The sequence below is a fragment of the Homarus americanus genome, unplaced genomic scaffold (assembly GCF_018991925.1).
Source record: "Homarus americanus isolate GMGI-L3 unplaced genomic scaffold, GMGI_Hamer_2.0 scaffold1225, whole genome shotgun sequence".
Lineage (NCBI taxonomy): Eukaryota > Metazoa > Arthropoda > Malacostraca > Decapoda > Nephropidae > Homarus > Homarus americanus.
In genome coordinates, this window is record NW_024722188.1 from 95001 (window position 1) to 212976 (window position 117976).

A 117976-nucleotide genomic window follows, 5' to 3' on the forward strand; every position below is an offset into this window, starting at 1 on the left:
TAACCAGCATTCTTTGTTCTCTAACGACCATCTGCATCGTTAAACGATCCACCGGCGGGTCGCGAGGCGGGAACCGACCTTATATATAGGACCCACCAACTGACGGAGTTAGTTCAGTCTTCTTGTCATACAGTCCACATCCTTTGAGTGACACTCGTCACGTGTTACTTATACTTAATATATTTGTTGTTCCTGTCGCCACCAATGTGGCGACAGGAACACTACATCCTTGACCACCGAAGGGTCAAGACGTACCTGGCGCTCCTCTCGGAGCAGCCAGGTCGACTGTTAAGTTGGCCCATACCAACTCCCTCCCCTGAACCCTCCTCCCCACCGGAATATCAACAAGTTCTCGCCAGAAGTTACAATTTCATTTAGGAAAGGAATGAAACCAGTGTTAAACAGAGGTGAACAGTGCTTAAGTCAGTGAGAACAACTCAACAGTAACAGTCGTACCCACGTTAACCTTCACAGTGAGGTCCCAGGTACCCAGTGATAACGGCCCATGAGACCCAACAACAACCAGCGATGTGTTAATCCGTCTACGATAGGAAGGCCTGGGACCACACCTCGCTCGTATAACACCATCTGTGAGGGAATTACTACACCACGTGAGGCCCCTCATAACACCATCTGTGAGAGAATTACTGCACCACGTCAGGTCCCTCATAACACCATCTGTGAGGGAATTACTGCACCACGTCAGGTCCCTCCTAACACCATCTGGGAGGGAGTTACTACACTACCTGTTTGCTGTTTAACACCTACAACAATCTGTATGTTCTTTTACCTTTCTCTAATGGTAATAACTCATTATGTCCAATGTATATTTTCAGCCTTCGGGCTGCAGAACTTTTTCAATAAACCGTCAATTATTTATTATTATTATTATCTATGCGAGTACCTATTTATGTCCATCAGTATTTGCTTAGTTATTTAAGTTATTCAGTGTTAGTTTTTATATGTTTATGCAGGGTTAACGTAATCCAATGCTTTATTATTATTCTTTTGATGTTTCGATGTTTAGTATCATTTGGGTCTTAAAAGTTTCGATGATGAATCAATTTGTTGTGACAGCCTACGAGGCTCTTTATTGTGTTAATATTTAATTAATTAAATTCTTAAAGGTTTACTTTATTTATTTTTATTCCCTTTTAATTTACTTCACTTTTTTTGTTTGGTTACGCCTAGAACCTGGATATTTAAGTAAATTAATAGACGGCGTAACAGCATGGAACAAGGGAAAGGGATAGTTACTACACCACCATTAACTACACCACAACTATTCATTACACCACCAAATAAGCACAACATTACCACCACCACTATCCACTGCCCTACCGCAACATTACCAGCCACAACATTACTACCACTATCCATTGCACCACTACCAACAACCGCAACATTACCACCACCAACAGCTACAACATTACCACCATCCACTGCTCCATGACTAGCACCTATACCCCCCTCTCTCCTGGTGGCGCGTCGACGGTCAAGGTGTGCGGGAGAGATGATGTCATGGCTACAAGTTTGTTTGTAACGCCACCTGTCCACCAGCTATTTCCCCTCTCCCTAATGACAAATCACACACTACAATACTCGCTTTTCCTCCCGCTCTTAATATATCCACACTGAAATTTTGGTCTCTAGTTAGTTTAGCATTTTTTTTTTCTTTTGTCAGGAGCTTCCATAATGAACACACGTCTGTCTTGTCAGCTTTCTTTCCCGTAATTATGTCTTTCCACTCCCACAGTTGCGTCTTTCTTCTCCCACACAGTTGCGTCTTTCCTCTCCCACGTGTTGAGAAAGAAGTAAATCTCTATCACGCGCCGGTTTCATTATGTGTGTGTGTTACTAACAGTTGGTTACAATGCTTGGAAACACGTTGAGGAAAAGCTAGTCCAAGTTAGCTCACCATAGACCAGTGCCGGGAAGAACCCTTCATCCACTGCAGAACACCAAGTGACCTTGAGTGAGGCCATGGTTTATCTTAAAGCTTTACTGGAGGGAGTGGCTGTCGGCGCCCAGCCTCCCTTAGGACAATACTCATAGTTTCTCTTATTCGTATTGACACACTCGCCGTGAGTTATTATATGGTTGTATGTACAGTAAACTATTAAGTTAGTTGTATATAAAGTAAGTTATATTTTTGTTGTTAGGTTAAACAAGTGATGATAGTAAATTCAGTAGCATCATAAGAGTATCAGACATACTGAAGGCTTATCCAAATCCAGATGGTGAGAGTAACCTTTGTTCTAAAAGAAAAATTACGCATTGAAACAGTCGATGTTTTCTTAAGATTATGACATCAGCAGAAAATGACATTCCAGCAGGTAGGAAGTGTTTAAGATCCTTGACTAAATCTGCGGAGACGATGAATTTTTTTAAAGTTTTAGATTCAAGTCTAATAATCTGAATTATCATCATCGTTATATGACATGAAAATTACTTTGCCCATAATTTACCTATATAAAATTACTCATTGTAATGGTATTTTTACACCTAAATTTGTCTTGCTGATAATTCTGAATAGTTTCTTAAGCAGCATAAACAGGGGTTTGGTATACAATGTCTACTGTAGACTAGGTTTTTAAAACACTGCACATCCTATCATTTTCTGAGGCGACAAGATCTTAATGCAATCACCCGGGTGGAATTCTTATAAACCTCACTGCTCGATCTTTTCCACTCCTCCCATCTGCTTTAGTGAAAATTTGGCTGGTTTTTTCTCTTGTTTCCTCCCCAAGCCATTTATTTCTCTGTGATGACATACAATGACGTCAGGCTGGGGCGGATCACTAAACTGTGACCACTTGACTTCAGCCCACACACACACATGGATGAACACCCATACATAAATATTTATGGAGAATGTATACTTAAACACACTTTCATACGAAAAGGCAAACACACATAAAAACGAATGGGTTGTTAGGCATACATACATAGAAAAACTTACATATGAAAAGCGAGAGAAAGAAGATAAAAAGGGAAGGGGGGGGGGGCCAGCAAGCACTTCCTGTCTCGCGCTACCATCTTGTCATCCACATACCTCCATTACCACTTCAGAAAAAGACTCATTTCTCATACAACAGACCATCGCAACTTAATTAACACCTAAGCCCCACACACTACACTAGTGGACCATTTTCCCACATTTGATCCACACCTACATACCTGTTCAACACAAACTCAACATATGGGACTCCCAACATTCTATACCTGCCCCACACCTACACACTAAGATAACATTACACTCACAAAACAGATGGCCCACCTCTTTCATTAGTTCGCACCCAATGCACACCTAGAAAACCCACACCCGATTCATGCCCACTCCACACTTGATCACCTCGAATGGCTCACCTCTTACAGCACTGTATACACCGGGACCATACCCGAGAAACAATGAACCACACCTTTATTGCCTCCCATTAATTATACACATTCCCCACAAACGAACAAAACTTAGTGTAACCAAATCTCACCCCGCAGCCCGAAAATTCCACAGCAGAGAAAGTCGCGAAGAGACTATTATTTGCAAAGAAAACGACTACAATACACAGTATACACTACAGTATATACACTTACCTCCCAGAAACGTATGGGCGAGTGTGGGGTGTATTTTTTTTTTTTACCTTAAGAAAGTTTAGATACACGGGAGGTTACACACCCACTACAGTTGACTAGTCACTGGCAAGCCACTCGATATATTGGACTATAAATCATTACATGCATTAACACGTGGTCATGTCCAACAGACCTGAGAGAGGATGGGGCTTGTGACCGTTTGGGTTGAGTGACTAGCAGCAGGAGGATGGGTGGTGGTGGTTCTGGCTAGCGGCCGCCCTTCTGAAGACTTCGTCGAAGGTAACTCATTAGATATCCAAGCACTATATTCTACACTCGTAACACCTGCCTCTCAGTACACCTCTGTGTTTAAGTTGCTTACAGCCAGAACACCGATAGGTACTCCAGCATGGTGGCGCCACAACTCGACAGTCTGACTATTAAGACACCCCTCACAAACCCGCAGGGCAGACAAACGCCATGATACAACACCGACACAAGACTGAGCCCTCAGCGTCTGACTCCACTGTTGCCGATGTTCTTGCAAGTTCCATGTATTTGTACCTACAGTATATTACATCCTTTCCACATAACTCCACACGCAATCTAAAAAGCACCTTCATAGTAATATTTAATCAATACACGCATAACTTCTTATAGTGAGCTATATATCTCTTAGAATCCTACACAAGGCTGGTTTTAAGACTTAACATATAAGCGCATTGGCAACTGCATTCCTGTGAATCAGCTGTCATTGACGAAATAAGATCTACTTCATCTTACTGTTTCATACTTACAATTTTATCATATAACTGAACAAAATATAATAGGTGTGTCCCTCTGCACAATTGATATCAGGATGAGACATACGCAAGAGAAGGAAACTCTTCTAGTCAGACCTTACGGCTGGCAAGGAAGTTGAGTGAGTCATGCGGTGGTGCCACGTCTACTGTTCACGAACCTTGACAACCCAGTCACGCATGGGCGAGCCCGGATGTCCTGTCTGAACGTACCTGACCCCCACACACACTATTATAATATTCTATATACAATCAGATTTGCGTACATTCCATCAGTCACATCGAATAAATTATCTACACGAGAAAAAGTAATACCCTGAGGCCTCTCCACAATCACATGGGCTTGAATTAAAGCAGGTAGAGCAGCGACTCCGCGGTTACCACACCCACTGGTCATTACAACAGAATACCTTACATGGAAAAAAAGGTTATAAACAGAATTATAACACTTAATAATCACAGAACACACGTTGGTCTAATATAGTATACTGTACTTTGCATAAAAATTCTACTTCTAATTAACTTCCCCACAATACCGGTAACATTATCAATACCGGTAGAAATAAGTGACTTGACAATATTAACCCGACAATTATTCCCAAGCACTAATCCACACCGATAGGTAAGCAACTTCAGTACTGTACTGTAATCGTATACCCTGTACTGTACTGTGTGGCATCTATCTACCGAATACTTGGGCAAAATACTTAGTAAAGTACTATAATTTACTAATTTTGTATTTTGTTCCAATCGTGTATAGCATCAGATATATAATACCAAGATAATAGCACTGGTCTCTAACTAATTTATACACTATACACCCTGTACTGTACTACAGTACTAACACAGTATAACATTCCAATAAAAATGTATTACTGTAAATGAACTGAAGGTCATTTCTAGTTTTATGCAAATCTATTAATAACCATGTTATTCACTATCGTTTTACTTTGGGTATTGTTCCACAGGAGAGCGGCAGGCAAGTTACAACACTCGCCTCCTGCTCCACAGGTCGGTAGTTCGACTCCTGGGCACTTCCAGTTCACCCAGCTGTAAACGGGTACCTAAGTTTACAACTTGGGAAACAGAATGCAGTCAAGTGCAGTATGAGCCATGCTGCCTCCTTGTGTACTTAGTATAGTATACTGTACAGTGTGCTGTATCCACACACTTACAGTAAGTCACTGGCAGAGAAAATGACAGACTCGTCAAGAGAGATTTAAAATTGTGCCCAATGAAAATGGAAGTGTTACAGAAAACTGCAATGCAGAATACATCCTAATTGCGAATAGTGAATCAATATTACCCACCAAAAATTATAATCAACTAGTGCATTAAAAGAGTGATGGAAAGTTTAACCCTGCTCGTATTGGCGGGCGTTCGTAAAGTCGGGGACTCCCTGTACAGAATATGAATTTCATATACGTACTGTAACTGCAAATTAACCACAGTACAGTATACTTTATTCGGTAGTTTATAAAAATATTGCTTTGCAATAAAATGTACAGTACTGCACACTTAAAAAAGTCCTTAAGAGTTATTTTAGTAGTGCTTTTTTTTTTTTACAGTGTGCGTGTGTGTACGCGTGCATGTGTGGGAGATGGGGGTAGCAGAAATATATCTACAGTCATATACTATACAGTACTGTATACAGGTAATGGAAATCAATAGAAAAATAGGTTTTGCATTATGGATTTTCAACTTGCTGAAAAATTGGTAGCAATACAATCTTTCCTATAATTTAATAATTTACAGGCTAAAACAATATATTTTGAAGAGTGAATTGTCTCATTTTCTTCATTTTATGAGCATCAATGCACCCACTATCTTTCAATTTCCTTTTATTGTCTGAAATTTTATGTTCATACTTTCCATGTGCATTTTTATTGTGTGTAGAATTGTTTATGAAGATCTTCGTGTTGCATATTCAAGAAAAATATACATGCAGTATGCAGTGCCGCTATAAATTTATATTGCAATGCATCAAATTTAATACAATACTCGAATGAAAGAATCAGTAGCACAGTTACAATTAGTGATACCCATGTTATTCATTGCAACTACTGTACCTACAGGAAAGGTAGAGAGGCTGAATTTGTTGGATCTCAGTGTTTGTTTAAAAGCTATGCAAAATGGACAACATTAGTTCATCTACAGTAAAGGAAACTTCTTAATCTTTAATCATAAAATTTTCATCACCGAATTTGCCAGTGTCTTATACACTGAAGGCATAAACTGTGACAATTGATTGGCTGTATGAGCCCACATACCATACAATAAGGAAAGTTACCTATCACAAGCACTATACTGTACTCTACTACAGTAAAGTACAGTACAGTGGTCCCTCGGTTAACGAGCACAATCCGTTCCAGCATGTTGCTCGCTAACCGAAAAACTCGTTAACCGAAACCATTGTTTCAATGGGTTTATGGGTAATTGGTTCCAGCTCACAGAAAATTGCCTAAATTCAACAAAAAATGTAGAAAAGCACACTTACTTTGAGGTGTGTATGTAGAAGGCTCCTGGATGATGATGATGATGATGATGATGGGAATTAGAATGGGGGTGGAGGAGAAGGAAGAAGAGAAGGCATTGGGGTGGAAGAGAAGTCACCCCATGGTGCCATTTCACCCATAAAATTTTAGTTCTCTTGGTGTAATTCAAGATTATTTTCTTTAAATCAACACTGCACTGCATTATATATTGTCAATATGTAAAATAAATTTCAAAATTACCAATAATTTGCTTGGAAACACAGAAAAAAAGCATTTAGTTGAAGAGTCTCAAGCAATATGTTACCTCCACTGAAAAGAGAGAGAGAGACTAACGCCTGTTTGTGTGTTAACAGGCTGGATGGCGTGCCAGAAACTAGTTTCTTTACCTTCAATTATGTTCAATAATTGTTAAAATGACTAAAAAATATTAATATTAAACTTTTAAAATTATTGAATAGTATAAACTTCTTGATATTTACTAAAATAGTAAGGAATTTAAGCCCTAAAACCGATTACTGTATTGGCGGACTAATACTACAGGTGGTGGACCGACAAATGCAAGCAAAAACATGTTGAGGTTGGCTTGTAAAAAACTCGTTAATCAAGGGATTGCTCGTTAACCGAAGTTAAGAATCTTATGTTAGGTAACTCGTTAACCGAGGCGCTCGTTAACCGAGGGATCACTGTACAGTGATCCTCGGTTAACGAATTACCTTCCATAAGATTACCTATTCACTTCGGTTAACGAGCAATCCCTCGATTAACGAATTCCTTACGAGCGCCCCTCAACATGTTTTCGCTTGCTCACTAGCTGTCGTACAAGTCCGCCAATACAGTAATCGGTTCTAGGGCTTAAATTCCTTACTATTTTAGTAAATATCAAGAAGTTTATACTATTCAATGATTTTAAAAGTTTAATATTAATATTTTTTAGTCCTTTTAACAATTATTGAACATAATTGAAGTACAGGAAATTAGTTTTATGCGTTCCAAACAGCCACTCAACACACCAAGCTTGGCATCAGTTTGTTTACAGGTTCAGAGGAAGGAACATCTTGTCTGAGACTCTTCAACATATACGCTTTTTTCTGTGGTTTCCAGTCAAATTATTGGTCATTTTGAAATGTATTTTACATATTGATAATATATAGCACAGTGCAGTGTTGATTTAAAGAAAATAATCTTGAATTACACCAAGTGAAATAAAATTTTATGGGTGAAATGGCAGCATGGGGTGACTTCTCTTCCACCCTAATGCCTTCTCTTCTCCATTCTCCTCCACCCCCATTCTGATTCCCATCATCATCATCAACCAGGAGCCTTCTACATGCACACCTTAAAGTAAGTGTACTTCACTGCATTTATTTTTCGTTTGTATGTAATTTTCGGTGAGCTGGAACCAATTACCCAAAAACCCATTGAAACAATGGTTTCGGTTAATTACCCCAAAACCCATTAAAACAATGGTTTCGCCTAACGATTTTTTCGGTTAACAAGCAACCTTCTGGAACGAATTGTGCTCGTTCACCGAGGGACCACTGTATGTACTAAAAAAAATTTATCAACACATTCTTTACAAAAATTGTATATGTAGCTAATATCTATTGGTGAGGAAGCAGTGTGACGTCACTCTGTGGGATGCTTAAAGAGAGGTGGTGAGAAGGTCGCTGCTGCCACGTCACACACCAGCCTTGACCACAGCTGCTACTTCCCCCACTGTTCGATTCCAACTCTGGTTGTGTACTCATCTGAGGTTCCTGGGGCTTGTGGGCTGATTCCCCAGACCTTCACTATTCGGCTGTCAACTCTGGTCACCTACTCCAGTGGCTGCCAAGTGATCGCCACTTCCTCCACGCCCTATCCACCGTCCGTGCCCTGGCGTCTCTCCTGTGTGGCAAGACATCGCCCACCAACGCCAAGTGAGGAAGCTGCCCTCGACCTTCCCCCGAGAGCGGATCACTGCATTAACAGAACATTCCACCGTGCTGGTTAGGAGGAATATCCATCTGCAGCCTGTAGGAAATACCCGTACAGTGGGGTATGCTATAACGAACGGATCCTACTATGAATATTCCTATAACGAACGGCTTTACCTATAAAATTGAGAATGCTATAACGAACGCAACTCCTACAACGAACGCGAATGAATACGGGACTATTTCGTCTGGCGCATGAATATTGTTGTACCGTGGCTCCGAGCAAGAGCGTCAGGCGCCATATTGGTTCATTGTGTAGTCAGTGCACCACTGAACTTGTTGAAATTTCGTCTTTTGATGTGGAAATTCGTGTCATTTTTATAACTATTTTGTTATACAAGTGTACAATTGTAACAATGAATCGTCAAAAGCGAGTGAGAAAGCTAATAACCCTTGAAACTATGAAAGAAATTATAAATAAACAGACAAAGTGCCTGTAAGACAGTCACCAAAGAGGGCTAGGAAGGATGACTCCTCTCCTTCCACCTCTTCTCCATAATTCTCTCCTCCCCTCCTCCTCTGCCTCCTGTTCTGCATGCTGAACAACACTAAGGTAAGATAATGTACTGTATTTTTTACAATTTCCACAGAAAATGTTCAGTGTTAAGTGGTTGTATTTGGGGGCCTGGAACGGATTAATCCTATAACAAACGAGGTTCTAGAACCAATTAGATTGGTCATAGCATACCCCACTGTACTTTGTTGTATAAATTGTTTTGTTTTAAGTAACTGCTTGACTCCAGTGCTGTTTATTTAATATTTGTGCGAGTGGTGTCAATTATTGTGATTATTTTCGTAGTAAAGAGATGTCAATCTCTAACGGTTGTTTGTTACCCCTTGGAAACCCTGGTTCTTGTCTTTCCTTTTATAAGATCCTGATTTGGCTGGCAAGGGATTTATATCCCAAAGTCCAGCCCTTTATAATAGATGTATGTAAGGACTTAGGCTATGATATAGTGGGATTTTAAACATTGTTCTATAAGTTCAGTATGCACATAGGGTATGTGTTTGTATGTGTTACGATTTTGTACATTTTCAACTTGAGAAAGTCCCCAGGAACGGAACTCATTTGTAACCCGGGGACTGCTTGTACTCTAGTGTAGCTTAAAAATATGCAAAATGTAATATAAAACTATAAAATAAGAAAAATGAAGAGCATGGATGTCGGTGTGTGAAGTAAATGTACTATTCATCGAGGCAATGGGCTGTAACTACAGTATGTCAGAAGTCCAATCACGGTCCCTAAACTCCCCCCTCCCCCCAATGTCATGACATGGCATACACACGCATCTGAGTCTGCTGGGTGACTGCCCAGAGGATGGTTTGAGTGTGGAAGGAACTAGTTTTTGTGCATAAAATGTGATTATATTTTATGATATGCTATATGTTACCACCAATGTAAGATAAACTAGGAGAGAGAGAGAGAGGAGATATAGTGTTGACGACGAATTTGCCGAGGTGTTTTAATACGAAACAGATGGCCCTCGCCTCCTGGCTGCGATTGCCCTCGACGGTAGTCTACCGATTTCTACAGGACAGACAACACGTTGGTCCAGACCACTAGAACCTAAAACATGAATGATCGTGAAATATTAGAATCTTCTAAGAAACTCTAAATAACTTTAATAAGTATATTTATGTACTGTAATTTGATCATATTATACAAATTGTCTCCTGATGTATCAACAAGTTATAACATGCGAGTTATATTTAAGATGTTAACAGGCTATGTACTGTATATTGATAGTATTATTCATACTATGTGTCCTGAGATAACAGCATTTGTTATACAAGTATGTGAATTGTGCTTTGACAGGTTTTGACCGAATTATATGGTACGAGTCAACGTTGAGGGTTTATTTCCCCAGCAACAAACTAATAACACTCCTATGAGCGAACACACTCCAGGTTGTAGATTCCACGAAGCTCCTCGGCGTCACCATAGACAACAAACTAAATTGGAAACCACACGTCAGTGAAGTTATCAAATCCTCCAGTTTCCGTCTCCACCTCCTCCGCCGACTCAAGTCCCTCGGAGCTCCTGCACACGAGCTCCTCAGTGTTTACACAACATTCATACTTCCCAAGCTCACCTATGCCTCCCCCACCTGGTCTTCCTCCCTAAATGCCACACAACGTAAACACCTAGAAAAGTGCAAAAGAGGGCATGCAAGATTATTCTCTCCCTTCCTACTCCACATATCAAGAAGCGCTCAACACACTGACCCTTTCGACTCACTGACCATCACCACGACATCATCTGCAAATTTGGTAAGAAGCTTCTACACCATCCCGACACCGGCTCCTACTACCACCTGAGATCCCTAGTCCGAGAATTGCTGTTCGACACCACAACCCATCAGCCCATACGCAACGAACCGATCGCTATAAGAACAGCCCAGTCCCAACCATTGTAAAAATTATCAATAACTTGTAATAAATCAGTGTATTCACTCCCAGTAAACACTACTCCTTGCACTGTCACTATGTTGAAATGAACTGTAGTTTGAGCTTTTCCCCATCTAGTTATTATATGTCTTATTTGTGTCACTTATGTTACTTGTATATTATTTGTAATTCGTAACCCATTCCCCAAATATGTAACTGTATATTTTCAGCCTTCTGGCTGCCAAGCTCTTTCAATAAACCGTTAATAATTATTATTATTATTATTATTATTATTAACACTATATATCAGTTTTATTACCATAATTTATTTACATTTTTTATGTATGCAATTTAAAATTTGCTCAAATTTGACTCGCCTTTAGCTCAGTAAATTATTTACCTCTGAACCACATCGTTCATACTGAGGTTTCGTATTAATAAATCAATCATTTAACTTTGACACCATTTATAACAAACTTGTTTAGTATTATTATTACAGTATTAGGCAGTACAGTACTGCATTCAATGTTTACCACACTACCATTTGAACTCGTTCTCCCTCCGTGTTTTGCCGTTATCCCTTGTTTAGCGATAATTTCGCATAAAGTTAGGTTTTCAGGAAAGCAATCCCAACATTCAACGAGGGATACTGTACCTGTACAGCACACACTATAAAAGAGTAACTTTACAGCTTTGTGCTAAACAATATGACAACTACAAAGGATTTTAACAAATGCTTTTGGACTTACTAATCCAAATTTAACTGAGATAACAGGAGTTGCAATGTTCATTTAGAAATTCATCAGACCCATCCATAAAGATTTTTTTTATTATGTGTACCTCATTATAGTATTTCAATTGTATACAGACCTGATTAGAAAATTTAACTAACACAAGAAGGGCTATGATTATGACAAAAATAGGAATGAACACTTGAAATGCCTGTAGTCTTATAACACGTTTGTTGCCTCCATAACCATATTACAGTACAAACTGTACAGTGCAGTATTTGGCTGTGAAAAGGAAGCGCATTCTACATGTATACGTGCTCACTCAAGGAAACAGTCATTTATCTTAAGAATATATACAAAAGATTCATTATTGTTTATTACTGAATATGTATTTGATTGAATTAATGTTTATATACAGTGATCCCTCGGTTAACGAGATTTCGGTTAACGAATTACCTTCCATAAGATTCTTCACTTCGGTTAACGAGCAAACCCTCGGTTAACGAATTCCTTACGAATTTTTCCCAACATGTTTTCGCCTCCATTTGGCTGCCCACCAGCTGTAGTATTAGTCTGCCAATACACTAAACGGTTTTAGGGCTTAAACTCCTTACCATTTTAGTAAATATCAAGAAGGTTGCACTATTCAATAATTTTAAAAGTTTTATATTCAATTTTTTAGCCATTTTAACAATTACTGTACTGAAAATAATTGAAGTACGTATAGGAAGCTAGTTTTTTGCGCACCAAACAGCCACTCAACACACCAAGCTTGGCGTCAGTTTGTTTACCAGTTCAGAGGAAGGAACATCTTGTTTGAGACTCTTCAACAAACGCTTTTTTTATGTGTTTCCAGTCAAATTATTGGTCATTTTGAAATATATTTTACATATTGACAATATATAATGCAGTGCAGTGTTAATTTAAAGAAAATAATCTTGAATTACACCAAGTGAACTAAAATTTTATGGGTGAAATGGCAGCATGGGGTGACTTCTCTTCCACCCCAATGCCTTCTCTGCTCCCTTCTCCTCCACCCCCATTCTAATTCCCTTCATCATCAACCAGGAGCCTTCTACACGCACACCTCAAAGTAAGTGTACTTTACTGCATTTATTTTTAGTTTGTATGTAATTTTCGGAGAGCTGGAACCAATTACCCAAAAACCCATTGAAACAATGGTTTCGGTTAACGAATTTTTCGGTTAACGAGCAACCTTCTGGAACGAATATTATAAAACACACGAAGAGATGAGACGGCATTGTTTTCGTGAATGACAATGGTTCTACATAAGAAACTGAAAATAAGACCCTGGTTGTGGCTGTAGTGAACTTAATTAAAAAAAATTTAATACCTGTATGTATGTTTGAAGTAATGTTATTGAATGTTAATAAATGGAACACTAGAAGTAGCTGACCACTAATGGTAAAGAAATAAAGCGAGACGATTGGGAACGCCAACGTATGAACAGTAAGTGCGTACATGTGAAAACATATCGACATTTCTCTACATATGAATATGAAAGCAATACTGATTTACTATTCATATATGTTTTAAATAATATTTACGAATGTAAAACAAAAATTCTACTCACCAATGGTGGTATTGTCTAAAACATAATGACAGCCAATGAATATTGTGTGAGTTTTTACTCGTGACGAAGTCATCAGGTTCAACTCTGGCTGAAGCTGTAGCTTCCCATAAAGCTGTTACTGAAGTTGAAGCTGCTTATGATACTGAATTTGATGGTGTAGCTGAAGTCGATGGCTTAGGCCTTCGAATAATAAAGCTGTCAAAAGAACCTTGCACAGCTGCTTTCTTTCTCATTATATCCTGTACATCTTTATGTAGAGGTCATTTGCATTCTGTTAATGGATCCACTTCAGAAAATATGTTCATTGCTTGCTCCATATAATATCCATAGACCTCTCACCTTTTTCATATCGTTTTAACACATCTAGTTTCTCGGCTAAGCTTATACACTTTCTATTGGCTTTTGAAACAACACTACCATCACTTGCTCTCTTGCTCATGTTGAATAGGGATGCAAAAATGCTGTAAGAAACTTGAGAAAGTTATTCTCCCTGTTCCAGATACGTGAAAACAAAAGGTCCGCCAAACTACGACTGTTGTTAACCACTCATTAGCCAGGAAGCTTCTTTGCGCAAGGCGCTCTTCATTTTTTTTACAGTAATTTTTCTTTTTTTTATAATACATATTGGGATTTAGTTATTATTTATATGAATATGTAATTTTATTTAATTTGTATTATATTTTGGCTGTAAATACAAATGAAATAAGGATGTAAATTGAATTGGGTCCTAAATTAACTAGGGTCTTAAATATGAAAAGTTGTTGGTTGAACCATTGTTATCGGAGGCTTTACTGTATATTGTATTTACATGCACAAAATCATATGTTTTCCCCCACAAAACCACTTTAAAATCACTTTCAATAATTGTATGACAAACATAATAAAAAATAAAAAATCCACAAAATATTCTTGTAAAATAGGGGTGCGCCTTATATGCCGGCAAATACGGTATGTCACAAATGTAACCTTTCTACACTAAATGGAAGTACAGTAAGCACCAACCTCTGATATCTCGTCTACAGGGTACCTCGGAAGTGGCTAAACTGGCAACACTGGCTGCCAGTGTAAGGGCTACCCAGTGCCAGACATACAATGATTCTCATTCACTTTACTACAGTACTGTATTATAAATTAGCAAAATACTGCACGCAAGTTTTTTTCACAGGTTCAATGCATAGCAACAATGGCTATAACAAAAATATCTCCCTCCCTCTCTCACTACTGATGTCTACAGTATTTTTCACAACCAGCTCTAGATTTCCGACTGTAGCAGATAATTTACCCAGTCTGGGGTGGCGTTCACCACTCTCGAGCTACCCCCACTGATATGACCCCTCCTTATTATACTATTACATTGGCAGTATATACTTAATACTAGTGGCAAACAACCACAGAACTCTACTCATGAATTTTTACATAATTTGTTATGTTGAATCAGTGAGGTGCTTGGTGAGATTTAGCACAAGATATTCTTCATGAAGATTAAGCTGCACACAGCAGCAAAATTTAGCAAGACATTAGAAAAAGTTGTTCTCACTCACCCTTCGGAGGACTCTTCCATAATCAGAGTGACATCTCCCAAATTTTGTTGGCAGCTGGTCTGAAATATCAATATTATTAATTTCATTAGTAAAATAATGCTAAAGAACACAACCTCTTCTACTTAAGTTAAAAGTTAAGGGAAACAAGTTAACCCAAAACAATTATGCAAGATCCATTACATCCCGAGATGTCCCCGCACACAACACTACCACTTTGCGACCTCCTGATGGAAGCATGATAGTTATCACCTGCATGCTGGCCAAACACTGTACAGTATTTTATTAATAATATTAATGTTATTTTGAAGGTATATCCTTCCTTCCTTAGGCTTTATTAAGCCCCTTCATATTACAGTACAGTCATCCCTTGGTTATAATGCACTTGGTTATCGCGATTTTTGTTATCACGCCTCCATCAAAATCTGCACACCTGCTGTTATAGCGCATTTTTTAGGCCAAGAATTTAGTTATCACGCAGTTGCCTCCAGGTGTATTGTTACCCCCTTGCTTCACCTACATCTATTGAGGATAAAATCTTCCACCTACAAATTGACAATAACACATTTGCTGTAATCAGACATATCTAAGTTGCCTCAACAATTGCAACCCCAGTAGCAATTTCAAATTCTGTGTCCTTACTAAGGAATAATGAACTCTCGGGTGCACTCTAAGATTGAGAGAAAACGGAGGACTCAGGCATATTGCAATGGTTCCCAAACCCATGGTCGCGACCCAAATGAGGGTCTCGAGGGTGTTCCTGGGGGTCGTGGGATGGTCTCGAGAAAAAAAAAGAAACATTATAATATTATAACAATCACGTCACTGGCACAATATGAAGAAAAACAAATTGAAGCGTTATTTGCATTCAGTTCATCCAAAGTTTTTTGAAAAGCCACAGAGTTACTGGAAAGACAAAGAAGAACGGATAAAACGAAGTCAGATTGATGCTCCCTCGACTTTAGCTTTTTCTCTGCAGAAAGCGTCCTTGGCATCCTTTGAAGTGGCATGGTATATTGCAAGATGCAAAAAGCCTCATAACATTGGAGAGGAGCTGGTGAAGCCAGCAGCAGTGGCAATGGTGAAAACTGTTTGCAGAGCAGATGTTGCCAAAAGGTTGAATCGATTCCACTTTCTGACAATTGCATCAAACGTCGAATTTATCTCATCTCATTAGATATTTTGGCCCGACTGACTGTGGCACTGAAAAAGCAGGAAATTTTTTGTTGCAGACAGATGAATCTGTGGACATTGCAGGTGACCCTCAACTCACAGTTTTTGTAAGGTACAGAGGAGAAGACAAAATTCTGGAAGAATTTCTCTTCTGCAATGCTTTGTCAAGTACCACCACTGGAAGAGACATCTTTAATATAATGAAATTTTTTTTCAAGAGACATGAGCTAGACAAGTTGAATTGTTTGGCTGTGTGCATTGATGGAGCTCCATCTATGATGGGAAGTTGTGTGGGTTTTGTTACTCGCGTTAAAGAAGAAAACCCTGTCTCTCAACGTTTGCAACTGGACCTCCATACAATTTAGGGTTGTAATATGACACAGGCATATGATTCATGCACATTTGCTGGTGTTTGTAGAATACCTGTACTAGCCATTATTTGTTCAGCCATGTACCTTCACTTACTTAATATTTGTCCATTGTCCAGCATTCTTTCTCACTGGTCAAGGCTGATGGTGCTGTTGTCATGACCAGACAATAGGCTGTGGTTATTTGTCCGGTTACAGACATTTGCTTTCTTCCACTAGTTTTCCAGCATTCATTCTGAATGGCCGAGACTAGTGACGTTGATGACGTCATGGCTGGACAAATAACCAGTGCATATGGCAGTGGTTATTTGTCCAGTCACAGATCTTTACTTATTTACATGGTTAAGTCTGGAAAAGGTCAACCAAGTAACTATACTGTATTGATTTGTATGTAGAGATACAGTAAAGCATTAAAAAATCGGCAGGGTTTATTTGACTGGTATCCAGCCAAATAACCACTGGTTACTTGACCAGGGTCTAGAATAAAACTACATTAAGTACTTCTGGCCACAGGAAATTCTACAAATTATTTTATTGACAATTTAAAACCATTAGATAAAATCAATCAAACAGAAGAGTAAAGGCAATCCCCGGATTATGTACAAGTTTCATCCCTACGGACATTCTTAAGTCGAACCGCATACTATACAAAACAATGTTTAAAATCCCACTATCTCATACCCTAAGTCTTTAAAAACATCAAAAATCCTTAAAAAAAAAAAATAGAATGAAAAAATACAGGAAATGAAAGTAAAAATATTCATCTGGTAAATAAAATACTGCGAATTTAAAGTTTACCTTTAGGGGACCTCATTCGTAAGTCAGACGTACGTAACTCAGGGACCATCTGTATAGACCTCAAAAATTGTTGATCTAATCCAATCTAACCTAACCTACATTATAAAGGTTCATGAGAGAAGTGGGGCATCTACGAGTATCAGAAGACAATTAAATAAGATAAGTAATAAAGCATTCAACATTTAAACAACATTGTAATGACAAGTGTAATGCCCCATTAATATCATAATAAAATCATACACAATCCCCATGGGTCCCTATCGATGTTTGCAAGTAACCAAATTCAGAACATACGTACAGTACAGTAATCCCGTGTTTTTCGCGGGATTTTTATCATGTTTTTTTTACTCAAGAATTATATATAGTACTGTATATAAAATATCCTTTAAAATTTTTTTAATTTCACGCCATGTTCGATATTCTCATGCGGTGCGGCAGAGACGCCACCCTTTCCCGCCTCAGACACCCGCTGCTCCGAGAAGCCTCAGTTCACACGTGCCTACCGTACTGTGAACGCTACTGTGATTACCTCTTCTGTTTGTCCTCCCACGTGCATTCCACATGGCTCCGGGACGTAAGCCAGCCTCATCAAAAGCAAATATTACTAGCAAAGACTCTACGGTGACCAAGAGATCAAGAATAGTGATGACCTAAACGGAAATAACAGTTTTATTGGACAAGCTCAGAGGTGTTATGAGCTATGGCTCGAGATGTGAAGACTATCAATTCATTTGTGTTTTTTGTCAGAATACAAGTCTTCAAGTGGAGGAATGTGGGTGGAAGAGGACTGGCTGGCTGGCGTGACTGCGTGAGGGCGGACAGACGCCAGGACAGCAAGGAGAGGCTGGCAATACGGTTGTTGCTGTCCTCAGCGAAATAAAAAAAATATTTATTTACTTGTAAATAAAAAATTTTTGTGTATAACCGTGTTTACGTTTTTCCATTGTTATACTACAATATGATTAGTTTCAAATAATGATGTTAGTAAATGCCGGTACAGTGCATCAGTGATCAGTGTGACCACTGGGCCGTGAGTGGAGAGCATGGCGTGGTTAAGTGCATAACCTACCTGAGCTGTTTGGTGGCCACAGGTACAGTGATTCCTAAAAGAGTATTTGTGGTTTTGGCTTTTCACGGAGGTTTCAGGAACGTAATTCCCGCAAGAAACACGGGATTACTGTACTGTAATCTAGACCATCGGCATAGGCAAGTCAGAATGAATGCCAGACAAATAGCAAAAGTACATAAAGGTCCAGGATTGTACAAAGGTAATAGCAGCTGGCTAACACCAGAAAGAGATGTTTGATTTTGTTCATTTTTTCTACAGATGTTCTTTGGATAATAGTAAAAATTATATGACAAACTTTATTTTAAATTGAAGTACTGTACTCTATACAGTATATAAAAATTGTGTTTTATATCATAAATCACGATGCAGTGGGCAAGGGATGAAGGATGAAGAAAATTGCCTGGTAAATAGGCCGGTTAAAACTGATCATAGGACACTAAAAGGATGTCTACGTGCTTTGTACACGAGAAAATTAATTATTTAGCGTAAATATTCCCCCGAAAATTCTGCCATTGTCAGCTCGTGTTCTTGTCTGCTCTTTGTTCATTTCTGTGCAACAACCCCCCCCCCCCCACTTGGTCCAAGTGTACTCTCATGTCCACAAAAAATTTAAAATTACACCATGCTGCTTCAAAAGTTTTTTTCATTGGTACCAGATATCAAGGTACTTTTTTTATTTAATATGGCAGGGAATCCCACTACTAGGAAGTTTGGTAAAGTTAGGTAGGTTTATTTGGTTGGTTAGGTCAGATTGTATTCAGTTCTGTTCAGTCATTGTTTTTATTACTTACCATCATCCAAAGAACATGTGGAAAAAATTAATGAAATCAACAATGCGTTCTGGTATTAGCCGTCTGCTCCAGGATTACCATTACTGTACAGTGGATACTCGAGTTTAGCATCGTTTGAGTTTAACGATTCGCAAGTTTAGCGGTTAAGCTAAAAATCCCCAAAACTCGAGTTTTGCGCCACTGCTCGCTAGATAAGCCCATCGCGCTAATGTAGCCATTGTGTTTAAATCTCTCGCCAGTTAGTCACGCATGCTGTTCGAGTTGGTAATCTCCGCTACTATGTAACTTCCCAATGGGCGACACAACCAGGACCTAGTGGGAGTGGAAAACGGCATATAAATGATAAAGGAAGCAGCCCAAAACGTCTTGGTAAGAAGCTGCAGCTGCTTAGTCTCGAGGAGAAAGAAGAGATTTTGGATAAACTTGAACGTGACATGGGTCCTACTCCAGTGGCTAAGTCATATGGAGTGAAAGAGTCTACAAAACAGGGTGCGAGAGTGAAAAAAGAGCAGATAAAGTAGTTTTGGATGCTGCAAGAGGTGGTACTGTTGCTTCTGTAGCACAATTGTGACTATAGACGGGCAGAAATTACAAAAAATAAATAAAAATGGACATTAGCGGTGGGCTGGGAACAAAGCATGGTAATTACATATCTCGAGTTTAGCAGCCGCCAGATGGTACAAAGTGATCACTAAACTCGGATACTTACTGTAATTTTAATTCTCCATATAAAAAGAATTGCAGTTTTTCAAAATCTAAATATGATTTTCATGAGTTTACACCTAACATTTTCCTCTGCCCATCAGACTTGCATCCTGTGCATTAAATAAACATACAGCAGCAGAAATCCAAGAATACACAACAAAGTCTTTACTTTTAAAGAATAAAAAAGGTAATACAAGGGGTCCTCAATATAAGTATCTTCATTATCAGTGGTTTTGCACTTAAGTGGTCAAATAATTGTGGACCTACACGTAAAAAGTCCCCGTCGTTAAGAAGCTTGTTATGACCTTGGCCTCTTAGGTTGTAACAATGCAATTCAAATTCAACTTCACTATGTATTATTCTTAAAGTTGAGTTAACTCTATCATTAGGGTTATCTTTGTATCGAAGGGCCAAGCAATAGATCCCACCAAAATCATCACCTCATTACTATGGGGTACAGTATATTGAAAATCATTTAGTACATTTAATTACATAAATAAAAAATATATATATACATTTAAATAAATATATCAGTTAAGTACAAAAATAAAACAAAGAAACTAATGTACCGGGTAAATCTGATCAAACAAGTGACTCAACCAAGTGACAAAATAATAATCATAAAAGTAATGACTAAAGACTTATTTAAATGGTTATCCAACACACGTAACTCATAAACAAGCAAGTTATTTTACCGTGGCATTTTGAAAAATGACTACCCACAATCTCACATATAAATCACTATAAGATACTTGGTGTTCTTAAAAGTTGAGCAAAGTTTACACGTTATACCACTAGAAATATACAATATGAGAGGAAATACTAATCTTATGACTCCCAGCCCAATACTAAAGCCACCGGGCTCCGAGACGTAAAACTAAGCGAGCAGAGGTGGGCGGAAAGGACGTCATAAACAAAGACATTCAAGTTGCAAATCCGCAAATAACTATCGAACGCTCACTCGTTCATTAGTATTCGAGACTAATATAATAAACTGTAAGCGCCTTCCGGGCGTTTAAAGGTTAACCAGACTCTTCACGTTAAACTCAAACGTTATAATTCGGTCAAACCTGTTGAATACCATTCATTTTAGTATTTCAGATAATTCATACATAGGCAATCACACATAAATGTTTAATCCAATATATATTCACATAACGATCATAGCTATGTAATTTTACGGGAATTGGTCTAATCTTAACACATAATGAGTACTGTACTTAATTTGCCATATTTCTATGTTGTCACAATTATAACCGATGCAATGGACACAGTCTACCTGTGTAAACTTAAGTACAAGTTAAACTTATGTGTTGAAAGTCTCAAGGAAACAGGTTAGGAAGTGTTGCCTCTATGATGGGGATAGCTACAGTGCCAGTCCCTGCCCGGCGTCACATGCCCAGCCCTGGCTGGCCGAATTAGCCGGGTCAGGTGTTTATACACAAACAAGCTCCCTTACTACCACCCAATACCTCAACCTTCTCTGGGTCTCTATCTCCACCATCTCAATACTCTATATACTGTATGCAGGCAGGCACACCCAATAAACATGACATGACTTACAGCCTAACAGTGTTTGTTTATGTGTCATCCTACTCATTACAACTTGCGGTAACACTACTCATTACTGCTTGCTGTAACAAACATTACTTTGTTTTACCTGACACATCAAAACTAATGTTACTACATTTCAAGTATAACATACTATATGTCAAATTTTAACTGCTTCAGTTGTCTACACAACGAATCATTCGAAGTTCATATGCCGACCAATACTCTATTCATTGGTTCTTATTCCGACACTCATAACAAGGCTTCTTAGGCTAAAATCTGCCAATCTTTGGAAGCACAAGTGTTTGAGCGATTGAAATTCCTGCTTGCCTCCCATTCTCTTAAAAGGTCATCCTTCTCACCTGCGCTATGCACGCTCAGTACCAGTCGCCTGTGTCCACAGGCATTACTTTGAAGTGCTACAAGAACAATAATTATCAACTTTGTTGGGTCTTTGGCGACATTGACGAACTAGTCTTGTAGCCATCAGTTCCAAACTGAAACAAGGTGGTGTAGTGCTTAAAAAGAAGCATAGTACCAATGGGATGGGCGTGAAATTAGAATTTACATGTCGGTAGGCTTAGCTTAAACTAACCTAACCTATCCTATTCATTTCCAACTAATATAAATGGGGTTCAAAAGACAAAAAAATGAGATCTAAATGTTTCAGTAGTTTTAAACTTTGGGGTGCGCCATGTCCGAAAGTACAATATCTTAGTTAGAAGTGGAAGGACCAGGGATAGGTTCAACCTCTGAATCTTGTTCTTTCAAAATTTACAAGGCAATTTTTAGTGAGGGCACTCAACAGACACAGGGAGAACACCGTGATTACGTAGGCATTGGATAGCATGATCGTATTTCTTGTAAATCTCGGCAATAAACTTAAAATAATCGCAAGAGCACGATTCACAACCAATCTCCACCACGGCCATTGTGACACCGGTCATTGAAATTAAAATCCATCAAATCCGTACTTTGGCTCCTCCCTTTAAAAAAAATTCAATTTTGAGTGGTCAAAAAAAAAATAAATAAAATAAAAAATCTCTTGATGAGATCGTTACATCATTGGTCACGACTGGAAGACGTCACGCATGCGTGATGTAAGCACGCTCATAATTAGCTCGCTTTCACGACGATAACATCTCCTCACACAGACGAAGATTGAAAAGTATGTAAACAATTAAATTCAATTGTGTCGTTATTATCCATTTCAGAGTGTCATAAATGGGGTTCAAAATGCTCAGAATAGCGAGATCTAAATGCTTCAGTAGTCTATAACTTTGGGGTGCGCTATGTCCTTAAGTAAAATAATACCATAATAACTTCCAATTTGTCACTAATACTACCAGCGACTAACGGTCTGTTGGTGGTGACGAAATGGGTTTTTGGTGACGAACCAGGTTGGTGACGAAATGGGCTGTATCCTTCACCACAGTAGCAGGTAAGCTCAAAAAAATGGTTAGGCTAGGTTATATGGTGTGTTTTACTCAAACCGATCACCATTTTGGTGCAAATTAGCAGTTTGTTACAATTTTTTTTAAAGCCGCTAATTTACACCAGAAATGAAGATCAGATTTTATTAAAGCACCATAATAAAATAATTATAATTTTGTATCAGAACCTAAGAACAGCCAATGGATGAATATTTACCTTATGTTTTTCCGATGGTTTTACATGGGTTTTGAACAACTTCCAAATAGGTGGATGACAGAAACAATAATTTTACCTCAGTTTGGGTCTGGATCACTTTACCCAATGTTTACTAAAACGGAAAAACCGTTCCTGTTACCGACAACCTGCATTGAAAGGCTGCGAGGGGGTGAGATTTCCAACCACTGCCAGGTGTACCAGAGGGTTAAGTACTGTAATGTAAGATGTACTTGTGTTATGTACCATCACATTACTGATCAGCTCAACCCCATATAAGGCTGTCTATGGAAATTTGCTTCTCGAGTTTTTTTGTTTCAATTGATGTGCGGTATTTTTGGCCAGTCTTTATATACCGGCACTGACTAAGTACATTACCATCTAAGGTAAGATCATGTGACGATTTAACTAATTATCCAATTATCAAAATCTAAGTCTGCCAACTTTGTAATTTGCACCACAAAGGAGGATTACCATTCTGGCCTCATTAATGACGTACAACGTATATCAGTTCTCGAGAACATAAAGCCATTATAAAACTTAATACCCCACGACTGTTAATTAACGTTAAATGACATTAGTTATCAAGTAATGGGGATAACAGGAGGAAAACACCTACCACATTCTCGAAGTTGTCACCAGATTCATCAAGTTTGTGACCTTCCCTTCCAATACCTTTTGATATGCTCAAGTTCTCCAGAAAGAGTAATTTGTAGTCTTCTTACCTTGCTTTATGAGACGACACCAGCACCTACTGGTTTTTGATGAAGGATACCCAGCAGTGTCAGAGGAGAGCCCCACCTATACCTTCACAGGCAAATTATTCACTGACACAAGCTCTTGTTCCGGCTCGCGCAACAGTGTTAGTCTGGAAAGATTTTGTATAAATCTTCTTAATAGTTTAACAAAACTAGCGTATATTAATATAAAATATACATTTTATTATATTTATAAAAATAATTAACTTCATTTTTGTGAATAGTGCAACAATCGATAATATTTTACATCTAACGTGATTCATTTCTGAAACAATTGATAGTCACAAAAATGGCGATTCATTTTTAGGCGGAGAATTTAAAAGGAAGATTATCCTCCAATAACCAAAGACTTAATCATGTATTTCTTTTTTGGGGGCTTAGATTTCCATCTCAAAATACCACAGAATATCATACACATAAACCATTTTATTTCACCCTTTTCCCTATACTTTTGTCTCAATTAAAACATACACACACATGATCACTCTTTACAATGCGACTTGTAATTTATAAATCCTCTTTGATGCTTTGCCCATTACTGAGTAACAAAAAAAGAACACTTCCGTTGCCCATATTCTTAAATCTAATTTTATCATTTATGTATTGATTTAAATTACAATCTCTATCTTTAAAAACATCCATGTCATATACTGCAACATCTGCCATTATTGTGTAATTTACTAAGTTAATACGTAAGTTGGAGGATTAAAATGTCCAAGTGATATTTTGTGTCTCATGCTCAAATTCAAATTCAAATTCAAATGCTAACTAGCCCGCCCAAAACTACTCAAATTCAAATCAAATTCAAAACATTTATTGACAATTACATCAAACGGAGTTGGTTAGCATGCTAATCATAAATCAGATATGTTGTAGTGGACGTCTCCCCTACAACTGCGTATCCGCATTCCAATGCCACAGTATCCTAGCAACCAGCCACCTGCTACGTCTTCCCTAGCAAAGGAGTCAAGAAACCGGCGAGTTCCCACGGGTTTACTTCCAGCTGCTGTGTATATAAGCTCTGTCTCTCCGTTAAGATTCATTCTGGCCTCGGTTCCTGAACACGCAACACCTCCTCCAAGCAAGCTCCTCGCTGTCCAGCTCTCATTCAACCTGGAGGCCAGCAACAGGCAACATCTCTAACGAAGCTCCTGCACATCTACCTCCTTCAGCACGCTACTCACCGAACATGTCTACTGAGCAGCTCCTCACCACACGGCATCTCCAGCACCAGACTGTCTCTCATATAATTTATATTATATAAGAAAACCACCACCTAGAGTTTCCATCAATCCCATCCTGAGTGCTAGACAACATAATATCACGTAACCCTACAATGTATACAACAAATAGATATGCATAAATCTACAATCTTATGTTAAACTTACAAAATGTATGAGACTTTACATAGCCACACAGTTTACAAGGAATGCCATCAGTTCCTTCAATATATATTGCCAATAATATTTGTATCCAAAGCGTAGCCTCATCACAAATGTATCATACGTAACCGAAGCTTTATCATAAGTAGAACTTGTAGAATTCAAAACTCGAACATAATGTTTCAAACTTCTACTACCCTTGTTCAAAATTTTCCGAATATTGTCCATTTGCCATTGATTTCTGATTTTTAAAATTCCAGATTCTATTCTTTTAATACCCCAAATACAATCGTATTCTACAATTTCTTTGCCACACCCTGCTTAGCCAAATCATCAGCAACCTCATTCATATAAATACCACAATGGAATGGAATCCACATAAAACTAACATCATATCTAAGTGATTCTATGTCATGAATACACTTCTTACATTTTAAAACTAAATCATCATCAAGAGGCACTTGAGAATTTAGAGCAAATAGAGCGCTTTGACTGTCAACAAACCCCCAAAACTGTCTTTTTCCTCGCAAAGGCATTCTTAAGTCCCACATATATAGCATAAAGTTCAGCAGTGGTGCTGGAACTTCTATCCCCAATTCTCTTGGATATTCTTTCTTCAACACTAATACCATATTCAAAAAATTCCCTAATAACAATGCCACATCCGGCCCGATTCATATTAACTGAACCATCACAGTACATATGAATAACATTTTCCTTATGGTACTCAGATATTTTCTCAAGGAATATTTCCCGTAACTCAAAAGGATTACATTCTTCTTTTTTTTAAACTCTAGTTTATCCATTCTTACAGATACACGCTCCATGAACCAAGGTTTCAAATAAACTTTGTTTGGCAAAAGGCACACACAAATCTACAATATTATATTTACACAAGATCTGACAAAGTTTTTTTAGTTTAAGTGTTCATCTTAAAATTACTAGTAATTGCATTAGTAAATTTATCAACAGCACACTTCAGATATCCATCACCACGCCTAATAAGCCTTAGAGTAGAAACGACAGTCAACTCCCTAATTCGGTGTATTATGCTCGAGACGTTTAGCTCCATCCTCATAATCTCTATTCTTGTCGTCCTTGGACAACCAAGTGTAACGACCACGGTCTTACACGTCAGTTAGCGCCAAAGTCAAATGATTCATATTACGCTCAATAGCCCACAAAACATGTAACTCGGCTTTCGTTTGAGTCCTCCATCTGAGGAGTCCGTTTTCTCATCACTTCAAGACACCTCAGTCCTCCGTTATCCCATTTTCTCTGACTTACTGAAACCAACTTCTCTATAAAATGAATTTGAGTGTGAGAGAGAACACCCTTGTTTTGAATCAACTTAGATATGTCTGTTTACAGTTGGAACATTCAAGATCCATTGTGAGTGGGGTAGAACGCTTCAACTGTCCTTATCGTTAAGAGAACGTGTCAAGTAAGTGAGTGTCGAGTTTGCCAGCTAGAGTGGCGTATTTTATGTCATCCGTGGGGGTATCCATGAGTTTCTGATCGCGCCTGAAGTTATATCATTTTGTCGCCCCGACATCAGAGAATCTGATGTTTATAGCTTAGTTAGTGTCAGTTGTCTATTTAAGAAAGTCATTAATCTCCTGAACTATTCTGTCAACTGATATAATCTTCAAGATCTAGCGCCTCCCCGTGAATAGCTCCTTGTTCGCCTCAGGCCTTAGCTTGCAGAATTAATGTTATCGACGTGTATATTCCACCTTTTCCTGGCAAGCTCAACCTCTGATTAGATTATATGAATAGACATAGGAAATTACCCTGATCAAGAACACCGGAGTTCATAACCAAGTATACAGTGATCCAAAATGATAGAGAAGTTATGTTGTTGGTAAGATCGACCCTTCTGGTATGAATACGGAGGTCCAAGCTGCCCCACGGGTGCACGTATATACCTCTACACGAGGGAGAATCACGCATTCGTGACTCTTCCTCAACGTCTCTCCAGGTATGTTAACGTGTGTTCCCCGCCGCCTATTAATTCAGTTTAACTTAGTCAATTTTGGTGAAAATCAGTGTTCAGGTGTTAACATAGTGAATTCTGTGCCAATTAAGTCGAGTAACGTAGAGATTTAGATATCGTCTGAGCCGTTGCCAGGCGTATGTTTTGTATAGTTGAAATTAGACCTTTACGCATTCGTGACTCTTCTCAAACGTCTCTCCAGTGTGTTGAGCTGAATACTCATCGGCTAACGTGGGTCGGTAACTGGGTTGGACGATGCCGTTAATTCGACAGGATTTAACTGGGAAGTCCGTTTCCTGCAAATCAGGCGCCAGCCCCCTGGGCTTGTGTCGGTCTACAACTGACCCCTAACAGTGATCTCATTTGTTGTAGAGACCAGCGTTACCCTGGGGCACTCCTCACAGTTACATGGGCCTAAGTATTATTGTATCTTGTTTGGGGGATAACTAGCAGAAATATAGTATCCCAGGTTAAGTATTGAACCACTGAATGAGAGTTAAAAGTGCCATGTTGTTCCTTGCGAATTAACAGGAGGTATTGTAGGTTGCGATAATTGTGCTATGTATTCATCGGTAGTGACCATGAAATGATAATCTGAGAGTATAATGATATAACCAAGAAGTGAAGAGTCAATTTGCTACTTGGTAAGGTAAGACCTGAGGGTCCAGTGATATCTGGTGTATACCTAGTACTGAATATCATTTGGCAGAGTGATAATACCACAATTGTCGATTGAAGTAATAAGTATTTGGAGGTATTTAATGAGGTAATAAGTTCTTGAAGTGTTTGATGACTTAATAAATAAATTGCAGTTCTGTTTTGTCTGAGTGAATCTAAGATGCATCTTATCCAATCACTGTGTTAATAAATATTGAATTAGTAATCTACGTCTACGAGTATCACCACTCTATCCTTTCCCACATTGGTTCTCAGAAAATAACTAACTCACGTGCCTAGAAGCTCGCTACCTAACAGTTAACTAAGATATGTTATATTCTAGAAAAATCCTGGGTGGTGGCAGTTCTACCGGTGTAAGTATAATAAGTGTGGTAATAAGAAAGACATGGTTTCCCAGGTTAATCCATGGTTTAGAATATAACTAGAACAAAATATATGGATGAGATCATAATATATGAAAGGAAATGAAAAGAAAGAACATTGACTTGGAAAATATAAGCAGAGAAGCATAAGAGTTACTTATATAAGAATATAAGGTATATAGAGATAAAGAACATATAAGAATATAAGCAAGAATATATAAGAATAAGTATATATGTAAGGAATTGAAGAAGGATAACTATATAAAACAGGACACTCATTGGAAAGAATGCTACAACGAACATAGAAGTATATGAATAAATAAGAAGACTAACAGAAAAATAATATCTGGATGGTAAATTATAAAAAGAGAAAACTCGGCCCGTTACACAAGCACAATCCTCATTTCTTCATTCTGAATAAGCTCTAATGGCCTAAGATCTTTTCCTGAGTAAGAAGCTAGAACTGGAGCTGAATATTAATTAATCAATGATGCTCCTAACTGTACTTAAGTACATAGATCTTAAAACTGTATACCAACACCATTTCCTCTATTTGACAAAACTTTCAGAGGTTTTAACCTAACTGTACATATATTTTTTACATAAGTAATTTGAGCCTTAACATTATTATTTATACTCACTGTTACGAGTGTCCGCTGTTAGTTTATGTTCTGTGTATAAAATTCGTTGTTTCGTATGGTGTGTGGGTGTCTCGGGCAGCTTCGCTCACTACTCGCCCACACCAACTGAGCCCTTATTTCAGTATTAACTTTGTTTATTATATTGTATTGTTTTATTACATTAGATTTGTACATAGGTTAAATATGTGGAATTAATGTCAGTAAGGTAATTTAAACATAGTTTTATGTCTTAGCCAATCAGGATATTGTAGGAATTCGTGGTATAATGTTGTCTAGCACTCAGGATGGATGGAAACTCTAAGGTGGTTTTCTTGTATAATATAAGTTATATGATAGACAGTCTGGTGCTGGAGGTGCCGTGTGGTGAGGAGCTGCTCAGTAGAGACGTTCGGTGAGTAGCGTGTTGAAGGAGGTAGATGTGCAGGAGCTTCGTTAGAGAAGATGTTGCCTGTTGCTGGCCTCCTGGTTGAATGAATGCTGGACAGCGAGGAGCTTGCTGGAGTAGGTGTTGCGTGTTCAAGAAGAATGGCCAGAATGAGAGCTGGTTGGTGAGGAAGCTCAGAGAAGAACAGCTGGTGGGTCGCCATGCTCGCTGGCGGGAGCGAGGACCGCCAGGCAGGCGGAGGAGAGGCGAGGGCCGCCAGGCAGCGGCGGAGGAGGAGGTGTTGCGTGTTGTAGAAGTGAGGCCAGAATGAGAGCTGGTTGGTGAGGAAGCTCAGAGAAGGACAGCTGGTGGGTTGCCATGCTCGCTGGCGGGAGCGGGGACCGCCAGGCAGCGGCGGAGAAGCGAGGGCCGCCAGGCAGCGGCGGAGGAGGAGGTGTTGCTTGTTCAAGAAGAATGGCCAGAATGAATCTCAATGGAGAGACAGAGCTTATATACCCAGCAGCCGTGAGTCATCTATGAGTCATGTTGGGAAAACCCGAGAAGTAACCAGTCTTTGGCTCGGTTGCTAGGATACGGTAGCATCTGGTGACGCCGCTCGTTTGGTTGCTAGGGAAGGCGTCGCAGGTGGGATGCAGCTACGCAGTTTGTAGGGGAGACGTCCACTACAATATGTTACGTCAGTATTTGGCGGTAAAAGGTGACGTCGGTGACCAGCTGGTAGTTGGTAATCAGTCTAGGCACAGCTGTCTTTAAGTTAAATAATATAATCTCTCTCTCTTATGTTTTGGGAGTTGGTATTTGACTATGGTGATTTGTGTTGATTGATTTTGTGTGATAATGCTGGACCTTCAGTCTTACTCAGCCACTTCCAAACATCTTGTCGTATTTTTGTTGTTTTAGTGTTTGTTAATATAATATTTTTAATTACATCTACTTCATGAATTTTAATATACCCCATAGTAATGAGGTGATGAATTTGGTGGGATCTATTCCTGGACCTATAGTACAAAGAGGAATTTGAATTTGTGTTTGTTACACCCTATGAGGCCAAGGGTCGTAACATCACAAACCTTCCCAAATGATTGTAAATGGATACTTTTTGCAATTTTATTCCATTAAACTAAAATTCTTTAACATTTACTGCCCTTGACTGAAATTTGGTTTTATTTTCATTAATGACCAGTCCCCAAAGAGAGACAAAGACACTGCAGCTGATCAATGACCCTAGACATATCTTCCTCATTCTTACATCAGATCAGAATGTCATCAGCGTAAATGATTACTTGGGACCCTGGAATTTGTAACTAGCTATTCTGTCCCTAACTATATTAAAAGAATGCCACTCTGTGGGGTACCCAACCCTAGAATTTTTTCGTTTGATTCATGACCTTGAAACCGGACATTAGCTTTTCTGTTAAGTAATCTGTAATCTGCATTAATAATTTCGCTTTTATACCTTTACTTACAAGACTTTCTGAGATCACTTCCTTATTTGCCTTATCAAAGACACTTTTAAGGTCTACAAACAGTCTACAGTTGACATTAGCATTACTAAGACATTTAATCACACAATCTGTAGTGCTTTTACCCTATAAAAATCCAAACAAATTACTAGACAAGAGACCATCAATTATATACAATATATTTAATACCATTCGCTCCATCATTTTAGATAGACAAGATGTTAAGGATATGGGTCAATAATCATTATCGCCCTTGGGCACAGGAACAATGAGTGCCATTTTCCATTTCACTGGCAGTCTTCCATTTTCATATGACAAATTAAAGAGATCTAGAATTGGGTTGTCCTCCATACTTATAAGATAATTGATAAGATCATAGGTTAGACTGTGGGGTTATGAGACATTGGTTCGCACTCAGGATGTGATGGAGAAAGGAAACTCACAATGTGCTCTCTGTATACATATTATATTGGATGTACAATACAGCTTGGTGGCTGGTGCTGGGAGGAGGCAGCGTGGTTACAAGCGTGAGTAGGGAGAGCTGGTTGGTGAGGGTGCTCAGAGGAGGTGTTGCTGACTGTAGCTAGAAGGACAGGTCACGGCCAGGTGAGGTCTTGTATAGCGGGGGTAGGCGTGGCTTGATTGTAGACCTCCGCTTTGTTCGGGGGCGCTGGTTACCTGACCTTGCCCACGAGGTGCAGGCTGGTGAATTCGCGGGGGGTCGGCTAGTCGGCGACACACGGCGTTTGTAGGGGAGAAATCCACTACAAGACCATCCCTGCCAGTAGCGCTAGACTTCCCTTTCTTTACAGCATTCAGAATTTCATCCTTGGTAAACGGAACACAGGTTTCCTCGCTTACAGTACTTTGGATATTCACCAACCTTCGCCTCATAGATCTTGAATTCCTCAAGCAAACCTGAACATTACTTGGGAGACACTCATAATTAGATGCGTATGCCCACTTATTCATTAGTTCATTAGCTTTGGCGTTTGGATTGGGATGAACATTAAATTTCTTCTTGATTCCTCTTACCTTATTCACACCATCCCAAACCTGATTCAAAGATTCTGAGAGAGAGCGATCTCTCTCATAAAAAGCACCCCAATACATACTTCTGGCTTTCTGATTTACCTCTGTTGTACATTCTGCAACTTTAATCAATTTCCCGGGTTTTTTCCTTGCTGGGATCTTTACTTTACTTTTACTTTTATCCTCTTCTCCACTGATCAGCTCGTTAGCCGCTTGGGCGATCGTTCACGTCTGTTACGCACTGTTGGCAAGTACTGGGCATGCACAGGCTCCTGAATGTACCTGAACCTGGTCAAGTCTTGTCTTGAAAGAGCTCACACTCGGTGCTGTCACAACACTTTCTGGTAGATTGTTCTGGTAGATTGTTCTAAGAGTTCACCTATAACACGACTTGGTTTCTGCTGGCAGCCAGCTTGCTTGCCAATTTTTATTCACTTTAAGTTGTTTACAACCTCTTCCGCGGTCTTTGATGACACTATGAACTGATTTAAATAAAGGCACAGTACTAAACTCCCTGGTTGGCCTTTATCACAGCCGTGACCACAACTCAAAAAAAATAAAAGCTTTGTCATATGGCAATGATTTTGAGGTTGTAGGCCTCTTGACCTGGGCTGTATCTCCAACTCGGTGGAGATTGAGTTTTCAAAAATACAATCGCCTCTAGCATTAAAAATCCTACATCGATTTCCACTTTCACATCACTAAGACGAACTTGATGATTTTATGTGATCACTGTCCAATTTCTGCCGCTCAACAACGAAGGCCCGAATGCCTAACACGCTTTGTTAGTTTTTTTCTTTAACAAATTTATTGACAAAGTTTGGAGTACAGTTTGCCTATTCTGAGTAATTCAGTCAGGTCTTGACACAGGGTGGTATAGAGGCGCAACACGACCAGACCCGCGCTGTTGTTTGTCTGTTTCATTAATGACATGCTAGAAGCTATACATTCCTCCATACAAATGTTTGCTGACGATGCCAAGTTATTTAGGGAAATTAAGAACTAAACAGACGATGGAGAGCTACAGAACGATTTCTATGAGCTTCAAGAATGATCGAGGAAATGGCTGCTAAGATTCCATACCACGAAGTGCAAAAGGATGCACCTGGGACGCACCAATAGTAAAGAGGCGTATTATATGTTCCAACAGGACGGAGACCGCATTAACTGAGACGAATGTGAAAAAGGACAATGAACTTAAGTTCTCAGTCCATTGTGAGAAGGTGAATCAGGTAATGAAACTACAGTAGTAGGTCTTAAAAGAAGGTCGTTTAGATATCTGGATGGCCCGCACTCGTCACGATCTTCAAGAGCGAGGTGGTTCTCCATCTAGAGTACTGTCACCCCGTCTGGTCCCCGATGTATGCTAAAGACTATCAATTGAATGAAAATGTCCAAAGGAGGGCCACCAGACTGGTGCCTGCTCTACGGAACCTCCGTTACCCGGAGAGATTGGAGGGCCTGCAACTACCTAGCTTATACTACAAACTGGCGAGGGGCTACCAAATCGAAGTGTATTGTTACGACCCCCCTCCTTTCCCCGCTTACTCAGCTTCCATCACTGGTTACCAGCGGCTAGGGTCGTATGTACAGAAGTAGTAGATATCTCGAGTGTTGTCGAATTCCCACTGGCTGTCTCTCCAGTAATTTCCCGACGATCGGTAACAGCGCACAGATGGACAATAGGCAGGTAGATTTCCACCGGGTCACAGAAATACACTTGTGCACTGTAGTCTCCCTTAATAAGCACTGATTCTTCACAATACTGTTAACAGGGCAAAGTCTTCACAGCTTTGACTCCACACTTCGAATACTGTATATAGTCAGCGCACTACCAGTGTACAATTCCTTAGTCTTCTCACTTTATATTAATCGCAATAATTCCACAATACTTGCACAACAATTATCTCCAGTTGTTCTGCTAGGCTTTTTCTTTAAATTCTGAACAGAAGCGATCGATTGACTGCTAGCCTACTCGCCCTGTTTATATATGCCTCGTCAGAAGCATCTCGAACATCCTAGCACCACCCAGAGATGCCTGGGAGATTGTATAACGTTCTACCCTAATCGAGATTTACATTAATAAGTAAATCATAACAAAAATGATGCAATACATTCTAGAATGTTCTTACATGATTAATACATCAATATATAGGCCTACACGAAAATTTCACTAAATTTGTCAAAATAACTGCTGCATGGGACAGAAAACAACAAAAACACCTAGTTTACAAAATTATAATATGAAATTATGCCCCGGCATAATAGTATAAACATCTCAGTCGAATGTACAATCAAAGATAGAAGTCGTGTCGCGGTTTTGTCCGAAGATTAAATATAACTCGTGAAACCTTATGAGAGCCCCCTACCATAAGGCAGAGCGCACCAAAAGTTTAGCCCTTCGGCATACTGTATGTTTTCACCAAATTTCACGACACGATTTTTGTCTTTCATTGTACATACCTGGAGCTGGCGGAAACCCTGTAGTGGATCCTCTCCCTACAACTGACGACTGAGCTCCTGCCGCATGCTTACCAGCCAATCAGCGTACAGCCAGCGATGCCGATAGACCTACTCCCCAGTGTGGACGCACACGTAGCAACTCCAGGAGAGGCCATAGCTTCCCACGACATGCCAGGATCACGGAACCTGGTACCTTTCGCGTTCTTTTGACCCTTCACTGCCAAAGCCTGCCAGCCTGTCTCTAAGCGTTGACGACCCGAACGAAAACGACCACCTCACCACCATTACTTACACACCCGGGAAGCTCGTTCCAGACAACGCCCTTTCTGTGCCTCCCCACTGATCAGGGGTGACTCCTGATCAGAGGCGGCCCTGATTGGGAGATTTGTAACGGCTTTCTGCAGCGGACTTGGGCCGCGATCCCACTGGTGTTACTTGCACCAGTGGCTGCTTTTCTTTGATCATCCTTCTTTTTCGCTCTGGCCTGGGGACCTGCACCCTAGAGGTGTATTCGTCCTTGGGTACCCCCTGTAATTGTTCACCTCCCTCCCAGGAGTTTGTGAACAAGAAAGGGGGCAGGAGCAGTACCCATCCCTCCGCCGAGCCTTCCTAGGTAACCGTGATCGTGCGGGTCCACCTGGGAAGGGGGTGGCAATCCTGAATCCCTACCTCCCCCCTAATTAGGTACACTAGCTCACGTCTATAAGTGAGCATTCATTAACTCTAGGGAAGTAGGAACCCCTGACGGGGCTTCCGGGACAGAGTTGCGGGAACCACTCTACGACCACTCGACCAACAAGTGGCGGTGGGGAGTGTTGTAATTCCTGTAACGAACTCCATTCCTGGAATAGGTAGGTCTACAATCTCAAACCACGCAAGGGTGGCATGTCCACCACATACTCTCTGGAATGAGGGTACACCGGGTACGGATACGCTCCCATGAAGGGGGCGTGACTGACGAGAGAAAAACCGAATTGGCAAGACTCCTCACTGCGACCCTACTCCTCAAAATATCCAACCTCATCACGGCCAAGGACTTGTAGTGGAATTCTCCCCTACAAACGCTGTTTGTCGCTGCCTAGCCGACCCCACCAATTCCCAAGTGTATGTCTCGTGGTCTAGGTCAACCAGCGCCGCCATACATCACGGAGCGGGGGTCAACTGCTAAGCCACGCCTACCCCCGCTATTTAAGACCTGACCTCGTGGTGATCGCGCTTCCTACCCACAGCCACAGCCAGCAACACCTCTTCCTCTGCCGCTGCCTGGCGGCCTTCCCTCGCTCCTCCGCCTGCCTGGCGGTCCTCTCTCCCGCTGGCGAGCATGGCGACCCACAAGCTGTCCTTCTCTGAGCATCCTCACCAACCAGCTCTCTCTACATCATGCTTGTAACCATGCTGCCTTCCCAGCACCAAGCTGCATTGTACATCCAATGCAACATGTATATAGAGAGCACATTGTGAGTTTCCTTTCTCCATTCCATCCTGAGTGTGAACCAAACATCTTGAACCCCACAGACTCCTTCATCACCCTGTGCCTGACTGACAATGATGTGGTCTTACTCTTATCGAACGAGAGCACTAGGAAACTCAAGTCAGCAAAATTTGAAGTTGCAGTCCCTCCTCAACTCCGAGCAAGGAAATCAATTGTGGTCAAACGACTAGATAAAGCAATCGCCGAAGAATCAAGTGAACAGCAGTTGGTATCTGGCATAGAAGACAGAAACGAATGGGCCAAGGTGGAGGAAGCGGTCAAGCTGCCCAGACTGCCATCCATGCTCAAAATAAGAATCACAGAAATAGCCATGGCCCAAAGAGCAATCCAGGAGGGACTTTCTCTCCTACTACCATGTCAACAGTAGCCAGGTGGAGAAGGAGGAATTCTTCCCCATTATTCCATGCTGGAATTGTTACCAATATTCACACATGGCTACAGACTGCCCTAACAAGGACACCAAGCACGGCTCAGAATGCGGGAACAAGGAGCACACCTTTAGAGAGTGCAAAAACAAAGATGATCCCAAATGCCTAAACTGTGAAGGAGATCATAGAACACTGGCTACTCGTTTGCCCCATACGAAAAGCAATAGTCAACCAAAAGAAGAAGGAGAGGGCTTAGACGCAGGGACAGCAAAACAGGACATACTCAGCTGTGACAAAACTAACCAGAGAAACGACAAAGATCCTCGAAAAAGTCGCCAACACCCCCCGCAAAGCAACCTATTTTGCTTCAGCTTGGAAATAATCTTTCCGTAAAGATAATGACCTCCATAATCCACGCCCACATCATGAATATAGCCAGACCTGGAACTTTTGCCAAGGCAGCAAGGGACATGTTCGCCGCCAACAACCAGTCATGGAATCCCCAAACGATGTGCCTTCTACTGAAATTTGTAACTAAATATACAAACCAGAGCATTGCAACTCACGAACCATCAACTCACGAACCATCAACTCAAGAACAGACTATCTCAGACATACAACTCGAGCCAGCAAGCGAGGAAGAATCGATGGATGACGTAAGCGAAGATGAAACCACCACAATAACAGAACAAGCCGCCAGAGTCAACACCCAGAAAAAGAATCAAGCAGGAACTATGGCACCACCTTCTCCCAGAGAGACCACGGAGAACAAAGACCTAGGGTATGAAACTGGTATACGATTTTACTCCACTACAGCCCCCACCTCAAAGTCTCAACAGAAAGACTATTGGCAGAAATAAGGCAAGGCAAGATTAAATACACATATTCAGACAAAGACCTAAATGACACACATATTGAAACACTAATCAAGAAAGGAAGAATACTCACAAGACACAAAAGAATAGAATTGATCAGACGACATACAGAAAGATCCGCCTGGGCCTGGACAGGAGGGTGTTGTGGGGTTCAAGATGTTTGGTTCACACTCAGGATGGGATGGAGAAAGGAAACTCACAATGTGCTCTCTATATACATGTTGTATTGGTCACAGCCGGTGCTGGCAGCAAAGCAAGCGGGCGCGTGATGTAGAGAATGGTTGGTGAGGACGCTCAGAGAAGGACAGCTTGTGGGTCGCCATGCTCGCCGGCGGTAGAGAGGACTGCCAGGCAGGCGGAGGTGTTCTGGCTGGTTGGTGTAGGTAGAAAGAGACAGGTCACCACGAGGTCAGGTCTTAGCGAGTAGTAGGCGTGGCTTAGTAGCGACCCCGCCTTGATGTATGGCGCTGGTTGACCTAGACCACGAGGCATACACTGGGGAATTGGGGGTCGGCTACTCAGCGACAAACAGCGTTTGTAGGGGAGAAAACCACTACAGGTGTCTCATCAGTAAAAAAATGCTGCAACTGTAGGAAAAATCAAAGTATTCACAGACTGCTTTACACATCGTCTGTTAAATGTCAACAGACATAAACATATTACTTAAAAAGTATTATAATGGATTTGTTTCATATATGGAAAAAAGAGTGATTGAAAATACCGCAAGGTGACCCGCAGAAAAATACTTAAATCGTAATGATGTCCATTACTGAGTGAAGGTTCCCCATGGCTGCCTTAATGAATACATTTGACACTGATATATTATCATCCATCCCTGCACTCTGTATTAAAACAAGAAGACGTCACGAACGGGAGGTTTGTGTAACGAGATTGACGAAAATCTGGATTTATTTATGTTATTTACTGTAGTGAAGGGCGAGTGGTAATGACTGCCACTCAAACAACAGCGTCCCAGGTTTGTATTATTAACACTAAACCTGCCTGGGTGTATATTGACAAGACATATGGAGTAAAATTTTCAATATTTTGAATTGACTTGTAAGTGTTGTATACATTTCCAATGTATTATTTGACGTATTTACTCAGTGTATTAACAAGTTGAGACAAGCTTCCTCAGAGCCAGTGTTGTGTGCACTTAATCGTTATAAATGATCACATGTAAAGCATATACTGTACATAGTCAATACATCCGATTTTTCATAGAAAATTTATTTAAAACCCCTGCAATTTCACTGTTTTGCAGTGGACTTTGTCGTAGTTTGGGCAAATGTGTTAAAAATGGTTATTTCTAAATTAAACGCAACCTAACCTTAGTTGAGAAGGACATCAGCGGCTGGCATATTAAACAGGGTAAAATTATAGCTTCGGTCATCCACCTATTTGGAAGTTGAAACTATGTTTTTTCAATGGTTTTGATGTGTTTTGAACGATTCTGACCATTTGTACTGCAAATCACAAAATTTTGAGCATATCCCTTTAACTGATGATAATGGGGGACCTCCAGTGGGAACCAGGGATTTTGGGTGAGGGAAAATCACAAAAAAGTAATAATTTGCGAGAGAAATGAAGGTAAAATGATCATTTCGGTCATCCACCTGTTTAGAACCCAACCGTTAATAATTAGTCATAACACAGCTTTTCAAATGCAACCTAACCTAACATATCGTAACCTAATAAAATTCGCTGGATGACCGAAACGATAATAATACCAAAATAAAGGTCAGAATCATTCAAAACACATCAAAAACCATCGGAAAAACATAATTTCAACCTAACCGAACCTAACCTAAACCTAATAATTTGTGGAAGAAATGCTGCTGAAGAAACAAGTCTTAGAATTGTCTAGACTACTGATTCCAAAACTTAAAATTCTAAAATTCGCTGGATTACCAAAACGATAATATTGCCTTGAACAGAAATAACTTTCTATTATATGGTGTAATTTTTTGTTTTCTGTGGACGTGAGAGAAGCTGCTAAGACCAAGCGGCTCATAAACAAGCAGTGAATAGAGGAAAACATCGAGCTGAGATTGGGGTGCCACATGTTAATATCGCCATGAAAGACAAAGTAATGCTGTTAGAGTGAGCCTAGGGTTCTAATTGACCAAACAAAGCATTTACCCATATCTGAACTCAGCGATGAAAATATAGTAAGAAAAGATACATCAAAACAAATTGCACTATGACAGGTTTGTCATCAATATTAAATAATAGTTTACATATACAAACTGTACATACTCAGTTGGTATATAAACAGCAGTAAATAACCCTTATTAGTATGAAACATAAATGTGTGAGAAGGAGCACCTTTAGGAAAAACTTTTGAAGAAAACTTCTTTCTTACCCTAAAAGGAAAATTGGATGAACTGCAACTTTTAACTTTTGTTGATAATAGTGGAGGAGACGGCTAACACCAGAACGTGCTGTTTGATTACGTTAATTTTTTTCACAGATGTCCTTTGGATGATAGTAAGTAATAAAAATGATACCGCAATGTACAGAACCTAATAGAACATGACCTAACCAACCAAAAAATCATACCTAGCTTTACTTAACTTCCTAGCAGGGAGGACCTTTCCCCTCCCACCCCCACCATATTAAACAAAGTATTTACCCTGTACTCTGATATCTGGTACCAATGAAAGCAACTTTCTTGTGATGTATTTTAACGTTTTCTGATGGTATGCTCGGAACGGGTTGGATTGTTGCATAAAAAGAAACAGAGAACGGACGAGAATACATAGACAACGGCTGAATTTTCGGTGGAATATTTACGGTAAATAATTTTTCTTTCATGCAGAGTACGTAGAGACATCATTTTAGCATCCAATGGTAATTTTTTCACTATGTTTGACCCTCACAATTTCTGTCATATCCATACCCTGCCCACTACAAGTGATTTATGATCATAGATAAAGAGAAATTATAGAAGAAAATTGTCATATCAATTTTATTACAATCATCCAAAAAAACGAATGTGTTCAAATGAATGAAACTGAACAACTTCTTCTGGTGTTAGCTGTCTGCTTCAGTATTACCATAGTAGGTAATAAGAGTGATTCAACAACTTTTTATTTTATTCATAAGTATTTTTCTCGTATGGCAGCTGTATTGAGACTGTATTGTTAATGGTATGGTTAGGTTAGTCAAAAAGAATGTCATCTTAGTAATTATCATTGTATAGTCTGCCCACGTATGTGCATTAGGCTGCCATACCAATAGACATTTATGTTTCGCATATGGCTGCTGTACCTATAGCTTGTGTCGAAATGAAAAACAAAACAGTTGCACAAGAAACTGCTATCACCAGTGGAGAGAGAATTAAAAAAACTGCTGGTTTGAGGAGCCAGTGTTATCTATATACAGTACTGTACCATATTTACTGCACTCAGTCGCTGGAGATAATTTAGAACAAAACTGGGTAATGATTCATTTTGCTAACCCCTTTGATTTTTATATGGTAAAATTATAGTTTTGGTCATCCCTGCATTTAGATATCCAAACTAATCTAACCTAACCAACCTAATCTAACTTATATAACCTAACCTAACCTTACTTATAACCTAACCGGGGAGCTTCACCCCCAATCCCCCTAGGATTCCTCGGATGACCAAAACTAAAATAATACCTTTTATACAAAAACACATTATTCTGGTGTATTTTGGTACAGTATTTGTTCAAATACGACCTTCATTTCCTCGGGAAAATTCCCATTTATGAGGAAATAACAATTGGACCTTTCTTCAAGAAAAATATGTTTTCGTGTCAACAATTATAGGGGAACCCATGTGGAATCGGGGGTTTTGGGTGGGGAAAGACGGGATCTAACCTTACCTTACCTACGGTGATTGGCCAATATGACGTCACACACACGCCCTAAGCCAAAGAAGATACGACGTGCCCAAGTTACGAAGTGAAGTACAAGATTATACAAGATTTAGAAAAGGGAACGAGACAGGTTGATTTGGCGCGCCAGCATGGCGTGAACGAATCTACGATCAGGACGAGCAAGGAGGATGCAGCCAAGATAATAGAACACATGAACATCACAAAGTCTGCAGGTGCTTCAATGGTGAAGTACTGCCAGAACAAAGTGCTGCTCAAGCCAGAGCTACTTGATCGGCCAGGCAAGACGGAACATGGCGTGACACGCTGTCGGTTCAAGAGTATGCACGCTGAACTGTACGAAGCAGTGCACCGAAGATGGGAATTGCAGAGCCCAAACCTCGATGCTTCCTCTGGGGGCTGCAAGGGTTAGAGAAAACAAGATCACCAACATTAACAGGTGAAGGAGCGAAACTGACCGGTTATGCTGCTAGTGATTTTCCTCCATTCTACGTGTTATGGAGAAGGACAGTACACCGACGACCAGGTGTTCAACATGGATGAATCCGTCTGTTTTGGAAAGCTACCCTTCTGTCAAGTCTGCCAGCAAGTGTCGGGGCCGAAGTTGCACGGAGTGCATCACCGTTTTGTTTACCACCAATGCCTCCGGTACCTATAAACTGTTATCGGTGACCCACACAGCCCGCGCCGCGACGCCAAGAACATGGACATGACCAAGCTAAATGTCCACTGGCAACCGCACGTGAAGGCGTGGATGTTCACTGCTCTGTCCTCTCTGGTTTGACAACTCTGCCCCACGTCAAGAAATTTGTGAGCAACAGAATGTTCCATTCAACATTTTGTTGTCCTTGACAACTCACCAGACACTCTCGCCTACTGTTGGATCGTTACCCCAACGTAAGTGGTCTTCCTTCCTCCCAACACTACGTTAATCCAGCCCATGGACCAGGAGTTGATATGCAACGTTAAGGCTGCATGCTCTAAAGACGCTTAAGCTCCTGAACGACTGTACCAACACCAGGATGAGTTATGTAACCGTGACACTGATACAGAGTGATGAGAACGAGGAACAAGAGTTGGCGGATCAAGAAGTTCGCTACAAACAGTTTTGGAAGAAATTTAACGTCAAGAAAGCTGTTGATTTCTTGGTGGAGGCATGGGATCAGCTGTCTGTAGCAACGATTCGTCACGCATGGCGGCATGTGTTGCAAGGTATCCCAGGTGGGAGGCAGAATCACCCTGTGACCAGTGAGGTTCAGTTTGTTGCAGTGGCAGTGGACCTTGCAAGAGAAGCTGCGCAGAGTGTTACAGCTGCAGGCTTCTCCGAGACCACCAACGACGACATCATGGAGGTAATCAGGGATCCTGAGGTGACTGCCGGGAGATGCTAAAGCGATGACGTCAGTGAGGAGGCAGGTGGTGCGCCATCCCGAGAAGAACAAGTTAACGCATGGTAATGTTAAGGCTGCCATCGAGTTTGCAGAGAAACTCAAGCTCGCCCTTTCCAACGCCCGACGATAACCCGATGAAGTCTTCAATAACCAGCTGTTGCAGACTATGGAGCCGCACATCGTGTGTTACGAATCAACACTAGCCAGCGAACATCACAGACTTCTTCGCCAACAACCCACCACAGCCAAAGTCAGTGAAAGTGACAGTGACGCTTATGGACTTGGGGGATTTGTCAGGGGAGTAAACTATGGTGATAGTGATGGTGATTCACCTGAGGGCCAGTAATCTGCCCTTGCTTCGAACTAGCCGCCATTCCCCATGCGTCACCATCATCTTTTACTAACGTAAGTGTTAAACCTAACCTAACTTTGATTTTTTCTAACCTAACCGAACATAAGTGTTAAACCTTGATTTTTTCTAACCTAACCTAACGTAAGTGTTAAACCTTGATTTTTCCTTTACCTGGTACAGTACAGTATATTATTCTCTTATTGATATTTCTCTTCTATATTATGTGTGTGTGCATGCCATCATAAAGTTAAGATACTATTTTTACTACAAGGTACATATTAAAGTGGGAAGTACGGTCGCCCAGTCTCTATTTCAATTAACCCTATATGTTGTTATTTCAGCTTCGCTGTTTTACGGTACTGCTGGTTCAATTGACCACGTAAATGAAGACCCAACTGTATATCAATTTGTATTGCATACTTTTTACTTTTACTTTTATCCTCTTTGACAATGATCAGGTCGTTAGCCGCTTGGGTGGTCGGTCACTTCCACGCACTGTTGGCAAGTACTGGGCATGAAGTAGCTCCTGAATATATCGGAACCTGCTCCAGCGTTGGTCAAGTCTGGCCTTGAATGAGCTGCTACTCGTTGCCATCACAAGATTCTGGCAGGTTGTTCCAAGAGTTCACAATTCTCCCTCCAAAAAAGTTTGCTCTCACTGATTTCTGAACTTGTGGCTTCTTCAATCTTGAGCTGTGACCTCAGCGGATTGCCTATGGCCTAGATCCAGGAAATCCAATCAGTAGAACCTCTGAGATGTTTATTTACTTTGATTAGCGCCCCTTGCCCATATGTAGTGTAAGTAGGCAGTTACAGGCATTCTAATCTCTGGATAGCTAAGGTTCTGTAGAGCAGGCACCAGTTTGGCGGCCCTTGATATTTTCAATCAATTGAGTCTTTTGCATACCTTGGGGACCAGACAGGGTGACATTACTCCAGATGAAGCACCTTGCTCTTGAAGATCGTGACGAGCGTCAGACCATCTAGATATCCTAACGACCTTCTTATCGGACCTACTACTGTAGTTTTGTTGCCTGATTCACCTTCTCACAATGGCCTGAGAACTTAAGTTCCTTGTCGACATACACACCCAGGTCCTTTTCACATTTGGTAACAATTAATGCAGTTTTTTCATCCTGTTGGGACAAGTGATACGCCTCCTTAATTTTGGAAGTACTCTTGCACTTCATGACATGGAATCTTAGCAGCCATTTCTTGGACCATTCATGAAGCTGATAGAGATTTTTCTGTAGCTCTTCACAGTCTATTTGGTTCTTAATTTCCCTAAATAACTTGGCATAGTCTGCAAACATTTGTATGGAGAAGTGTATATCTTCTGGCATATCATTTATGAAGCAGACAAACAACAATGGGTTCGAAACTTTGCCAAGTGGTACCCTGCTTGTCACATATGATGATTTCGTACCATTTATCACCACACACTCTTTGGCGTTTGGTTCCCAATAACAAGAAAACTTCAATAATATACAGAGAAAAAATTAAATAGGTTCGCAGGTAACAAAAAACCTACTTAACTATTGTAATTTAGTAACGAACTACAGTACAAGAAAACACTCGATGTTTTACCCTGTGGTAGGTACCTAAAAAAATTAAGTCTGCAAACAACAAAAAACCTACATAACTACAGTACTGTACCTAACTAATGTGATTTAGCACCTAGAACATTAAGAAATTAATGAAGTATAAAATTTAGTTACCTTAAGGGACCATACCTTTTGTGAAGTGAGAAAGGGGGTGTTTAAATAGAATACAGGTATTTGTATGTGAATATTAGCAGAATGAATCTTCATGTAGTGAGGGATACCTGTTACAGTGAACCCCTACTTTACGCGGTCAATTGAACCCACGCGTCCTGTAAAGCGAGAAAAGCAAGTGAAACAAATATAACATATGGGATTAATTGAAATAGAGACCGGTCACCCCCAAACTCCACTTTTTCTCCGACCAATATGTACTGTTTTGAAATAATATCTTAACTTTAGGATGGTTTTCACACACACACGTAATATAGAAGGAACAATCAATAAGATGATAATAATATACCAGAAGAAGTTAGAAAAGTCAAGAAGCTGAATATTCTACTTTAGTAGAAGAGATGAACGCGCGAATGGAGTGCCGTTCCAGGCAGGCCGGTTTCGGCCCGTAAGAGTCTTCACTGCCACCCGACTTATTAGTGCCCTTTGGATAAATCCTCCAAAGCCCATCATCGTCTGCCTACTATCACTGGCTAGGCTGGCTGTGGTGGGCTGCGGGCTTAAGAACTCGTAATACTTTGCTGACGGGTTGGTGTTGATGTTGTCGTGATACACTTTGATGTAGGGGCCCAGTCTGCAACAGCTGGGGTAGTAAATAATTTATACCGCTGTCGTCAGGCCGCCGGAAAGGAGGAGTTGAGTTTCTCAACACACTGGCGGTGGCACCCCTTACATTACTTTTTGGCGAGCAACTTGCGTTCTTCTTGGACATTGCATACGCCTGCCCTGCCTTCACTGACGCCATCATCATCATCTGTGCGCGCATCTCGTCGCGGCAGTCACAGCAAGAACCTCTTATCACCTCCATATGCCGCGTCGCGCAGGCCCCTATGGTGGCTCCGGCAGCTGTAACACTGGCGCAGCTTCTCTGGCAAGGTCCACTGCTACTGCAACAGCCTGCCTCCACTCCAGTCACAGATTTACTCTGCCCACCTGAATACCTTGCAACACATGCTTCCATGCGCGATTGTTCAGCTATAAGATGAAGCTGATCCTATGCCTCCACCAAGAAGTCCACAGCTTCCTTTGACGCTGGAATTTTCCAAAATTGTTTCACAAGTACTTCCACCGCCAACTGTTGTTCCCGGTCGCCTTTGTTTTGCGGTGTCACCCAGGTTACGGAACTATCCTGTGGTGCTGAAAATTAACCAGAAGCTTAAATTTCTTTTCAAAAGAGAATGTGTTTACATTAAGCAGATCAATTTTTGGTCCATGGGGCTGTATTAATGACTTAGTGTTGGGAGGAAGGAAGACCACTTACGCTAGCACTATCAACAGTAGCGAAGTGTCCGGTGCGTTGCCCGCTAAGCAAATGTAAAATCTGAATGGAAATACTGTGTTGCTCATGAATTTCTTCACGCCAGGAACGAAATAGTCATCAAACCGTGAGAGGGACAGACTAGAGAACATCCACGCTTTACGCAGGGTCAGCGAAGTATATTTAGCTTGGTCATGTCCATGCTCTTGTGGCGGCGGCTTATGCGGCTGTGTGGATCACCGATAACTTGAGCTTAAGGTGCGCACGGAGGCATTGGTGGTAAACCGGACGGTAATGCTCTCCTTCTGCACCTCCGGCCCGACACCCTGCTTTTCGGCATTCTCTACAAACGGGCGTCTTGGAAGGTAAGCTTTTTCCAAAAAGACCAGATTCGTCCATGTTAAACATCTGGTTGTCGGTGTACGTCCTTCATAATCTCAATGAAAACGGAGGAAATTCCCTTTAGCCGCAACACGTCAGCACTAGCCGTACCACACCAGCTAATGTTAATGTTGGTGATTTTGTTCTCTTCTTAAATCTCTGCAACCACCCAGGGAGCACAGCGTCGGCTCTGGTACCACCCCGTGACACCTCGGCATGGCTGAAGTTCACGCATTTAGTCCTTTTTACTGGAGCGCCGCGGTCCACTCGCTTGGGCGTAAGTTCCGCTTCGCGCCTGATCTTAATCGGCAGCCTCACAAGTACTCTCTTCTCCGTCTTGAGAAGCACCTGGTTGTGGCATTACTTGATCATAGAATTCCGTAGACTTTACGCATCCTCTTAATTGTCTGATCGTGAGATTGGTAACACTCATGCTGGAGCGCCGAGATCAACCTGTCTTGTTCCTTTTCTCCAACTCTCTTGGATGATCTTGTATTTAATTTCGTAGCTTAGGGAACATCGTATTTTTGGCTTAGTAAAGGTCCAGGTAATGCAAGGTTTCTTTTGTGGTGGTGGTGGTGGTCCCCGGGGTGGAAGCTTCCATTCTTATGGAACACCGAGCATACATGGTGTAGCCGGGAGGGGCGTTACTGACGCTGGTAGGTCAAGGCTTGAACGCCTCCTATGGCGGCACGCCATAGTACATTAAACCAATCACAGCTAGTGGGGAGAGAGGTAAGGATGCTTGGCCCAATCATAGTCCGATACATCATATGACGCCACCGATAACGCAACAAAGACATACACTGCGCAACTGGCCGCTGCTTACCCAACATGGCGGAGGTTTGAATAAAAATAGGCGCGGCGCAGAGGACTGCCAGCCGCTCAAGGTAAAGGGTACACGCACGGTAAAGTGAGCATTCCGTGTGTTCGCAGGGTACCGCGTAAAAGTGGAAACAGAAGTGAAACTGCGTAAAGCGGGGTTTTACTGTACTTATAACTGGAAAAATATGAAAGCACTCCAATGTATTTTATAATTTTTTCTGCGCTATTTCCCAATATAAAAATCAACATAGAGTTCCGTGGTTGTACTCTGCCAATTCTTAAATTTTAGATTGTTCATGAAATGACACAAAACTGCCAAGACAAAGATAAGGTTAGGTTAGATAAAAATATAGGTTTATTTTTTATTTTTTGTGTTTTTTACCAAATTTACGTTGGGTTGGTAACGTTTTCATGAATTTGCCCAAGAAATAAAATGAGATCCATTCAAAACTCATTGAAATACAGTATACAGGAAAAAACATAATTTTGTCCAAAATGTCATGGGCAACTAAAACAAATGATGACCCAAAACTAAAAAGTTCCAGCCTTATATTTTCAACAAAATGTACAACAGTATCCTGCTCATTTTATATGTAGTACTGTATATCCTATTAACATTCTGATGTTAACAAGCAGTTCTGAAAAGTGGAATGTTTTCAATAACAAATGCATTGAATAAAGAAAGAGCTCTTAAAAACTAATGAACAGTCAACGTTGACAGAAGTAGCTTTATGACTCACCTTTCTGGATCCTTTGGAAATGGGAAGTAAGACAGGTTTCTGTACCTTTTTGTGTTAGGGCTGTTAGTAGCTGCCTAGTAATGGACTTCCATTGCACCTGGTAAAAAAAAAGTGAGCAAGACAATAAGAGAATGTGAATTCACCAAAATGTGTGCCTTCTTTCCTTTAATCCTTGCCTGCCAACTATTTTGTTTACCTAGCAGCGTTCAGTAGTGCCAGATTTGGGGGTGAATGTTTTCGCCCATTGGAGTGAGCCATCCTCGTCAGGGGTAGATCCAGGAATGTCAAAAGTGGAACCAAGAAGTTGTGGGTGGGAGAACATAGCGAGCCCACCCAGCTGCCCCCGGATTTTTTTTAAATCTGCCCAATATGATAGGCATTTTGAGGCCACATGTACTTGATATTAGGAGATATTCTGAGGTCAGTAATAATTACTTTTTGCTTTACAAAAATGCCTGAGTACAATACTGCAAGAAATAAAAAGTACAGTGGTCCCTCGGTTAACGACCTTTAACGAGATTTCGGTTAACGATTTACCTTCCATAAGATTCTTAACTTCGGTTCACGAGCAATCCTCGATTAATCGAGTTTTTTTACGAAATACTCACACATAAGCCTTGCATTTGGCAGTCCACCAGCTGTAGTATTAGTCCGCCAATACAGTAATCGGTTTTAGGCTAAATTCTTACTATTTTAATAAATATCAGAAGTTTATACTATTCAATTATTTTAAGTTTAATATTAACTTTTTAGTCATTTTAACAATTATTGAACATAATTGAAGGTAAAGAAACTAGCTTCTGGCGGGCCATCCAGCCTGTTAACACACCAGACAGGTGTTAGTCTCTCTCTCTCTGTTTTCAGTGGAGGTAACATCTTGCTTGAGACTCTTCAACTAAATGCTTTTTTCTGTGTTTCCAAGCAAATTATTGGTCATTTTGAAATATATTTTACATATTGACAATATATAATGCAGGATTTAAAGAAAATAATCTTGAAATACACCAAGAGAACTAAAATTTTATGGGTGAAATGGTGCCATGTGACTTCTCCACCCCAATGCCTTCTTCTTCCTTTCTCCTCCACCCCCATTCTAATTCCCATCATCATCATCATCCAGGAGCCTTCTACATACACACCCCAAAGTAAGTGTACTTTTCTACCCTTTTGTTGAATTTAGGCAATTTCGGTGAGCTGGAACCACTACCCAAAACCCATTGAAACAATGGTTCTGGTTAACGAGCAACCTGCTGGAACGGATTGTGCTCGTTAACCGAGGGACCACTGTATTGAAATTTCCCAGGACCCCCTGACCCTACAGTATAGAATCCTTGCAAAGTTCACTAATCCACCAATCCACTCACTCAGCTACTTTACAGTCACCTAACGAATAATAAACGTAACGCTGGCGGGCAACTGAAAAGGTATAAGGATAGTCTTAAGACAAAACTGAAATAGTGCCAAATCGACCCCCCTCACCTATCAGGCGATTACTCCACATCGTAATGCTTGGAGGAGCACCACACAAGAAGGTGTCAATACTTTTGAGTTAGCCCGACTACATACCAAGGCAGACAAGCGCCAATGCAGGAAAGACGTCACCACCGTCCTTCCTGCACTAGAAGTAGCCCCCCACATGTGTAACCTCTGTGAGCAACCCTGCCTGTCCCGAGATCGGCATCCTTAGTCACCCGAGAACTGACCAACGTAGGTGACATCCCTAATAACTCACATCATTGTATCATAGCTGGATGATTGTTATATTCAATTCTGAGTGACAGCAAAGTATTAGTAGTAGTAATGAGCAGTCAACAAATACATCACAATATTTTACATTCTCAAATTGGCATAAAACAGAGCTTTCTGATTGGACAAGGAATAGTTATGGTTGAGGCCTTGTTGGCGTCAATTGCTTTGAGACATGTGATAGAGATGGTTGGTTGTAGGGGCAATCATTAAACCAGATGTGACCGATTGTAACTTGGGGATGGGGTAAGGTATGACTACATCGGGGTGACCTGTACTCTGTACTGTAGTTTGGTGTGGCAGAGATTTTGTATTCACGGAGTGTGTTCTGCGGCACATCTTTTTCTCTGGAAATATCATTTTGGGTTGTAAAAAGTGTTCCATCTTTGTCAGGATGACAAGTTTTCCAAAGCCGCTGTAAATAAATTTTCTCACCCATTATATCTGTAATACCTGCAAAAGAAAAGCCATTTTTTTAATTTTTTTTATTTCAGTACTCATCATTCCTCCTCCTTCCCTCCCTCAAAAAAAAATCATCAAACCAAAAAGATCTGTAACTTCTGTAATGGTAAGTTTCTTGTAAATTTATTTATCAGCTGGTGGAGCTCTTCAGGAATTTTACCCCCCAAAATATATTAATATATAATATGTTTGGCTTAGATAGGTTTTTCCAAAGTTTTATTAATGGGTTCATGACAATGTACAGTACACTATCTCAAAAGAGTATCTGGCCACACTGTGTGGAACATAATGAGACCACGGATGATAGATATTGGGACATGTATTTACTTAGGTATATACCTGTAGTTTAACATCAATAATGCAATGTGTATTTATTTTGGCATAATTAATATGATGTTCGGTTACCAAATGTAGGATCAGTATGCCACGAGTCACATGTACCAACCCTACCGGGACATTACGAGTTGCATTTAGCATTTCGGAAGTCATTGGACCCTATCCTGGCAGATACATTTTTGAGATGTACAATCAACAAAAAATTTGCACCTTTATGGTGTTATACAGTATGACATACTGGACCAAGAATTCTGAGCAACACTCATGAATTATGTATTGTATTCCCATTAATTTCTCTGTATTGACTACTGTACAGTATATGTGATATACACAATGCATCACACAGTCAAAGTACCAACCTTACCAAATGAACATGGCCTATGTTACTGATTGTTGCAAAACCTGTCAGCCCAGGGCTGCAGAAAATTATGTTGTTGACTGTACAATTTGATTATTTAATGAAATATAAGACCTCTGCTTATTTCTAATCTAATATTTCAGTCTAAGTACTGTAGTGATTAAACCCAGCCATCTTAAGTTAACCTTATAGGAATGGCTTTGGAAATTTAAGAGAGGGTCTGTGTAGACAGAGTAGACAGACAGACAGGCAGAGATAAGTAATGAAATGTGATATAGACAATGAATACTGTATATATTTTAGAGAGTGAGAACAAATAAATGAAAGGATGGACTACAATTATGAACTGTTTCATTAGTCTTTAAAGGTAGGGAATTTCCTTTGCAGCTGTTCATTCTAAGGATATTTATTACTGTATTAGCTAACTGCCTTTTGAGGCATCTTTTTTCTATAGTTCTGTTACATAATATGATTCTATAGATAAATTACCCTTTGCTGCAAAGCAACTTCTTGATGTTGTCCCCTATACTTTCCTTGTTTGAAGTTGTGCCTCCAAATCCCGGCTCAAGCACTGGTATATTTGCATTGGTAATCTTATCTATATATGAATCCTTTTCCATAGGTTAATGTCAGCATGACATCCACTGCAATGGAGGACAAGTATTTGCAGGAGATGGCCGAGGCATTTGGTTATGAGGATGGTTACCAGGATGATATATCTCAAAAAGAACTGGAGAATATCTTTGAGGATGATGATCTGGATATGTCTGAGGGTCCAGATTACTCTCAAATCATTGTTGGTGAGGTTTTCTTATAAAGATAATGATGGATTTTTAGCTTGACTGATTGTACCTTCATGAGCTAGTGTTATGAAAGTGAGTGACTGAGTATTTTTATTTACAAGAATTTCTCAGAAATCAAAGTTGTTTGCTTCATATTGTTATACAAGAGACCAGTAAGACAGTGTAATCTGGAGACCCATCACCACCCTCCCTAGCTAGTATAGTCTCTCCTCTCCATATTCAGACTCCTGCATATCTTGACCCAATTGATCTTCTTCATTTTCTCCACATACCTGAGCCATCTCAACCTACCTCTAAGCAAAACCTTGCTAATACTTTCAGCACCGAGACAGACTTTTGATGAACCTCCGCTTTCACCTCAAATTCCTCACTTTCCTTGCCATTTATTCCTACCTGCTTAAGTCCTCATGCAATGCCATAAACACTTGAACAAGACACTCCATGACCCTGGACTCTCTCACTGTCGAATGTCTTCTGTAAGTTTACAAATTTAGAGTTTCTTCCCTGATATTTCTCTTGTAATTGTCCATTATCTAACTTATCAATTTATCGATCACTTTTCACAACTTTCATAACTTGATCTAACCGCTTCGGGCATCACCTTTACCCTTGTAAGTATTCACAGTCACACTCTTCAGCCAATCAGATGGAACAAAACAGTCCATCATAATAATGACATTAATCAGTTCGGTCTCCATCAACACGCTAACTTGTCTAATGCTTTCAGTATTTTTGCAGCTGTTCCAGAGCAACCTATCCAGTCTTCATTTTGTCAATTATTTCCTTCACCCATTCTCTTTCAATCCTTGGGCTTTGATGCCAGGTTGCTCCTGTCCCTATCAGACTCCTCATTCAGCAGTTCGATTATAGTATTTAATACAAGTATTCTTGAATTTCTCATTATCAGTACTGTAACTTTATTACCATAGTCATTTTCATGCACTTCTCACCAACAACATCCTTGTTTGTGAACCTTTTTTGCCATGCTTTTCGATACCTGTATATACTTCACCTCTAGCATCAGCACTATTCAGCATATCCCAGAAATGCATCCTGTTCATGCTTCTTAGCCTTGTGAACCTCTTTTCTGTCCCTGCGCTTGACCTCCAGCTGAAAAGACCATAAAACTGTGATGAAGATTACTTCACTAGTCTACTGTAGTCAGATTTTGCTTAAGCATCTAAAGCTGACTGCCTGTGTTGAGGCTCATGATGGGTTCAATGAAAAAGCCATACATCCACACATTACGGTATTCAGTTACTGCATTCAAATTAGCTGACTGTCTCCACTCAGATATTTCATGTTCCTGTTGTGATCATACTCCAAGTGAGCAATAAATTCCTTCTGGCCTTTTTATGATTTGCAGTGAGTTATGAATGACCAAAGTGTTATTTATTAAACCTGTTTATTGATGGTCTTTATTTCAGCAATCACAATTAGTTTGCTCAATATTTACTCCAGTTGCTGTATCTGTATCTTTTGGGTAATATCTCCTGAACTTGGTGCATTTGCAATTATTAAATACTGTACAGTATATTCCAAATATCAATATTGCATGATCACTTGATTTCTGTTTCATTAAATTTATTTTTATGATATTCTGACTAATTTCTGGTCATAGAGTTACATAATATCTTTAATTTGCTTGATTTTAAATTTAAATTTTAAGCTACATTTTCTGTATATAGAGGGCCCCACAAGTTTATGGATTTTATTTTGGGTCCTCTATTAATAGCGGATGACACTCTGGATGTACCCAAGAATGGGGTAGTTTTAAAAGTGCCGGCATTTTTGCGGCTGGGACAGAGCCATTTGTTCTAGAGACAGTAATTTCCTTAACAAAACAACATATCTGTATTAAAATAAATACATTATACTCTCACAAATAACAAAACAAATTTATTAAAAAGTGACAGTCTACCCTCAAGGCCGTCGTTATTACTTTATTAATAAAGCAAGGACTTGAGGGTAGACTGTCACATTTTTAATAAATTCACTTCTGGTTATTTTAGAGAGTATTTTCCCATTATTATTTATTTGTGTGTGTCTACACACACACACACACACACACACACACATACCCTATACAGTATACAATATAGGTAAAAGAAATAATTGTCCAAGGCAAACACATAAAGGGAATATACATTACTTTGTACACAAGTAAAAATGTAACGCCCCCCTCCACCCCCGGTCTGCAAATGTTATTCAGAGATTTGGCGATTTGCGGCCATTTTGAGAACCTGACCCCCGCGAATTTGGGGGCCCCCCTGTATATATTTTGTATCATACTGAAGTAACCAAAGGGATTTATTGGTTTTAACCTACAAGAATGAATGTCTTCATGTATGTTATCTACTTCTGAAACTGATATACTGTATATTACATGACATTCAAAAGAAGTTGTAGTATGTTATGTTAAAATTGAATTTTAAATTTTTTAGGATCAGACAACTGACATAGAAAATGACGTTCTTCCTCAAGGGATTCCTGCACCAAGCAAAGATCACCTCCGTGTTCTCCAAGAATTTTTGGTCACTCAGCCTTTCGGCCTATGCAATGGAAAATCATCCATGCTCTCATGCAGGTAATGTATCCATTTAATGTAAAAAAAATTAGTTATCAATCACCCATTTCCCTTCTACTTCTCATTTACTTACTCATTACACCCTTGAGGATTCAAAGTTCCTCTCATATTGATCCGAAGGGAATAAAGACAAATTTTTATTATAAGTAGTCTCAGAGAGGTTTTTCATAAAGCAAACCACATTTCTGTATATCCCAGAAATTATCTAAGTACTTCATATACTCTTTTCCATCCATATCTCTGTACTCACATGACCCTTTACCCTTTGAATGTATCTCCAACTCCAGGATCTTATGGACACTAAATTTGTATCAACAGCCTCCTCATTACCTTTAAACAGTGATATCCCTGTTAGCCAGAACAATTGGTGCAAAGCACTTCCGGGGATGAGATATTTCTGGCTAACCAGACGACTTTCTCAAACCCGGAAAAATTCCTTATCCCCGGAATCTTCTGGTTACAGGAGGCCTCCGATCTATGGTTCAACTAATCGATTCATATTTAAGACCCTGGTTAATTTAGGACCCAATTCGATTTACACCATTATTTTCTTCGTATTTACAACGAAAATAGAATAAAAAATAAAGTAAAATTACATTTTCATATAAATAATAACTAAATCCCGATATGTATTACAGTCAACTCACTTTACGCGTCCCACATTCCGCTTCCACGCATTAACGGGGCCCTGCCAGAACCCAGGATGCTCACATTCCTCATGTGGTGTACCCCTTTACGCGGGTGAAGTATAATTTTTATTTAGCTCATAAAATTCATACAAATTATCCGCCAGAATATAATTTACATTGCTGAAATTCTTACAATTTGATGATCATTGAATATAAACATCATAGATTTTGCATTAGACATACAAATTTTAGATATAATACTCCTGAGTAAATATGTTATCTTGTGTGCAAAATATATGACATTTATATTCAAAATATTTCTGGTCTTACAAGGAATCCAGCAATGTCAATTATATTATCCTAACTTTAGTCTGATTTATTCTTTATTACAAAGGTAAACAGTCTGGTATTCCCACACATTTATCTGGTTGGGAGGGTTGGTGGGTGGGAGGAGGAGGGAGGGACCATGACCCACCACCTGGCACGGTGTGAAGAATATATATTTTTTATTAACTGAAGATATTTGTTTTAGCTCATAAAATCCATACAAATTACCCTGCCAGAATATAATTTACATTGCTGGAATTTTTACAATTTGATGATCATTTTGAATATAAACATCATATATTTTGCATTAGAACACAAATTTTAGATACAGTGGGTATGCTATAACGAATGGATCCTACTACTAATATTCCTATAATCTAACGGTTTACCTATAAAATTGAGAATGCTATAACTAACTCGAACCTACTAAATCTAACGCTGATGAATACGGGACTATTTCGCCTGGCGATGAATATTGTTGTACCGCCCACACAACAAGAGCCAGGCCATCTTTGTCTCATTGTGTACAGTGCACCACTGTTTTGAAATTTCGTCTTTTGATGTAGCTCGTTATTTGTATAACTATTTTGTTATACAAGTATACAATTGTAACAATGAGTCGCCCAAAGCGAGTGAGAAAGCTAATAACCCTTGAAACTTAGAAAGAAATTGTCGTGAGAATGGAAGAAGTTACGTAAACTTAGTGATGAATATGGGATGGCAAATCGACTATATGATTTTGAAGAATAAAGAGGAGTTAAAACTGTGCAAGTGGCTAAGGGAATCTTAGACTTAGCAAAGCAAAGTGTAATGTGATTGAAGAGATGGAAAATTTACTCTTAGTGTGGATAAAGGAGAAAGAAATGGCAGGTGGTAACATTAGTGAAGCTTAATTAGAGAAGGCTAAACAATTGTTTGAGGACCTTAAAGCCAAGACTCCAGTGGAAGTGATAGTGATGTGCCAGTGTTTAGGGGTACCTGCATGCTGAATAACACTAAGGTAAGATAAAAGTACTTGTTTTTACATTTTCAAGGAATTTTTCAGTGTTAAGTGGTTGTATTTCATAAGGAACGATTAACCCGATGTTTAATGCTGCACTAACGAGGTTCTGGAACCAATTATGTTCGTTATAGCATCCCACGTATAAATGTTTAATTCCAGTAAATATGTTATCTTTTAAAAATATGCAATTTATATTCAAAATATTCCTGGTCATACGAATCCAGCAATGTCAATTATATTATCCTAACTTTAGTTTGAGGTTATTTATTACTATACCTGGTTCCCACTCAGAGAGGGAAGAGCCAGCCAGTGTAGTGTGAGAAGAGGGGAGAGTTGAGTCCATTATTTGAATGGACATTAACTTGGCTTAATTGTATTTCTCTTTAAGTATTAATTGTGTGCATGTACCATCATAAAATTAAGATGTTATTTTTACTAGAACATAGGTATTGTGTTGGAAAAAGTGGAGTTTTGGGGGTCAGCTGGTCTCTATTTCATTTAATCCCATATGTTATGTTATTCACTTTACGCGTTTCTCACTTTCCACGGTACCCTGTGGGTTACATTAACCGCGTAAAGTGAGGGTTGACTGTATGCAAATAAAAAAACACGCCTTGTGCACGGAGAGTGCCAGGCTTATGATTGGTGATATCAGCATCACTAGTATAAACTGTAGCAGCTTGGCGGCCTTTGTTTTCACCGATCTGAATAAGAAAAGGAGAAAAACATTCTCAGGTTTCTTACGGCATTTTTGCGTCCCTATTCAACATGAGCAAGAGAACAAGTGAAGGTAGTGCTGGTTCAAAAGCTAAAAGAAAGTGTATAAGCTTAGCCGAGAAACTGGATGTGTTAAAATAATATGAAAAGGGTGAAAGGTCTGCGAATATTTGTCGTGATCCCAATATACTTTATACCTGGGGAGTGAAACCTACCCCAAGTTATCATCAAATAAAGGAACAAACAGGGAACACGGCAATAATTATCCCCACAAAAAAAAACGACTCAACTGAATGTACTTGAATAAATAAGAATAAGTTAGAGTAAGTGAGTCACAAATGGGAAGATAATTAAATAATTCAATTTATGTTCTTAAAAGAGTACTGTCTGGCAACCATGGAATTTAAGGGAATAAGTGATTGTATATTAAAATAAGAGTGATGCCGGAAGGGTGAAATATACCTAAGGAGTTAAATCAAATGAATACTACTTAACATTAACTGTATTAAACACAGACATTACAATATATACAGAGCAATCACAACCAACTGGTTATTTCCTACCAAATAGAAATCCTTAACACCAGGATCCCTTCCAAGGCCTAAATTAACGCGGCTAATTAATTACCAGATACCACTAGGGTATTGTAGATGACTGAACAAGGCACGCCTGTAATGGGTCGGGTGTGGACACATCCTGCCTATAGCCTATACCACGCTGGAGAGAGTCTCTGGCCACACGATATGAGTAGCGCCTTAGCCTCATGTGACCCAGGACATTGCCAAATAGTCTATAACTAATTAATACTACTTTGGTTTGACTTAACAGAGTAACACAAATGATGCATATAATGACATACATAGATATACAATTAACCTATGTAACAACAATAAGATAATAGTAAAAATAACAAGTTATTAATAGCTTGTGTGGATGAGGCGAACAGATACCACACGACATAAGGTTTCGCACAAAACCTTATCAATATTATATGGAGCAATTAAACATATTTTCTAAAGTGGATCCATTAACAGAACAAAGCCTTAAAATTAACAGGATGTGAAGAAATGCATGACCTCTACAAAGATGTATAATGAGAAAGAAAAGCTACTGAAGGGTTCTTTCAACAACTTTATCATTTGAAGGCCTAAAACGTCTACTCTAGCTACACCATCAACTTCAGCACATAAGCAGTTTCAGTAACACCACATCTTATATGGAAAGCTCAGCTTCAGCCGTTGAACCTACAGCTTCAGCCAGAGTTGAACCTTCGCCAGCCAGAGTGAAACTGATATCGTTATCTGAGTAAAACTCTCACAACATTCATTGGCTCTCTTATGTCTGACTTTACCACCATTTGTGAGTAGAATTTTGTTTTACATTAGTAAGTACAGTATTTATTAAAACATATATAACGAACATGAATGTTTATAGTCTTTGTAGAGAAATGACAATATTTTCCATGTATGTACTTACATACTATACCCCTAATCCATTTAGTTTTTTTTTACCATTAATGGTTAGCTACTTTATTGTTCCATTTATTAACATTAAATATCATTACTTAAAACATACATATTAATTTTTATATTATCACTGTTTTGCTGCAATCTTATTTTTCTTCAGTTTCTTATGTAGAACCATCGCCACCACCACTTAAAATCATGAAAAACAATTCATCTCTTTGTTGTTTTAATATTTTATGTATTATTAATGAAATTGTAGTCTATTTTATATAAACATTAATTCAATCAAATACAGAAATAAACAATAATGAATCTTTTGTACATATTCTTAATAAGATAAATGACGTGGTTTCTTTAAGGCCAAGTACTGTATACATTGGCTTGCCTCACTATCACTCTCTTTTCTTTAACATCAGTGGTTACTTTACTGTACATTAAGTAACATTAATTATAACATACATATTTGTTTACATTAATTTACTACAGCAACAAACTAGGTCTTATTTTTCTTCAGTTTCAGATGGATAACTATTATGGGTGTAAACCACTGACAAACAATAATGTGTCCCATCTCCTCTTACTATTATTATATAATATTCAACAACCATTCATAAACATTATTATACAGTTTACATTTCAGTTAATAGAAGAGGATAAAACAAAATATGAAATACCTTGGTAATGCATATTACGCCTTTATTTTAATAGTAATTAATGACCACCTTACCGCAAATATTGAGCACATTACCATCGTTATTCAAGTTTACTGTACTGGAAAGTTTCCAAGTGTCTAAATTAGACATCTTGCACAGACGGACACTAGCCCACCCCCACCCAGAATGTTTCAAACTAGGATGTATTCAGTCTAAACTACGAGTCCATAAATGTCTAAATTTGTTAGGAAACACCATTTCTTTAGTACATAATCCAGAATAGTTTATCTAAAGTTTGGTTAAATAAATATATTTTAAAACAAAAAAAGTGTGATGGTCATCCTATGACTGATGATGTTCGTAAATAAGTATAAGTATAAATGAGTTGTATCCCTTCAACATTACGTTACATAACATTTAAAATATAGTGTGAGAATGCAGAAAGGTGCTGGTAATTAGAGAGATGGAGTGGAAATGAGTGTTGCCGCTCCCTCAACAGCTGATATTTAACTCGCTACACACACAGTCCATACACATGTGCACCACACACTCAACCGTCATACACAACCTCACGACCATACTGTCTAATTCTGTTGGGGATGTGGGTGGTGTTGAGGAGGAGTGTGTGTGTGGGGGTGTGATGTTGAGTGATGTTTGTGTGTGTGGATGGTTGTTGAGGGTGTGTGTGTGTGGATGGTTGCTTGAGGGTGTGGATGCTAGAATGTGAGTGTGATGTTGGGGTGTATGTTTGTTGGAGGAGGTGTGTGTGGTGTGATGTGTGTGAGGATGGTTGTTGGGTGTGTGGATGGTTGAGGGTGTGTGTGTGGATGGTCGTAGGAGTGTGTGTGATGGGGGTGTGATGTTGGGGTGTGTGTGTGGTTGTTGGAGTGTGTGTGTGATGTTGGGGTGTATGTGTGGTTGTTGGAGTGTGTGTGATGTTGGGTGTATGTGTGGTTGTTGGAAGGTATGTATGGGGGTGTGTGTGTTGTTGGAGGGTATGTATGGGGTGTGTGTGTTGTTGGGGGTATGTATGGGGGTGTGTGTGTGTGTTGTTGGAGGGCATGGGGGGGTGTGTTGTTGGAGGCATGTATGTGTGTTGTGAGGCAATGGGGGTGTGTGTTGTTGAGGGTGGGGGGTGTGTGTTGTTGGAGGGTATGTATGGGGGTGTGTGTGTTGTTGGAGGGTATGTATGGGGGGTGTGTGTGTGTTGAGTGGATAGAGTGTGTGTTGAGTGTGGGTGTGTGTGTTGTTGGAGGGGTGTATGGGTGTGTGTTGAGGGTATGTATGGGGGTGTGTGTTGTTGAGGGTATGTATGGGGTGTGTGTGTGTGTTGGAGGGTATGTATGGGGGTGTGTGTGTTGTTGGAGGGATATGGGGGGGGTGTGTGTTGTTGGAGGGTATGTGTGTGTGTTGGAGGCATGGGGGTGTGTGTGTTGTTGGAGGGTATGTATGGGGGTGTGTGTGTTGTTGAGGGTATGTATGGGGTGTGTTGTTGGAGGGCATGTATGGGGTGTGTGTGTTGTTGGAGGGCATGTATGGGGGGGTGTGTGTTGGAGGTATGTATGGGGGGTGTGTGTTGTTGAGGGGTATGTATGGGGTGTGAGTGTGTGTTGTTAGAGGGCATGGGGGGTGTGTGTGTCTTGGAGGGTATGTATGGGGGTGTGTGTGTTGTTGGAGAGTATGTATGGGGGTGTGTGTGTTGTTGGAGGTTGGGTGAGGGTATGTATGGGGGTGTGTGTGTGTTGTTAGAGGGTATGTATGGGGGGTGTGTGTGTTGTTGGAGTGTGTGTGTGTGTTGTTGAGTAGTGTATGGGGGAGTGTGTGTGTGTGTTGCTGAGGGGTGTGTGTTGTTGAGGGTATGTATGGGTGTGTTGAGGTATGTATGGGGGTGTGTGTGTTGTTGAAAGTATGTATGTGTGTGTTGTTGAGGGTATGTATGGGGGGTGGGAGGCATGGTGAGGGATTGTGTGTGTTGTTGGAGGGTATGTATGGGGGGTGTGTGAGGGGTGTGTTGTTGGAGGGATGTATGGGGGTGTGTGTGTTGTTGGAGGGCATGCATGGGGGTGTGTGTGTTGTTGGAGGGTGATGTATGGGGGTGTGTGTTGAGGTAGGGGTGTGTGTGTTGTTGAGGGGTATGTATGGGGTGTGTGTGTTGTTGAGGGCATGTATGGGGGGTGTGTGTTGTTGAGGGTATGATGGGGTGTGTGTGTTGTTGATATGTATGGGGGTGTGTGTGTTGTTGAGGGTGTATGGGGGGTGTGTGTGTTGTTGAGGGTATGTATGGGGGTGTGTGTGTTGTTGGAGGGCATGTATGGGGGTGTGTGGTTGAGGGGTATGTGGGTGTGTTGTTGGAGGGTATGATGGGGGTGTGTGTGTTGTTGAGGTATGTATGGGGGGTGTGTGTTGTTGAGTGGGTATGTATGGGGGGGTGTGTGTTGTTGAGTGGGTATGTATGGGGGGTGTGTGTTGTTGAGGGCATGTATGGGGGTGTGTGTGTTGTTGAGGGTATGTATGGGGGTGTGTGTGTTGTTGGAGGGGAATGTATGGGGTGTGTGTGTTGTTGGAGGGTATGTATGGGGTGTGTGTGTTGTTGGAGGGTATGTATGGGGGGTGTGTGTTTGTTGAGGTATGTATGGGGGTGTGTGTTGTTGAGGATGTATGGGGGGGTGTGTGTGTTGTTGAGGGTATGTATGGGGTGTGTGTGTTGTTGGAGGGTATGTATGGGGGTGTGTTGTTGGAGGGTATGTATGGGGGTGTGTGTGTTGTTGATGGGTATGTATGGGGGTGTGTGTGTTGTTGGAGGGTATGTATGGGGGTGTGTGTGTTGTTGAGAGGTATGTATGGGGTGTGTGTGTGTGTTGTTGAGGGTATGTATGGGGTGTGTGTGTGTTGTTGGAGGTATGTATGGGGGGGTGTGTGTGTGTTGTTGGAGGGTATGTATGGGGGGTGTGTGTTGTTGGAGGGTATGTATGGGGGGTGTGTGTTGTTGAGGGTGTATGGGGGGTGTGTGTTGTTGGTGGGATGTATGTGGGGGGTGTGTTGTTGAGGTATGTATGGGGGTGTGTGTTGTTGGAGGGTATGTATGGGGGTGTGTGTGTTGTTAGAGGGTATGTATGGGGGGTGTGTGTGTTGTTGGAGGGTATGTATGGGGTGTGTGTGTGTGTTGTTGAGGGTATGTATGGGGTGTGTGTGTGTTGTTGAGAGGTAGTGTATGGGGGTGTGTGTGTTGTTGAGGGTATGTATGGGGGGTGTGTGTTGTTGAGGGGATGTATGTGTGTTGTTGAGGGTATGTATGGGGTGTGTGTGTTGTTGAGGGTATGTATGGGGGGTGTGTGTTGTTAGAGGGTATGTATGGGGTGTGTGTGTGTTGTTGGAGGGGTATGTATGGGGGTGTGTGTGTTGTTGAGGGTATGTATGGGGGTGTGTGTGTGTTGTTGAGAAGTATGTATGGGGGTGTGTGTTGTTGAGGGTATGTATGGGGGGTGTGTGTTGTTGGAGGGTATGTATGGGGTGTGTGTGTTGTTGGAGGGTATGTATGGGGGGTGTGTGTGTTGTTGAGGGTAGTATGGGGTGTGTGTGTGTTGTTGGAGGGTAGTATGTGTGTGTGTTGTTGGAGGGTATGTATGGGGGTGTGTGTGTTGTTGAGGTATGTATGGGGTGTGTGTGTTGTTGGAGGGTATGTATGGGGGGTGTGTGTGTTGTTGGAGGGTATGTATGGGGTGTGTGTGTGTTGTTGAGTGGGTATGTATGGGGGTGTGTGTGTGTTGTTGGAGGTATGTATGGGGGTGTGTGTGTGTTGTTGGAGGGTATGTATGGGGGTGTGTGTGTGTTGTTGAGATATGTATGGGGGGTGTGTGTGTGTTGTTGAGTGGAAGTATGTATGGGGGGTGTGTGTGTGTGTTGTTGGAGGGTATGTATGGGGGTGTGTGTTGTTGAGTGGGCATGTATGGGGGTGTGTGTGTTGTTGAGGGTGTATGGGGGTGTGTGTTGTTGATATGTATGGGGGGTGTGTGTGTTGTTGGAGGGGTATGTGGGGGTGTGTGTTGGAGGGGGTATGGGGGTGTGTGTGTGTTGTTGGAGGGTATGGGGGTGTGTGTTGTTGGAGGGCATGGGGTGTGTGTGTTGTTGAGGGTATGTATGGGGGGTGTGTGTGTTGTTGAGGGTGTGTATGGGGGTGTGTGTGTTGTTGGAGGGATGTATGGGGGTGTGTGTGTTGTTGAGGGTATGTATGGGGTGTGTTGTTGGAGGGTATGTATGGGGGGGTGTGTGTTGTTGGAGGGTATGTATGGGGTTGTGTGTGTTGTTGGAGTGTATGTATGGGGGGGGCGTGTGTGTGTGGTTGTTGGAGTGTGTGTGTGTGTAATAATAATAAAAATTAATAATTAACTGTTTATAGAAAGAGCATGGCAGCCGGAAGGCTGAAAATATGCAGTTACATAATTTGGGAATGGGTCTCTTGATTTACAAATAATATACAAGTAACATAAATGATACAAATATGATATATAATAACTAGGTGGGGAGAAGCTCAAACTACAGGGCATTTCAACATAGTGACAGTGCAAAAAGTAAGATTGACTGGGAATGAATACACTGGTTGATTGCATGTTTTGATAATTTTTTCAATGGTTGGGACTGGCTGTTCTTAGCGATTGTCTGTGCTCTCAAGTGGGCTGGATGCGGTTAGGTGTCGATCAGCAATTCTCGGCGAGGAATCTCAGGTAGTAGGAGCCGCCGGTACGAGGATGGTGCAGAAGCCACAATTTGCAGATGAGGTCGTGGTGATGGTCAGTGAGAGCCGAGAGGGTCAGTGTGTTGAGTGCTTCTTGATATGTGGAGTAGGAAGGGGAAGAATCTTGCATGCCCTGTTTACGCAGTGGCATTTAAGAAGGAAGACCAGGTAGGGAGGCATAGGTGAGCTTGGGAAGTATGAATGTTGAGTAAACACCGAGAAGCTCGGGGCAGGAACCCGAGGACTTGAGTCATGGAGGAGGTGGAGATGGAAACTGAAGGATTTGACAACTTCACTGACGTGGTGGTTTCCAATTTAGTTTGTTGTCTATGGTGACGCCGAGGAGCTTAGGGACTACAACCTGGAGTGTGTTGGGGGTGTGTGTGATGTTGGGTGGTGTGATTTTGGAGGGGGTGTGTGTGGGTGGTGATGGTGTAGGTGTTGTGGGGTGTGGGTGATGTAGGTGTTGTGGGGTGTGGGTGATGGTGGGTGTGGGTGATGGGGTGGGTGGTGTTGAAGGTGTGTGTGGGTGGTTGTTGGAGGGTGTGTGTGTGTGTGATGTGTTGGTGGTGTTGGTGTGTGTAGCACAGTGTGGGTAATGTGGGCTGCGAGTGGGGAAGTCAAACCTTTGGTGGGGGGTGAGTGGAGGGTCATGCGGTCAGTTCCTCACTCAAGCGTAATTGAGGTAGGAGATGAATTTGATATCATAATGATCCTTAATAAATTCTCACCAAACGTTTCAATAAGATATCCTTAAACGAAATATTTCGATATGATATAATGATGGAATTCCAATTTTTTTACAAAAAAAAGAAATTTTGATAACGAAATAATAAAAATCAGTTCTAATTTCGTTAAACACCAATTTTTCTTATGAAAATAATCTTGAAAACTTTATCTAAAAGCTTGATTAAATAAATATATTACAAAAAAAACTATATGATACTGGCATGAATAGAGTTGTGTTACAGCAAAGACAGTGTAGTATTTTCTAAGAGTAAACGCTGCAGCTTGTAGGAGCTTATATTTACGCAAACGCCACTGTTCATACTGTAAACATAATAATGTATACAGTGGGGTATGCTATAATGAATCTAATTGGTTCTAGAACCTCGTTCATATAGCATTTGTTTGTTATAGGAATAATCCGTTCCAGGCCCCTAAATACAACCACTTAACACTGAAAAATTTCTGTGGAAATTTTAAAAAATACAGTACATTATCTTACCTTAGTGTTGTTCAGCATGCAGGACAGGAGGCAGAGGAGGAGGGGGGAGGAGAATTATGGAGAAGAGGTGGAAGAGAGGAGTCATCCTTCCTAGCCCTCTTTTTGGTGACTGTCTACAGGCACTTTGTCTGTTTATTTATAATTTCTTTCATAGTTTCTGGTTATTAGCTTTCTACTCGCTTTTGACGATTCATTGTTACAATTGTACACTTGTATAACAAAATAGTTATAAAAAAACACGAATTTCACATCAAAAGACGAAATTTCAACAAGTTCAGTGGTGCACTGACTACAATAATGAAACCAATATGGCGCCTGACGCTCTTGCTGTGAGCCGCGGTACAACAATATTCATGCGCCAGACGAAATAGTCCCGTATTCATCCGTGTTCGTTGTAGGAGTTGTGTTCGTGATAGCATTCTCAATTTTATAGGTAAAACCGTTCGTTATAGGAATATTCGTAGTAGAATCCGTTCGTTATAGCATACCCCACTGTACTACTGTATATATTGTACTCGCCAGTAGATCCTGTCATCTTTAGCCTAGAGTAGGCAGACACTTTGTTAAACTCACTGTAATATATAACTGTAATCACATCTTAACACTTGTGATGGAGGTTGGATGGGAGATTATTGGGTCATGTTACTTACCTGACCTGATGCAATGTTAGGTCATCCATTGTTGGGTGGGGGATTAGTGGGTCTTATGACCTGAAGATGTCTTGAATGACATTATTTTTTACCGAGGAGGTATATACATAGTACTGTACTGTATATGAAGGGTACATGTATTAATAAGCACAGATTATTACAGTACCTTATCTTTACTAATTAATGGAGAACAAATAAACAATATTGTATCATGAATGAGGCAGTATTTACTGACAAACAATCAGTGAGACGACCCTTTGCATGGGGGAGGGGGGTGGTCACATTTCAATGGATCCTTCTCTCTCTTCCTCACAACATTTGTTATAAACTTATATTTGTGTTAGAGAGATGTATTTGATACAATAATGGCGAATAAATTCTCTGAGATGTTTCCAATATGATCAGTGGCGTAGCTAGAGTGTGTGGCACTGGCTCCTCCTGAGTTGCCCCCTGTGACCCTACAAAAATACATATTGCACAGTGACTCACTCTTTTATATATATATATATATATATATATATATATATATATATATATATATATATATATATATATATATATATATATATATATATATATATATATATATATATATATATATATATATATATATATATATTAAATAGTTTGCCTTACTGTTGTCAGACAAAAGCCACCCCGATCAAAGTAGGGGGCTTTTGTCTGGGTGGCTTTCGTCTGGGGGGCTTTTGTCTGGGTGGCTTTTGTCGGGGGGGCTTTTGTCTGTACCCCAGTGAGGATAGTGTCTTAGTATAAAATCACAATGCTGTGAAACAAAATCTTAATATTTAATATCAGTACCGCAGCAAAAGTCACATCAATATTTTTTAACCAATAATTTAATATTTCTTACCTTATAGTATTATGTCTTCCAACGAAGTAAATAACTGGATCGAAAACACAAGAGAACTTAAAAGTCGTCTAGCCTCCCCTCGTCTTGTCACGATGGAGACTTGTGGAGAACTGAAGTGAATTGCTTGTAACTGGTGGATTGGTCGGCTGTACATGAACTGATATGACCCGAGACTGCATGGTTTTGCAGCTACTGGAGACGTTAATTCTTCCCTTTGTATCGGCGGCAAGTTAATCCTCGTCGTGTCTGACCTAACACCTGACCCACACCACATGAGCTCACTGGCGTACTTGTTTGAAGTTGTTTCCTTAATCCTCAACAGGTTACAGGTTGTGTGTGGCGGGGTGGGGGGCGCATAGCAAGGGTGTACGTAGCTCATGACGTGGCCGTGATGATGTGGGTCAGGTGTTAGGTCAGACACGACAAGGATTAACTTGCCGCCGATACAAAGGGAAGGATTAACGTCTCCAGTAGCTGCAGATATGGGTGATGAGCAGACCCAAAAGTGCAGCCCCCAAAAGTGCGCCCGGGGCGTGACCGCCGCCCCCCCCTAGCTACGCTAGTGAATATGATATCCTTAAATGTCAAGCTGAATAATAAGGTAAAAAATAAGTATTTTACTGTACGTATATGAAGGGTACTGGTATTAATAAGCTCAAATTATTACACTTTTTATCCCCAAGTCTCTTTGTACAGGACTAAACAAAGATTTTATTTAAAATACTTTGTAACATTTGATATCATAATATTCTGATCACTGGGGCTAAATTTACAGATTTTTCCCTGTGAAAAAGCCATAATTTTGAGCAGCATATTACTGTACTCATTTTGTACTCAAATATACTATGCTAAAGGACTAAAAATTTTATCTCTTGTGCAAAATATGGGATGTTTATACTCACATTAATTGCTATCTTGCAAGAATTCCAGCAATACAAGTCATATTCTACTAAATCAAGTCTGTGAAATTTTGAGAGAAAACTTTAACGCCCATATTATTAAACGACATTTTCCCTTGAAGAGGTTCGTCGTGTTTCAACCCGAGTTTTAAACTAATTGAGTCCTGAGGGACACCGCAGTACAGTACTTAATGGGGTGGTGTGGCGGTAAAATTAACTAATTCCAATAAAATTAATTTATAATATTGGAATTAGTTAATTTTACCGCTACACCACCCCGTTAAGTACAGTACTGCGGTGTCCCTCAGGACTCATTTAGTTTAAAACTCAGGTTGAAACATGACGACCCTCCTCAAGGGAAGATGTTGTTTAATAATACGGGCGTAGGCCTTGAGCAACCTTCATCCCATTAATCCCCTACTGGTTGGGAGGTGGAGTGTTAACAGCCAGGAGGGGAGATTAACACATAATTAGTTGTCAGTGGCTCAAGGATTATAAAAGGCAGGGAGTTTAAGTATTTTACTTATAAAATGGCACTGACTTGACTTAGCAGAATATAACTTGCATTGCTGGAATTCTTGCAAGATAGCAATTAATATGAGTATAAACATCCCATAGTTTGCACTAGACATAAAACTTTTAGTATTTAACTTAGTACATTTGAGTACAGGTTGTGATAATTTATACAGTTGTTCAGCAGTTGTGGTTGCAGTTGCAAAGTTTTGTGACATCACTAGTGTATAATGTGTCCCCATATGCCCTGGTTTATTCGATGATCAGTTGTCTAAGTGCAAAAGTAGCCAAATCGAGCTATCATGTATTAATTAATTTTAAAATATAAATTATAAAGTAAAATGTTATAAGACAATGGTTTAGTAGTGCTGTTAATGTGTGTGCTGTGTAAGTGTTTAGGCATGTCACCTCACCACCTGACTCCATCACCTCACCCTTTGCCTCGTTAGCTCAGCTCAGAATTACATTGATTTATTACTGCATTATTTTACATTTTTAGTAATTTATGTACATTTAAAGAAATATTTATATTTGTACAGTAATTATAAATAAACCCATAGCAGAAAAATCCAGCGTTACCCAAGCCATTGGTTTTCCCACCCATGCACCAACCATGTGAGTATGTGGCTAAACATGATGCAAACTTTCATAACACAGGGAACACTTGTCCCCGGGCCCTGAGCAGAAAGGTTTGGAGTGATTCTCTTGCAATTTTCTCAGATGTTCTGGTAATTGTGCATTATTTCATAATCAATATTTTCTCCGAGACCCAGAAATAAAAATTTGGATAGATTTAAAAATTTTTTTTTAACAATTTTCAGAAAATGCTCCTGATTTTCAACACCGGAATTTGTTCCAAACTTGGGATTTAGGGAATTTTCCAGAAAAATTATGAGCATAGTATTTGAATTCCAGCTATTAGAGAGTTCTGGGTATGAGGGATTCTGGTTAACGGAGATATTATTTATACAGGCAGCCCCTGCGTTACGGAAGCCCAGGTTACGGAATTTCGCTCTTACGGAACTTGTAAATTATGACCGATACTTTCGCATTACGGCCCGTAAATCTGCCCTCACGGAAATTGGGGTAAATTTTAACAATTTAAAAAAAAATCACTATATAAAATTATAATTTTTTGTATAAAATGATAATTTGTTTGGTGTGGATTTCTTGGTGTTTGCTACCGCCAAGCGTGGCATCGCCACGAGGAGCCAATTTTCCAGGGACGGAACCCTTTCTGTAACGCGGGGGATGCCTGTACATGTTCCCTAATCATGCTTTACACCCTTAGCACCTTCGTAGGGTTGGTTAGAATACATTCCTAGTATAGCAGCCTTTTTCAATCATGCTAATGAGCCTTCTACCCATGCTAAACCAAAATTGGTCACAGATTGGTGATGTTGATGATAATGAATTTGGAACATATGAATTTTTTCCCTTCTTCTCGTCTACCTGAATTTTTACTCTGGGCTGACTTGGGAACCATCAGGTCCTTGACCATTTTCAGCCTTTGACCAATACATGAAATATGTTTCTTCATTGATCCATTGGGATATCTTTTATATTAGCCTTTTTGAGATTGTTGTAATGACAAAAAAATAAATTTAAGATGTAAATTACACAAACACCATAGTATGGGTGTGACTCATGTAGGTTAGGCTCCAGGCCATCATGTGAACCTTTGACATGGCATAATTGTGAAAGTGTATGGTTCCCCTAACAACTGAATTTTACATGTTGAGCCTGTATTATTCATAGCAATTTTCAGTTTAATTATAGGTGAAATTGGCTTTTGTGGGTTGGCTTGCGAATCTTAATACCATTTATAACATTGTGTCAATAAGAAATTTTAGAACACAACCAGTTACTGTCCTGGAGACTTTCAGTGCCTCTAGAGTATATATTAATATTATGTATTTACTCTGTTGTTTACTCAATTTTTTACATTACAGTATTACCCCGCTTAACGCGCTTTCACTTAACGCGTTTTCGCATATACGCGGTGCCTTGCCAAAGCTGAACTTTCACTTAACGCGGCATTTTTCATCATATACGCGGTGAGTGTGGTGAGTGTCGGTGAGTGTCGGTGAGTGTCCGGCTCGAGAGCTATTTTTAGATTCGCACCACCCCCCACCCGCCACCCTGCCTGACTGCCTGTTTTAGCTCATAAAATTCATACAAATTACCCAGCCAGAATATAATTTACATTGCTGGAATTCTTATAATTTGGTGATCATTTTGAATATAAACAACATATATTTTGCATTAAACATACAATTTTTAGATAAAAATTGTTCTCTAGGTAATTATGTTATCTTTTGTCCAAAATATATGACATTTATATTCAAAATATTCCTGGTCTTACAAGGAATCCAGCAATGTCAATTATATTATCCTAACTTTAGTTTGAGGTATTATTTATTAAAATTTAGTGGTTATCCCACACATCTCCTTGGGACGGTTGGTGGGGGGTGGGGGAGGGAGGGACCGACCGACCGACCATCTGTTACCCTGTGAAGAATTATTTTTTTTTTTAACTGAAGATATTTGTTTTAGCTCATAAAATTCATACAAATTACCCGGTCAGAATATAATTTACATTGCTGGAATTCTTATAATTTGGTGATCATTTTGAATATAAACAACATATATTTTGCATTAAACATACAATTTTTAGATAAAAATTGTTCTCTAGGTAATTATGTTATCTTTTGTCCAAAATATATGACATTTATATTCAAAATATTCCTGGTCTTACAAGGAATCCAGCAATGTCAATTATATTATCCTAACTTTAATCTGAGGTATTATTTAATACTAAATGTTAAAAACTCTTGAATGGAGGATTGGTGGGGGGTGGGGGGAGGGTTGGGACTGACCACGCGGTTGGAAGAGGGGGGGAAGGCAAGGTGGGGTACTTTGATTGACAGATAGTGTCGAAGAATATTTTTTTTTTTTTATTAACTGAAGATATTTGTTTTAGCTCATAAAATTCATACAAATTATCCGGCCAGAATATAATTTACATTGCTGGAATTCTTACAATTTGCTGATCATTTTGAATATAAACATCATAGATTTTGCATTAGACATACAAATTTTAGATGTAAAGTTTATTCTGAGTAAATATGTTATCTTTTGTGAAAAATATATGACATTTATATTCAAAATATTCCTGGTCTTACAAGGAATCCAGCAATGTCAATTATATTATCCTAACTTTAGTTTGAGGAATTATTTATTACTATACCTGGTTTTCCCCCAAAAATTTCTCAGAGGGAAGAGCCAGTGAGTGTAGTGTGAGAAGAGGGGGAGGGAGTTGAGTCCATTATTTGAATGGACATTAACTTGGGGACTGTATTTCTCTATTTCTCTTAAGTATTAATTGTGTGCATGTACCATCATAAAATTAAGATGTTATTTTTACTACAACATAGTTATTTGTCGTCAAAAAGTGGAGTTTGGGGGTCGGGCTGGGTTCTATTGGAATTAATCCCATATGTTCTGTTATTCACTTAACGCGGTTTTCACTTAACGTGGGACCCTCTGGGTTCAATTGACCGCGTTAAGTGGGGTACAACTGTAATATTTTTATAAGGGGAAACTGGTAATATTCTTTCACACCACAAACACCCCTTCAATTTGTAACATAAAGTGAATGGATATTAAAGACTTATCTAACATTAAATACTTTTTATTCTAGGGTAAAGACAATTGTGTAGTGATGGCAACTGGATATGGAAAAAGTCTGTGCTATCAGTTCCCAGCAGTGTACAGTGGTGGAGTAGCAGTAGTAGTATCTCCACTGATTTCTCTTATGCAGGACCAGGTGTTGGCTCTGAAGGTAAGCAGCGAGTGTACTTGTGTGGTAAATATTTTGGGTTACTGGGCTTGTGATTAATTAGGCATGGCTGTGGAACAGTAGTATGAAAGGCATAGTGCTTGTAAGTGATTAATTTTTAACTGTTAGTGGGTTTAAGGGGAGCGTCCAGCTGAAGCACAAAATTCGTTAATAATTGATAAATCAATTTCCTGTCAGCAATTAAGGACACCAGATACATTGTTGCTATACCCCTGAATCAGTTCTGCCTAATCCCTAATCCCTGATACCTGATTTTTACATTATATTTTTATAAATTTTCAAAATCCTATTTCTCCATAATTTTTTGCTAGATTATGTTGAAATTCTTGTGGAGTATAGGCAATTCATTCCTCTTGAACATGACATAAATATTTCTGATTTTTGCTTTTCTATTGAGTGCATAAATTTTTTTCCTAACTTACCATTTTTTCCTCCAAATATTTCTAAAGATAAATCAGCAAATAATAAACCAAGCCAAATATAAAGAAAATCTATATGTTCAGCTATGCACAATATGTTATTCTACTACTTATTTTTTTTGTTATTAGAATCGGCCCATTAATGGCTGAGACTTAGGAATTTGAAGGTTAGAAAAACTCTTTCTGAGATACGAGCCTCTCCCTTTCTACTTTTGTGTGTAACTGCGGTGTACAAGACTCTGGTCCTACTACTAGTTAGCTGAGAAAGTTGCCAAATACTAATTTTTACCAAGTGATTGGTACAATATTACTTTCTACAGCCTTTGCTACATAAACAAAAGGGTCCTCTTAATGAAGGGGGTAGAACAATTATGCATAGCTACATAAATTTAACGAATTATGCAATCAAAATACGCCAGCAGATAGCCATAGGCAACAGCTATCCTCAGGGAATTTTTCTGGATAATTTCGTAATTTTCTGATTTTCATTGTATTTTCAGCTAGACGCTCCCCATAACCTTATATCATCCTAACTTATTTGGGTACGCTCTTTTAATCATTTTCCTTTTCCTTCCATGACTGATTTTGTATAGGTTTCTTGGTTTATATTCTAAGACTGTAGATTGTAATTTGTGACTTGACTCTAAAATCCATTTTTGTAATTGAAAGAGAGTAGATAGCTCATTTGTCCAGTCTTCTTGTGTGGAGCAGCAGCACCAAGATTTAGCTTGATAAGAACACTGATGGCTGGTTGATACCTAGAATGATATTTTCTGTGATTGATGATGACAAAGAATGGTCATTAGAGTGATTATTTAAAAGCTCTTAAGTCTTCATGGCCTTAACGAGCAGCATCCACATCTTTAGGAAATCCTTTTCCCCCAGGAAATTAAGGATTGGGCTATACAGTAGGTAGAAAGATAATATCATAAAAGCACTACCATTGTGCTCTGGCACTTTCAGTTTGAGAGAGGTGGCTTTCATGCCTATCCAGTCATTTTTTATCATGAAAAGGATTTTACAATTACATTGTATTCCCCAAATTCTGTTACAAAAACCGTAGCTAACTTGATGTTTAAAACATTTCCCTTTGTTTTCAGGCATGCAATATCCAAGCCTGCTTTCTTGGAAGTGCACAAAAAAATAGAGAGGTGTGTGCAGATATGCTTGCAGGTGTTTACAGAATCATTTATGTAACACCAGAATATGTTGATGGTAAGTTTGTTTTTCTTTTACATTCACACATTACATTTAATATTGTAAATACAGTAGATTGTTTACAATTGTTCCCACAGGAGAAGTGTTCTCTATAATTTAACCTGTCTTGAATGACTTGAGTATGCCTGGCAAATATTGGAAATTTCGGAAGCCAGTGAATCTCTAACCAATGGAGGCCGGGGTTAATCCAAAAATTAGCCATCTAGTGTACAACAATCTCGGTCCTTAAAAGGATATGAAGAAGCAGCGTAAGGCAGGTAGCCAATGAACCCTGGTTGTCACAGTTCACAGGCAACTTGCTCTTCACTTGCTTTGGCTCAGTTACAAAGTTTTAAGCAGGACCAACTTTATTACCAGCAACTGAACCTCACAGGCAAGATGCATGTCTCTGGACTGCATTTCATGGGAAAAGTTAAGTGTGAGGCCTCGTATGTTCATGAGAGGTTTCATATTAGGCTACTCAGTTCATAGAGGTCTGTCATTTTCACACCCGACTAACAGCAAGGGTCACTCAGGCACACTGATAAAAAGTATAGATAAAAAAAAGATGCAAATAATTTTAGTCTGCTTATAATTTAGTGAGTACTGTTTAAGTAAACCTCGAAGATCCGGACCCGGTAAATCCGGCTTTGGGAAAAAATGGGGGGGTTTTGGGCTAAGAAGCCTCCCTAAGAAGCATTCCCAAAACAGAGCAAAGAACATTTTAGGCCCGTGGGCGCTGGTTGACCAGTCAGTCGCGCTGGACACAGGTGCCCGAGGAGGTGGGAAACAAACAGTTGTCAATTGTTGTTTGTGGGAATATTTCATTCAGTCTAGTAATGATGCATTGTTTATTATTATGTTATCGTAGGTAAATTAGACTACAAGATATGTATTTCTTACGTATGGATTTCGATCGTACGCCTGGCGACTGGTACGGGTAAGGGGAGTGAGTGAGTGAGTGAGTCGAGTGGTTGCTAGTTGAGTGTCGTCTACACTTAACTCTCCTCCCTCCCTGCAATATTTCACTGGATTTACTGTTATTATTAGAGTTTACTGATACAATAATGCTTTATAGTGATTAATCATGGCATTGTAGCCAGGTTAGACTCGTCACTGCAACCACCAGGCTACTGGGCCAAGCTGTTAGGTGTTATGGTTGTTTTTTAACTCAAATTTTCGGGTAGATATTCGTAACTTTCTTCATCTATTTTTATTCATTAACATGCACACGCCATCCTAAATACATATTGTAAAAAAAGTAAAAGAAATAATTGTCCTAAAGGCAAACCTGTACTCAAATGTACAGTACAGTACTAAGTTAATAACTAATAATTTTATGTCTAGTGAAAAGTATGGGATGTTTGTACTCAAATTAATCACTATCTTACAAGAATTCCAGCAATGTAAGTTATATTCTGCTAAGTCAATTCAATGACATATTTTAAGCGAAAAACTTAACTCCCTATATTTGACTGATAACTACGCACTTGGTAATCTCCCTTCCCGGCTGTCAATATCTCGCCTCCCCCTCTCCCCTCCTCCCAGCCAGGGTTAAGGTAGTTTTAGGCTTTAAGTTTTATCTTATACAGTGTCAAAGACTAGACTTAGCAGAATGCAACTTGCATTGCTGGAATCCTTGCCTTGTACAGTATAAACATTGCATAGTTTGCACAAGAGATAAAAATTGTAGTCCTTTAGTGTAGTACATTTGAGTACAAAGTGAGTACAGTAATATATTGCTTAAAATTATGGCTTTTTCACAGGAAAAGGTCTTTATAACTAACCCCAGTGGTCAGCATATTATGTACTATATTTTTGGTGTTTTATATACTGTATCATTATTTATCATTTTTATACATTTACAGTCATGCGCCGGTTAACGTCCTAGATACGTTCTTGGAAACGTGACGTTAACCGAAATGGACGTTGTCCGATCATCACATAAACTTTGTATTTATATTTACGTGTATGTGGAATACAATATACGTACATATACACTTTTACTCTTAAATCACTACTGTAATGTGATACAGGTGATTAATTTTTATCTCTTGTGCAAAATACATGACGTTTATATTAAAATTATTCACTGTTTTACAAGGTTTCCAGCAACACTGGGCAGATGGGGGAGAGGGAGGGAGTGAGCGAGCGAGGGGGCGTGGGGGGAGGGGAGGGAGTGAGCGAGCGAGGGGGCGTGGGGGGAGGGGAGGTAGTACGTTTGACAGTTGGCACAGGCCCAGGTCTAACGTTTGTATATTTATCAGTTCTTAAGTGACTAAGCTTCTCTCTTATAAAAAGCCAGTGAATTGACCTGGGTGAATATAATTAACATTGTTGGGATTCGTGTAAGATGCTGATTAATTTGAATATAAACATGCTGTAATTTGCACTAGACATAACAATTTTAGTACCGTAATCAAATTAGTACATGTACACTCCAGCTTTGCACTAAGGTCATTTATTTCTTTTACGTTTTTATTAATATGGTGTGTGCATGTAAATGGATGAAAATAAATGAAGAAATTTATGTAAATCTACCCAAAAAACAGTTGAAAAAATTTATATTATAAAATGTACTACAGTATTGTACACTAATGTACTACTTTTTTATAGCTTAAGCAAATTATATGACGCTTATATTTAAATTAATCTCTGTCTTGCAAGGATTTCAGCAATGCAAATTATATTATCCTAACTTTAGTCTGGGATATTATATAAAATAAACATAAAGAAATCGCCAATCTTTTGTCTGGGAACACAAGGAGGGAGGTAGCCAGCAAGCGTGGGAAGAGGGGGGGGGGAGCAGGGGGGGTTGCGGAAGGTGAGGTGACAGAGTGTCTGGTGTTTGTTTATTTATTTGAGATAAGATGTGACAGTTGGCACTGAAGGCCTGGGTGTTTATTTATCATTACTTAAGAGTGACTAAGCTCTTTTCATAATTTGCCACCCAAACGACCTGGGTGAATATAACTTACATTGCTGGGATTCTTGTAAGATAGTGATTTATTGGAATACCTGTATAAACAATTTATATTTGCAATAGACATAACAATTTTAGTACATGTACAGTACAGGTTGGCACTTATGTCCATTGTTAACCGAGGGACCACTGTATTGCAGTGTACTTGTACTGTACAATATTGACTAAATTCACTAGATAACGTACACAACTAATGGTTGGTAAAACTTGTCAAGTAAGTGAGTGTCAAGTCTGTCAGTATGAGTGGCATGTGTGTGTGCTTGTGTCCCCCATCATAGGAGTCCGTTTTCTCTCGCTTCAGGACGCCGGAGTCTGTTTTCTCTTAATCTTAGAGTGCAGTGCACCAGAGACTTCGTTATTTCTCAGTAATGACACAGAATTTGAAATTGCAACCCCAATTTCAACTGGGGTTGCAATTGTTGAGGCAACTAGATATGCCTGATTACAGCAAATGTGTTATTGTCAATTTGTAGGTGAAAGATTTTATCCTCAATAGATGTAGGTTAACATTACACCTGGAGGCAAATGCTTACTAAAGCCTAAGGAAGGATATTCCTTTAACACATAATATCTTGCCAGTATGGGAAGGATCATCGTGTCTCCGTCAGGGGGTCATGGAGTGGTGGTCCAGCAGGCGTCACTGAAGTGTTTTTTTTTTTTTTTTTGGAGGGGGGGGCCACGGACGTATATGCGATCGGACGTTGTTCGGTTGGACGTTAACCGGCGCATGACTGTAGTACATTTTCTGGAAGATTTGGACAATCAGGGCCGGTATACACAAAACTTATCTGCTAATGACATATAGGCAGTCTCCAACTTATGACGGGGTTAGGGACCCAAATCCAGGTCGTAAGTCGAAAATGCGAAAATAATACATAGAAAATCTAAAATGGGTGTCTCTTTTTCTTCTCAGCACCACAAAACTCTCACTTTTACGCTTGCCAGCCATTTTAAATGGAAATAAAATTTTTTTTTGTCAGTACACAGCACAATCACTAACGTCGGGACTCAAAAATACAGTCAACCCTCACTTTACGCGGTCCCACTTTACGCGTTTCCACGTTTACGCGGTACCCTGCCGAACACGGAATGCTCACTTTCCGCGGTGTGTGTACCCTTTTACGCAGAGAGCGGCGCAAGCAGGGTGAGCACAAGGTCGCCCAGTCATCAAAAGATTACCGAGTTCTTCACCCGCCACCCACCACAGCCGGCCCAAGTCAGTGATAGTGAGGATATGGACTTATATGGACTTTGAGGGGTTTGACAAAGAGGCCCTGCAAGCCTCTGTGGTGGATAGTGATACAATTGATACAAGTGATACAGGTGAGGGCCAATAATCTGCCCTCTGCCTCGGAACCAACCCCCACCATCCCCGTGTGCCCAGCCATCTTTTCTACTAATGTAAGTGTTAAAAAACCTAATATTATTGATATTTCTCTTAATTATTAATTGTGTGTGCATACCATCATAAAATTAAGAAGTTATTTTTACTACAACGTAGGTATTGTGTCTGAAAAAGTGGAGTTTGGGGGTCGGCCCGGTCTCTATTTCAATTAATCCCATATGTTATGTTGTTCACTTTACGCGTTTCTCACTTTACGAGGGCCGCCGTGGGTTCAATTGACCGCGTAAAGTGAGGGTTCACTGTATGTAATTTAAAAAATATTTGGTACGACTGAGGCGGTCGTATGTCCGGGTGGTCGTAAGTCGAGTAGGTCGTAAGTCGAGGAGTACCTGTAATAGTTCTGTTAGCTAGCAGTAAAATTTAAAGGTTATACACAAAGGTTAACGTACAAACTTTTACTGCACAAACAGGTGTTTGTTAAGTACTGCTAAACAGCGCTAAGGATAGCAGGAGTTCATCATATAAAATGGTCTTATGGCTGAATAACCTCAATGAAGATTTATTTCAATATTTACTTTTATTTACTTTTTGATCATTAAAATACTAAATAAATCTAATCTATGTAGTTCGAAGGAGGATACATTAACCAAGGATAGTGATCAGTGGCTTGGCCCTGCCGTGCTGTTTGTAAACAAATGTTTTATTGAGGAGCAGACAAGATGAACATCACGGAAATAGAAGTCTCAACTCCAGGAAAGAAAAGGAAACCCAACTGGACAACAGACTGGACTTTATTATTGGTGGATGTCATTGAAGAGAAAAAGTTAATAATGTACTGTATTTCATGGCCGCTTCAAGCCTTTACTGAATAATAAAGACAAAAAGAGGGCATGGTTGGAAATCACCATGAGAGTCAATTGCTTTTTTTTTAATTTTTCTCTGGGTGAGTGGGAACTTTACAAACTAACAAAAAAATTTTGGTTCAGTTAGTGCATTCAGTGTCTGAGTTATAGTAAGGCTGATAGTAGGCTGAGTGGTTCCAAAATCATCACTGCTCCACAGTTGTATTCTTCCAGTCGCTAAATAATGCAAGGTTATGGCCACTTTTATCTCTGGGGTTAGAGCCCTATTCTTCCCAGTTTTACTTTGTAGTGTTTCCCTCACTAAATCAGTCACTGCCCTGATACCTGCATGGTCCAGTCGGTATTGCATTATGACTTCAGAATCACTATACTGTATTCATTAAATATATCTCTCCTTTCCTGACAAATGCGTTGCCGCCGCTGATGTTGTTGTTGGTTCGCCATGGTATCAACTAACAGACAACTATTACAGGACTTAAAAGTGCTCCAGGGTTCTTTTAACTTAAAAGAATTATTAAGGCCCTTAAAAGTTTTGTGTATGTACTATTAGTGCTTAACAGGAAAATGTCAATCTTAACAACTGTTTGTTAGCACTTAAAAAGTTTTGTGTATACCGACCCAGCTTTCTTGAACAGGTGGTTCCCCCTTTTAGTCCAGATCTTCGAGGGTTCACTATATAGTACTACTGTATATATGAAGGACAGTGTTTGTTTATCTGTTCACTATGCATGGATAGGGTTTTGAAGATACAGAAGTGTCCAAAAGGAGGAATTTGGGGGAGTTAGCCCTGAGAGGCTGGGTTCAGTGCCAGGAGCCATACAGTATGATAACAATTGCCTCACCGTTAGCACCCTTCCATATTTATGTAATGCAGAAAAGAAAAATCACTTCTTACCCTATCCAATGATTCACAAATCTAACTATAAATTGAAACATTTATATTATAACACAAACGTCATTTAAAAAAAAAGTAAATAATTTTTAAAAATTCAAAGAAAATAGATAAAAGAAATTAGAAATTATCATACAGGAGGTCACACAGGTACACTGGCACCATCTGGGTTACAGTCACTTGCTAGCTAAGAGATGTGCATGCACTTCTTGAACACAACCACATTTTTTTTTACTGTATACAGTACGGGTATATGTCACTGGGAGGCTCTTCACAATGTGAAGTTCACAGGCCACTTGATATGTCCTCTTATATGTGTCATGAGTGATCGCAATTTGATATGACACTCAAATATGACAGAGAGTACATGTACTGTAGGTACTTGTTTTCATGTATTATGTGTGGTAACAAGTTAATACGGTGTTAGCATGAGGGAGTCATCTGTCAGTCCAGCACTCTGTGGCTTTTTTAACAAATTTCTTACTTCTGACTCAGTGACTATGTATTTGTGTAAACAGTGTATTGAGGCATTACATCTTGAGTTGTGGGGGACCTGCCCTGTGCTCTTAAGTGGATTCACTTCATAACAGAGTAAGGTGAGTAAGGGAGCGTTGCTGTGATTCTCGCTATCTATCCCTCCTCCCTATGGGGTGGTGAGGTGAGTTGGATCTGGAGTGGTTATTCAGCTCTAAGTACTTTGTAACCATTGTTAATAAACAGGTCAGTGTCTCATGTTCCCAGCAAAACTCTTAAATCTCTCTCCCATTTTAGGATACCCTCTTACCAACTGGATATCCTCTGTGACCATGGTGTTTAACGTACTGTAATCTAATTTTCTAATTTTTTCAGATTATACAGGGAGTCTCATATATTGCACACAGTAGGAAAATTAATAGTCTTTTCAGGTGAGGGAATCATAACAATTTGATGAAGATTGGGTGAAAAGAACCATTTGAATGGACAATAAGGTCTCCAGACTTCACACCTTTTGATTTGTTCCTTTGGGGTCACCTAAAGTCTTTAGCCTTCCAAGATTGTTCAAAAAGCTTTTATGTCACATAAATGGTCCTCATTGACCAGTCTTTTTTAACTTATGATTTCTTCACCTGAAAAAGAGAAATATAAAAAAATATTGATTTTTCTATGGTGCATGAGCTATGAGACACCCTGTAGACCCCAGTCACATTTTTTTTTTAATGGGGATTAGCCCACCCGGGCACAGGTCTCTGACCCACATCGGGGCCTGGGGGGCCAAAATGTAATACTGTAGTAGTAATAATAATAATAATAATTCTTCATAGTACAGTACTGTAAATAAAATTTATAATAAAAAATACAAAATTTTAAATAAAATAATAAAATAATGATAATAATAATAAAAAATAATAAAATAATGATAATGATAATAATAATAATAATAATATTAATAATATTAATAATAATAATAATAATAATAATAATAATAATAATAATAATAATAAAGAACCATAAAGAAATACAAATATGAAAAAATATCAAAAGTGAAAAACGATATATGTATGTTGTGTTGTCAGTAGAAAGAGAAACAATTGAAACCTCGCAATTGTGTGTAAATGAGGCAGAAGTCAGATCGGCAAACTGGGACTTGGTCACAATTTTCGTAATGCCATATGTCAGCAGGGTCTACCATTAGACAACACATTATGCTTCTAATATTTTCCCAGGCAGTAGTACCTCCCTGTTTGTTAGCTGCCTACTACCTAGTGGGGACCTGGCCCAATTTGGGACCCTGGAGCTTGGGGTTATGACTTCTTGACTTGCTGGCTATACAGAGTTAATAATAATGAAGTGGGATATCAGGATCAATCCACTATTTATTATATTCTATCACTTTGCAGTGCGGTAATAGTTTTAAGGATGATTTCAAAACCCGCATTCATCTGCACAGCCAAACCAACAGATAAAGAATTTAGTTCACTTTTGCTGATGTGCTATGCAAGATGATCTCTGATTGGCACTCTTAATCTCTGTATGCAACCCTGGTTGGCTTGTCTTCTAGTAGAATTTTTTTTGGGAGGTTGCACAAAATTAGAATTCCTTTTGAAACTTAATACTGTACCTTGTTCTTGATTAACAGTTGTGTGATCCGTCTTTTTCTTAATTACGGGTACAGCATTCTTGCTCTGAGTTTTCTTAGGAATACACTGATAATTTTTGTAAGTGTAATATCTCTAATGTGTGATAAGTTACATAATTTTTCATTTACTTTATTTAATTTCTAATATAATGAAAAATAAGAAAACATTTATTTGTTCTTGCCAGCTGGTTTTGATGTTCTGACCACCCTGAACAACAGAGTAGGAATCTCCCTTTTTGCAGTTGATGAAGCTCACTGTGTCAGTCAATGGGGACATGACTTTAGGACTACTTACAGGTTTGTGAGAAGTGTGATGTTGTATGGCAATGAAACATTGACAGTTATAGAGGATGACATACACAGTCCAGTATAGGCTTGAGTGAACTGAAGTGACAATGGTCAGATGCATGCTTTATAATGTTGAGAGATAGGAAACCCTGTTCAAAGCAAAGAGGGCAGTTGGATATTGGAGTACATGTATTGGTGAGGTTTTGCTCAGAAGAAAGTAGAGATGGTTCAGGCATATGGAGAGAATGGAGGAGACCAATTGGGTCAAGAGATGAATGAGTTAGAATGTGAAGGGAAGGACAACTAAGGGTAAGGCAAGAATAACATGGAGAGGTTATGAGAAATGACCTCAGAGATAAAGAACCTGACAAGAGAGGTTACAAAAGATCATGTGGCTTGGAGGTCTGCCATCAGGTAATCAAGTTTAACCCACAGAAGTTTAGAAAATGGCTGTGAATGGTAGTGGTGATGGTTTGTCAAAGCTTATTAAAGTCTATACAGAACTATTGTTTAGGTTTTTGAGCGCTTATTTAAAAAAGACAGACCTGTACTGTATCACAACTGGAAGGTGGAGAACATTATTTCTTATTGAAAAAAAAGGGTGAATATTGCTTAACCTTTGCACTTGGCTCCATTACCAGTGTGCAATTTGGATGATTGATATTGGTGGTTGACTTATAAGTAAGGTAGAAACTCTGTACTTTCTATAAGGAATGAGTATTGGACATAGCAAATAAACAACCCATTGCCTGAGAATTAAATATTTTCTCAGGCGGCTTGGATCCTTGCGGAAGCACTTCCCGAAAATCCCAATACTAGCTGTAACAGCCACTGCAACTCATCGCGTACGCCAGGACATTTGTGCATCACTTGGACTAAGGTATGTTTCATGTTATACTCTTAATTTTATATTACATTGTGAATACGAAAAGGATATACACCCCTTGTACAGTACTGTACTGTAGTAGGGTATTATATTTGTCCATCTGTGTATCTGCATGTATGGCTTTACATTTGGTCATTTTGTGTTGAAACTTCAGTTGCATATGTACAGTAGCTAAAACACCTATCTGTGCAGGTGGGAGTCTATATGCTCCGAAATTTTACGTGTGACTAGTGACAGCCCTCATATACCAAAATTTATCGTCCATGGTCTCATATTGTTTCCCACAAAGTATGCACAGATAGTTGTTTTAGCTACTGTACATTGGTGGGTACTGCACTTTTATAAAATTTCAAAATAAAGTCATTATGACCTTGTTTAATAATAATAATAATAATAATAATTGACGGTTTATTGAAAAAGTTCTGCAGCCCGAAGGCTGAAAATATACATTGGACATAAATGACTTATTACATACATTGGTGGTTTAACAAAAGCCTTCATTAGAGAAAGGTGAAGGAACATACAGTGAACATACAGATTAATGTAGGTGTTGAACAGCAAGCTCGTAGTGTAGTAACTCCCTCCCAGATGGTGTTATGAGGGACCTCACGTGGTGTAGTAATTACCTCACAGATGGTGTTATGAGGGACCACGTGGTGTAGTAATTACCTCACAGATGGTGTTATGAGGGGCCTCACGTGGTGTAGTAACTCCCTCACAGATGGTGTTATGAGGGACCACGTGGTGTAGTAATTCCCTCACAGATGGTGTTATGAGGGACCACGTGGTGTAGTAATTACCTCACAGATGGTGTTATGAGGGGCCTGACGTGGTGTAGTAATTCCCTCACAGATGGTGTTATGAGGGGCCTGACGTGATGGTGTTATGTAAGTAATTCCCTCACAGATGGTGTTATGAGGGACCTGACGTGGTGTAGTAATTCCCTCACAGATGGTGTTATGAGGGACCTGACGTGGTGTAGTAATTCCCTCACAGATGGTGTTATGAGGGACCTCACGTGGTGTAGTAATTCCCTCACAGATGGTGTTATGAGGGACCTCACGTGGTGTAGTAATTCCCTCACAGATGGTGTTATGAGGGACACGTGGTGTAGTAATTCCCTCACAGATGGTGTTATATGAGTGAGGTTTGGTCCCAGGCCTTCCTATCGTAGACGGATTAACACATCGGTGGTTGTTGTTGGGTCTCGCGGGCCATTATCACTGGGTACCTGGGACCTCACTGTGTGAAGGTTAACTTGGGTGCGACTGTTACTGTTGAGTTGTTCTCACTGACTTAAGCACTGTTCACCACTGTTCACCTCTGTTTAACACTGGTTCCGTTCCTTTCCTAAATGAAATTGTAACTTCTGGCGAGAACTTGTTGATATTCCGGTGGGGAGGAGGGTTCAGGGGAGGGGGTTGGTATGGACCAACTTAACAGTTGACCTGGCTGCTCCGAGAGGAGCGCCAGGTACGTCTTGACCCTTCGGTGGTCAAGGATGGTGTTCAATTCTTTATAGTCAGCAAGTCTCGAGATTTTGTGGCTGAAATGTTAAAAAATATATAATGAGCTGCCAGGCCCAAGTTGTTATAGGTTTTAGGCTTTTCTATTTTCCAAAATTTTCAGGAAATCAAAGGATAATTTGCTAATTACAGCCTGAACAATTGAGGCAGAGCACTTCCGTGGGTGAGAGATTTCCGGTTAACCAGATGATTTTCTCGAACATGGATAAATCCCCCATCCCCGGAAATTCTTCTGGTTACTGGGAAAAGTTTCTAAGTGTCTAAACTGCACATCTTGCACAGACAGACACTAGCCCACATCATCAGAATGTTTCTGGGTGCTGGGGAAAGTTTACAAGAGTCTAAACTACCGGAGTCTGTAAAAGCAGTTCTAATTAAGTTAGAAACTCCATTTCTTTACTAGGATAATCCATAATAATTTATCTAAAAGTTTGGTTTAATAAATATATTTAAAAACAAAAAATCTATATGATACTGCAGTGAATGAAGCTGTGTGTTACAGCAAAGACTGGTATTTTAACTCCCATGGAGCTGTGGGGGATTAGTGGGTCTCCTGTAGCTGACCTGACTTGCTGCAATGTCAGGTGGAGGTAGGGTGGGTGATTAGTGGTCTCATATTACTTACCATCTGATGGAATGTCAGGTCACCCATTGTTGGATGAGGGATTAGTGGGTCTCATGACCTGAAGGTGTTTTGAATAAAGACAAAAGCTAAAGTACAGTATTTTTTAGGGGGATTGTGATAAGTGTAAGCATAAATGAGCAACGATGTATCCCTTCAACATTACGTTACACAACACTTTAAAACATGGAGTGAGAATGCAGAAAGGTGTGGGTAATTAGAGAGATGGAGTGGAAACGAGTGGTAACATGCACAGGTGTTGTCAAGCACTCCGCTCCTCAACAGCTGATCTTTTAATTTGCCACCACGCAGTCACACACTTGTGCATCAGTTAACCATGCATCAATTTATGTCATACAATATGGGGGGTGTGTGGTTGGTGTTAGGGTGTGATGAATAATAAATCGGCAATATTGTATCGTCAATGACAGTCGTTTGATGAATAGTAGCATACTACTATGGTCACTACTATTCATCAAACTACTATACTGTCATTAACAATAAAATATTGTTTATTTATTATTCATTAATTAATACCCCAACACAACAACATCACACACACATACATGCATGCATGCACACATATCTAGAGTTTACAGTCTTTTGTGTTAGCCACTGTGAATTGGAGGGAGGCAGGTAGCAGGCAGGGAGTGAGGGGGGCAGGGAGCAGGCAGGGAGGGAGGCAGGGAGCAGGCAGGCAGTGAGCAGGCAGGCAGGGAAGGGGGCAAGCTGGCACTGGCATTTTCACCAATGATTTTATTTACCTGTATTCATTATCATATTCTCGTAGGGTCAGCCTCTTAAGGTGTATGTTTTATCATTTATAATATAAAATGTTATACAATATAGAAAAAATACAATATATACAGTTGTACCCCACTTAACGCGGTCAATTGAACCCAGAGGGTCCCGCATTAAGTGAAATCCGCGTTAAGTGAACAACAGAACATATGGGATTAATTCCAATAGAAACCGGCCCGACCCCCAAACTCCACTTTTTGAAGGCACATACCTATGTTGTAGTAAAAATAACATCTTAATTTTATGATGGTACATGCACACAATTAATACTTAAGAGAAATAGAGAAATACAGTCGCCAAGTTAATGTCCATTCAAATAATGGACTCAACTCCCTCCCACTCTCACACTACACTGCCGGCTCTTCCCTCTCAGAGAAATTTTTGGGGGAAAACCACTAAATTTTAATAAATAATACCTCAAACTAAAGTTAGGATAATACAATTGACATTGCTGGATTCCTTGTAAGACCAGGAATATTTTGAATATAAATGTCATATATTTTGCACAAAAGATAACATAGTTACCTAGAGAAAAATTTTTATCTAAAATTTGTATGTTTAATGCAAAATATATGATGTTTATATTCAAAATGATCACCAAATTATAAGAATTCCAGCAATGTAAATTATATTCTGACCGGGTAATTTGTATGAATTTTATGAGCTAAAACAAATATCTTCAGTTAATAAAAAAAAAAATAATCTTCACGACACTATCTGTCAATCAAAGTACCCCACCTTGCCTCCCCCCCTCTTCCAACCGCGCGGTCAGTCCCAACCCTCCCCCCCACCCCCCACCAATCCTCCCTTCCAGAGTTTTTAACATTTAGTATTAAATAATACCTCAGATTAAAGTTAGGATAATATAATTGACATTGCTGGATTCCTTGTAAGACCAGGAATATTTTGAATATAAATGTCATATATTTTGCACAAAAGATAACATAGTTACCTAGAGAAAAATTTTTATCTAAAAATTGTATGTTTAATGCAAAATATATGATGTTTATATTCAAAATGATCACCAAATTATAAGAATTCCAGCAATGTAAATTATATTCTGACCGGGTAATTTGTATGAATTTTATGAGCTAAAACAAATATCTTCAGTTAATAAAAAAAAAAATAATTCTTCACAGGGTAACAGATGGTCGGTCGGTCCCTCCCTCCCCCCACCCCCCACCAACCGTCCCAAGGAGATGTGTGGGATAACCACTAAATTTTAATAAATAATACCTCAAACTAAAGTTAGGATAATATAATTGACATTGCTGGATTCCTTGTAAGACCAGGAATATTTTGAATATAAATGTCATATATTTTGCACAAAAGATAACATAGTTACCTAGAGAAAAAATTTTATCTAAAATTTGTATGTCTAATGCAAAATATATGATGTTTATATTCAAAATGATCACCAAATTATAAGAATTCCAGCAATGTAAATTATATTCTGGCCGGGTAATTTGTATGAATTTTATGAGCTAAAACAGGCAGTCAGGCAGGGTGGTGGGTGGGGCAAATCTAAAAATAGCGTCTCGAGCCGGACACTCACCGCGTATATGTGGAAAAAATCCGTGTTAAGTGAAAGTTCAGCTCTGGCAAGGCACCGCGTATATGATAAAACGCGTAAAGTGAAACCGCGTTAGGCGGGGTAATACTGTAATAAGTAATTTGACATAAAAATTACACGACAAACCAAATAATAAGGCAATTTTTTCACCTAAACTCCACTGGGAGGAGGGTGGGTGGAGGGTAGGCTTAGCCATTAACAAATTTCCACTTTTTTATTTAATCATTACACTGCTGATACATTTTAAAAATAAGTATTGTATAGTACTGTATATGAAGGGTACAGGCATTAATAAGCACATATTATTACAATTAACATATCTTTATGAATTCAATAAAAAAAAAAAAAAATTAGTTAAAGTTGGAATGGCAGGGGTGGAGAGGAGTGGGAGATGAAACTTTTTTGGGGTGAACGGTCAGTTTCTCCCCCCACCCCAAAGGTCTCTTCCACTTCCCCTCCTCACAGCACTACCACTCTCCTTCTTACTCCATACTGACTTTTAAAATGTTATGTAATGTTATGTTGAAGGGATATAGTGCAGGTATTAAATAAAAGAAAAAATATGATATATAATTTGTATAATGATAAGAACATCTGTGGTAAAATTAACAAAATCGAACAACCCCTTCTGGTTCCTTATAAATTACCGACGAATGAATTACTGTATAGGAATAAAATATGAATGATTTTAAGATACTGTACAAATTTACATTTGGTGTATAGCCAGGGAGAGGAAGGAGGTGAGGAGGGAGGACAACTCACTTCCTCCATCTTAGCTGTCCGCCATCCCTTTATAACAACAGTACAGTGAGTTCTGCTATAACGCGTGTTTTGATAACGCGAATTTGCTCTAACGCGATTTATGAATTAGGAACGATATTTGTATAACGCGAACGCTTGTTTGCTATAACGCGATTTTTGCTTACTATTTCTCCAATTTTGTGGTACAGTGGGGTATGCTATAACGAATCTAATTGGTTCTAGAACCTTGTTCGTTATAGCATTCGTTCGTTATAGGATTAATCCGTTCCAGGCCCCCAAATACAACCACTTAACACTGAAAAATATAATATAAAATTGTAAAAATTGTAAAAAAGTGCATAAATATGCATCTAAACCCCTGAAATAAAGAATATCATTAATATTTGTAATAAAAAAAAATAAATTAGAAAAAAAAAAAATTTAAATAATGTGAATATAGTAAAGAAGAATATCAACAAGAAGCGTTCTGGTGATAGAATTCCCGGTGATGATCGTAAAAGAAAGGATATAACACTTGAAGAGAAGCTCGATTTTATCAACCTCAAAATCACCCTTCTCCCCCATCAAGTAAGGTGTTACATTTACTGTATGATTTCATTATTAGATATGAATGTAACATTTATTTAGACTGTGCTATCCTTTGTGTTAGGCTAACTACTAAATTTTTTCGATTTCGAGTAATCTGCACCTAACCCTATTTTCTCCATAAGCCCTGTTATTTCTATTACGCGATTTTCTATAACACGATATTTTACAAGAACACAATTATCGCGTTATAGCAGAACTACCTGTATGTAATTCACCGTAATTCCCATATTATTTGGGTTCATTTGGTGCCGGGTTAGTAAAACATTATCAAACAATTATAAACTGTCCCCCAGATATCCCACACTTAATCCCAGATAAACTATTGCTCTGTAGTATATTATCAGTCTCTTGTTTACACCGCTCTCCCCAATACTGTACAGTAAAGATGCCAGCGCTCGCCATCTCACGCGCCGTTGTTTTCACTGCTCAAGAGGGTTGGTGGTTTACCGATGGCAGGTCAATGGGTAAAGAAAACACTTAAATTCACTATGGTAATTTTAACTGCCAATCAGACGGTTAGAGGATGAATAATACTTCTCACGTCGTACACGAACATTATAATTCGGTCAAACCTGTTGAATACAATTCATTTAGTATTTCAAGTAAGTCATACATAGGCACTCTTACATAAATGTTTAATCCAATATATATTAACATAACAATCATGGCTATGTAATTAGTCTAACACAAAAACAATGACACAGTCTACCTGTGTACACAATAAGTACTAGTTAAACTTACGTGTTGAAAGTCTAGAGAGAAGCCAGGGTAGGTGTTGACTCTAAGATATGGGTAGCTATACTGAAATGCCCACCCTATAGCCTGGTCCCCTGGCTGGTCAGCTATGGCTGAGTCAGGTGATTATAATTATACATAAACAAACTCCCTTCACACCCTCCAACCTCCTTCTGGGCCTCTCATCTTCAACCATCTCAACACTCTACATTGTGAGTTACAGCCTAACATAACATTTGTTTATATGTCATCATAATTATGTACCGCTTGCGGTAACAGTAATGATATTTTTAAATAAATTGAGCCAAAAAGGGTAAAACATAAGGGTTAAAAGTGCAAAAAGCTCTGTTATTGGTTGTGACATCACTTGCTGTGGCGAGCCACAGACCATGAAGCAGCCAGCTGTGGAATATGTGTTGTTACCACATAAATACAGGACTTGTGGCCATATACAATGTTCAAGCAAAGGACAAAGTGTCGTTGGTGCTTCGTGCCAATGTGCAAGAGTACCGACAATTCATCACAGTACCGAAAGATAAGAAGATAAGAAAAAAATGGAGACTTGCTGCTTGATAACACTTCCCCATGACAGAATCCAGCACCTACTTTAAACAATAAGACACATTATATCTACGGTATTTATGTCGCAAAACATTTTTCGATCGCATAAGAAAATACAAGTCATATGTTAGGCTAGGTTAAGTTTGGGTATGATGAGTTATGGTTAGCTTAACATACATTGGTAAGGAGGGGGGTAGTAACTCAAAACTAGTGATTTCCGATATAAATGAAGGTCTAAATCGTTCATAACACATCGCAAACCATCAGAAAAAACAATCATAGTCTGCATGTCTAAGTACGGGGATGACCAAAACTTAAAATTTACCCAATATAGCCGATCTCGAATCTAAACACCAAAATACTTATGGTAATTAAAGAAAAATTTTACCCATTAATTATTATTAATGATGATATATCCCAGTGGTTCATTAGTGAATCATCAAAACAATAACAACACAATGTTGTCATGTTTACCTAGCATCAGGCATTATCAAAACAAAGTCCAGACAATCTCATTACTTCTTAATTTACTCGTATCTCCATCTAGTACTGATATACTCTGTAAATGCACTGAAAATAAAAGAGAAAGTCTACTAGGGAAAAGTACATGACAGCTGAGCTGGTGTGAACATGGGAGTTTTTAGTCCGAGAGTTTTTAATCCAAAAGAACATAAGAATGGAGGAAACTGCAGCGGGCCTATTGGCCCATACTGGGCAGTCCCATTTACACCCAACCCCTATCGCTCATATATCCATCCACCCTATGTTTGAAGCTGCTTTTCACAGCACATTTTTTCACTTGCGAAATGTCCATGATTTAGACCATAAAAAAAACACCCTTAAAACTTGCCCATACTGGGCAGTCTCATTTACACCCAACCCCTATCTCTCATATATCCATCCACCCTATGTTTGAAGCTGCTCTTCACTGTACATTTCTTCACTTACGAAATGTCCATGACTTAGACCATAAAAAAACATCCTTAAAACTTACCTGAACGTGGCATTTGGGGTATGAAGAGGCCATCCTTTCCAAAGATCCTTTCTACTACCTCCGACTGCAGCAATGAGTTTGAAGGGAGTGACGTCATTGCAAATGGCGGCCCTTTTTCTAGAGAAATAAACTTATCTTGACTATTATAGCAGGACTTTAAGCTTTTATTACAAATTATATACTGTATACCATGTCACTCCACGAACGTGTCAGAGTGTATTTCTTGTGTTTACCCAGAACCGTCAACTCGTCCATTGTAAAGTACTGCACAAGAAACTACACAAAAATAGGAGCAAGCAAGAGATGAACATTTTAGAGTGGCTGGTGACAAAGAAGTAATGAACTAAGTATGTCCTGATGCCAGCCTGGGATTGGGGGGGGGGGGTCATCTATGAGATGCCTCAGCCTATCACAGATATCCCATGAGGTCACATGATAGCATTAACCAATCATAGCACATGAGCCTACGACATAAGTTATTCAAGTGTCTTCCAAGCCTCCCCCCACCCACGCACAGAGGACCCAGGAGTATGACGCAATATTTCGCCATTTACCACGAATCTTGGTTCCCAGGCCCGTACCAAAAAAAGTGTGTGGTTATTTTCTTGCCAGTTTCTTCTGATGTTGCTTTATTTCATCCTCTGAATTAGTTCCTAGACCCAGAGTGGAAAAATTGCACCATTACCCATGCAGTCTTCCCACCCCACACACCCAGCACGTTAGGAAGCAGCTAAGCATGATGCAATCTTTCCCGATGCTCAGAACCTTTGTCCCGAAGCCTGGAGCAGAAAGGTTTGGAGATATTTTTTCGGCATTTTCTCAGATTTTCAGGTAGCGCATTATTTCGTAATCAGAATTTGCTCCCACACTTGGAAATAAAAATTTGGAGAATAATTTCAGACTTTTTGGGGGGATTTTCAGAAAATTCTCTTGATTTTCAACCTCGGCTAACGGAGATATTACTGTACAGTATAACAATTCCTGACATTGCTGTTAGGATGACCACAAGTAAACATTAAAGGTGAAATTTAAAGATGGACTTGATTTTTGTGTTAAGGATGTTTAACCCTTAGGTGATGGTGGCTTTTTACATAGACTACAGTACTCTCGATTTAACGGAGCCAGATGTAACGAACTCTCTATTTAGCGGAAGGAATTTTTCCGTTATTTTTCAGTTGCTTTAGTGAACTAGTTTGCTAAATAGAGATTAATTCCGTTAATATGCTAACACCTACGGAGACACCGCAGACACATGATATGTATATAGAAATTAAAACATTGTCCTTAATTGTGGGTGTTGCTTTAAATCAATAATCTTAAATTGAATCGCTTTAAATCGATGTTCTACTGTACCACAAACACCTTGTGCACGTGTTGGTGATTCAATCCTACCCGGGACATACCGTATATACTCGTCTATAACCCCACTTCGTATATAGGTCGACCCCGATTTTATGACCAAGAAATCGTTAATTTATGATATTCCTCGTTTATAGGTCGACCCAAGTTTTTGAGGGTAAAGGAACAACAAAACCTTCAGAGAAACACTACGTCCTATAAACTTGTTTACCATTTATTATCACGACACTTTACACTGAAACGCGGGTAGTTTCAACAAAAATATTGTATATTTCCATTCAAGTATTTATTCAAGTCAATTAGGAGGGAATATTATTGTAATACAACAGTTTTTTAACTAAACCATTCGAAAAGTGATTACGGTAACATCTTTTGAACGAAAGAAAGCCAAAGTCATTGTTTTCATCACGATTTTATCCCACTTTCCACTGTAATACGTATGTCATTTCAGCAAAAAATATTACATTTTCGTGAATGTATTATATCAACCACAGTATGAATAGAATATCATTGTAATATAACAGAATTTTAACCGAAAACTATTAAATAAACGTATAACATCTCGAGAACATCGGAAGCTTAGGTAAAGTCTTTTGTTTTCGACATGTATTTTATCCTATTTTACATTGAAATACATCACGTTTCAGCAAAACTACTATTTATTTCCGAGAATATATTTATTCAGGCGCAGTTTAGGTAAAATATACGTGTGATGTAACAGTTTTTTAACTGAAAACGATTCGAAAAACACGTGTACCCTTTAGCCCTGTTCAAGGAGAGGACTGGGAGAAGCTGTTTGGTGCTGCAGACGATGACAAAGAAAATGATTTTGATGGATTTTAATGAAAATATTCAGAAATATGGTATCGTAATATTTATTCAAGTCAATTAGGATATTATTGTAATACAATACAACAGTTTTTTAACTAAACCATTCGAAAAGTGATTACGGTAACATCTTTTGAACGAAACAAAGGGAAAGTCATTGTTTTCATCACAATTTTATCCCACTTTCCACTGTAATACGTATGTCATTTCAGCAAAAAATATTACATTTCCGTGAAGGTATTATATCAACCACAGTATGAATAGAATATCACTAATATAACAGTATTTTAACCAAAAACTATTAAAAATACGAGTAACATCTCTTGAACATCGGAAGGTTAGGTAAAGTCTTTTGTTTTCATGTAGTTTATCCTAATTTACATTGAAATACATCACGTTTCAGCAAAACTACTATTTATTTCTGAGAATATGGAAATGTAATATTTTTGCTGAAATGACGTACGTATTATAGTGGAAAGTGGGATAAAATCGTGACAAAAACAATGACTCTCTTTCTTTCGTTCAAAAGATGTTACCGTAATCGCTTTTCGAATGGTTTTCAGTTAAAAACTGTTATATTACAATAATATTCTATCCTAATTCACTTGTGATGTAAAAGTTTTTTAACTGAAAACGATTCGAAAAACACGTGTACCGTCTAACTGATACGGCAGAGCCCTGGTCGCGAAGGCTTTGTGTTTGCATCGGCCCTTCTTAAGCAGCTTTTAATTTTAGCGTACGTTGAAATTGTGTTTACCGGTGTATTCTTATTTTCTTGCTTCTTATTTTCCAGAAATATGACAAGTTTTTATATAATACAATGTTACGGTACTTTTAATTTACAAGTATTCATTTTTAAAAATACAGAAGACACCAAACAAATACTAGTACGGATATTTGCGTGACTCTCCCGCCAAAAAAGACCAAACAGCTGGTACTCTCTCCCTCAGCCCTACCAAAAATAGCCCAACATCTTTCTTGTTTATTCTCTTCCAATTTCTCACTTTAACTGGTATTTTTTACTTCATATTGCCTACATCAGATAAACTACAGTAATTGAGGTTAGATATTGTTATAAATTTGATTACCGGGTCCTGGCAGGTACCGTTAGAACCACCTGACCCTACCAACAGTGTTGCAAGTCAGACAGCATTTTTTTTTTTTACATTTTTGGTGTCTCCATTTGTTAATTTTTTTTCTGTGGGGTTTGCACAATAGTATACTGTTTTACCTACAGTATTGTAAAACGATTTGGGAAAAGAAATACTCGGTAACTTAAAATTTTAAAAGGAAAATTTTGAAACTGGCAACTGTGTGTAGATGACCTGACTCACATCATATTGATGTTTCAAATTTAATTAACAAAAATTTATGTATCTATAAATAAACTTTTAAAAATGAATACTTTATGTTCTACATACTCCTGTGCATACCATACCATGCATTTGGCTACTTTGGGCTTGCTATGATGACGCAAGAGATCTGCCCTGGCAACTGTACCGACACTCACAGCGGGTGGTGCGTTGGTGCATCGTTTCCATTGTTTACTGGTAGTTACTGGTAAATATTTTTCAACCTAACGAAACTATTACCCGTATAGAGGTCGACCCCCAACTTTTTGCCCAAAAATTTGGTCTTAAGAACTCGTGCTATACACGGGTATATACGGTATGCAACATGTGGAGAAGCACTTCTACCTCACTTTCCTCCTGGTCTTTAAGCACTTCTATGTTAATGACTTGTTTGTCAGTATCCATGAAGCTGACACATGAGCTATCATTTCCAAATTTACTTAGTGAATCTACCAGTTCTTCAATCTCATTCCCATGTTCTGATTCCCCTAATATTTTACTTTTTTCTGGGTTTCAAAGCTTTACCACTGTGGCAAGGAGTCTTCCTGCATGACAACTTATTGGAATTGCCTAATACAATACAGTACTTACTATACGACGACAAAAAATACCACTGGTGGAAGGATGGCTGTGGGGATGGACCAACGTGATGATGGTTTTGTCACAAGTCACAATAAATCACTCAAGCAGAAATTGAGTGCCAACTTTAAATAAAAATTATGGCACGGAAAGATCCTGGCTTTCGTATACAGCATACAGGAGGTAGATGATCACTGTTATTGTGAGACAAAAGGCACTCATTATCTGTTTACGATCTTTGTTGTTTAAGGGTTAATGTCCACTAAAATTAAATTGACCCAAATTTCATCCTTCATATGAATGAAACCCAGGATCACTTGCTTGTGAGGAGAGTAACCTAATCACCACATTACTGGAATATTAGGTTAACATACTATATTCTTTACTAATGAATGCCATTTGCTTATTCCTGTTATTTCTTCTACACTCAGATCACCAGAGGTGACCATCACAAGCTTTGACCGACCTAATCTCTATTTAGAAGTGAAGCCCAAGATAAAGGATATTCTAGCTGACATTCTACCTCTCATGACCAAAGGTCCAAATGGAAAATATTCTACAGATGGATCCACCATTATTTACTGTCCGACTAAGAAAACAACAGATGATATAACTTTAGCATTAAGAGGTTAGTGCATAATAATATAATTGTTAAAAATTACTTTGGAGTCGACAGAAGCTCTGCATAGTTTTTTTCACTGTGACTTCATTTTCATTTTTCCTTGTTTATGGTGTCTTCAAGTTATGATATTTAATGTTTGTCACATTTTGTAGAATCCAAAAGAATATTCTGTATTTAGAATTTTTTGCTCTGCAACTTCTTCAATTAAATTTTTCATTTTGTCTCTTAAGGTTCTGTTATATACAAAAGAGATTCTTATTTTTTACCTGCATTACAAAGCTTCGTGATAGTGGTGGTTAAACTATAATCTATAGCTTTGTGTATCAGAGAAGATAAGTAATAGAAGGTTGTGGGTGATATCTCCACTAAACTGAATCCTTAGGCAGATTGGATTTAGCCTCACATAGGGGTAGAGGGACCTGATTGCTGTCATATAAACACTGTAAGACTAAGGGTATGGCATTGGACCACCATGAATGGAAACAAGGTATGTCAGCCTAATGGACTGTTGGCAAGCAGTTATGAGACAAGTCTGCTAAGTTAGCAGGCACTTTAGAGTCTACAACTGTCTGTTATAGTTATTATGGATTCAAAGCACGATAATTTTGTGGAGTTTAAGGTTTAGGATTAAACATTGTTTCTGCCAAGGGAGAAGGGAAAGTGGGGGATTGATCTCCCCTCAGGCTTACTAAGTGAGGTCTGAAAGTAATGTGTATTGTACCAAAAGAAATTGTTGAAATGAACTCCTCTCGGGGTATGAAACCTTAGGAATGATTTTTAAACTTAACCAGAATTTTTTATTAGAATCCATTGGTTAACTGCATCATATATATTAATAATTCACTTAAACATTGGACATTGTCTACTATGGTTGAACAAAGAGAGGTACCCAACCCATATCAACAAGCTCATAGGCATAGACATACTGTAGGAGGTGGGAGTTCTGGAGGGTCCTGGATCTCCAGTCAAACTTTGTGTCGGGTCTATCTTACCTCACTTTATTGGGTCCATCACATCATGTCAATGAGAGAAAAATTAAATAGGGAGGAAAACTACTACCAAGAAGTGAAAGTCTTCATTTATAACACTCCACACTCCCTCTGCTTCTATCACTATCATATTTTATGACTTGGACTACTGATTTTTGCTCAGCCCTACCCTAGAGAAATTTCTGCAGGTGCTAATGTGCTAGTTCAATAATTTTAGGTTAAGGAAATGTTGATCTGAGGCTCTGAGTGGCGTCTTTCTTCTCGGGTCCAAACACCTGGACCCCTAGAGACTACTGTACATATCCTGTTTGCCCATGCTCACAGATACCTGGTTTGCCTCATACGTTAATCTTCATCATCACCCAGTGAAGACAATTTTGCTTTAGTAGTATTTTCTTACTGCACAATGATGTAATGCTGTTGGTATAAAAAGAAAACAAATAATTTTTTTTTGCTAATTTGTAGTGGAAATCCTTATTGGATTTAATATACTGTATTGTAGTACTGTACTCTAGTTGCTGTAAGAGAGAGGGTGTTAAACACTCAATTAGAAAATAAGGTTCCAGTGTTGCAAAGACACTCTGAAGAGCACCTTATTAGAAGCAACTCCAGATAAATTGAATGGTTAATGTAGGGATCTGGAAATAGGGATAACTTGAGGTAATAAGAAATACTGTAGGTAATACCTGTACAAGTGTGTACAAAAAGCATAAAATGTAAACTCAACTGAAACTGCATTTTGAAATTCTTACATTCATATGTTTTAGTAGAATTCTTGTATGATCAGTGTTAAAAGGTTATAAAAAATAGGAAATTATTCAATCCCTGAGCTAAGCTGGTGTAAAGTGACTTACCGCACTCTCTTTTTCATCCTGTTGGGAACTAAGTGGCAGGAATGTCCAGAGCCATTATGGGACAATTTATGTTTACCATAGAATTGATCTAATTTAGACCAAAGTTCAGATGGAGCTCTGGGTTCTGGTAAGAGTAGCATATTAGATTACAAGTGAAGGGGCAAGTAAGTGAAGTATACCATATTAACAGGGTTTTGAATAAATTCTGCTCCATCACTGAATTGAAGAAGCCAACAGGAAAATCAGAAAAAAAAATAGAGAGGGTTAGTGAATTTGGAAAAACGAGAAATTAAAAGACTGTAGATGTGTAGAGTTAGTTAGGCTATTCACCCAGTTGGGTGAGGTTGTGGTATCTCCCATGTGGGATTAGGTCACTAAACTGTTAAGTTAGATGAGTGTTAAGAGCCTGGGCTAATGGTGAGATCTCTTCTTAGTTATCTGTGCTGTCCCCAGTTTATTAACCATTGCTCATTAATTAATTATGTATAGTTACATATTAAATTGCATGAAATTATATACAGTAATACCCCGTTTTACACGGTTTCACTTTCCGCGATTTCTCATTTACGCGGTACCTTGCCAGAACCGGACTTTCACTTTCCGCGGTGCATCTACTCATATATGCGTGAAGTATAATTTTTTTTTTTTTTAGCTCATAAAATTCATACAAATTACCCGGCCAGAATATAATTTACATTGCTGGAATTCTTACAATATGATGATCATTTTGAATAGAAACATCATGGATTTTACATTAGACATACAAATTTTAGATTTAATGTAATAATTTGGTTTACACAAAGCAAGTATTTTATCTTTTGTGCAAAATATATGAAGTTTACATTCAAAATATTCCCTGACCTGCACGGAATCCAGAAATGTCAATTATATTATCCTAACTTTAGTCTGAGTTATTATTTATTACTAAAAATGTAAATTACTATTTTCTCCCAAAGCTTCTCTGGTAGGGAGGGAAGGTGGGGGGAGGGAGGGAGGGACCGACCCAGCTAGGGCCGAGTATTTTGATTGACAGATAGTGTCCTTGAAGAATATTTCTTTGTTTATTTAATGAAGATATATGTTTTAGCTCATAAAATTCATACAAATTACCCGGCCAGAATATAATTTACATTGCTGGAATTCTTACAATATGATGATCATTTTGAATATAAACATCATGGATTTTGCATTAGACATACAAATTTTAGATCTAATGTAATAATTTGGTTTTTTTCACCCAACATTTCTCTGGTAGGGAGGGAAGGTGGGGGGTGGGGGGAGGGTTGGGACTGACCAACCATCTGGCGCGGTTGGAAGAGGGGGGGAGGCAAGTTGGGGTACTTTGATTGACAGATAGTGTCGTGAAGAATATTTTTTTTTTATTAACTGAAGATATTTGTTTTAGCTCATAAAATTCATACAAATTACTGGACCAGAATATAATTTACATTGCTGGAATTCTTACAATATGATGATCATTTTGAATGTAAACATCATGGATTTTGCATTAGACATACAAATTTTAGATCTAATGTAATAATTTGGTTTACACAAAGCAAGTATTTTATCTTTTGTGCAAAATATATGAAGTTTACATTCAAAATATTTCCTGACCTGCAAGGAATCCAGAAATGTCAATTATATTATCCTAACTTTAGTCTGAGGTATTATTTATTACTAAACGTTAAAATCTAGTGTTTCACCCAATCATTTCTCAGAGAGGTAGGGGCCAGTGAGCTGGGAAGAGGGGGGGGGATTTGAGTCCATTATTTGAATGGACATAACCTGGCGACTGTATTTCTCTTAAATATTAATTGTGTGAGCATACCATCATAAAATTTAGATGTTATTTTTACTACAACATAGGTATTGTGTCGGAAAAAGTGGAGTTTGGGGGTCGGGCCAGTCTCTATTGGAATTAATCCCATATGTTCTGTTGTTCACTTTACGCTGTTTTCACTTTCCGCGGTACCCTGTGGGTTCAATTGACCGCGTAAATCGGGGTACTACTGTATTTTGTATAGTTAACTACGTAGGAAAGTTTCTTGTCAATCATTTGTGTGTCCTTATGGCGATCTCTTAGCTAAGGCAGTTTAGGGGAATTGCTACATGATGGCTCCCTTACAGTGTAGAAGGGTGTTGTTTTCTTACTCCTTCAGGTCTGTCTGACTCCTCTACTGTTTCCTTCTTTGATTCCAACAAAAGCTTTTGTGACCTTGTCTTCAGTTTTACAAATTATGTGTGGATATTTTGGGTTTCATTACCTCTTTTGATGAAGGTTGATTTGACCCTCTAGAAACTTCCCTGTGGCAGCAGTGGTGAGGGAGATAAAGGGACAGTGTTGTTTTGACAGCTGACGCTCGTGGTCACTACGCACTTAGTGGCCATTTTCTGCTTGCCTGTATGTCCGAGATGGTCAGTAATGCAGATATTTACTGATCATAATACTTATTTGCTATAAATAATTCATTTAGAATATTATATTTGCATTATTTTTCATAAAAGTGCTCGGCAACACACACGCAGTCGGTCGACAGGCTGTCTTTGTGTTTGGTAGAGCAAGTAATGCATAAATTAATAATAATTCCACAAATAAATACATTTATAACATAATCATAGCATTATTTTCCAGTAATACTACTCTACAATACAACTACACTACTTTTAGCAATATTTCTTTGATACAACATGATAAAATGGACAAGCATTGAAAATGAAACAAACAAAAGTAGGTATAATCATGCTCAGGAAGCTTCCCTGTGACTGAGCGTGTGGCTTGACAGGCAAATAGTCACACTGGAACCTGATAACCTGTGCTGGGCATTTAAACAGTGACAGGAAAAGGTTTGCTTTTCGGAACGTCACCCGAGGTGCGCTAGTCAGGCGTTTCGGTATGTCACCCGGGGCGTATGGGTTAAACGAGGAATAGCCCACCCGGGCACAGGTCATCGACCCACAACGGGACCTAGGGGGAAAAAAAATAAGAGTAAAAAAAATTTAAAATAGAAAAGAAAAACATTATATTAATCTACACCACGAAGATGCCGGAAAACCAGCTTCTTGAAGTGAGACAGATTGTATGAGTATGGAAAGACGGAAGAAGGCAGAGCATTCCACAGTTTGGCTGTGTGAGGAAAGAAGGATGTGCTATAATAGGTTATTCTAGTGTGATTAACATCCACAGAGAAATTGTGGGGACCGCGGGCAAGACGAGTGTTATGAGCCCTCGTCCTTGCCGGCGGTACACAGGATGCCAAATTCACCGAACATTGCCCGTTAAAGTACCTGTAAAAGAGAGAGAGAGTTAAGTAATGTGACGGTTAAGAGAAAGGGAAGAAAGATTAATTATCAACTAAAGGAGGAGAGTCAATTAGATGAAATGCCTTTGATTCCACCTTATCTAACAGTTGGACAGAAGAAGAGCCACCCCAGATATGAGAGCAGTACTCCAAGTTAGGATGAATGAATCCCTTGAAGCAACTGCTCAGGAGTAGAGTAGCTATGGCATCTGTACAGCATTCCCAGCTTTCAGGAGGCAGCTTTAGCAATGTTGTGGATGTGTGGCTTCCATGACATATTAGAGGAAATGGTGAGGCCTAGCATATCTGTTTTAGAAGTTGGCAGATTGATTGCATCCTGAAATGTTATTGGTGGGAGATAATCTAATTTGGAAAGTGTAATTGGTAAATACTTATTGAATTTAACCAAGTTTCTACCTCCCCATTCGGAGATGCTGCACAGATCCGCATTGATAGATGTAATGATATCATCTCTAGAAAATGATCTAGTTCGAGAATTAGGGGGAAGGGGAAAATGTGAAGAAGAGTGAAGAGTAGACTCATCAGCATAAGAATGGATAGAATTAGTCTTAGTGTGAAGTAAATCGTTGATAAAAAGAAGGAAGAGAGTAGGTGAAAGAACAGAACCCTGTGGGACACCACTATTGGTAGAGAAAGAGTGAGAGATTGATCCCTCAACAACAACTGCCATGGATCTGTTCTCAAGGAAGCTAGAAATTAGAGAACAAAGTGGGGGAGAGAAACCATAAGAGGGAAGTTTAGAAAGCAGACTTGTGCCATACCCTGCCAAATGCTTTGGAGATGTCGAGGGCCATGACAAAAGTTTCCCCATAATCCCTAAGAGAGGATGACCAAAGATGGGTGCAGTAGGAGAGCAGATCACCAGTAGATCTCGCCTGGCGAAAGTCATACTGGTGATGTGACAAAAGAGAATGGTGTTCAAGGTGACGAAGAAAATGAGTTTAAAATAGTTTCGAAAAATCTTAAAAAGGGATGAAGTTAGGGTAATGGGGCAATAGGTAGAGGGATTGGAATGGTCACCCTTCTTTGGGATGGGCTGAACCAAGGCATGCTTCCAAGAAGAAGGAAAAGTTTGGCTTTTGAGGCAAAGGCAAAAGAGGTGAGCAAGCTCAGGGGCCAGAATTTCAGAACACGAGGGGATATTCCGTCCAGTCCATGCACCTTACTCACATCCAACCTGGATAATACACCAGCAACCCTACGAGTGGAGATTGTAGGAAAGTGCATATGGTGTGGCAGCTCCTTGGTTTGAGGTTTATGAATGTCTTTTACTAATTGGCAGTTTGCTTAACTTTTTGGTCCCTGCAAAATTTACTTACTGGAAGATTTGTGCTCCTAATTCCTGATGCCACTGGATCTTTGAGCTGTATCGCCTTCTGTAGATGATCTAGGCAACACTAAGGAGCTGCATAGTTTAGGGCAATAATCTGTCAGCCTACTTTTATAAGTAAAGGGACAGACCTCTTATAAGGTGTTTTGTTGTGCAATACAGTACAGTACTTGCAATTGTTTTTTCACCCCTTACCTAATTTATAGCTGTATTCAGGAGTTATTCAAGGCAGGTGTGACTGAAATCAAAACTTGATCGTTGTTAATTAGAGTATTGTAGTTTTGGAATGACTTTGGTCTTTTTTACAGGTGTAGGAATAAATTGTGAGAAGTACCATGCTGGAATGACACCAGAGCAGCGCAAGAAGTCTCATGAAACATTTGTGTGCGACAAGGTGAGTCAAAGGTACTTTAATGTTGAATTGATAAAAAGATCACACACCACTGTATTGGTCTGCTGTATTTATGTAACCAGGAAAGTCAGCTATTATAGAGAATGAATTTTCTGTAATATTCCTACAGTGGTCCCTCGGTTAACGAACACAATTCGTTCCAGAAGGTCGTTCGTTAACCGAAAATTCCGTTAACCGAAACCATTGTTTCAATGGGATTTTGGGTAATTGGTTCCAGCTCACCGAAAATTACATACAAACTAAAAATAAATGCAGTAAAGTACACTTACTTTGAGGTGTGCATGTAGAAGGCTCCTGGTTGATGATGATGATGATGATAGGAATTAGAAGTGGGGGGTGGAGGAGAAGGGAGAAGTGAAGGCAGTGGTGTGGAAGAGAAGTCATCCCATGCTTCATGCTGCCATTTCACCCATAAAATTTTAAGTTCACTTGGTGTAATTCAAGATTATTTTCTTTAAATCAACACTGCACTATATATTGTCAATATGAAAAATAAATTTCAGAATGACCAATAATTGTACTGTAAAAACGTAAAAATAGAGTATGTTCAAGATAGTCTCAAGCAAGATGCTTCCTCCACTGAGCAGACACACAATCTGGTGCCATTCTGGGTGAGTCAAGCGGCTGTTTGGTGCGCTAAAAACTAGTTCCCTGTACTTCAATTATGTTAAATAATTGTTAAAATGACTAAAAAATTTAATATAGGACATGGAAAATTATTGAATAGTACAACCCTCTTGATATTTACTCAAATGGTAACGAATTTAAGCCCTAAAACCGATTACTGTATTGGCGGACTAATGTAAGAGCGCGCAACGCAAGCTGCCACCCTTTAAGGGCTTGGCACTCTTACAACAACTTACGTTAATACTCTGACCTGGTAGCGTGACGCGAGAGGAAGGCCCATGGGTACATGTAATTATAGTATCGAGCATTAGGGAAAGAACAACGGTGAATACTATAGGTTAATCATAGACCCAACATACAAATACAATGTTTATTAAAACAAAAATGGTTACAGAAAAGACGTTGTATGCACCCAAAATAGGAACTCCTGGTACCATGCCCTCAAGCTCAATTTACTTCCACCCCTATTGGGTGTACCCACACCAAAACACACATAAACTCTCATAGCACCTTAGCACCATTAAAACCAGTGGCACTTGCCAGTACAACACTCCATCCCCCAGGGGCAATACTCAAGCAGCCGCCATGGGAGTTTCATCACCAAGTGACTCCTTCCAACAAACTCCGATAATTCCGGTGGAATAACACCACCACACAAATAGCCCTACTGAGTTATGTACTGTACTCATCCACCAATGATGGGGGGCTGGCAGTTGTTTGTGGGGCTTGACGATCCGGGTTCACCATGTGGGCATAGCATTATGGGAATACTGGCCAGCTATGGGGCCCATAGGTGGTAGTGGAGCTTCTGACGGTTGGGGTTCATGGGGATAACCGATTACTGGACCTCAGACATCTCCCCAGACTAGTGGATGCGTCATCCACGCTACAGACACGGTCTAGGCTGCGATAAGGACCTGTGGGTGGAGGATCGTGGTGCTTACTCACCTGAAAAACGAACCGCCGTTTCAAAGGGACATTAAGGACGTAAAATACTTCACTCAAAGCACTTTAACTATGTTACTGTAACACTTGCACAATCAAACTATTAATTAGGTCAAATAACTTAAAAATGGCGAATTACAACACGGAGAAGGTGGAATGACCTACCTGTGGGTGGGGAGCGAGACGGCTTACTGGTTTGAAAAACGAACCGCCGTCCTCCACCCACGCCAAAGTCACGGATTCCACCTACTTAACCATTTCACTGAATTACGTTACTGTAACACTCTGACGTTTGAAACTGAGACAACAAACTCAGATTCATTCCCTACTATTATCTTTACAAACAATGCTCTGACTGAGCTATCAAAAGGAAGAATTAAATTGATCACAAAAGGTTGGATGGCTACAGGTCCCCACATGCAGTGCCTTACTACAAACACGGGGAGCAGATTTTAAAGTTCCCTTCACGAATATTAACTAATTCCTGAGTTAACCTCCCTACCACAATTTCCCTATGATTATCAGTCTCTGATATTCATAGGTGAAAAAAGGTTTACAGGGTCTCGGAAGCAGAAAGAGTTTACACTCTCGGTTAACAAACATACGACATCTCGATGACGTCAAGGAAACAGAGAGAACGGAGGACATTTCCACTGGGAGACTCGGAAGGTTTTGTGGACGTGTAAGCGTAATATGAATCATTAGGTTTAACAGGCTAGCCGTCATTACGATCATGACACGAATACTACAGCTGGTGAGCAGGCGAAAGCATGCGAAAACATGTTGGGAAAAATTCGTAAGGAATTCGTTAACCGAACTGAACATTCTTATGGAAGGTAATTCGTTAACCGAAATTTCGTTAACCGAGGCATTCGTTAACTGAGGGACCACTGTATTAATGTATGTTAACATTTCAATAGTGTTGTCAAAGTTACAGCAATTCCTGAAATCAGGCATTTCGTCCCATTAACTCTCCTTTAGTTGATAATCTCTCTTCACTTTCTCTTTGCCAGTTTTTTTTTTTTTTTTTGCACAGGGATTAGCCCACCCGGGCACAGGTCACTGACCCACATCCGGGCCTGGGGGGTGAAAATGTAATACAGTGGTCCCTCGGTTAACGAACACAATTCATTCCACAGAGTCGTTTGTTAACTGAAAATTTTGTTAACTGAAAATTTTGTTAACCGAATCCATTGTTTCAATGGGATATTGGATAATTAGTTCCAGCTCACAGAAAAGTACAAAGTAAAAAAAAAAAATGCAGTAAAGTACACTTACTTTGAGGTGTGTATGTAGAAAGTTCCTGGTTGATGATGATGATTGGAATTAGAAGTGGGGGTGGAGGAGAAGGAAGTGGGAATGGGGGAGAAATCACCTTTCAGGGGACCCATGCTTGATGCAGTAATTTCACCAATAAAATTTTAAGTTCACTAGTTGTAATTCAAGATTACAGGTATTTTATTTAAATCAACACTGCACTGCGCTATATATTATCAATATGTTAACTAAGTTTCAGAATGACCAATAATTTTAATGTAAAAATGCAAAAATATTCAAGACACCAACAAAATCAATGTTCACTCCACTGTCAACAAAGCCAAACTGACTCCTGGTGGCTGAGTCAAGCGGCTGATGGGTGCAAAAAAAAAATAGTTCCCTGTACTGCATATATTATCAATACAGGTGCTCCCCAACTTACGACGGGGTTAGGGACCCAAATCCTGGTCATAAGTCCGATTGGTCGTAAGTCCGACAGATACATTAAAAAAAAAAAAAAATAAAAAATAAATCTACAATGAAATACAGTACAGTAAAAGTAATAAATAATGAGGAATGAATACAGTATGACTGAGCACTTACCTTTAATGTAGTCAGCTGAATGCACACGAAGCCCTCAAAATTTTCTAATTATACATGGAGACTACATTACCTGGAAGAAGCAGAGGAGGAGACAGGGCTGGGTGGGTTAACAATGTCGCTTTCTTCAGACATGTTTATGGACTGTGGAAACTTGCTGGTTGAAGGTATTGGATCATCTTGAGGGAGTGAAGAGGCAGCACTGGTGGGGCGTGAGGAGACAGCACTGGGGGACTTTTTAAAATAGAAGTCCAATTTAGACTGCACAGTTTGTTTTTTCTTTTCATTATAAATTCTCTGTAGCAAGAAAGTGCATCTTGGATCATTCTGTCAACTTTGTCATAACGCTCATAATTTTGATCCATGCCATCAAACATTTGCATTCCTTTATTGATTGTAGCAAATGCCTCTGCCATTTGTTTCACTGAAAACTTTTTGGGGGGTGCAGGTTCTTCTTCTACATTTTGTCTCTCTTCTTCCTCTGCAATTTTCTGTGCATCTAGTTCAATAAGATCCTCGTTACTGAGCTCTTCTGCTACACTTTCCACCAACTGTTCAACATCTTCATTATCAATTTCTAACTCCAGCTGTTTACCTAACCCCACTATCTTGTTACTAATATCCGAAATAACTTCAATTTCATTAAATCCTCTAAAACTGTTCACATATCTTTTCAGGACTTTCTTCCATATTCCATTCATGCACTGTTTTGTAACCTGATCCCATGCTGCACTAATGATCTTTATACATGACAAAACGTTGTACTCCTTCCAAAACTCCCTGAGCGTTTTCTCACCTTCAGTAGCAGCAACAGCCTGAGCGAAGGTCGTATGTAAATAATACGCTTTAAAGGCAGCAGTAGCACCTTGATCCATGGGTTGGATGACAGAGGTAGTGTTAGGTAGAATGTACACTACCTTAACATGAGGGTGCATGTCGTCCAGGTGTGGTGGGTGTCCCGGAGCATTATCCAAAATCAGCAAAATCTTGAATGGAATCCGTTGTTGCAGACAATACTCCTTGGCTCGTGGAATGAAACCAGTCATGAACCAATCCTCAAACAGTGCTAAGGTCATCCAGGCTTTCTTATTACTGCAATAAAACACTGGCAGTGTGTGCTTGCTGACATGTTTAAAAGCCCTGGGGTTCTTTGAATGATAGATCATGAAGGGCTTTAGTGTGAAACCAGCAACATTCCCCCCTAACAGAAGTGTAATTCTGTCCTTGAATGCCTTGAATCCTGGCATTGTTTTCGCCTCTTTGTTGATGTATGGCCGCTCAGGCATGCGCTTCTACAATAATCCAGTCTCATCCACATTGAATATTTGCTCAGGCAAATAATTCCCTTCCACAATCACTTCATCTAGCTCCTCCTGAAAAGCTTTGGCAGCACCAACATCAGCACTAGCTGCCTCTCCACTCACCTTAACATTGTGTAGACTGTAGCGTTTTTTAAATCTATCAAACCACCCATGACTTCCTGTAAAGGTTTGATCACATCCATCTCCTGCCTGCTCCTTCAGGCTTTGGAACAGGCTTCTTGCTTTAGCCTGTATGGATAGAAGGCTTAAGGGTACACGCTTCTGTATCTGGTCTTCTATCCATATCACCAATAATTTTTCCATATCGTGAATAGGACCTTGTCTTTTCTTCGAAATTATAGTTCCCTTTATAGGTGTTGTTCCTTTCACTACATCACGAATACGTTCCTTGTCCTTCAGAATAGTGGATATGGTCGAGTGCTAGAAACCTAGGTCGCGTGAGATTGTTGCTACTGTTTTTCCATTCTCATGCTGCATTATTATCTTCATTTTCATCTCAAAAGTAATTGCTTGTCTCCTTTTCTTTGGTGCACCACCAGCTCTCTCATTTGTACGCTTTCCAGTCATTATAAAGTCAATTAAATACGATAATAACGAAAGTTCACAGCGGGATCAGTATAGGATATGATAGCCAAACACCAACTAAGCGCTCCACTGAGTGAGTGTATCCACGCGGTGACCCGAGTCACACCATGCTCTCGCCCGGGACAGAAACGTTTCGGTATAGAAAATGCGTGCGTCATTTGAAAATATTTTTGGTCACGACTGCTGCGGTCATGTGTCCCGACGGTCGTAAGGTCAGAGCAGGTCGTAAGTACCGATGGACGTAAGTTGAAGCAGTCGTAAGTCGGGGACTACCTGTATGCTAACTAAATTTTAAAATGACTCATAATTTTAATATAAAAAATGTAAAAATATTAAAGAGCACAACTTTCTTGATATTTATTCCACTGGAAACAAATGGAAACATAGAACAGATTACTGAATTGGCAGACTAGCCCATCAGCTGATCAGCTGATGCTCGCAACAAAACGTGTTTTTCGCAAGGATTTCGTAAATCAAAGTTTTGTTCGTTAACCGAATTAAAGATCCTTATGGGAGGTAATTTTTTAACCGAAATTTCGTTAGTCGAACTGTTTATTAACTGAGGGACCACTGTAATAATAATAATACAGTAATAATTCAGATTAGTAAAATTTATAATAAAAGATGCAAAAATAAAAATAATAAAATAATAATAATAATAATAATAATAATAATAATAATAATAATAATAATAATAATAATAATAATAATAATAATACAGTCATGCGCTGGTTAACGTCCAACTGAACAACGTCTGATCGCATATACGTCCGTACCCCTCCCCCTCAAAAAAAAAAAAAAACTTACGTGACGCCTGCTGGACCACCACCCCACGACCCCCTGACGGAGACACGATGATCCTTCCCATACTGGTCAGATATTATGTGTGAAAGGAATATCCTTCCTTTGGCTTTAGTAAGCATTTGCCTCCAGGTGTAATGTTAACCTACATCTATTGAGGATAAAATCTTTCACATACAAATTGACAATAACACATTTGCTGTAATCAGACATATCTAGTTGCCTCAACAATTGCAACCCCAGTTGCAATTGGGGTTGCAATTTCAAATTCTGTGTCATTACTCAGGAATAACGAAGTCTCTGGTGCACTGCACTCTAAGATTAAGATAAAACGGACTCAGGCGTCCTGAAGCGAGAGAAAACGGACTCCTATGATGGGGGACACAAGCACTCACACATGCCACTCATACTGACAGACTTGACACTCACTTACTTGACAAGTTTTACCAACCATTAGTTGTGTACGTTATCTAGTGAATTTAGTCAATATTGTACAGTACACTGCAATACAGTGGTCCCTCGGTTAACAATGGAACAAACCTGTACTGTACATGTACTAAATGATTACGGTACTTAAATTGTTATGTCTATTGCAAATATAGCTTGTTTATACAGGTATTCAAATAAATCACTATCTTAAAAGAATCCCAGCAATGTAAGTTATATTCACCCAGGTCGTTTGGGTGGCAAATTATGAGAAGAGCTTAGTCACTCTAAGTAATGATAAATAGACACGCAGCCTTCAGCGCCAACTGTCAAATCTTATCTCAAATAAATAAACAAACACCAGACACTGTCACCTCACCTCCCCCCCCCCTCTTCCCATGCTCGCTGGCTATCTCCCTCCTTGTGTTCCAGACAAAAGATTGGTGATAACTTTATGCTTTAAGGTGTAAATTTTATATAATATCTCAGACTAAAGTTAGGAGATTATAATTTGCATTGCTGGAATCCTTGCAAGACAGCCAATAATTTTAATATAAATGTCATATATTTTGCTCAAGATATAAAAATTGTAGTACATTAGTGTACAATACTGTAGTACATTTTATAATACAGTATAGTTTTCAACTGTATTTTTGGGTAGATTTACATAAATTTCTTCATTTATTTTCATCAATTTACATGCACACACCATACTAAAAGAAACGTAAAAGAAATAAATGACTTTAGTGCAAAGCTGGAGTGTACATGTACTAATTTGATTACGGTACTAAAATTGTTATGTCTAGTGCAAATTACAGCATGTTTATACCTGTATTCAAATTAATCAGTATATTACAAGAATCCCAGCAATGTTAATTAAATTCTTCCAGGTTATTCACTGGCATTTTAAAATGAGAGAAGCTTAGTAGGACTGTTAAATAAACAAACAGAGACCTTCGGCTCAAACTGTCAAACATATCACCTCAACCGCCCCCCCACCCCTCGCTGGCTGGCTGGCTCTGTCCCTCCCTCCCCCATCTGCTCAGCCAGGGTTTTAGGCTTACAGTTTTTATCTTATATAATATCTCAGACTAAAGTAAGGAGATTATAATTTGCATTGCTGGAATCCTTGCAAGACAGCCAATAATTTGAATATTAATGTCATATATTTTGCTCAAGAGATAAAAAAATCGTTGTACATTAGTGTACAGTACTGTAGTACATTTTATAATATAAAAAGTTTTCAACTGTAGTTTTGCAGATTCACATAATTTTTTTCATTTCTTTTCGGTCTATTTACATGAACACGCCATACGAAAAAAAAGTAAAATAAATAAATGACCTTAGTGCAAGCTGAGTGTACATGTACTAATTTGATTACGGTACTAAAATTATTATGTTCCAGTGCAATTACAGCATGTCGAGACCAAATTTATCAGCATCTTACAAGAACTTCAACAATGTTAATTATATTCACCCAGGTCATTTCTTACTGGTTTACAAGAGAGAAGCTAGTCACTTAAGAACTCATAAATATACACGCTGCTAGACCTGGGCTCTGTGCCAACTGTCAAACCCATTACCTCCCTCCCCACGCCTCACCGCCTCCCCTCCTCCTTCCTGATAAGAGATAAAAATTCATCACCTGTATCATACTACAGTAGTGATTTAAGAGTAAAAGTGTATATGTACGTATATAGTATTCCACATACACGTAAGCATAAATACAAAGTTTATGTGATGATCGGACAACGTCCATTTCGGTTAACATGACGTTTCCAAGAACGTATCTAGGACGTTAACCGGCGCATGACTGTAATAATAATAATAAAGAACCATAAAGAAATACAAAAATGAAAAAAACGATCAAGAGTGAGAAACAATATATGTATGTTGTGTTGTCAAAGTAAGAGAAACAATTGAGACCTTGCAATTGTGTGTAAATGAGGCAGAAAGTCAGATCAGCAACCTGGGACTTGGTCACAATTTTCGTGATGCCATATGGCAGTAGGGTCTACCAATATCTTCCCAGGCAGTAGTACCTCCTTGTTTGGTAGCTGCCTACTACAGGTACTGACACCAGTGAAACCGTTGCTTGATATACAGCCCTTTTGGCACAAGTACACACACACCTCTTTGAATATCATCACTTAGAACTGCTTATCAGTTGTCATTTTCATCAATTAAAAAAAAAAAAAAATCTGTATATGAAGGTGAAATCTTTAATACAGCACTCATTTCATACACCTGGTCCTCTCCGCATCTATCGGGCTGTAGTGTTTACATTCTTTCTCCCTCTTTTGTCGGTATGACAATGATAGGAAATATTTTCCAACAGTAGAAGGTAAGCAAATGTAAACATGTATATCAATGTCTAAATAAAACAAAAAATCTTTATTTAAAAACCAAAAAATAAATGTAAAAGAAAACAACTATGTAAAAATCAGTTGAATTAAAAATTTTGTTAAGCAAACAATAAAAATCACAAAAAACTGTAAGTCTCTAAATATCATGTCCAGTAAAACAGTTAAAAGCATTTTATTCATCTTCAAATCCTGGTTTATTAGGATGTTGCTTTATTACAGGTAGTAATTCACCCAAAAAAGTACTGTAGGGTAAATAAGGCAAAATTTAGCCAAACATCGAAAGTACCAGACTCAAATAAATTTTCTCCATAGGAAGTTGTATTTAAATTTGGAGTGTAGTACTGTGATTTTAGGTAAAGCAGTTCATAGTGTCATCAGTGACCGCAGAAGAGACTGTAAATAACTTAAAGTGAATACATATTGGCAATCAAGCTGGTAAGGACAACTGCCAGCCTATTCGTGTCTTAGGTGCCACAGAGACTTTAAATTTTATTTTGTTTGTGTGCTTTCTCAAGGACTGAAACTGTGTTTATAATACACCACTCACAGGGAGATACAGTGTACACAGTGTTAGTTCATAGTGTCATCAGTGACCGTGGAAGTTGTAAATAACTTAAAGTGAGCGCTAATTAGCAAGCAAGCTGGAAAGGCACCGTGCCAGCTGAAACCAAGTCGTGCCATAGGTGCCACAGAGACTTTAAATTTTATTTTGTTTGTGTGCTTTCTCAAGGACTGAAACTGTGCCTACAATACACCATTAACAGGGAGATACAGTGTACGTAGTCGCAGAAGACAACTCTATAGGCAACACAGAGTAGCTAATTACTGTTCTTTTTCTCTTTACTTTTTTAAATAGGTGTAGATCTATACACAGTCTGCACCCCCCCACCCCCACAACAACAACAACCATGAGTTTGATATGTGATTACTGCAGGGAGACGTTGCATATGGAGGATACAGGCCTGACTAATGCAACGTTTAGGAAGTTACTAACTGCCGTAAAGCATGATGGCTGTTGCTGGTATTGCCCTGGCTGCATAGTCAAGGTGAATGAAGCGATTGCAAGCCATAAGGGAACGAGTCCTCTAGGGACGAAAATAGATGAAGCTGGAGCCCTGTTGGTTGCCAAACTGGAGCAAGTTGGGAAAGAGATCCTTGCTAAGACTGAGGAAGTAGCCGATAGAATGGGGGTGATTGCTAAGAGGAGTTATGCTGACGTAGTAGGAGGGCCACGGGGGGGGGGGCAGAGAATAATGCAGGATCAGAACAGGTTCTACAACAGCTTGGGACTTTGAAAAAGTGTGTCGAAGAAATGAAAATTAACGGACCTACTGTTAGGGGAGAGGAGGAACACCAGGAACGTCTCCAGCGCAGGAAAAATGTAATAGTTTTTGGAGTCTCAGAGAGCCAGGCGGAGGGAACTGTGAGTAAGGAAACACACGATAAGGTGCTGTTTCAAAATATTTGTACAGAGGTTCTGAAGATTCCAGCAACCCCTCAGGATGTGAGGAGGCTGGGACAAAAGCAGTGGGCTAAGCCTCGCCCCCTCAGGATCACACGCGTGAGTGAGGAGGAGAAATGGCAGGTTATTCGCCAGGCAAAAAACTTAGCAAGGAGCGAGGCACTTCGGGATGTATTCATTCACCCAGATCGCACGGTAATGCAGAGGGAACAGCACAAGAAGCTCCTGCAGGACTTGATGCAGAAGAGGGAGGAGCCGAGGAGGAACGGGGACAGGTGTACATGGGTTATACTCAGGGGGAGGGTAGTGGAAACAAGTGTGCCGACACAGGGCCAGGGGGCAGCAGTGCACCCTCCACCCACTCAACCCCCCACCCGGGAGGCGGCACCAGCTCAGCCTACCGGACAGGAGGGAACGAGCGCCGTGTAAACAATGACATTTCTAACCACACCCTGCAAAATACAGTGTACTTAGCAAATGCTGCAGCTTCTGAGAATGTGGGTGGAGCGGGTTTATTACTAAGAGCAGAGACGTTACCGAGAACAAATTCTGGCTTGAATGTCATGTACACTAATACTGACACGTTCCTTGATAAGAGAGAGGAGTTTAAAACACTACTAGGAGTACACCAACCAGATATTGTAGGTGTTGTAGAACTGTTGTACAAAAACAGGAGAATCGACCCAGAGGAATGTGAGTTCAGTATTGCTGGATATGACTCATTTACGAACCTTTCTCAAAGAAACTTGCAAGAGGGGTGTGGTTATCTACGCTAGGCAAGACCTTAGAGCTAGCCAGGCGAGGGAACAGGGAGAGGATGTTTTTGAAGAGTCCAAGTGGTGTAAAATTAAATTAAAGGGAGGGGACTTATTTATTGTCGGGTGTATCTACAGATCCCCAAACTGTGGCCCACTAAATCAAAGGAACTTAAGAGCCTTAATAAACAACGCGGCGATGCTCAACCCTAGCCACCTCCTTATCATGGGGGACTTTAACTATGGCGACATCGACTGGAGAAACGAGTCCACCCCGAATGACTTGAATAACCTTGCTACTCTTTTTGTAGAAACTCTGAGAGATAATTTTCTGTTCCAACATGTTAGAGACCAGACACATTACAGAGGAGAGCAAACACCCAAGCCACTTGACCTCATCATAACAAACGAGGAGGGTATGGTGGCCAAACTGGAACACCTTACCCCAGTTGGCACCAGTCACCATATAGTGTTGTCATTCAGATTTAACTGTTACCTAGTTCAGGATAAGGCCAGGTCAAGGTGCAAATATTACAAGGGAAATTACAATGGGATGAGGGAAGAGATGAGTGGTTATAACTGGCCTGACTAATTAAGGTACAAGAACGCAGACACTACGCTGAATATCATAACTTGTAAAATGACCCATTTGATCGATAAATATATACCCAAGACCAAACCCAGTGCTTCTAGGAATACGAGGGGATTCCAACACTTGAATCGTGCGGCTGTCGACAAAATTAAGAAGAAAACCCAGAAATTCAAGACGTGGGTTGGGTCAAACGATGAACAAGACAGGAGGATGTATGCAAGAGCCAGAAACCAAGCAAAGATAGAGTGTAGGAGGGCTGAAAAGGAGTTCCAGAGGCTGGTTGCAAGCGAGGTCAAGTCAAACCCAAAGGCGTTTTATCGCTATGCAAAGTCGAAATTGAAAACGTGAGTAGGAATATCAGACCTGAGGCTGGTGGATGGTAGTTACGCAGATTCTGACCAGGATAAAGCTGAGGCATTGAACAGCTTCTTTTCCTCGGTGTTCACGAGAGGATGCATCTAACCTTCCTGTGTTTGAGGACAGACGGTTCAACGCAGCACTAACCCACATTGTGTTCACAGATGAGGGTATTAGAAATAAACTGTCCAGGCTAAAGGTCGATAAGAGTCCCAGACCTGACATGTTGCATGCTAGAGTGCTAAGAGAGTTGTGCAACGAGCTTGCAGAGCCCCTGAGGATCCTGTTTTGTAAATGCCTGGATGAACAAAAGGTTCCCAGTGAATGGAAAGTGGCTTATGTGAGTCCTATCTTCAAGAAGGGCGATCGTCACTCCTCGAACAACTATAGACCGGTGAGCCTGACCAGCACAATATGTAAAGTACTTGAGAGCATTATCAGAGATGCCGAAACAACCTTGTAAAAGATTGCCAACACGGTTTTATGCCGGGGCGCTCCTGCTTAACACAATTGGTCAAGGTATTGGATATTTGGTTCCATATTCTGGAACGGGGTGGTAATGTCGACAATATTTACCTAGATTTTGCCAAGGCTTTCAACAGCGTTCCCCCATTAAGGGCTGAAAAGCAAACTGGAAGGGTACGGAATTCGGGGAAATGACCTAGCGTGGATAGAAGACTTTCTACATGACGCAAGCAGTGTGTGGTGATTAATGGCACGAAATCGTCATCTGTACCTGTCAGAAGTGGGGTACCACAGGGCAGTGTATTGGGTCCGCTGTTGTTTGTTTGTTTCTTAAATGACATGCCTGACGTTGTACACTCCTCCATACAAATGTTTGCCGATGACGCCAAGTTATTTCGGGAAATTAAAAACCAAGCGGACTGTGAAGAACTGCAGAAGGACCTCTGTGGGTTCCAGGAATGGTCGAAGAAATGGCTGCTGAGATTCAATGTCACAAAGTGTAAGAGGATGCACCTGGGGCGTACCAACGGTAAGGAGGCGTATCATATGTCCCAACGGGATGAAGAAACTGCACTAGTTGAGACTGTGTGTGAGAAGGACCTAGGTGTGTAAGTTGACAATGAGCTGAAGTTCTCGGGCCATTGCGAGAAGAAGGTAAATGAGGCAAATAAATTATTGAGTCTTATAAGAAGGTCGTTCAGATATCTAGACGGTCCGTCCCTCGTAACGATCTTCAGGAGTGAAGTGCTTCCCCATCTGGAGTACTGTCAACCCATCTGGTCCCCGAGATATGCTAGGGACTGTCAGTTGGTTGAAAATGTTCAAAGGAGGGCCACCAGACTGGTGCCTGCACTTCGGCACATCAGCTACCCTGAGAGATTGGAGTGCCTGAACTTGCTTAGCTTATACTACAGACGGGCAAGGGGGGGACTTAGTTGAGGTGTATAAGCATCGAGGCACTACTCAGTTGAGAGTGTCCTTACTTGGAGCTGGCGGGCCTTCTCGCCCCTGAGGTCACAGCTCAAGATTGCCATAAGTCCAAGAACCGTGAGGGCAAACTTTTTCGGAGTGAGGGTTGTAAGCTCTTGGAACAATCTACCAGAGAGTGCTGGCGGTGGCACGAGTGTGAGCTCTTTCAAGACAAGGCGACCAGCACTGGGCCGGGTTCAGAGTACACATTCAGGAAGCCGATTGCATGCCCAGTATTTGCCAACAGCGTGACAGAGAGCGTGAGCGATGGCGTTGTTGGTCCGATCTTTGGTGGTTAGATAAATGAGAAAATAATCAGAGCGTGACCGTCGTAAGTAAGCGTGATCGGTGGCGAAGGATAAAAAGAAAAAAAAAAAAAGAAAGGAATATTGCAAGAGTTTTTACAGTCTACAGTAGGTTCTCAAATTTTGCAAGTTTTTTAATTCAATGTTTTATACTTGGACTCAAAAAAAACAACTACACAATTTCCAAATTTTGGCCAGCGGAAACTCAATTTAAATAAGGTTTGGCCGCCAAATTCAGAGATGCACCATACAAGCGTAATTTCTCTATGTACACAAATTCATTATTTTGACATAATTTCTTTTATTTAATTAATGTTAAGTGTGCAAAATAGACAATACAATTCATTAATATTACATAAGAATATTAAAACACACATGAGAGCGAGGCGGCATTGTTTTAGTTGTTTTGCAAAACCAGTGACTGACTGGTTTCTACATATATAAAACTGAAAAATAAGGCCACAGTTTGTAGCTGTTGTAGAGTGTATATAAGTATATGGTTGTTGTAAGTATTGTTATTTAATGTTAATAAAGGGAACAATGCTGATACTTAGCTAACTATTAATGGTAAAAAAAATTGAAATTCGTGTGTAAGTGAGCACATGAAAACATATTGCCATTACTATACGTAAAATATAATATTTACTGTTCATATATATTTTTAATTAATATTTCTGAATTTAAAAAAAAAATTCTACCCACCAGTGGTGGTAAAGTTCAAAACATATAGGACAGCCAAATATTTGGTATATTGTGTTTTTACTTGGATAATAGTTACCAAGAATCATCATGTTCAACTCTAGCTGAAAACATAGAGCATAAAAACTTTTTCTGTGGTGTTTTTAGTTTTTATTAACTTTATCTCTGTGTGTTGTTATTTTTTAGTTGGTTTTATTGGGATGTTTAGCTTTTGACTTATGGGTAGTAATTAAGCCCAAAGTAAATTAAATAAAGGTAAAGAATTGTGAAACATAAGTACCAGTCTCAAATTAATTTTCTCCATAGGAGTTGTATTTAAATTTGTGAATTTGCAATTTTGCGAGTTTGCTGAGTCTAAATGAGTGTCAAATATGAAGAACTACTGGCAAATAGGTGTCTATGAAGAGCCTAAGTATAAAAACAAAACATTCCTGCGGCTTTGAGACCAGCAGACGGCAACTAGCAATCCTTAATGAATTAGGCGCTGCTGCCATTCATAAACAAACCTTTGCTTAACCAAGGGTTTATTTTTATTTTTTTCTCAATATATCAACAATAATAGTTCATCCAATAGTTTTATAATTGCTGTATAGAGAATACTTGTAATTGTTAGAGTACTGTAATGAGGTGACAGTCTTTAAGGAGACTGATTTCAGTTGACCTAAGAAACCTCTGCTACAATTATCAGCTAGTCCTGGAAGGCGCATGGTAATTTCAAGATATATTTTCATAAAATGTGATCTTTCAGCCGAAAAATACTAGCTTCAGGTTTAGTAACAGTTTCAGCAACAACTATGTTATCTTTATAGGCTTCAGCTTCAGCCAAGTTGAACCTGTATTGTTTTTGGAAAGAATTAAAAGCCCGCATAAATGATATGAAAAAGTCTCACATTTAGGAAGCATATCTTATTATTATTGCTTTATTTTAGTAATTAACGTTAAGTGATATGATGATTCACCTTACACTGCAATATTGGAGGACCATTACCGTCGTTATTGAGACTTTACTGTATATTGTACACTTTATTCCTTTTATGAAATGACTACTTTATATTATAACAAATTGATGTTGGGTGATGAAATCATTATTATCTCCGTTAGCGGAACAATTGGTGTAGAGCATT

The 117976-nt window shown here is 39.4% G+C and overlaps 1 protein-coding gene and 1 long non-coding RNA gene across 3 annotated transcripts in view; one reads left to right on the plus strand and one right to left on the minus strand.

The window, feature by feature from the left end:
- Positions 1–24031, minus strand: part of LOC121862227 — a 111871-nt gene extending 87840 nt beyond the window's left edge. Inside the window, exons 1-3 of one of the 2 annotated variants that reach the window (XR_006088200.1) lie at positions 23923–24031; positions 15099–15157; positions 8268–8881 (exon numbers count right to left, since the gene is read on the minus strand). This is a non-coding gene — a long non-coding RNA (uncharacterized LOC121862227). Of the gene's footprint in view, positions 1–8267; positions 8882–15098; positions 15158–23922 lie in introns of those variants that run through there. The other variant, XR_006088199.1, reaches the window with a different exon arrangement.
- Positions 24032–37968: 13937 nt separating this feature from the next.
- Positions 37969–102426, plus strand: LOC121862228 (Werner syndrome ATP-dependent helicase homolog). Its single transcript, XM_042360316.1, has 9 exons — positions 37969–38068; positions 51206–51383; positions 53831–53973; positions 71365–71505; positions 73043–73157; positions 81524–81635; positions 82399–82506; positions 95224–95420; positions 102216–102426. Exons 3-9 carry the CDS (start codon positions 53941–53943, stop codon positions 102404–102406), a joined length of 897 nt encoding a protein of 298 aa, XP_042216250.1. The 5' UTR covers positions 37969–38068; positions 51206–51383; positions 53831–53940; the 3' UTR covers positions 102407–102426.
- Positions 102427–117976: the final 15550 nt, after the last annotated feature.

Excerpts from the sequence above, each read along its gene's own strand:
- LOC121862228 (XM_042360316.1), top strand. The coding sequence starts at position 53,941 with ATGCAATGGAAAATCATCCATGCTCTCATGCAG. Across the intron at positions 53,974-71,364 it reads TCATCCATGCTCTCATGCAG|GGTAAAGACAATTGTGTAGT; the intron begins GTAATGTATCCA and ends TTTTTATTCTAG. Across the intron at positions 82,507-95,223 it reads TGTGCATCACTTGGACTAAG|ATCACCAGAGGTGACCATCA; the intron begins GTATGTTTCATG and ends TTCTACACTCAG.